This window comes from Harmonia axyridis, chromosome 5 (genome assembly GCF_914767665.1).
Source record: "Harmonia axyridis chromosome 5, icHarAxyr1.1, whole genome shotgun sequence".
Lineage (NCBI taxonomy): Eukaryota > Metazoa > Arthropoda > Insecta > Coleoptera > Coccinellidae > Harmonia > Harmonia axyridis.
This window is the reverse complement of record NC_059505.1, coordinates 17,616,752-17,757,451: the sequence shown is the minus strand read 5'-3', so window position 1 is coordinate 17,757,451 and position 140,700 is coordinate 17,616,752. Positions and strand designations below refer to the sequence as shown.

Genomic DNA, 140,700 nt, shown 5'->3' with positions numbered 1-140,700 from the left:
ATACAGAAACAAATTGAGGTACGAAATGGTGAAGGGAAAGACACATATATAATATGGAGGAAAGGAAAGCACTATGGAACGGATGGGGAAGCAATAGCACATGAACTAGCAAGGCAGGCGACAGAAAGAAGAACCATAGATGTAGAGAACAGACAATACACGTATAAAACGAGACAGCAGATGAAGGCGGAAAATTATGGGAGGTTAATGGAGAGGTGGCAAAGGAGTTGGGATAATGGAAGTAAAGGAAGAGAACTGTACGAACACTGCAGACAAGTGGGCAACGAGTTAATACAGCTCAACTTCAAGGCATCGCAGTTGATGACGGGTCATCGAAACATGGAGTCATACAAGAAAAGGTTCAAGTTGAAGGAGACAACGGGAAAATGTGGTTGTGACAGAAACGAGGAAGAGGACGCTACACATATAAGACAACATTGTACATTTGATTTCAGACAAACAGCAAGAGAAAATATAGAAAAGAAATATGGAGACCTAATGGTTCAATTGAGGAAGGATGGAAGAAAAAAAAATGACACAGACATACAGAAGGCTAATGAGTGGGCAAATGAAGTAATACTGGACTCGCAAATTTAGAAACTGGAAATTGGCGCAAAGGGTTGATGAACTAGATAGTGGGTAGCTAAGAGCGAAAGACCAAAGAGCTAAAACCGAAAGGTGGGAAGAAACAAAACCAACTCTTGGGTGAGAAGTGAATCGGTTGCTTCGCGTCGACCCCTTTAAATACGCCGGGGCCGATGTTGCGTGGCGCATTACAACCATGGCGCTATCTCTGAGCAAAACCGAGTCACTACATACCCCCCCACCAGTAACGACGACCCTCCTGAGGAGGAGGTACGCAGGTGGTCCCAGGGGGGAGAAAGCGCTTGCGTGCTGTGATGACGAAACACGAGGCTCGGCGTGCCATCGGCTCTAGTGTCCGATGGACACCCCAGTAGCCGTAACGTTGAGCGGGGCAGTGAGTCGCCTCTGCGCTCCAACGCCGCAGCTTTCCGCCATCACGTCGGGGTCACCACTTTGGCGGTCTTGGCCAGGTCGTCCATGGTGACGTTTGTTTGGGCGGCCTGTGCGGCAATGCTGGCGCGAGCGAGGGGGTTTATCCGCTCCATCCACAGGGCGCGGACGATCTCGTCTGCGGCGTTGTCCCCAGCGTGCTGTTGCAGGTACCGCAGAAACTGGGATGGCTTCCGGTCTCCAATTTCTACCCTCTCCAGAAGTTGCCGCGTCTTTTGGGCCTGCGATTTCCCCAGGCGTTGGAGAAGTTGCTCTTTTAGCGTTTCGTAAGGCTTTTCGGCTGGAGGGTTGATAATCAGGTCGCGGACCTCTTTCGCGTACCTTCCGTCGAGTGATTTTGCAACCTGACGGAATTTGGCCGAGCTGGCTGTTAGACCGACATCTTCGAGTGACCACTCGACTTGCTGGAACCATACTTCCGGGTCATCTGGGGTGAATACGGGGATTTTGAGGCGTGCGAGTACTTCTGGAGTGAGTGCTGCGGCGGATTGGTTCGGCATCTTGGCGATTGGAGTTATGTCCGCGAGCAAATCGTCCCTGTCACTCATAACATTGACGTTGATCACGTTGGGGTCACCACTTTGGCGAGGCTTTTTCGAGCCAAGATTTAGGTGCGCCCTCTCCCGAGGGGTATTGTGTTTGGTCCCGAGATCGCTGGTGGACTCTTCAGTTAGGCAATCCAACGATCTCTGCCTAAGACACACCTTCCCACACTCTTGGGTGAGAAGTGAATCGGTTGCTTCGCGACGACCCCTTCAAATACGCCGGGGTCGATGTTGCGTGGCGCATTACAACTATGGCGCCATCTCTGAGCAAAACCGAGTCACTCTACAATTTTCAAATGATCTAATTCCTAAAAAATCTATATTCTGCAAATAATTCTAATATGTGAAAACATTCAAATAATTTTGGCATATTTTTCTGTATTTCAGGAAAATCTGGAATTGTTATAACATAACTTATAACTCTACTCAAAATGGGTAGCATTTCATATATGTATATGGTACAATTCTTATGAAATGCAAAAAAAAGAGATAATATAATATATGTAAGATCACATTTCAATTTTGTTAGTACTAAAACAATATGCTGATTGTTGAACGATGTGATCTTTGATCGCTGTAAACAGATTGTTATGTTTTTTCTATTGTATCTAATAGTTTTATATTATTGAGACCAGTAAAACTAGAACACTATCTGTTCTTATCAGGTCACACAAAGAAGACACCTAAGGAGTATTCACTTGCATTTCGAAATCCTTGAAAGTTTTAGGTCCATTTTAATCAGGCTGATCCTGAAGAAGCTGTAATAGACCTTATGCAGTTTCGATTTCATCTTGGGAAGAAGTTTGTACAGCAGGTTTGATTTCTTCACAAGAGCATTCTTCAGCAACAAGTTTTTCTTTGTTGATACTTCTTTGTCTCAATCTTTCAGATCTACTAATAGAACATTCAGGTTCTTCCTTTGAGGTAGTGGATCTATAAGGAAGATTTCTGGAAGGCACAGCCGTTTTTTCAAAAACTCTCTTTGTGTAAAACTGGAATCTGTAAACGATTATCCCCATAAATAAAACATAAAATTTCATGTATAATCCGTGCTTACCTCGATAAAATGCAGGGAACATACTTTCATATTTCTTGTCACTAGTTTGCCGATTTTGAGTTTCAGTTGCCAAGCTTTTTGTCGATCCATCAGCTCTTTACTCCCCAATTTCCATTCCACCCAAACACGATATTTATTATCAGTTTGAGGAAAAGCGTGGAAATTGATATTTGAACTTTTTTTTTCGAGGAAGAACACTGAGGAACCAAACAATAGTTCGAACGACTCATAACCATTAAAATGATTTAAAAATATAAATTCAGTGGTTAGGAATATCAGTCACAAGGAACAGTTGTATACAATTTATCAATGGCAACGTTTCTGAGCATTTAATAAACGTCTTTATTTTTCTTTTTCAGTACAACACAGGCGAAGTTTAGCCTCAGGCTATTCTTACACTCAACCTGTGCAGCACGATACATACAAATATTACAATAGCGTTTTTTACTCTAGAGAGGAGAAGAAAAGAAAGAAAACATGTCAATAGGTTTCATGAAACAAAAATCAAAACAACATATCCAATATGATAAAAAGGTATAACAGGACAGATAAAATAAAAGAGTCCATATTAAATACTAACTCGATAATTCGAGAAGTCTAGCTCTCAGAACACGCTTCATCCGAAATTCGGAGATATGTAAGTGATCAATGAGATATGTATTGAACATCTTAGCGGCCTGGTAGGTGAATGATTTCTGAAACAAAGCACTGGAGTGACGAGGGATGTACCAAATTCGATGCTCACTGAAAGCATCCTCGAGATCAATAAAAGACTTAGGGCCGATTTTTTCACATGCGAATAAATAAATTTATATGATACTCTGATACTCACAATAGATAATAGAAATAAATTACCGTTTTACAGATATAAAGGACAGTTGGTGTTTCTAAAATAGACGACCTATATTTTTTAGCGCAGTTTTTTACCCCAGATTTATCGAAAAGCATCGGTTTCTCAAAAATATCACCCGTTTCAGAGATATTGGGTTTTTTACTGAATTTTTGATGGGACACCTTATATATAAATATTTCTCATTTATTTTGATTTAATATTCGATATAAATTGGGAAATTAAATAACTAAAATGAGCCTGATCTCAGGAAAAAAAATTAAATTATCAATTTAAAAATAAATATAACAATATAGATGTATATGTGAAAAATGTACGCAGAAAGCATGGTTAATAAATGTGCGAGTTGCGCTAGCCACGTAGGGAACGGAGTTGTCTCCGTCTCCGTTCCCTAATGGTTTAGAGCAACTGGTTGCGCTAGCCACATAGGAAACGGAAAAATGCTTCTGGGGTCTGAAAATCAACCATCATTGATTGGTATGCTACGTTTAAACGTGGTGAAATGAGCACTGAAGACGGCGAACGCAGTAGACGCCCACCGACAAAAAAATCAAAAAAGTTCACAAAATAATTTTGAACGACCGTAAAGTGAAGTTGATACAGATAGCAGACGTTGTGAAGATATCATCTGAACGTGTATCATATCATTCACGAATATTTATACATGAGAAAGCTGCGTGACAATGAGTGCCGCGCGAGCTCACAATCGATCAAAAGCAACAACGTGTTGATGATTGTAAGATGTGATTGAAACTGTTTAAGTGCAATAAATCTGAATATTTGCGTCGATATGTGACAATGGATGAAACGTGGCTTCATCATTTCACTCCGGAGTCCAATCGACAGTCAGCTGAGTGGACTGCACACGATAAACCGATCCAAAGCGAGAAAAAACAACAGTTAGCTGGCAAGGTTATGGCAATAGTATTCTGGGATGCGAAAGGTATAATATTTATTGATTACCTCCAAAAATGCCAGACCATCAACAGCGATTATTATATAGCGTTATTGGATAATTTAAGTTTAAAGGATGAAATCGTTGAAAAACAGTCCCATTTGAAGAATCAACAAGACAATGCGCCGTGTCACAAATCAATGAAAACAATGGCAAGATTTCATGAATTGAGCTTAGAATTGCTTCTGCATCCACCTTATTCGCGGACCCCAGCGACTTTTTCCTGTTCTCAAACCTCAAAAGAATGCTCGCTGGAAAGAAATTTAGCGACAATGAAAATGTAATCGCCGAAACTGAGGCCTACTTTGAAGCGAGAGACAAATCGTAGTACAAAAATGTTATCGAAAAGTTGGAAGATTGCTATAATCACTATATTGCTCTCGAAGGCAACTATGTTGAATAATGAAATCGAATTTTGCCAAAAAAATGTGTTTTACTATAGTAGACCGGGGACTTTTCAACTGGCCTGTTATACTAACCTAGTGGAATAAGGGCACGTAACAGTTTAACGGTCCTTTGGCTATTTCCTTTTATTTTTGTTTCGTTGAGAAATCAATACATTATTCACTGCAGACAGTATTGTTGAGTAGATCTGATTCTTCCAAATTTAAAGTTTAATAAATAATTTTGTTTTTTTTTTTTTGAGTTTTAGATCATTTGAGATATTTGTATGTATCATAAAGTTTTTCACCGTTGAGTCAAATGACACAAATTTTGTTAATATTATAATTTTGGTTTTATTATATTTGATTTAAAAAAAAAATTAATTGACTTCAACCTGGAAATCTAATCCTGTCCCCATGAAAGAAAATCAACTAGAAAGACCCATCCATTAAAGCGAAGGACCGAACACAACAAGACCTTTATGAATTGATATAATTATTCATTCTCCAAGACCTTTGGAAAGCCGCTCTTCCAGAGGTTGAAAAACATCTCCGGATACAGGAGACAAGTGAACTTGGTCATATTGATGATCTCCCAGTTTATTACAAAATACTGAATTGCTGAGCGTCAACAATCATGATTTTAGGAGAATATTTGACATTATTTATGCATTGAGTCATTTGACTTTAGTGATATTCTAAATCTGAAATACAAACCAACTTGTCAAATATCGGATACCAATTTCCAACAATTCCCAATTTGTTTCTTTTCAATCAAAACCTGAAAATTGATTTATAGTTGACTTTCTGCACTAGCAAATATTTACTTCTTAATACTAAACTCAATATCCACAAAATCAAATTTACAAAACAATTAAAAAGCAATCCTATCCAACCCATAATTAGTGATGACTAATTTTCATAGTTGCATCAGTTTTTAGTCAAAATGAGAATCTGCTTGTTTTATTTTGATTTAATTCAAAATTAATATTTTATTATTTTTACAGTCCACCAAATTTCAATGAAAAAAGGTAAGATGAATGCAATGAATAGCAATATAACATAAAGAAAATGAGTTTGTGTGAATTAAGAGAACTGACACTTAATGGTTTAGGAAACAGTGAATGGTAGCACCCCCACCCTTAAACCAGAAAATTTTCTCTGCGTGGATGTATAGAGTAGTTGTCTTGAGTAAAGGAGAACCCATATGTATTAGGGAATAAATTCAAATTGTTTCATATCACACCACTTAACCAGGATCATTTGTAATTATTTTAATATGAAACATCATCTAATGTGAGCAGAAATTAATCTTCAATGAACATAAAAATAGGAAATTGATTAATTTAATAAACATGAACCATTCCATATATGAAGGTCCAACATAGAATATATGTGAATAAATGTCCAAAAAATCCATTTGTCAGTAATCCTTTCCTCGAAATAAAATAATTTTTCCATGTATTGAAACCTGCTTTGAAGAGTACCATCAACCAAAGACTCGTAACAGCAAATATGTAAAAGGTAGCTCCATATAAACCAGTCAGTCCTAATAGGCCTATAAAACATAAAACATGTATACATATATTCCATTCCATTTCTGAATTATATATCCTACCGGCAGTACAGCCAGACAGAGCTGCCATTGAAGTTCTCACATATTCAACTTGAGAAAGATTATATCTTATAGCCAATTCATTATATGCAACCTTTTCCGTTTTATTTTTATTAGACATCTCTATTAGTTGATGATTATTGTTTAATATATTATAGACTAGAGTGCTCTTGATTCTTAGAAAAGATACCAATTTTGAGAATGAATTAGGTTGCACCAACCTAATAATCCAATCAACATAAATATTGTTTTATGAACTTATTGATATTCAAATAACATGACTTGACTTGACAGTCTTGACATATGTCATATTATATTAATTTCACCAATAACAATGGACATAGAAGTGATTGCTACATCTACAAAATAGATATATATGCTGAAAATTTTTCTTGAACATAAATTACTTTTGGATTGATTTACTTACAGTCATACAATCGTTCGTTCTAATGACCTAATCTTCTCATTCATATCAATTCTTCTACATTCAATAGTAGAAGTCTATGCTCTGTGATTCAAGAGTAGGCTGCGCTCTATACAACATTCGTTTTCGTGTGTAGGGAAGATCATTTAAAACAGAAGTATTTCAGGTTTATTTCTGATATTTATTCAGAAAAAAATATGATGAACAATGGTAATAGTTTTCCTCAGTTGTACTGAAATTTTCGATATTTAGACGCAACTGCAAATTATAAGACTGTAATATAGAAGGTGAGTCCGTTCGATCCATTATCCAAAACACAAACACGCAGAACAGAGGAGTCGTCTTGAATACAGGTCTTATTATTATATGACTGACTCAGGACTTGCAATTGGACAAACCCTTTTAATTTTGATATTTTAAGGCCAGTAATCACTAATCACAATGTTCTAATATACAGGGTTAGAACTATTTAGACTTAGAGGGAGTAGAGGGACACTTCAGGGATATCGAAAAGCGTTAGAAATACAGGATGTCTCAAATTACATAAAAGTTGCGTTATTTAAGGATGAGTGAGATGGTGAAAACAGATACAAAATATCTCCAATGGTTCCCTACTTATGTCAAATAAAAATTTTGAAGACCAATGACAAGTGTCAATGCGAAGCAGGCTACCTGAAATATTGAAAACCATTAGTAACAGTAGTAACCGCTCGATATACGGACCATACCCAAACCCATCGAGATAGAATATTCTATCTTGATGCCCAAACCCAACGATAGCATTTTGGGTCTGTTGTTATCTGTGGTTATTTCCATAGACAAAATACCATAGACCTAATATCATGATGATATAAGGTCTATGCAAAATACTTAATTTATCGATGGTTCTTCCACAGATTACTAGTCTGTGGTTCTTCCCACAGAACACTATTTTCTTCCGTTATATTGTCATAGAACATAGAACTAGTGAAAAAAATCAATGGTTAGGTTATCGTCTATGTGAAGGTTAATTTCGAATATTGCAAAGCAGTCCTAAATAGACAAGCTATAAATAAATGAATTCTGTTCATTTTATTTCTCGATCATAGTTCTCAATGTGTGCAGCACATGTAGCAGATGAAAGAAATTTTCGTTCTGCATATTATGAAAAAGTTGGATGTAAAAATGTAGAAGAGAGGAAATCATTGGAAATATTACTGAAAGAAAAAATCTTAGATAGGGTAAAATTGAAACAATTTTGTTTGAGGTATAGCTTACCTGCAACTTATCGAAATACAGTATGGAAAATATGCTTAGGTATACTAAAGATGCAATGGCAAATATCTCTTTGAACTTAAGCTCCTATTTATAGGTGTCCTGCCAGTGAATACAGATTGTCATGCTTTCATTAATGACCAAAGAAAGCAAGAGTTTCATGAAATGATGCGGGCATTAACCATAATGAAATTAATTGATTTCAATACTGCAAAGATTAAACAATTTTATGCTGGCTTCCTGCTACAAACTGATTCATTGAGATTTGAAAATAATTTTAACTCATCAAGAGGATTCAATGAAATTGTTCAGTTTCTCTTGCCACTCTACAAAGATGATGTAGAGGTGTACTGGATTGCCAAAGGATTTTTTTCTAACCTACATTCATTTGATAATGATTTTCCCAAACTTATTGAAAGTATAATTCACTACATAGAAAAGGAAGAACCTATTCTCTACAAACACCTGAAATCTATCGATGCTCTTGACAATATACCATTTGATTACTATTTTGACACATTTTTTTCAAATACACTGAACTATCCAGCTCTCACAAAGTGAGTATGCTGCATGTAACTGAATGTATTATTCACTAATAAGCAAAAGTTATCATTTCAATCATATACAAGGTGTAACAAGAGTGACTAGTCATAGCCTAGTGGTGAATGTAGGTCATCCAGGCCTTTCAGAAAAGTAGCTTGTTTTGTATCCTTTTTAGTTTTGGAGATAAAGGATGATTAATGGAAATTGGCCTCCTAAATTTCTTATATACATAACTTGGAAATCAGCAGTCTGATTTTGTTTGAATTTTGTAGTTTTATTCAATTCAGAGGCAATCCTTCAAAATGATGAATGTAATTTCTATATTTTCAGGGCAGTACCCAGAATATTGAGAGTTTAAATTTGAAACAAAATGATGTAACCATCTCAAAAATTGTAAACTGTGAGACTATTTTTTAATACAGCAAAAATAATTATTTCAAAGAATTCATTTCTTGAGAAAATTCAAACCGTTTTCTTTCAATCATAATTATGATTGAGAAAAATCTTCACCCTGGAGTAATCTATGACAGTCTTAGGAATATTTCTTTCAATTCATAAGAAAGTATTGGAAGAGGAGTATAAAAAGAAATTTTGTATACAAAGTCCTTCAATTTATACACATTTCCTGCTATTGTCTGTTATGAGAAACTGTATTATCAATGAAATGAGAACCCTTAGATCCTAGTTAATTTGAAAGCGTACATTCTCCAGGATGGTTTCCAGTTTAACTTGTAGTATGGCTTTTTTTCACACTGCATCACTCCTAATATCTTCTTCTTCAGGTGCCATATCTTCAGAAGGTTAGCTATCAAAATGGCTATCTTTATCTGCAACAACTCAACAGAATTGCCCTTGTAACATTGTCTCAAGTTTTTTAAACAGGAGATTCTTCTCCTCCCAATGTTCCTTCTTCCTGTTATCACTATCTGCAATAAGGTATATTTCTCCCCTCTCAGCACTCCTCATTGAGGTTGCCAATTATGGGTTAAGTATCTTCTCTATTGCATCGTGTCTTTCTTTATATTCGTTACCTACAAACATTTTACATCCATCCGGGATATGTTTGACACCCATATCGCCATCGTTCGTTAGTGATATTTTGATCCTTTATGATATGTTTGCGGTAGTTTCTCATTGAGATCACTTGATCTTAAACTGCCTGGAAGAAAACCTTCCAGATACATTCCACTTAATTTGAGCCAGTAGTTTGTGGTTTCAATGAAGTTCTCCCAGCATCTTTGCAGTTTTTCTGGGATCGAATGTGGGTTGTATGAAACATACACCTTGTGCAGTTGTTCATCTACTTCACACAATGTTTAGTAGACCTCTGACGTTGGTCTTTGAACTGTGTTCGTAGGCTTTCTATTTAACCATAAGCAAGTTTCATGATGTGTCTAGGAGATTCCTGCTGATCTGCCATTTTTATTCCCAGGCAGTGTCTCCCTCTCAATGCTTCTTTTTGGATGGAGCTTTTGTCAACAAAGTTCTCATTTTGCATGCAGGTTTTCGATATCTGTTTTGTTCTATGCTTACATGCTTACTAGAGGTAGAGTATGACTAGGTGAGTAAGGATTACAAAAAATTAATTTCTGCCTTTCCCCAGAAAGCTACAGGGTGAGTTTGCATACTCATGGAAATAATGAAACCATCATCAGAATCAAATTTATCGGCGGAATTTACTTGGGATGTAATTAACACATGCCGAGGTCAAGTCAGAATGATATTATATATATATATATATATATATATATATATATATATATATATATATATATATATATATATATATATATATATATATATATATATATATATATACAGGGTGGCCATTTGAAAACGAAACAGATGAGATTACAGACGAAATAAAGTTTTTCGATAGAAATGCTCGGACAGGTCGATTTCTGTTTCGAAGGGGACAACTTAAGATGTAGGTTACGGACGCATAGCGCTTCAACCCTTGCTGCTACAACCCCCACCCCCAATTTTTGAATAGGGAAGATGGGGTGAGTGATACCTCAATTTAAAGGTATTTTTATACTGATTTCAGCACAGTAATTGTTCTTTCATTTTATGCATTAGTTCTCGAAATATTCATGCGTTAGTTAGTTAGGAAGGAAGCCACAGTCATGGTTGTTTTGAAGCTCAAAATGTCGATTTTTCACAAAACACTACAAGTGTCATGAAAACACTACTTCATTTTCAAATACTTAGTTAGTAATATTTCGAGAACTAATGCATAAAATGAAAAAACAATTACTGTGCTGAAATCAGTATAAAAATACCTTTCAAATGAGGTATCACTCACCCCATCTTCCCTATTCAAAATTTGGGGGTGAGGGTTGTAGTCGCAAGGGTTGAAGCGCTATGCGTCCGTAACCTACATCTTAAGTTGTCCCCCTCGAAACAGAAATCGACCTGTCCGAGCATTTCTATCGAAAAACTTTATTTCGTCTGTAATCTCGTCTGTTTCGTTTTCAAATGGCCACCCTGTATATAAATATATATATTGTGTTGAACACACAATCTTTGGTGAACTGAGCCTCGTCTATTTCCTTTACGCTTAACAAATACGGGAACATAATATCAGCATATTCTCTATTTTTCAAATTCATCATTCTGATAATTCCAAAATTTTATAATAATACGGAACACAACCAATAAGTAATTTAAACTATCTCAAATTTCAGAGTTGTCAGCATATTTTCAGAATAGAAAATTACCACATTGAGCATATTTTTTTCTGCTCTCATTTGTTGTTTCATGATGAATTATTTAATTTATTAGTAAATCATTTTAAAGCTGAATGTATGTACTTTTTGAAAATATAAACAATGATTTTAAATTTCAAATACAAAGTGATATTTTTGACCTGAGCACTTTAAATGAGAAATAATGTGTCCGGTCCTGGAATTTTGAAATGATTGATATCTTTCGGCATGTGTCAATTACATCCCAAGTTTCAATAAATTCCGCCGATAAGTTTGGTTCTGATGATGGTGGTCATTATTTCCATGAATATGCAAACTCATCCTGTATCTTTCTTAGGAAATACAGAAATTAATATTTGCAGTCAATCCGTACTCACCTAGTCCTACTCTACGTCTGATAATAGTATGTACATTTTCTCCCGGGACATCCTGTATATAAGAGGTTCTGTTAAAAAAAACTACAAGAATTCGACCAAATAATAACGAAAACTTCTCTTTTTCATTCATCGTTCATAAGATGTCTAAAATACTGGTGTGCTCACTGATTAGATATTGTTTCAGAAAATTCTGGCGACTCGGCTCGGCCTAGGTCCTTTTTTCTTTCTTGAGGTGGCGCTCTACAAAGAATCGACCAATCAACGGCATCATTTCAAAAATTCCATTTGTTCTGTCAAAAGTTGTTTAACTGATTTCATAGATTCCAAAGCAATTTATTTTAAGTCTGGCTGATTTTCATTAACCAATTCATCTAAAATCCACATTGACAGAAAGTTCAGCGACTCATTAAAACACAGCAGTGACAAGAGTGGTTTCGTTTTTGATTGGTTGTCGGTTTCTGAGCCTTAATATGGCAGCTTTTTGTTTACATTCTCCGTTTACCTAATTTCTTCTAATGAACTCAATCTTTAAGCCTTCTCTCATTTTTGATGGTTGATTTGTCAGTTTTGTTTCATTCCAATTAACTTCCGATTTCATTACTATTATTCTTAGTAGATTTGAAAGAGCAATCGGTTTATTTAGAACATTTCCTCGCACTACTACTACTACTACAGTACGCAACTTGTCCAGTCCAAATACCATCCCTAGATTCTTCGTTAAATTTTCCAATAGTTAGACCATAATTTGCAGGTGGTTCTTGTAACCTGTTATTAATAAATCATCTGTTTGTAGTAGATGATATTATTATGATAACTAAGCGATGAAAGGGATCTGAACAAACAATTTAAATGGATTTTTTATATAAACAGTTCCCAATACTTTATTGACAGTTTTTTCTTGGATTTTCATTAGGTTTTTTCAATTCACAGAATTTGGGACAAACTATGTGGTGGATCATGCAACATTTTTGTGTTTGTGTTCGTTTCTCTTCTGATACATTTGAAACATGTGATTTTGAAATGTAGATGTTTGAAAGATGTTTTGGAAAATCTAAATAAAGTAAGTGTTATGTTGTTATTATTAATAATGATTACTAATTTGATTGTTTTTAAGGTGAATGAGGATAATGCTGAAGTTATTTTCAATAAGGCCATTGATATGTGGCAGCAAGGCAGTCATTTTAACGTACATGATAAGCCAAAGACATAATTCAGGTACAAGGAGAAACTTATCATTATAGCAAAATAAAAAGAAGGAATTAAGTATATCGGAATTAGATTTTAATTTTTATGCGAAATATTGTCTTTTGTTTAATATATCTTATTTTACGAAAAAAAAAAAATGACAATGCCTTATTATGATTCCATATTTGTAAATAAAAAAACCTTGAAAATGTGCTATTTCGTTTCTTTTTTGATAGGTCTGAATTGAAATTCAAGTTTTTTCTATTAAGTTTTTGTCAATTTATATAATTGTGTTTGTCTTGATGGAATGCAAAGTTTTTGTGATTAAATTTCTCTTGGTATTTCGTGAACAACTGAAATATTGAGGAAATGAATTTATAAGGTAAATAAATTTTAATAGAATGTATCATTTGAAATAAAGTTATTGATTTTTTATTGTTTTGTCTTGGTAATCAATTTTTTCGAAATCTAAAACAAGTAATGTTCAATTTGATGTGTGGTGACACTTTGCAATTGCGTACGATAGCATAATAGTATGTATATCACCGCCCCTAGGAATGTGATTTTGACCGTTCATTTCATTGGATAAAGTCACCAAGCTCCGCCACGGAAATGTATGAGGCAAGGACTTTGGGTAGCCTAAGTGTAATTCCTTCAATGGTCTCAGGATAAAACACCGCTGTCCATCAATATAAAATACCCCTGAAATATTAGTTGGAATTCGCTAAAGTGACGCAAACAACGTTGTTGAGCGCTATTACGACTCAACACCCAGCTCGAAACTTCTAACTACTTGCATGTTGATCGTGTACAAGCGACCAACATGTTCAATTACTGCGTTCGGTATATGATGCCCACCGGTGCGGAGCGTGCGGTGTAAGGTGTAAACGGTTGATAGGTCACGTGACCACGGATCAATAGGTGCGTACTTGTTAGAAGAAGAGACAATTCAGTGATATATATTTTTCTATGGTTGACACTGTTGACAATTGACACAACAACAAGATGGAGGTTCAGTAATGTAATGACGTAGCGTTGAAATAAGTCTTCAGTTTGTTAATAATAAATATCTTAAAATATTACTTTGCTTCCACAAAACATAAACCCTAACAGGTTATGGGTCCAGACATACACGGCAAGTAAAAGTAATTAAGGAAGTTGTTCTTGTTCAAAAATAAAATCTTTGTGCTAACACGCGGAGACAAAATGACTGGTTCTCAATACATGTCTGTTGAGAAACTAATAGGAAGGGACAACTACAGTGAGTGGAAATTTGCTATGAAAGCTCTTCTAGAATTAGATGATCTGTGGGATGTAGTCAGTGGTACAGAAACTGACGAAAAGAAGGACAAAAAGGCTCTGTCCAAAATAATACTTTCTGTCGACAAAATAAATTATTCCCACATCAAATCTGCCACAAAATCGAAGGAAGCTTGGACCAACCTCGAAAAAGCTTTCGAGGACTCAGGACTGACAAGAAGAGTAGGACTCCTGAGATCACTCATCAACACAAAATTGGAAGACTGCAAATCAACAGAAGAATATTGTGATAGAATAATATCAACTGCTCACAAACTGAATGAGATGAATTTCAAAGTGGAAAATGAATGGGTTGGAACTTTACTTTTGGCAGGTCTACCCGAACAATATCGTCCGATGATAATGGGACTAGAAAGCAGTGGTACACAAATAAGTGGAGATTCCATCAAGGTAAAGCTATTGCAAGATGTAAAAACTCAACAAGATCCAAAGTCAGTGGATAGTAATCTGGCAATGTTCACTAAAGGTAATATAACTAAAAGTAATCCAAAGAAAAACGTTAAATGTTACAATTGTGGAAAGATGGGTCATTTTAAGACAGAGTGCCGTTCAAAGAAAAAGGTGGATAAGAAAACAAGCAAAAATGATTCCACAGCGTATGCAGCATTTCTAACGTCTGAAAACGTCAAAACAGATGTGTGGTATTTGGACTCTTGTGCATCAACACATATCACAGGAAACAGAAAATGGCTAAATGAAGCAACAAACATTAAAGCCAAGGTTAAAACTGCTAATAGTACTGATATGATTATCGAAGAAAAAGGAACTGCTTCAATTCAAGTGCATATAGACGGTAAACAAGAATCAATTGAGGTTAAAGAGGTTATGTATGCCCCCGAAGCTGCAGTAAATCTATTGTCCATATATAAAATTGTGGAAAAGGGACACAGAGTAGTATTCGATAGGAATGGTGCGAAAATCTTCAATCGCAATAACTATCTAATAGCAAGAGGTTTTGAGACAAATGGAATTTATCAATTGAACACAGTTTAATCAAACAGAGCATACTTCTGTACACAACCAGAGGAAAATTTGTGGCATCGCAGGTTAGGACATCTCAACCTAAGATCTATGAATTTGCTAACCAAAATGTCAGTTGGAATGGATAAGGACTTCAAGGTGTCAACAACATCATGTTTGTCATGCATTGAAGGAAAACAAAGAAAACAGCCTTTCCAAACAAGTCAAACACAATCTACAAGGCCACTGGAATTAATACACAGTGATTTATGTGGACCCATGGAGACAATATCCATAGGTGGTAGCAGGTACTTTCTGACTTTCATTGACGATTATACGAGGTATGTACACATCTATTTCTTAGCAGAAAAGAGTCAAGTGATAGAAGCTTTCAAAGAATTCAAAAATTTAGTAGAGAACAAGACTGATAGAAAGATCAAAATTTTAAGAACAGATAATGGTACTGAATATGTCAATAAACAGATGAAACTAATTTTAACATCTTCAGGTATAGTTCACCAAACCACAGTGAGGTACAATCCTCAACAGAATGGGGTCAGTGAAAGGGCCAACAGAACTATTGTAGACAAGGCAAGAACCATGTTATCAGAAGCAAACTTAAATAAGAAGTATTGGGCTGAGGCAGTCAACATTTCAGTTTATTTGATGAATCGTTCCCCAACAAAGGCTATTTCAGGGAAAACACCATATGAAGCCTGGTATAACAGGAGGCCAAACCTGGCACACCTTAGAATCTTTGGTTGTCAAGCAATGGCACATGTCCCGGATGAACTACGACAAAAATGGGATGCTAAATCAGAAAGACTCATATTTGTTGGTTATGGTGAAAACAAAAAGGGTTATAGGTTGCTCAACCCAAATACAAATAAGGTAATATACAGTAGAGATGTTGTATTTTTCGAGGATAAAATGGAACAATTATAATCAGATGAAATAAAGGATGAATCCAACACATTTTTGTGGAAAATAAATCAAGATACAGCAACAATTGAAGAAAATTCAGTCCACGAAGAATCTGAGCAAGATGAACTAGAAACGACAGATGAACAAGGGGGTAGCTCATCAACAGGTGAAGAAGAAATTGTATCAAGTAGAGGGAGAAGAGTAAATAAACCCAAATATTTACAAGATTTTGAAATTTATGCTACTTATGATCACCTTATACTTTCAGATGATCCCCAGACATATGAAAAAGCAATTGTTGATGAAGAGTGGAGAAAATCAATTGAACAAGAATTGAAATCTCTAGAGAAGTTGCAAACATGGTCAACATGCGAATTGCCGGATGGTAAAGTAGCCATTGATACAAAATGGGTATTCAAAACCAAAGAAGATGGAACAAAGAAGGCTCGACTAGTTGCGAAGGGTTTCCAAATTCAAGAAGAGAATCCACATAACATATATGCACCTGTTACGAGGATGTCTACCGTAAGAATGTTATTAGCGAAGTCTTTACAAGAAAATTGGAATTTACGACAACTCGATATTCCAACAGCTTTTTTAAATGGTATGCTCACATCCGAAGTATACATCAAGACACCTAAAGGATTAGACATAGGGAAATCCAAAGTACTCAAACTAAACAGAGCTCTATATGGATTGAGGGAGAGTCCAAGATGTTGGAATAATCAATTCGACAAAATTATGAAGGACTTGGACTTTCAAAGATCAAATTTCGATTTTTGCATGTACTGCAAGAAGGATTGCTGGTTAATTGTATTCGTTGATGACCTAATTATAACCGGAAAAGATGTAGAAATTGAGAAGACAGTAAAATCTTTGAAGAGTTTATTGAATGCTAAGGATATGGGACAAGTTAAAAGATTTCTTGGAATGGAAATAACTAAAACAGCTGAAGAACTCAAGATAATACAAAGAAATTACATTGAAAAACTTTTAAGCCATTTTAATATGATGGAATGCAAAGGTGTATCCACACCAATGGTTACAGGATTCTATATAGATCCTTCAAGTGCTCCTGATACAGAATCGACAAATTTTCCCTACAGAAAGTTAGTCGGATCTTTGATGTATTTAGCCTGTACATCAAGACCTGACATTATGTACTCAGTATCATATCTTAGTAGATATTTGGATAAGCCCAACAAAGAGTTGGTTACGGCTGGGAAAAGAATATTGAGATATTTGAAATCTACAGCAGACAAAGGACTTGTATACAAAAAGGGACCAGAAAAACTGGAAGCCTATTCGGATGCAGATTGGGCAGGTGATCGAAGTGATAGAAAGAGCACTAGTGGATCACTAATACTGTATGGGGGAAATCCAATCAGCTGGTTCTCCAAGAAGCAGACTTGCGTTGCACTTTCAACAGCAGAAGCTGAATACGTTGCAGCCGCAGCCAGTGCTCAAGAATTGGTCAACCTGAAGGGTGTTCTCTCCGAGTTCAGTGAAGTGAAGTGTGCGACATTGAAAATGGACAATCTGAGTGCGGTTTCAATGGCGCAAACTTACGAAAATTCAAAACGGGCTAAACACATAGACATTAAAGAACATTTCATTAAGGACTTGACTAATAAAGGGATAATCAAAATAGAATATGTGAACACAAATGATAACTTTGCAGATATTCTGACAAAACCCCTATGTAAAGAAAAATTTGTAAACATATGCAAATTGTTAAATATCATAGAATACTAGGTACGATTGTAAAACTTTTGTTGAGAAAAGTGTTTAAATCGAGGGGGAGTGTTAGAAGAAGAGACAATTCAGTGATATATATTTTTCTATGGTTGACACTGTTGACAATTGACACAACAACAAGATGGAGGTTCAGTAATGTAATGACGTAGCGTTGAAATAAGTCTTCAGTTTGTTAATAATAAATATCTTAAAATATTACTTTGCTTCCACAAAACATAAACCCTAACAGTACTTGATTTGCCGAACGATGACGGAGCTAACCGAGCTGAAATCGAAGAATTTTTGAATGTGCTTTGTGAAAAGAAAAAAAGCAATTTCGTCGATTGAAATTATTGGAGACGGCCAGACTAGATCTAATTTGTCTCCTCGTGATATCAGGACGTATTCTACATAATGTGTTTATCTTGAAAGAGTTGAAAGGAGATAATCCTGAGGATATTGTTGATGAACCACTTAATGAAGAAGTTGTAGACATCGAAAATATGTATCATCAATCAGGAAACCAATTAGAAGAGATTGAAAGGAATTTTATAATCTATTCTTTGAACATGGATGAAAGATTTCTTCGCTGAGATACAATTATGTACTTCCTAAAATAAACCTTTATTTTTAATAATAATATTTGTTTCCTAAATGCCTTTAACATATACAAACATAAGAAAAAACTCTGAATATATAAAGAGATTTTGCATAATAAGCGTATAATTCATGAATATTGTATTTGTTTCCTAAATGCCTTTAACATATACAAACATAAGAAAAAAACTCTAAATAATATATAAAGAGATTAATCTCTGCCTTGCTGAGGTTGGTGTGGGTGGCAATATGCTTGGATGGTTTGAGTCATAATTGTCCGATAGGTTCCAGTTTCGATGGAGGGCTACTCTTCGAATCTCTTTGAGGCATATTCTGTTGTACCTCAAGGCTCAAACTTGGGACCATTATTGTTTCTTATATATATCAATAATATTGCTAAATGTTTTACCAAATATAAATTCCTCCTCTTCGCGGATGATTTAAAGAAAATGAAAAGTATCAGCTCCGAACAGGATTGCCTAGATTTGCTGTCTGAATTGAATGCCCCTCGGAATGCCCTTTCTACTTTCTGTGGTAAAAATCAATTATATTCGAATTCAGATGAATGCCGGGTAATCACATTCTCGCGCAATATCAATAAAATTATTTATCCTTATAATCTTGAAGATACTGTCTTGTCTAGGGTAGATAACATAAAAGATTTGGAGGTAGTTTTTGACTCTAAGCTGATTTTTGACCTTCATATCGATCAACTGGCTAGTTTTGGTCTTTGTTAAAAGAAACAGTAGACACTTTATAAATTTGAAAACCTTCACCATTTTATATAACTCCTATGTTTTCAGTAAACTCAACTTTGCATCTGTAGTTTGGAATCCAAAATATGCACTATATGTATGTATATTGCCAGGCTCGAGAGAATTCAGAATAGATTCTTAAAGTTTATTTCTTTCAAATACAATTTTCGTTTAATACCTAGAAATCCCGAAAACAATAATCTTCGTTTGATTCAATTTGGTTTCATTTCCCTAAAAAATAGAAGAAAACTCCGTTATGTCCTTTTCCTATTTAAGCTCCTTAATAGCTACTAAAAGCTGGTATAGGATCTCAGAGACAATATGTCCTGTCGATGGTCATTTTGCAATAAAACTCTGGGTAATGTCCTCTGTTTTCCGGCGAAAGGGCCGGAGACTCTTGGAATAGAGTTCAGCTCTACCAGCAAATCCTACTCTCACGTCCTCGAAGGCAGGTCGCCTCGTAGTAGCTGGGTACAGATCGTACAAGTTTATGTACGTGATGGAGCTGACGAGAGAGGGTGAAAGGTGAGTTTCCGGCGCCTGAAAACTGGAACATATCGACTAATGGAACACACCCTAACAGAAGAGCCTGGTCCTCCAAGAATGGGGGTTTGGGCGTTGGGCCAGCTACCCAACATCAGTAAAATCATTAATTTTATGCTACTTTTACATTCAACAAGCCTCGGAATGGGAATGGAATCATACGGCGACGACTGGCGAGAAAACGGACTATGCGATTGATAACTTGGAACGTGCAGGGAATATCAAACAAGATGCATGAAATTTTGTTGGTTTTGGATGAGAATAGTACAGACTTTGCTGTTCTAACAGAAACTAAGAGAAAAGGTAAAGACAATGAGGACCGAGACAACTACATACATCTATGGTCAGGCGTGGACAAATCGCGGAGAGCAGCGGCTGGAGTCTCTATCCCCATCAACAAACGCCACAAGAAATATATCAAGACATATGAATACAAGTCGGAAAGAATCATGACCTTGACGCTTTCTATATATGGTTACGATACCACAGTGATAGCAGTGTATGTACCCAGTAATGATTCTACACAACAACTGAAGGACGAATTCTATGCTGATTTATCAGGGATTTCAAATGCTCTTCCTCATCACCCAGAGGTTATTCTTACTGGTGACCTAAACGCAAGAGTCGGATCAAGATTCGACCATGATGTGGTGGGGCAGTTCGGTGAGATATGTGTTAACAACTCTGGAGAAACGCTTATGGACTTCTGTACTCAAAACTTTTTGAAAATCCTGAATGGGTTCTTTGAACATAAAAAAATACACAGATACACTTGGGAGAGGCCATCTCTACATGAGAAATCTGTTCTGGATCATTTCATATGTAAACAGAAAAGTCGATTCAAATGGCAAGATTGCAGAGTGAAAAGAGGTCCAAACTGTGGATCCGATCATTACATGGTGGAGGCTAAGATAGTATGTCCTTTTATTAGGAAACAACTGAGTAAACATCCGAACAATGAAGAACAACAGAAACTACCTGAATAACAGAGATTGAATCTATACCTATTACAGCAGAAAAGTATAAGAACCCTATATCAAAGTCGACTAGCAGAAGAGCTTAGAGCTAGACCGCCAAACAATAACGTGGAAACTGAATATGAAAACATGAGAGCAGTACAACACTCAGCTGCAATGCAAGCTCTGGGTCCAATGCCAGCCAGAAAAATGAGAAGAAAACCTCCATGGTTCACATAAAAAAACTGATAGAGGATAAAAACAACTTATTTAATAACTGGTTAGCAAATGAAGATCAAAACAGTCGAGACAGATATAAGAGCAAGAATAGAGAACTGAAAAAAAAATCAAAGAAACTAAGGACCGATTCTGGTAGAAAAAGTGTTACCAAATCGAGAACTATATAGGTGGAGCGCAATCAACGGAAGTATGGAGAACAATTAGATCACTCAAAACCAACGAGACAAATAAAACACTGAATATAATTAACATGAAGGACTGAGAAGATCACTACAAAACGCTTTTAACGGAAAACAGAGACTTCGCAAGGAATGAAGCAGAAGAAGGATATAGCCATGATGACCATAACCGTATTATGACAATAACTATAGAAGAAACGCAGCAACAAATGAAGAGAATGAAGAATGGAAGATCTCCCGGCCCTGGAGATATACCGATAGAGTTGGTCAAAAATGGAGGTACAGAAATAGTCAAAAGACTGACGACTTTTTTGAATATATGCTGTAGTACGATAACAACCCCAAAAGAATGGAAACATGCCTACCTAGTTTCGATTTTTAAAGAAGGAGACCGGAGGGAACCCAATTGCTACAGAGGCCTCAGTATTACCAGCAGCTTGAGCCGCCTTTATATATTTTTGAAATCAGAAAAAATTAAGCTTTCAAAAATTGGCACAGAAATATAGTGTTTCCATTTAAAAAAACATAACTTTGGGACATAGCTTCGTAATTAAAAACCCTTTTGGAAAGACGAGCACGCCACTGGATTCTACGTAAAAAAGTGCCTGTATAATGTTTTAATTTCAGAGCTCTATCATCAGTATTATCGGAGATATAAATGTTTTTCGATATCGCCGTTTTTCCAATTTTCGCCTCGAAAACAAAAGGAGGTGGCCAAAAATGAATACTACCCTTGTCAGTTCCTCAGAAAAAGAGATCGAGAATGGGGTATCAAATTTTGTCTATCTCCTCTGGTTCAAAAGTTGTAGTGCTAAAACATCGAAATTTGCCCACCCTGTACAATATTTATACAGAGATGTCAAAAAATTAAATGGATATTGAGTATCATGAGAATTGGAATAGAAAACAATGAAACAAACATAAGAATAGTTGAGTGTGAATGAGAGCCTTAATGATAATTACATCATAATTAAACATATTTAGGTGAATGCTGAAATGAGGAGGCAGCAAAATTATTGTGTTATTTTCTAAAGTGGAAAGGGGTAATTTTCTATCTTGCAGATGGAAATAGTATTGAAACATATATAAAAGTGAATAGTTTATTTCATTATAGAAACAGACACATGTCTATGAGGTAATGAGGGAGAAATAGAAAATATTCTTGTGAAGAATGTTTAATTTATAATGGCAGTCAACGTCATTTGTCTAAGCAAATATTATTGTATTACCTCTTACAGTTGCAAAATTGAGAGATTTCAGAAATAGTAATACAAGTATTGTCTCCTTTGTCTAATCTGACTGCATCAAGTAATATACTGAATTTTTCCCTTCGTGTTGACTCCACTTTTTTATATTTAAGTGAAACAATGAATTCGGCATAAGGAGAAGCTATAAAATTGAGGAACATATATTTTTCGTTATTGAATTCAGATGTTTCAGATAGTCCCGCTGTTTTTATATAAGATATTCGGAATTCCGAACAGACTTGAGTTAAATTAAAAAGGTTCAATTTAGATTTTATACGATTTAAGACGAATTGTGCACCCTTTATTGCCAAATAACTTGTTTGATTCAGATATTGCATGTGACCTATACAGGTACACCATTCTTGAGGTATACCTGCTTCACTGCATGTTCTTGTTGGCACTTCGTTGAATAAGGAGACACATTTCGGACAAGCAAGACTTGGTACCATTTTATACTCCTGAGAGGACAATTGTAGGATATCTTGCAGAGTCATGTACAAGTCATACGTAGACGTCAGTTTATCACTATTAACTTTCAAATTCTTGATTTTCTCAGGATATTTCCTTTCGAACCATTCTGGGACAGATATAAGATTTACAGGGAGACGTTCCTCAAACCAACCAGTTATGGTTCTCTTTATTGTGTGATCTAATCTCATACCATGATCACTGAGTAGTATCACTATGCTGTCTTCTAATATGCCCTCAGCCTTCAAATTTGTGAAGAATTCACGTAGTTTGTCATCAAAACGATGTGGAATATTTAGAGCTTGATGACTGAATGTATTCATCCAAAAAATACCGAAGTACGGTGAATTTTTGAATGTTTTAGAGAAGTCTAATGCCAGATTCAACTGTCTTTCACCTGAAGATTCAGGTCCAGCACAAAATGGCGCCCCCTTAAGCAGGAGCGTTCCCAAAGATTCGGTAGCAAGGACATATGGCCTATAATAGAAATCTGTTGGCGGATTTGTGAAACCTTTTTTATGGTAATTGAAAGTATTTAAGTAACCCCAATCTTCACCATATGCAGTAACATATCCTGATTTACTGAAATTATACCATATCATCGGACAATTATCGAATTCATTGATATTTCTGCCAGTGCAATGGATGGTACTGATCTGTCGTTTATTTAGGCCAGTAAGAAGAGCCACAAAGTTGGGAAAAGTATTATCATCTATCTTACTATAACCTTTTAATTCTATGAAACTATTATCTAATAAATAATCTCTCGTTTTCGGCATTGTTCGAATCAAATTCAATCTGGAAACACTGTCAATTACAATGAAAAGAACACTTGTAGGCTTTATCCCAGTAGTAATTCGATTGAATTTTTCTTCTGTTTCCGAATTTTTCAGAACAGCATGATGAGCGTTCTTATATACCTCTTGACCTGATTCATCCAGACAGAGTATAGTTACGGTATCGCTGTTAAGATCAGTTTTGTGTGTGAATGGCTTGCACTCCGTCCACCTGAAAAAAATTTAAAAATTATAGTAGTTTCTAATTAATTGAAAGTAAAATGACTTTATTTCTAATAAACACCATAAACACGAATTGTGTTTTCAGTTGAATAAGTTCGCGTACTCCGAACATGCGTTGGTCGACGGACACAATATATTGTTTTCAATAAATAAGTATCGAGAGCTGCTAGTTCCTAGCTGCCAGCCTAGTAACCAGCAATAAAACCAAATCGAAATAATCAGAAGTCATGTGAAAAGCCGAGTAGATTACAGCTAGTATGTCCGGAATTATTTAACTCTGTTCAACAATCCGAGAAATCCGACCGTGATTATCAACTAAATATTGTTAAATAATTATTAAAAGAGTGAGCAATCCCAAAATACAAGTTGTTTGGGTAGTATAAGTAACAAAAGGATATTATAGCAGTTTGATATATTCAGAAAAATTTCAGTAAATGTAAATTCCTTCAAAAGAGTTAAAAAATTCTGGAATATAAAGGGACCGCATGAATGGGAGGAAAACTCCTCAATTTTATCCAACACCTGAAAAGTATTAACACGATAAGATTTTATTGTACTTAGAATTCCATTCTCAACAGATATAATGAATCTGAATTACAAATCCTACGTAATGGCCGAATTTGGACAGAGATCTTAACAAAATAATCGGCACGTCGCTCGAGCTCAGGGGAAAGATAACCTGTAGTAACTATTTGTAACATAAACATTTTTGTTTCTACCTGAAGGATACTGGTCGAAAAAAATTGCATTCCGCTGAGGTGCCAATGTCACGCTTTTCTTCTATTATTGCGATTTTTCTCGAAAAAAAAAATCAGTTTGAAAGTCCATCGTTAGTAACTGTTTGTAACAAAATAACCTATAATGGAAAAATATAGCTCCTAAAATGCGAATTTAGCACCCACTTTTTCGAAAATGAAGAATTTTTTTACACCAAAATTTTCGTTTGTACCTCAAAGATTCTGGTAGAAAAATATCGCATTTCGCGGGGGTGATAACTTACGATTTTTTCCGATTTTTTTAATATTCCTTAAAAAAAAATTCAGTTCGAAAGTCCATCATTAGTAAATGTTAATTTTCGTTTGTAACCTAACCTATAATAGGAAGCTAAATCTCCTGAGATGTGAAGTTAGCACCCACTTTTTCAAAAATCATATAATAGAACTTCGTTAGTACCTAACGCCATCGTGTTAGCCAACATCCAGATTGAATAGGCACCAAAAGAAGAAGAAGAAGTACCTAACTATTTGTACCACAAAAATATTAATTTTTAACCTGAACTATAATAGAAAATAACACCCCTGAACTGTGAAGTTAGAAACTCAATTTGTGTTAATAATATATATTCAATAAAATATAAAACAGTAAGAGTAATATAAAAAAAAAAAATTTGATGTGTAGTCAATAAAGTTCTCTCTCTCTCTCTATAAAAAAACATCACATTTCATATTCACGGAAAGCCGTGTATATATCCTTCTTCTAAACAATAATTGAAAAATAGCACCCAATTTTTCGTATTACAAATAGTTACTGCAGAAGTACTATTGGAAGCGAAAAAAAATGAAGTTTTTCTATTATAGTTTAGGTTACAAAAGAAATTTTTTGTGTTACATTTGTCACACAAAAAATCGAAATTGTCGATAACTAGGAAACTGTAACTAAATAGTTACTAACAAACAATTTCCAAAAAAAAATGCTGGGTGGAACATAAGGTATCTACAATTTCGATTTGTTTTCTAAATATTAAGATGAAGAAAAGTCGGATGAAAATTTTCAGTCAACAAGTTACAACTTTGTAGTTTCCTGAACATATATGAATTCACCACTTCTCCTAAGCATTCCTTTCACAATAACTGCTGATGATCTGACGAGTGTCAGTCGACGTCGAGAGAATATTCGTTTCATACTTAATGAGAAATTGGGGTGTCGATGATAGGTACATTTGAAATATGCTGTTCCAAATATCGACACAGTTGTCGATAAATGGGCCTCGCAAGATGATTTTTTATATTCCAGCAGAAACTCACTTTTAATGTTTTACCTATTTTTTGTTTTGTTGGTATGTTCAAAAGACCCCCAATTTTCTATGTAGGTACCAATTATCGACATGCTGTTTTCCGTCAAATTATCAAACAGGAGTACCTACAAGAAATGTTGGTGTCGATACAACGTACAACTTTATGTCAGTAAGTTTCTTTTTTTTTAAAGCAGGGGGAATCCATTTACAGACGAACCTTATCCCAAGGAACAAGGGTCAGGACTCTCACACTTGTTCTTTTGAATAAGGTTCGTCAGTAAATGGATTCCCCCTGCTTTAAAAAAAAATTGTCAGTAAATGATGTCGATAACGAAGACTGAATAATCATTAATTTTACGGAAAAAATCAATTGACATTCGATTATGATTGTTTTATGATTTTATTGACCATCTTTTTGAGAATGTCGAGAATGGCCAGAAGGTTACAGTATTCAGAAGTAGAGTAGTAAAATGCTTTGTCCGCTGGAAAAAATAAATCATCCTCAAGTTTCAATATAGAAAAAAATTAATAAAGAGAATATCCGAAGAAGAAAATACCTCCTTTGCTTTCAAGAATGCTTTGTTCCGACTTTTTTCAGAAATACAAACAACTACCAGAGGGTGCAGAAAAAAAAATAGGAAAAAAGAGAGTTAAGAAAAAGAAGAAAAGAGAAAATTATAAAAAAAAGACTAAAAATACACAGAAATCTAGAAATTAGGAAGAGATTGAGAAAGAAAATCAGTCTTTTTCGCTATGCTAATCGTTTAATAGATTTAATAGATATCTCCTAACAATCATGTACTATAAAATCTATGGCAAGGCGTGATTAGAACTGAATATAGCCAAATGTCGATGATCGATTTTTGTAATTTAATCAAAAACACAAATAAAATAATCAGTTATAATATCACAAGAGCATAGACAATATTCGATTTTACACCGATTCACGAGACATAGGTAGTTCACGAAACATCAGGAAAGCGCAGCTTGAGTGGTGTTTCGTGAACTACGTCGAGTGAAGAGGTTCGTATAATCGAAATATATTGTCTATTCTCGAGTGGTATTCGTTACGATTATATTAGGAATAATTTCAATAACTATAACCAAAGCCCTGCATTCTGATAATTCAATGACATTTCACTGAGCTTGACTTTTATTTTTTGGCGAACGTCCAAAGAATGTTATTATGGAAATGATCACAATATGGCAGAAGGCGAAACCACAAAACGATTACCTATATGACGTCGTCAAGTAGTATATTCACTTATCAATACGCCGTAACTATGGAAAATTCACGGATTCTATTGGTTCATCAGATAATGAGTTGTATAATCAAAGGTAATACCACGAGTGCTTCAAATATTATAGATATATTTTTCTTTTCCACGAAAACTTGTTTATTTGGCAAAAACATGAAAAAAAACCGATCGATATCTATATTCAATCAGTAGTAAGTATTACGAGTAGATCAGATAAATATAAATCAAATCTACCTATCAGATGCCACTCACAAAGTAAAAAGAACAAGAGGCAACAATACTTCATGAACAATGATTCTGTTTCAAAAATTGTTGGTTGTACTGACCTTATTCTATCCTCCGTCTCTCTTATTATATCAGCAACGCAGCAAGTAACATTTTGCCCGTATAGGGGAAGTAAATGTTCTTCAATGTGAAGTGTTGCTTTACTGTTAGTTTTTTTCACACGACTTAGAAGAGGTTTACTACTACATGGTTCATAATATTCAGAGAACCATATACCCAATGTCTCATTGTTGAAAGGCTCATGGTGCGGCAATTTGCATTTCTCTGTGTTCACTATATATTCTAAAACAAAAATATTGATTACTCGATTTATTATTTGATTATAAAGCTTTATCTACTCCAGGGCTGTGGAGTTGAATAGCATCCGGAATTGAACGAAAATGAAATTCACATAAGGAAGTTGTAATTCAGAAAAACAAATTTGTAATTAAGAATATTGAATTAAATTTCAGAAACAGCAAATTATATTTCAGAAAAGGAAAATTGTACTTCAGAAGTTATCACTTAAGTTATAGATTCAGATTCACAAAAACGAAAATGAAATTCACATAAGGAAGTTGTAATTCAGAAAAACAAATTTGTAATTGAGAATATTGAATTAAATTTCAGAAACAGCAAATTATATTTCAGAAAAGGAAAATTGTACTTCAGAAGTTATCAATTAAATTTTAGTTAATGCAATCAGAACAGTACCGGCACCAGTACAATATGCAACACAGGTGTTACATAGATATGGCCTAGTATGAGGAATGTATGTGCGGGCGTTCCATAGACTTGAGTGTGCAAAATGTGAGGACCGCATTCTGTAAATAATTTCGAACTCAGAAAAGCTTACAGATTATTATTCAAGATGTTGCGGGAGATTTATCGGTCCATTTATTTTTCACACCCCAATTCCCTAGATTCCATGTAAATGGACCGAGTCCAATTATTTTTTGTGATAATAAGAACCTTATTTCTAATCAATTAAAAAAGAAACAAAAAAATTGAAAATAAAAATGAAAATTGTTGAAAAAAGATAATTTATTATGAAAAACGAAAAAATAAAAAATAAGAAAAAATACAAATAATCAATCATTTTTATTTTGACAGTCATTATTAATACATTTGCACAATTAAATACAATTCAGTTGTAATTTTTTGCGAGAACAAGCCTTTGTTTGACAATTTGATGTGCCTTTACAGCGCTGAATCAACATTTATTGATAATAAGTAGTTTATGAATTCCATTTTATTTTTGTAATTTCGAGTTTATGGGTGGAAACCCCTACTCTATTTTTTTGTAAATAATAATAATAATTAAAATAATTCCGGCAATGGTCGCTTCATCAGTTGCCGTGGGTATAACTTACCATCTTTTTTTTTTCATAGCCTAATAAGGTGTAATCAATAGGCTGTAGTAGTGTAAGTTTTCAATAAATAGCTACCAGGCGAATGTTCCCTTTGCATTATCCAAAACATAATCTAACGCTGAGAAAAATGCAGAGTATATGTGCGTTTTTCTTTTTAAAAAAATTCCTTAAGTCATCCAAACCATAAAAATTTTCAAGTCCTTCAAATCTAACTTGAAACAATTTCTGATAGAAAGAGAACCCTATTCATTCTAGAGTTCCTCTCATCTTAGATCTGAGCGCTCTTTATTTACTTGTAGGTGAGGATTTGTACTTTGTTTTATTTGACGTTATCTCTTCACATAATATATATTATGTTTATGAGAATAAAGCTATATATATATATATATATATATATATATATATATATATATAATATATATATATATATATATATATATATATATATATATATATATATATATAATTATGTTTTTCGTTGAGAAAACCACGTTTTTAAAAACGAATTTATTTACAAGGAAATAGGGAAATGAACAATAGGATGAATCTAAGATGATTCTAAAGCTGACTATCTATCTGACTGTCTATCTGACTGACTGACAATAACATATTGTCTCCTATTTATAACATTATATTTTCTTATCTTAATTGACGCCACGCGTCGAACCACGTGCATTATGCTGGTGTAAGCAAAATGCAGCACACTGATATGTGAATCTAAATGAACAATACAATATTACGTCAATTGATCAGAACGGGATGGAATCCTGTAATTCCTCCCCACCTAAGTTAAAGTTATCACCTATAATAGGTGTGACTTTAGCAAGTCTATTATTTTTCAAATATTTAAAAATAAGAGAAAATATCAAAATCAATATTATTATAAACATAAGAATAAAAATTAATGAATATCCTGGTTGGATGTGCCATTCTTCTAGGTCTTCCAACTGGATGTCAGGGATGTCTTCTTTCTTGAAGTTCGAACTGGGCTGGTTCTTCATTGGATGAGCCATCTTGGGCAGGACAATGTATTTTTCTTCCATAATCGTAGAAATGGGAAAAATTTCCTTTTGTGTGTTTCCTACAACACATCTTGAACGAAGGATTGCCATTGGGGGTATGAAATAATGTTTTGTTTGCTGTGGGCATTTCTCTTGGACTTTTTCATTTTTGATTGAGAGGATATTTCCATCTTCTAGAAGTTTCAAGTTAGCTTGTGGGACTGATACAATTCTTGAACAATTTTCTTTGTGATTTTTCAATAAATTTCTGATGCATTCTGGAGGCTTGGATAGTAGATCTTGATCGCATAGGAAGTCTTCTTCAACTGGGTGACATTGACTCGTACTCCATAGTAATTCTTCTTCTTGTGAGAGCATGTAGGAGTCGGTTAAGGAAAGGGATTCATTATTTTGGGAAAGAAAGTAAAACTTGTATAATTCGTATCCCTTTTCATAAATGGTTGGAATAGATATAAGAAATAGTAAAATTTTATTTTTGAAAATTACCTTAGTATGGCATAATTGATAATAGTCTTTTATATGATGTAAGGGAATGATACTTGAATTTTTGATTACTTCTAAAAACTTTGAATAGGGTAAAATGGATTCATGCAACAAATGTAACCTAGCAAAACTAATTGCAGTTTGAATTTCATCCAAAGTATTTTTAATGTCTTTGAGTTCAAAAGTCATAAGATGCATTTGCTGAACTTCTTCGAGTGCTGGTACGATTTTTAATAATTCAAGATTATCATGCATTTTCTGAAATTTATCAATATATTTGTTTTTCAAATCATTAACTACAGTAGCGATCTTCTTTTGATTCCTTATGAGGGTTTCCTCATTTTTCTTTATACTATTAAAATAATTTCTGTACAATTCTTCATCGTCAGAATCTAATGTTCCAAAGAGTATTTTGGAGATTTTGCCTCCTAAATTAATCAATCCTCTCTTAGTCCGTATTTTTTCATTAACTATTTCTTCGAACGATTCCATATTTATTTTATTAGACTCTTGCAAATATCTATAGTTTGCAGTCTGCGAAAAACCTAATGGTTCCTTCTTAAATTTATCTATTTCTTTCTGATATGCCAAAATTACATTTTCTATTTTATTTAAATCAATATGATAAATTAGTTGTAAATTCGTTTTTGTTATGTAAGCTTTTCCTAATTGAATCGGCAATACATTATTTTCAATTGGAATAGTTTCTAGTGAATTAATTATCTTCGTTACTTTTATCATTGAAATTATAATTATCAATGTAAATGAATGGTGATCCATGTTGAATCTGAAAATAAAATTTGAAAGTTACTTCTTTCGTTGCTTCATAATTTTCTTATGATAAATATGTTTATTCTTATCATCTTTTATACGATGTGAATCAATTTCACTTTTTGAATGCAGGATCAAGTTTTCTTGTAATTGGAGCTTTAATATAAGTTGGGTTTTTATTAAGAGGGTGATCTTCTTTCGCACGTCTCTTATAATTCGTTTTTTCTAAACGGATTAACTGTTTATCTCGCTGTTTTTCTATTTGATTTGTGATGTCATTCAAATTTTCAATATAATTTTCAACATAATTTTGAACTTGTTCATTATGCGTACGTTCAATGGGTAATGAGTAATTTAATAATTTGCATGGGGGTCATTTCTAAACTTGAGTGATTTGAATTATTATAACTTAATAAAGCTTGAGCTAATTTACTTTGAAAAGTCAAATTTTTATTTCCAATTGTTCTCAATTGTTCTATGAGAGTAGAATGAAATCTTTCAACTAATGCGTTTGAATTTGGGTTATAATTCGTGATATAATGTATTTCGATTTTATGGACTTTGCAAAAATCTTGTATTACATTATTTTTAAATTCGATCCCATTATCACAAGTAATTTTGTTAGGGATTCCATAATGACTAAAATAAATTAATAATTTGTCCATAATTTCTGATCCTGTCTTTTGTAACAAAGGATAGCATTGTCCAAATCTGGAAAAAGAATCTATCACGCTTAAACAATTTGTTTGATTAAATTTAATCGTGTCACAGTAGACATGAGTAAAAGGTTTTGTACCGACGGGATTTGGTTTAAATTGAAGTTGAACTGGAGTTCTTTCATATTTAGATTTTTGACAAATTTCACATGTATTTATACATATAATTCTGAATATCTTTATTCATATTCGGCCAATAATACTTTCTTTTCAAACTTAATAAATTTTCGCGTAATCCACGATGTGAAGTTTTGGTTTCATGGAATTGTTTCATTCTAAGGAGTTGTTCCTCCTTGTCTTCGACATCTTCTACTAATGTTCTCGATATTTTCAAATCAAGGCTCTTATAATCGAATTTCTCTTGCAAAATTCGTATAAGAGGTTTTTCTAATTCTAATGATTTGAAGTATATTGTATAAGGACTTTTTGGACGTAGATATTCTCGAATGAATCTACATAAATCTGTTTCGACAGAATTTACTGATACAAGAAATCTTAATTTTTCTCCGAACAATTTAATTTTCGTAACATCATAATTCGATGCTTTTTTAAATATGACCTGTAAATTCGCGGAGTTTATACTTCTCTCCGTATAAGGTATTTCAAAGATAGGGTTTTCTATACTACTGTGAATGGTTACATCATCGTGTATAATCACGTTTGAAGTTTCGAAATCAATTATATTTTCATCTTCATTTTCATTGGAATCATCATTTTCACATTCACCTGTATTTAGTAATTCCAAGCATTCATCAATTCTTCGTCAGTAACTTGATTAATTATTGACACTAAGTCATCTTCAGTACCATTTAAATCTTCAATACCATTTAAATCTTCAATACAATTTAAATCTTCAATTTCATTCAAATCATCTATTTGGGAATTCAATGTTTCAATTTGATTTTTTTCATTATCAGATTCTAAAATAATTCTACTCAATGGGTAAGCACATTCTTTATTAGTTGAGAAAAATCGTGAATTGCATACTTGCTTTCTTCTGAATATAGGATCAAGGTTGCGAATAATCGGTGCTTTGATAACAGTTGGGTTTGTATTACAATAGGAGTAATTGAACGGTTCGTGACCTACGTAACTTGATTGAAATTGTATGGGAGGTCGTTTGAATTTGCTTTTTCGACAAATATCTTGGGGAAATTTATGGGAATTCATATGATTCGAAAATTCTTTATTTATTTTCGTCCTTAAGTATTTTCGTTTTGGATCACTGGAAATATCCGTATAATTATGATAATTTACATCTTCCATCAATTTATGAATCAAAAACTCATTATCTTTTTGTTCACTAGTATTTAATAATTCAGAGGGTTTATCTAATATTTCTTCCGTTACTTTATTATTTTCGATTTCAAAGGTTTCGCTATTATTCGTATCATTAGTTATATCGCTTTTGGAATAGTTATTTATATGAGCCTTCTGTACGAGTATTATACATTATTTTCTCTAATTCATTGCATTTTCATTGAAATTAATGAAATATTTCCATAAATATAATTTAGTGATTTTTGCATTGAAAAATGTTGGTTGGCAGAACTAATTTCTTTAAGGCAATTTGATGAATTGACAGATAAAGCCGTAGCGGAAAGTTCGGAGTGCCAACATAGAATAATAAAATAATAAAATATAACCATGAAAACTGTGCCTTTCTGATATATTCTCGCACGATTTTGTTCTACAAGATGTGGAAGAATGAACGGAATAACCACAGAATTAGAGAAAATACGTTTTCGATATTATTCATTTCTATAGTTTTCGACAATTGACTGTTTATTTCCAGTTTTGAGTCATTACTGTCAATAGTTTTTTCATTTAGTTTTCTAAAATTACTTGCAATACGCAATTTCTGATTTTGTGATTTATCTCTCTTTCTAGTTTCTAGATGACTAAGGTCTACTGGTATTTCCATAGGATTTTGATTCGTATTATCTAGCGTATGATTTAAGTCAATTCGTTTTCTAGAGTAGGGTCTCGAAAATTTCGTTCCTCAAAATTTTTTGAAGTCGAAACGTTGCCAATTGCGAATTTTGTGGGAAATTGTTTTGATTTATTTGAACTCGAGGTTTTCCAACGACCTCTATCATTTTGTTCATAATAATTTTTTTTATTCTGACTCGAATCTAATTGGGTTAATTCCTCAAATGTATAATTGGGAGTTTGTTCATTGGAATAAAATTTCTTATTTGGATTTGTTGGGAATTGCGTCGAATAATTTGGACGTTTTTGGGGGTAAACTCTTGTTTGCACTGACATTTTTTCTGGTGGTGTATTAATTCTTTGGTTGGGATTTGGTTTCAAAACATTAGTATTAGTATTAGTATGTCCAAAAACTTGTTTGTTTGAGGGATAGTATCTATTCACAGGTCTTTGATTAAACTGAATAGGTTGTGAGGGGAAATTTGAATTTAAATTCGAATTATAATTATTATTCGATCTAAAATGATAATTATTAGGAATATAATTTGATCTATAATTATTTGGAATATAGTTTCTTTTATTATAATTATTATTTTGAAAATTATTTTTCGTCCTTCGCGATTGAAAATTATGTTTTCTACTTTTATCTAATAAATCATATTGCTCCATGTTTGACAAATAATCTTTAATTGCATTTATGGTTTGGTCAAACGTTAAGGCATTATTCGCGATTAAAAAAGTTCTAAGTTCCGTTGGTGCATTCGAAATTAACACCGTTTTACAAATTTTCAATATATTAGTCTTATACAATTGTTTTTCTTGAGCTGGCATCGTGTCAGCATCTATTCTGTAGTTAATTCTTATTTTCATCGAAATTATTTCATCTATAAAGCTAATCATATCTGATTTATTTTCTAAGAATTGTAATTGGTGAATCAACACATCTAAATTGATTTGATCGCCAAATTTATTATTCAAAAATCTTTTCAGATGATCCCAATTATCGGGGATATCTGAGGTAGAAACTTCAGCAAGTGCTCTACTGACTAATTTTGATTTAACTAAAGCTAAACAGTATTTTTTAATAAGTTCATTTTCGTTACTGAACATACTTAAATAACTTTCTACGTTTTTAATAAAAGAATGGAATTCGTTCTCCATTCCTGAAAATTTAGGAAGGAGTGATCCAAACTTTTCTGCAGTTGATAAATCCATTTTAACTCTAGCTACTTTCTTTTCTTTCTTACCGTGGAACTGTTTAAAAGAAGTAATATTGATAATTTTAATGATCGGTTTTTATAATAAGAAACCTAGGAAAAACTTTGTGATCGGTTTTTTTATGATAAGAAACCTAGGAAAAACTTTGTGATCGGTTTTTTATAAGAAACCTAGAAAAAACTTTTATACAAGTTTTACGCTCAAAACTTGGGAAAAGGTTGACTATTTTTGGGCCAGAATAGGTAAACTGGGAGTCAGTTAGAAAGGATTGCTCACCTCGTTGATATTCCTTGTTTGAAGTTGAAACTGTCCTGGGCGCTACTCCAATGATCGAGCCTCTGGTTTTCTTCTTAGGGGTTGCTTCTCAGTTGAAACTGATAGTCGAAAGAAAGTTTTTGTTTTTCACTTCTACGACCGGCACAATATTTCAGATAATACGTCGCGAGATTCCCGTCGCGCTATTATTTCCGAAATATTTAAAGAGACAATAACATATTGTCTCCTATTTATAACATTATATTTTCTTATCTCAATTGACGCCACGCGTCGAACCACCTGCATTATGCTGGTGTAAGCAAAATGCAGCACACTGATATGTGAATCTAAATGAACAATACAATATTACGTCAATTGATCAGAACGGGATGGAATCCTGTAATTATATATATATATATATATATATATATATATATATATATATATATATATATATATATATATATATATATATATATATTGGCAGAAACGAAAATGATGAATTTTTCCGCCGAAATATTGAACAAAATGTGAGTTCTCATCACCACCATTTTGTGATAAGAATCCCATTAACTCATGAACCGTTGATTTTTCACCAAGGTATGGCATATTGCTGAAATTGTCATCGAATAAGCCATCTACTCATGCAATAATATATTGGGTGTGCTATTTGAAATAAGAAAGTAGTATTCTGTTTCCCGTATAACCGGAAGTTGTAGAGGTTTGAAAATATCATTTTTTCAAATCCTAATATAAGAATTTTCAGCACGAAATTATGATTAGTTTTCCATAGACGTATAATAGGCCATGGCAGTGAATCACCCTGAATATGAATTATGGTGGAATAGTAAATAGTTTCTTAATCTTTAAGATTTCATCTTTTATACAGTTCAATAAAAGCGTAATTTATAAATAATAATGTTTAGTTCAAAGTTTCATAATTTTTAAATGAAGTAAGGGAAATCCCGCATTGATGAATGAATTAAACCCTTTAGGCCACTACATATATCTTATCAACGCTACTGACATAACATTAGGGGTACTTTTCTATTCATGGGCGCCCGCAGACATTTTTCTCAGGGGGGGCAAAATGGAAATTATTGAAAAACGATAACGCGTATATCATTGTCGTATACGATATTAGTATTCCGTTTCTTTCTATTTATGTATTTATATTCATAAGTGGGAGGAGGACTGTGCAAAATAAAAATTATGAAGTTTTCCACTTCAACATTTTTTTAAAACATCAACAACATAGGGTGATGTAAAATAATACGGTAACTCTTTTCAAAACGAGTCACATTCAATGAAACAATTCACAAAAATATAAAATATAAAAAATATGGAGAACGGAATGAAATAATTATTATAATTTCTAATAAATAAAGAAGAATCAACGAGTAATAACGAAATAAAAAATAAATACATATATGCTCGATAAAACTATGTTTATACAAATAATAAATGAATAATAAATCTTGAAATATACACTGAATGACTCAAACAATAAAGTTTAAAACTTGCTACTAAAATATGATTCAAAATAACACAGAATTGCTCCAGATTGTGAAAACAACAAATAAGTATATTATCAAAATTAACAAATCATAAATTGCAAAAAAACAACTCGTAAAAACTATATTAATTCTGAAGACGAAATACTTGATCGCTATACAACAGAGTAGGCATATTTTATTCTAAACTAAAATTTAATTCTGCGCAAAATGCTGAAACTATGCTCTATAGTACAAGTAGTACATGGAAATGTAAGGAGAAGAATAAGGCATTCTTTGACAGCAGGAGAAAATTTACATTGTCCGATAAGATCTTCAATTTTTATGTTTTCATCCATTTGTGATTTAGATACTCATTCCAAATGTTCAATTCACTTTCTAAATTTTCAATGATATACATATTGCCGACCTTAGGTGCGAAAGATTCAATATCTAGTAATTTTTAATTCTTCGGCAGAAAATTGAACAAAAAAAAAAGCATTACATGTTCTTTCGAGAATCTCGTTTCAAGGGCTGAAATCAAATGATCTAAACATGGGATGAATATAGATTTTTTGAAGTAATCTTCAGCTGAATCTGCTTCATAATTAGATCTGTACATTTGTCTACCGCTTTCGAAAAAAATTCTGCGAAGCATGCATCATCTGAGCGATATTTCTATAATTAAATTTATATGATGGTGAAAATCTACAAAATTAATAGAAACACCTTGTAGTATATTTGCTATTGATTTCAATATATTTGACTTGCTACCGTCAAACAAATCACAAAAGTGAAAGAGTTTATTGCAGCCCATACCTGAGCTGCTCTTTTTGTTGTTGAAGAATTCATTGAAATTTCTCCAGATTTTATAGCAAAGAGAGTTTTGAATATAGTATTGAAGTTTTCAGCGAAAATCACAAAGATTTATATTTAGCTGACCAACGAGTTTCCTAAAACAAAGGAATATTTGGAATCAGATTTCTTCTTGAGGTATTCTTTCGAAAAAAGACTAGAATGTCATTAACGGTGCCAATGCTATTACGAATTTCAGTTATTTTACTGATGTCATTTATTACTAAATTCAACCTATGGGAGGCACAATGAAAATTAATTGCTTTCTTGTACTTATCTCTTATGATACAACTATTTTCCGGTTTTCAATGGAATAACTATACATATAATCCATAATCGGCAGAGGTATTTTTTGAATTAAAAACTTTCTTGGGTGAAGAAAAATCATGGAACCGAAAGCACTCCATGCGTGTCAATTTGTTTATATATAAATTCATCTTATACACTGCGTCCGTAACCGTTAAGTATGGAACAAAATTCATTTTCAGCTAAGCAGACCATTTTAAGAAATAATCCTGAAACATGTCGATTTTTTATTTTAATTTACCGTATTTTAAAATAATAATCTAATATACAGGGTGAATTACTTTCGAGTAATGACGTCAGCGTCATTTTTTTTAATGGAATACCCCCATTTTGGCTCAATTTTCCGAATACTCTGGCCGAGCAGATTCCAAAAATGTATCACATGTTGATTCCAATTGGTACAGGGTGGACAAAAATACAATAGTTTTGTGTGTGCTCATAAAGTGACGCGTAACATTCTTTATTAGTTAAATGAACAATATTATCAAAAATACGGCAATTGGTTTGAATATAACACCCTGTAGTTTGTTACATTTTTAGATTGATAAAAATGTATAAAAATAAGAAATAATTTCTTTCATATTCTGTCTGCTAGACCAAAAGTACCAAACATGTTTGGAAACAGCTCATTTTTATTAATCTAAAAATGTAACAAACTACAGGGTGTTACATTCAAATCAATTAGCGCTAGACAATAAGTATTTTTGATAATATTGTTGATTTAACTAATAAAGAATATAATATAATAATAATAATAAATTTCTTTATTTGCAGAAGTATTACATAACAGATAAATGTTCAAGAAAATATAACGCTAAAAAAAAAAATAACGTCTGCAAACCGGAGCTTAAGGCAGTAAAAACTGATATGAAATTAAGCTCCAAATTCACACAAACTGTTTGTTCCACAAGTTACATGAAAAAAAATAAAAAAGTTCCCCCATAATTCCATGCACTTAATAAAAAAAAAAAGATGAAAACATTCAATCATACCACTTGCACCTCACACTAATCGTCCAAGAAGCAATTGCTTCATCCTGTACCTAAACTTGGCTAGACCGAGATCCTTGAAGTCATTCTGTATCTGATTGTACAAAGCGTAAAGTTGGTAAGAAAAAGATCTAGTGAACAACACTGTTGAATGAGCAGGTGGTGAAATCAGTACCCTATGCCTCAAATTGAGATTATGTACATCAGATCGAAAACGTATTTTATTGTATAGGTAAGGTGGACTCTGGTGAACTATGATGGAATGAAACAACACAGACGAATGAAGTTCTCGTCTTCTATCCATATCCAACCAATTGCAACACTTCAGTTTATGAATTACCGGATCATATTTACGTATTCCATAAATAAATCGAAGGCAAGATCTCTGAACCCGCTGAATCCTATTCTTATCTGCTCTTGTGAGACATGGACCGTATACTACGTCACAATAGTTAAAATGACTCAAAACCAAAGAATCCGTCAGCAATATCTTGAGTTTAGTTGTAAGGGAATTCCTGTGAGGATAAAGCATCCTCAAACTCGCAAAGGCTTTGCGTGTACACGATGAAACATGATCACTGAATCTCAATTCCGTATCTATTACAACACCCAGATTGGTGGCGGACTTTACGCTCGGAAGAATTTCATTATTCCATCTGATCTCTAAATTGGCAGAAACATGCTCCTTGTTTTTTCCGAATATGAGAACCTTCGTTTTTTTAGGGTTGAGCAAAAGTTGGTGTTTTTTAGAGGTCTCTGCAAGAGCATTCAAGTCAGTATTTATAATAGAACTTGCTCTGTTGGCATCACATGAATGAAAAGAATGTAAGACCTGTATATCATCAGCATATCGAAATACTTTACCGTACTGTATGTCACACGTGATGTAAAATGTATATATACAGAAAAGCAGAGGGCCCAGTACTGAACCCTGCGGTACACCACCTCCCACAACTCCAATATCCGAATTACCCTCTTCCGTTTCCACATATTGTCTTCGACCTATCAGATAACTTTTAACGAAATTTATAGCATCAACTGAAAACCCAATATGCATCAAGATTGCGAATAACAAATCGTGATTCATTCTATCGAAGGCTTTGGAATAGTCAAGCAAGGTCAACACACACGTCGCCCCCAAATCAATATCAGACAGTATAGAATCAACTACATCCAACAGAGCCGTGCAACAACTGTATCCCTTTCGGAATCCAGATTGTCTTTCGGGCAAGATTTTGAACTTATCTAGGTGTTTTCGTATTCTAATCGCGCAGAGTTTTTCTAAAATTTTTGAACAAGGGGATAAGATGGAAATAGGTCGTAGGTCATTCAATTGCTCCGGGTTATTGACCTTGGGTATTGGTAAGACTCTCGATATCTTCCAAGTCGCAGGAAACTCCGATGCCAAAATAGAGGAGTTTAAAATATTTACAAGATACGGTTGAATGAAGGGACAGCACAAGCGAATCATATTGATATTCAACTGGTCTGGGCCAGTGGCATTGGATGTTATATTATTTATAATTTTTGAAACTTCCTGTTCATCTGTCAAACAAAAATCAAATTTTTCATCAAAGTCCATCAAAAGTGTATTAGAATAATAATTAATCAGAGTATCATCAGGTTCTTCATAACGTGTATACTGCAAGAAGAAATCATTTATTTTATTTGGGCTTTTTAGGTTGTTGGGCAATGAATGGTTATTGACTTTGCGATAAATACCTAATTCCCTTAGTTTTCTCCACAATAACTTTGTGTCAGTCTGGGAACTATTGAGACAATGTACGAGATGAGCTTTTTTCTCTCGATTGATAGCGTTAGTAACTAGATTTTTCATTCGCTTGTAGCCTTCCCAACTTTCAGGTGTCCTAGTTTTTCTATATTTACGAAAAAACCTATTTTTAAGTTTCACCATTTCTTTTATTGTTGGAGTAAACCAGGCATTTCTTTTTCTTTCATTATTATATATTCGCAAGGGCGCAACTTCATCAAATAGAGCAGTTAGTAGTTCGGTGAAACAACTCTTCGAATCAACATCATCAATATTGAGAATATTATTAAAAGGTGTAATCAACAAAAATTCTTGAAGCAACTCTTGTTCAACACTACGTAGATTTCTTGACCTGAATATTTTTGTTTGTTTATGTTCACATATAATATTTATATTACAAAAAACCAAATTGTGATCAGAAATATTGTCCACAGATTCTACACCCGCTCTACAGTTATCACCAAAAGTTACCAAAATGATATCAATCAACGTGAAAGAGTTTTAAGTTATCCGTGTGGCATCATTGACAATTTGTTTCAGATTGAAAATGTCGATTATTTCATTAAATTTTATTGTCCTTGAGTCATTCACATTAAGAAAATCAATATTTACATCGCCACCACAAACAACATCGTGACCAAATGAATAAAAATTAGATATTGAATCTTCGATTTTATCAAAAAATTTTGAGATTGAACCATTAGGTGGTCTATATAGAGTTCCCACTACAATATTTTTTCCACCAACCTTAATTCTGAGCCATAAATGTTCAAGATGAGATAAAGACTCCCCAAGCAAGACCTCAAAATCCAACCCACAACGGATATACACTCCAACACCCCCACCTCGTCCAACTCTGTCAACTCTCACAAAGTTATATTGATCTATATTAACCAAACTTGTAGAAATATCTGATGACAACCATGTCTCGGTCAAGCCTAAAATATCATATTTTTGACTAGTCAAGAATAAATTAAAATCGGAAAAATGAGGTACAAGTGACCTGACATTGTAGAAGGCAATGGATAATTTTCTCATTTCATTCTACATAAGTTATACACAAAATAGGAATTATTTATAGTACAAGAAATTATCCCACTTTATTATGTATGAAAAAAAAAATAAATATATTTTGAAAATTCAAAAGAATATGAGTGAAAAGCAGTTAAATATAAAAAGAATAAGAACAAACAGCTGTTCAAGAACAAAAAAAAGTATGTGTATGCACCAACGAAAATATATTCCATTCCTACAATACATAAAATTTACATTTTCAGATTTTCAGTAGATAGAAGTTTTTTAGTTTTACCATTTAATTTGAAATAAATTCTTCCATGATTAGACCAAGCTTTTCCTCTTCCAAATTTATTTACGGCACTTTTCAAGAGTTCATGATTGATTTTAGTTAAATCTTCAGTTATAACGATACCAGTTCCTTTTAGTAGCTTTTTGTTATAAAATATCACATTTTTTTCCTGAATGGAATTGAATTCTAATAAAACTGGCCTAGGTTTCTTATTATCGATGCTGTTTTTACCTAGTCTATAGCAAGGAGGAATATCAAATTTGTCTTCTGTTATTATCTTGCTAAGGACCTCATGTACTTTGTCTTTCAAGATTTCCTTCGGCTGTTCCTCAAGACCATACATCCTTAAATTTTTTAATTTACTCTCTTGTTCCAAGTTATTTATTGACGTTTTCATACTTGAAATTTCTTCCTCTTGAGATAAGACTTTGTTTTGAAGTTCACTAACCTTACATTCTAGACTCTCCAGGTGTGTATTTATTGTTGTCTTGACTACATCTGTTACTTTTTCTACCAACTTCGACATAAAATCCTTATCGGAAAAACAATCCAATATACATTGTTTAATTTCATCTTTCTGCCCTTTCGTAAACGGCATTTTATGGATTTTAAGAAATAATTCTATGATTATTAATCGACTGGAAGCTGTTAGTAATAATTTACTGAAACTACTGTTTTGAGGTAAGATTTCAAGGAACAGAATATACACACGTCTACTCTGTGCGACACACATGACTCGAATCAATTTATTTATTTAATATTTATCAATATTATGCGTTATTTTATGAGCACACACGAAACTATTGTATTTTTGTCCACCCTATACCTACCACTTTTAGTGATCTTTTGAAATTCAGAGTAGACGCTGGTGATAAATATAAATACAGAAATAGAAAGAAACGGAATACTGATGTCGCCTACGACAATTGTGGATGCCTTATTGTTTTTCAATTATTTTCATTTTGCCCCCCCTGAGAAAAATTTCTGCGGGCGCCCATGCCGATTATGGATATGTGTATAGTATATTATGGATATATGTATAGTAATTCCATTGAAAACCCGGAAATTGTTGTGAATCCATTACTTTCCTTTTTTCCTTGCCCTTTGGATTGAGGAAGTAATATTGAGGGTGTTGTGCTGAAAAATGAGACAATCAAAATCTCAGGGGGGGCAATGGCCCCCCCTGGCCCCCCCCTGCGGGCGCCCATGTTTCTATTCACTCACCTGATCCCCGAACAAAATCAAGATTCTTGAAAATCCAATAGAAAATTAATGATACAATAGTGGAATGACCGAGAACTCTATAGAACATATTGCTTTTCGTGATAAGCTGTGAACTGAAATTACTACATAGAATTACAAATTAGTTTCGATTAATCGAATGACTAATATCTTAAATGTAATAATGAGAAATTATCATGATGCGTATGACTCAATTAGGGGTTATCGCTATTTTTGATTTATCCGAGTAAAATGCTAGGGAAGCACATATTTTGATTAAGTGATGGATTAATACAAGAATGTTTATTTCCTGTGATCTAAAAGATTCTCGCATCAATTCACACTATTTTTATTTTGAAATTCATGAATTTGAAATTATTCAGAAGGCCAGAATGACAAAAGTTCGTGCAATAAAAAAAACTTCAAAAACTGTACGGAAATAAGGATGAAGTTATTGTACAGGCGCAGTTCTTGATTGAATGTGTATTTGTTAAATATTATATTTAACTTTTTAATATGGATGTTGAATACAACTGACATGGTTTACGTTCCACTTCGAGTGAAATAGTATGACGTTAATTCAATAAATTAGTCCATGGTTCATTATTTTATCTTTTGTCTCAAAAAATATCTGAGAACTCATGGAAAAAACATATGATAAACGTCAATATAATTTTCCTTCACGAAAATGTAGAAGCAATATTCCCACTCTCTATTCTCCGGAAATTAATAAATTCTTTCAATTAAAGGCTCATATTCACGATAGTAATAGTTGCTGCAATAGTAATAATCACTATCACACTATCGTCATAATACTATCACCGTAAAAATGAGCCTTAAAAATAAGAGAAGAGATTTTTTTTGATAATCGAAATCTCATTGTGAAGTCTTTCTAGTCAAAATTGTTGATTTGATCTTCTCTAAATCTAATCCAACTTGGAGGTCGAATCTGAAAATCTTCGTCACTACTGTCGCTATCTTGAAATGCCAGTTCTAAAACCCTCTACATTTTTTTTCACTTCTGATATCATATATTATAAGATGAATTGACTATTTCATAAACTTAAAAAATGCCTATCAAGTCATTCAAGTCTCTAGTTATCATTGGTTTTCATAGGCTACTAATATTAACAAATGTCAACATGAACATCACATAAAGTCGTTAAACCAAGTTAAGGTCACTATAAGCGTAACTGGCCAAATTGGCGAGTTAATTTTCTTAACGTTAGTTGGGTCTAATTTCCGTTTATATTCTTGGTGAACTTGAAAACAGCTTTCAATGGAGATTCGCGGAACTTAATCTTGGTTTTAGATGATGGTGGAATCCTCTCTTATTGTGATGTACAATGGATTAATTAAATCCGTATTTCTAAGGTGTACAAGTTCTGAGTGAAAAAAATTCCATAGATGGGTCTAGGCTAAAACCTACTGATATATATATATATATATATATATATATATATATATATATATATATATATATATATATATATATATATATATATATATATATATATATATATATATATATATAATATAAATATATCATGAAACAACAAGTCGAAAACACGAAATGTAGGATCTGCAACCAAGTGGAGGAAACCGTACAGCACCTGTCAGGGGGTTGTACACCACTTGCATCCACCAAATACTTGGGAAGGCACAACGATATGGGCAAAGTGGTCCATCAGATGCTCGGATTACGATGGGGAATATTTGGAAACTTCACACCACACTATCAATACACACCGGCAGCGCTAGCAGAAAATGAACAGGCTAAAATCTTCTGGGATTTTCCCTTTGTGGCAGATAGGCCTCTGGAGCACAACCGTCCAGATCTTGTACTGTGGATGAAAAGGGAGAGGATGGCTGTTATAGTAGACTTCTCGGTGCCACTTGATCACAACTTGGCACAAGCTTATGACAGCAAAATCGTCAAATACTCAGAATTAGCAAGAGAACTCAAAACATTGTGGAAACTTGAGAGACAGGTGAGAATATTTCCTCTAGTCATCAGCAGTAATGGACTCGTGCACGTTAACACCACGAAACACCTGGCCGAGCTCCAACTTCCAGACAACACTTTACAATGGATGCAGAAGGCTGTGGTGTTGGGAACGGTGGCCATTATTCGGCAAGTACTCTTTCCGCAGTGAAAACTCTGCTGGCTCTTGGCTGATACAGCCCGAGCCATCATAGATGTAGACCCCACTCATAGTGTGAAAAAAAAAAAAAAAAAAAAAAAAAAATATATATATATATATATATATATATATTTTTTTTTTTTATATATTTATATATTTATTTATATATTTTATATATATATATATATATACAGGGTGTCCGGGGAATAACTGTACATACTATTACCAGAGATAGAGTTGGACTAGCTGATTACTGATTGACTGTAAAAAATTAATTTCTGAATTTCCCTAGAAAGATACAGGGTGATTTTCCAACTTCATGGAAATACTTAGACCATCATAAAATCCAAACTTATTGACGAATAGTATTGAAACTTGGGAGATTATTGGTACATGCTAAGGTCGACTCAGAACGATATCAATTATTTCATTATTCCAGGGCCGGACTCATTAATCTTCATTTAAAGTGTTCAGGGTAAAAAAAACATTTTGTATTTCGAATTACAAATAATTGATTCGCTTTTTAGAAAGAAGCTGAATTATGCTTCAATTTGCGGTATCGCTTAAAGTTGTCACATCAACAATTATTTTTTTATGAATTTTTGAATTTGGATAAAGTTCGAAAAATTGAATTTTTCACCATGAAGAGAACTGAAAATCTCATGTTTGAATATAAAATGCGAAAGTATTAGTAGAAAATTTTCAAAAAAGTTCAGAGCTTTAATAAGATCATTCGATAACGAAACAAAAACAAATGAAACAAACTAAAATACATTGAAGAGTACCTAATAAAAACGAAAATAGGAACGAATGAATTGCAGAGTCAACGTTATTTCAGAAGTGGTTCGAAATGAAAACCATTAGCTTGTATACATTTCTCTTGCCGAATGTTCAAATTGGATACAGCCTTGCGAATCATATCGCCATTTTTTTTTTAAATATCGCAACAGTTGATAATTCTGTTCATCAGTTGTTCTCTTGACTGGATTTCTTCAGAATATACCATATCCTTCAATTTTCCCCATAACAAATAATCTAGCGGGTTGAAATCTGGAGATCAAGGAGGCCATGGAATAGGTCCTCCTCGACCTATCCACCTATTTGGATAGGTATTGTCGAGGTAACTTCTCACTTCCAAACCAAAATGAGGTCCAGCTCCATCATGCTGGAAATAAATTCCTCTAATATTTATTCCTTGTAGCATGCCGGGTAAAATATTTTGTAAGAAATCTAGATAAATCGCACTCGTAAGGCGACCGTCAAAAAAATGAGGCCCAATCAAATGTTTGTTTAACACAGCACACCAAACATTTACTGAAAATTTATGTTGTGAATTTCTCAGTCTTATACTGTGTGGATTATTTTCGGCCCAAATATGCGAGTTATGAATATTGAACACACCGTCTCAGGTGAATTGAGCCTCATCACTGAATATTGTTCTGTACAAAGTGACTCTGTGATTTGCTATCCAATGTGCAAAATTCTGTCTTAAGACATTATCGCCAGGTTCCAATCGTTGTACCTGTTGTATGTAGTATGGGTACATATTTTCCTCTTTGATTATTCTGTGCACCTTATGCTTCGGCAAATGTAATTGTGCACTTACTCTCCTTATACTAGTTGAAGGTTGTGCTTGAATTAATTGGAGTACTTCATCACTTCTTTCTAGATTCCTTTGGCGATCCTTCTTCCTATCTGGCACTCTACCATATTGCGCTATACAACTAAATACTGCAGAAAATGTTTGGTGATTGGGAATTCTGCGCGACGGAAATCTCAGACGATACTCTCTCACAGCAGCTCGACTATTTCCCTCACATTTACCATACACGAACATCATATCAGCATATTCTCTATTTGTGAAATTGGCCATTTTGATAATTTTTTTTTTTTTTTAAGAAAATCTATTATTTATTCTCGAACTCCGCAAGATGACAAATCCTGTTCAGGTAAATAAATTAAAATTTTCGAACTTTATCCAAATTCAAAAATTCATAAAAAAATAATTGTTGATGTGACAACTTTAAGCGATACCGCAAATTGAAGCATAATTTAGCTTCTTTCTAAAAAGCGAATCAATTATTTGTAATTCGAAATACAAAGTGTTTTTTTTACCCTGAACACTTTAAATGAAGATTAATGAGTCCGGCCCTGGAATAATGAAATAATTGATATCGTTCTGAGTCGACCTTAGCATGTACCAATAATCTCCCAAGTTTCAATACTATTCGTCAATAAGTTTGGATTTTATGATGGTCTAAGTATTTCCATGAAGTTGGAAAATCACCCTGTATCTTTCTAGGGAAATTCAGAAATTAATTTTTTACAGTCAATCAGTAATCAGCTAGTCCAACTCTATCTCTGGTAAGAGTATGTACAGTTATTCCCCGGACACCCTGTATATATATATATATATATATATATATATATATATATATATATATATACAAAATGTGATAATTTCCTAAAGTAATTAATAAACAATGGTTTAAGGGGTGTTGGAAAACTTCAATTGTTACTAACTTCTTTATTTCATCAGTCGACGTTTCGATCCTTGGTTGGGATCTTCTTCAGGACTTCTATGAAACAAACAACATACAAATATAACACAAACATTGCAGAAAAGACAACATGTTAAAACGCACCGAAATGCGAAGAGTTACCAGATCTTAAGTTGCACTGAATCTTATACAGATTTGGAGGAATAATTATTAATTATCTTGAACACAAAATAGTCTCTAATACAATAACGTCTTTTTTTTTTTTTATCACACACTTCCTTATTCTCTTGAAAACTTCTTTTTAAAAAACTTTCTTCATCCATCTGACAACTGCGTAAAAAACGAAAGGGGTTAGGTCGGGTTCATAGAACATCATAGATCTTCAACTGACATTGGAGAACATAGAACTTGAGATCAACAACTCACTCTCACTAAGTTGGTTTGAATGTATCAGATATGAATAAATGTTGCTAATATTCTCTATATCCTTTCTGTAGTTCATGGAATTTTCATGTCGCTTAATGTGAATCATCTCCAGGAAACATCTTTTTCTCATATTCTCCTCGCACTCCAAGACTGTCACCGAATCATAGTCCATTCGATGGTCAACTGATCTTACATGTTCTGCCAGTGCACATATCTTTCTAGGATTCTTAATGTCGCTAATATGTTGGGTTATTCTTCTTTTAAGTTGTTGGGATGTTTGTCCGATATACACCTCATCACAATTTTGACAGGGTATTCTGTATACAACACAGCTTTTCTTATCAGTTTCTATCCTATCTTTCAAATTACTATAAAGTCTCTTTAATTTAAATTCAGTTCTAGGTATCACTTTGATGTTATCAGTTTTTAATAAGTTTATTAAGGATTTTGTCATTACATTAATCAGTGGAATGGAAGTAAATATAATTCTCTGATCTAAATTGGTGGATGCCATTTCATCGTTATTCTGTGGCTGTCCAGAATTCGATGAATTGTGTATCAATTTCTTTAAAAGGTTCTTGGGGTAACCATTCTCAAGCATCAACTGATATAATAGTTTCATATTCTTCTCCTTCAGAGTGGGGTGTGATATTCTTTGTATACGATTCTTCAATCCTGTAACCATATTGATTTTTTGTCTCTGAGGGTGGTTGGAAAAATAATGCAAGTATCTACCTGAGCTAGAGGGCTTTCTATACCAATCAAGAATCAGTGTATTGTCAGGTCTTCTAATGACTAGGGTATCTAGGAAAGGCACACTATTGTTATTTTCTAATTCTATGGTAAATTTTATAGACTCACTCTGTCTGTTGAACCTTTCAAGAGTGTAAGATGTCTTATCACTGGGAACTGCACGAATGATGTCATCTACATATTTTTTAATAAAAGGCATCTCAAAGGGGATATCTGTTAGGATGCCATCTAGGAGGAAATCCATCACTATCTCTGCAATGGAAGGGCTGAATTTAGACCCCATTGGGGAACCTAGTATTTGGTTGTAAAAATTACCTTGGAAGATGAAATAGTTTGAGTTGAAAAGAAATCTGATGATGTTGATGAAGTCTTCCTTAGGTATTGTGGTGTGGCTACTGATTGATTCCCATCTGTGTTGAATTGCAGACAGAGCTAATTCTAATGAAATATTGGTAAAGAGGGATACTACATCACGGGTGATGAGGACATAATCTTCTGGCAGTTGGAATTCACTAATGAAGGTGGAAAAAGAGAAAGAATCTTCTACGTAATATCTGCCTCTAGAAACACTTAAATAACTTGAAATTATTTCAGATATATAACCTGATATCTTAGATGTTGGTGTATTCAAAGAGGAGATGATGGGTCTGAGGGAGAGAACAGGTTTATGGACTTTAGGTAGTCCATAAAATCTTGCAGGAATGGAGTTATAACTGTACAAGGATTTTCCTTGCATTTGGGAAATATGACCACTTGTTACCAATTTTTTAATCAATGTGTTACCTTTAGTTTGTATAGTAGTTGTTGGGTCTCTAGGTAGTCTTCTGTAATAGTCAAGATCATTGAGAATTCCATTAGATAGTTCTATGTATTGTGACTTGTCCATAATAACTGTTACGTTTCCTTTGTCTGATTGTAATACCTGTAAGTCTGGATGTTCTTTGAGATATCTTTTACAATTATAAAATTCTCTCTGTACTACATTTCTGACAACTTTATTAGGTTTGATATTATTAGTTATAATGTTGGTGGCCATGGCGCGTTTTATGTTCTTGGCATCAGGAGATAAGGAGTCATTGAGGTTGATAACATTCTCAACATCAGATAAAAGTTTCGGAATAGAGATTTCTTTCATAGGAATGTCAATGCTGAATTTAGGACCCAGCGACAAGAATTTTAGAACTCTATCTGGGATATTTGTTCCACTTATATTTTTAACCCACCTTTCTTGTGATCTGACTTTTCCCAATTGTGCATCTGTCAAAGCTCTCACCTTATCCAGATTTTTCTGTTTCGTCAATGCAAATTGTCTATTGTACTTGTTGTTCTGATAAGAGAAAAAATGGTTAGTAATATCCTCAGGAAGTGCATGCTGAATGAGTAGTTTCAGTCGTTCAACTTCTCTTTCTATTCTTTTCATTTTTGTTATTGTTACTGTAATTTCAAATTTTAAGAACATGTTAAGTACCTTGTTCTCCATGTTCACTGCTTGTCTGGACGACACCTCGTCTGTCACAGATCCATATAATTGACAGAAGTTATTGGTCATGTGTTTAGGATGTAAACCAAGCCTTTTACACTCCAACAGGAACACTCTGCGATTCCGCAATGCTGCCAACTTGATGTTATTAGATGACCATGATTTTAAGGTCGATGACATTTCCCTTCCATACCGTACACGGATTTCAGCATAAAACCCCATGCTAATATACAAAATGTGATAATTTCCTAAAGTAATTAATAAACAATGGTTTAAGGGGTGTTGGAAAACTTCAATTGTTACTAACTTCTTTATTTCATCAGTCGACGTTTCGATCCTTGGTTGGGATCTTCTTCAGGACTTCTATAAAACAAACAACATACAAATATAACACAAACATTGCAGAAAAGACAACATGTTAAAACGCACCGAAATGCGAAGAGTTACCAGATCTTAAGTTGCACTGAATCTTATACAGATTTGGAGGAAAAATTATTAATTATCTTGAACACAAAATAGTCTCTAATACAATAACGTCTTTTTTTTTTTTTTTTGTTATCACACACTTCCTTATTCTCTTGAAAACTTCTTTTTAAAAAACTTTCTTCATCCATCTGACAACTGCGTAAAAAACGAAAGGGGTTAGGTCGGGTTCATAGAACATCATAGATCTTCAACTGACATTGGAGAACATAGAACTTGAGATCAACAACTCACTCTCACTAAGTTGGTTTGAATGTATCAGATATGAATAAATGTTGCTAATATTCTCTATATCCTTTCTGTAGTTCATGGAATTTTCATGTCGCTTAATGTGAATCATCTCCAGGAAACATCTTTTTCTCATATTCTCCTCGCACTCCAAGACTGTCACCGAATCATAGTCCATTCGATGGTCAACTGATCTTACATGTTCTGCCAGTGCACATATCTTTCTAGGATTCTTGATATATATATATATATATATATATATATATATCAACAATTTTAATTCCCAATATACAACAATAGTTATAAGTATGATAAGGGGTGTGGGAAAATTGATAAGTGTTATAATTTCACTCTTCTTTATTTCATTTAGTCGACGTTTCGATCCCGATGGGGACCTTCTTCAGGACTCTACAATAGCAATAGAAAACAGTCAAAAACATGGCAATCACAAAACATGTAAAAATAGTACATACCGAAATACAGAGTTGTAAAGATCTTATTTGAACACAAATCAATAGCTCTCAAGAAAGCAATGAACAAGAACATCAACAAATTTAGCGAAAAAAGATCTGATATTTCGTTAGCACAAGAGTAGAAATCAATTATCATATGTAAATAAGGTAAACAGAATAATCAACAAAATGAGAGGTTGTCAAAAATGTTGTCAACCAGACTTGCCACAGAATACACGCACATGACAAATGAAACATAGAATAGCATTAAATCACACTTGGTCGCAGTAATTCACTCTCACCGAACTCAGAACAAATGCGATTATTGAAAGACTCCATGAACCGAATCCAATCCCCTCTCACAGAAATAGTCCGGAACACAGATTTCATTATTACGTTATCCCGACTGTAGAACTTGTGAAAATATTCATTCCATTTGATCCATCCAATTCACTGCCACCAAACTGGTCATAATGAATCAAATAAGTATAGATGGAGCTAATATTGTTTACATCCCTTCTGTAATTCATAGAACAAGTGTGGCGTTTAATATGGTACATCTCTAAGAAACATCTTTTCTTTCCACTAACTGCACATTCAAGAATTTTGGTGGAATCATAATCCATTGGGTGATCTTTGTCCCGGGTATGGTCTGCTAGGGCACAAATCTTATTTGGATTCTTGATGTCGCTCTTGTGTTGAGCAATCCTTCTCTTCAAAAGCTGAGATGTCTGACCAATATACACCTCACTACTAGAGATGAGCGATACCGTGATTTCTAGATCACGTTGTGAAACGTTCCTGTTCCTTTATGATATCAGTGAAATTAAAGCGTGACGGTGATCACCGTTTAGGTATCGTATTCGGTTAGAGTCCGTTCCCCGTTCCGCAGCACTGGGAGTGGGGTCACCCCACTACCAGTGCTGTACGGAACGTTCGCTAACCGAATCCGATACCTAAACGGTGATCACGCTTTAATTTCACTGATATCATAAAGGAACAGGAACGTTCACGTTTCACAACGCTGAGCACGGACCGTGCTTGTTAATATTATTTGTATGAATCACCCAAACCTCAGCTCTTTTGTCTTTCTGTTAATTCTTTAGAGGTAACAGATTTGTGGAATATGGATATGAATAATTTTGGACATCGAAAAATAAATAATACCTACAAATACAATAATTCACATGTGAATATATATTGATAATATTGAATGGCTGATACTGCATCAAATAAAATAAGAGAAAAACAGAAAAAGTAACAATCAGAAATGTACAAAATATAGTAAAACCAGTTATTGAATAATTAAATTTCCTAAATATATCTGATATTTTCTATTAATTTCTGAGCTAATCAAAGAATTGTGAAATCTCTAAATGAAAAGGTATGATTTTTAGGACATCGAATAATAAATAATTAGCCATATGCATATATTCAGACGTTTATTTATTTAATAATAATGATGAGTAATCAACCTCCAAACAAAATACACTCATTTTATAATTGTATATATCGAAATAGTTAAGGGGCTAATACTGTAACAAAAAATGAGAGAAAAATTAAAAATTTCACAACAAAAAACTCAGAAATGGGTAGTTAAAACAGTCCCTAAATAATCGAATTTCCCAACTATATTTGATGAATTTTTCGAGAGAAAAATACAATTATTCCTATTCATTCTCCACCAACGACAATTACAATTGAGGAAGAGAATCATTTGAGTTTTTTTATTAGTTAGCCTGCTTGGACGTTCTGTTAATTGTCCGGCTTTCGAAAACAATCGTCCGCACGGAACTTATGTGGCTAGAGTGCATCAGTAGTAACTGCCGACAAAGGTTCCGAAGCAATAAAAACATCAGGCTGGCAGGCTGGCTTCATAATTTACGATTGCACGGACGTTGATATACCCTGAAAATATCTGTGAAATGTTCAAACAGTGATCCCGTCACGCTCTGTATTCGTTTTTCGGAACCGTGACTACCTGTGACAGTCTGATATCAGTGATTAAATCACAGTTCGTGAAATATCGCTCATCTCTACTCACTACATATTGAACATGGAATACAATATACCACACCACTCATATTATCAACAGTCATCCTATCTTTCACTCGACTGTATAGTCTGTCAATTTTAAAATAAGATTTCGGAATCAATTTAATTTGTGTGGTCTTTAGGAGGTTAATTAATGCATTAGTCATACCATTTATTAGGGGAATAGAAGAGTAAAGAATTCTATCTACGTTCTCAGTGTCCACAGTGGTGGATGCGCCCCTCTCTCCATTCGTTGGCTGTCTCGAAGGAGTGGTATTGTATATCAATCTGGACAACAACCTCTTTGGGTATCCATTCTCTAGCATCAATTGTAACAATAACCTCAGATTCTGCTGCCTTAGACTTGGATGGGCAACTTTTTCGATGCGATTCTTCAATCCTAAAATCATGTTTACCTTTTGTCCATGTGGATGATTGGAAAAATAGTGTAAGTATCTCCCTGAACTTGTTGGCTTCCGGTACCAATCCAGAATCAGCCTATTTTCCGGTGTTCGAATCACCCTTGTATCCAGGAATGGGACACCACTCGCTGTTTCTTCCTCCAACGTAAACTGTATACTTTCATGTTCACTGTTGAACCTGTTTAGAACGAAAGCAACCTGGTCTTTAGGTATAGCACATATTAGATCATCAACATATTTCTTGATGAAAGGAATGTGAAAAGGAATGCTAACAAGAATGCAGTCCAGAAGGAAATCCATTACTACTTCAGCAATGGACGGACTGAAGTTGGAACCCATAGGGGAACCGAGCACCTGTTTGAAGAACCTACCATTAAAAAGAAAATAGTTAGAAGAAAACAGGAACTTAATGGCATATATGAATTCTTCTTTTGGTAGACTAGTGTGGTTTTTGATAGTATCCCACTTGTTCTCAACAGCTGAGACTGCCAACTCTACAGGAATGTTGGTGAAAAGAGATACAACGTCCAGGCTGATCAGGACATAATCAACAGGTAACTGCAAACCATTCACACATTGGGCAAAAGCAAAGGAATCTTCAATAAAATATCTACTTCTGTTTACCTTATTTACATATGATAATTGATTTCTACTCTTGTGCTAACGAAATATCAGATCTTTTTTCGCTAAATTTGTTGATGTTCTGGTTCATTGCTTTCTTGAGAGCTATTGTTTTGTGTTCAAATAAGATCTTTACAACTCTGTATTTCGGTATGTACTATTTTTACATGTTTTGTGATTGCCATGTTTTTGACTGTTTTCTATTTTCTATTGCTATTGTAGAGTCCTGAAGAAGGTCCCCATCGGGATCGAAACGTCGACTAAATGAAATAAAGAAGAGTGAAATTATAACACTTATCAATTTTCCCACACCCCTTATCATACTTACAACTATATATATATATATATATATATATATATATATATAATATAATAATATATATATATATATATATATATATATATAATATAATATAATAATATAATATAATAATAATATAATAACGGAAGGTCGTATATCCCCATTGATCAAAAAGAGGGTTATCCTTGATGCCTTGGCGTCCGGATAACTCTACGAAACCCACTAATAAGTGTGAATTACAAAAAAAAAAAAAAAAAAAAAAAAAATATATATATATATATATATATATTTTTATGGATCGTATATTCAAGCTGAGATTATTTTGTTGTTGATATAAATTAAAATTTGAATGATTTGATCCAATAAAAAAATTTAAAACTATATTTTTATGAATTTGCGCCGACTCTATATCTCAGGAGGGTTCAATTCAAATTCAATTTTGTTTAAAAATTTAATTAATATTTTCGAAATTCACTAACTATTAAAAAATTCTTATCTAATAACTAAATTTATATTAATCTAATCTTATATTTACGTATCTAAATCTTCATCGACTTCATCAGTGTTCTATGCTATGGTATGGTATCGTCTTCTATGCTCCTAACCTCGAACCCAGATTATAACCTTAATTTGTATCAATTCAGTTGCTTTGTTTGGAATCCATTTTCCATTTAATATTGCTCCACTACTTCAACTTGCTTGAATCCAGGGAAATTTCTTCTTGAAATTGATTAAATATTTAATGGATTCGGTCCTTACTTGGCGGAAATTCATTATAAATAAAATAAAACGAAGTAATTTCCACTATGTTAACATAGTGGAAATTACTTCGTTTTATTTTATTGATTAAATATTTTTCCACTTCTTCTCACAATGATTCTCAGGTACGTATTTAACAATTTTAATATCTTGCAAATTTTCGTAAATAAATTCTTTCGTTTCTCAATTGTTTCAGGTATATTTCTTGAGTCAGGTGATGTGCTCTCAACAATGGTTTTTTACTGACTGATTAGCTGTCATTCGGCTGGGCTTTATATAGGTTTTTAATTTTTTCTTGAAATCAACATTGCCTTGGATGTCAAAAAATTTTCCAAATATGATGCTTTCGCAATTTTCTCTTTTGAGGTAAGTTTTCCTCCTTCAATCTTGATCTAGTTAATTTCTTCATTTTTTTCCCCATCTTTTGATACCACATATGTTGCATTCGGTCGATTCGAAGTTATAAAATTTTCAAATATTCTATATACAATTTGGAAATTTTTCTAATATTAACTTTCTTTAGCCTAATATTCAAAGATTTCGATCTATAACTCCTAAAATCTACTACATATTTTTAAATTATACTATAATCTAAAGAAATATATACATTTTTGTATGTTTGAGACATTAATTACTTTGGAATCCCTGATTTATCATTCGATATCCTATCCCTATCCATTTTTCACAATTTTATTAGGAATTTCAGCTAATATTACATTTTTGAGATTACATCTAGATGTAATTCACTAGATCACAAGCTATTTCATGAAAATTAACATAAGAAATATAAAATAAATGATTATTTTTTATCATTTTGAATGAAAATTGAATATTCAGTCTTTTGACTCTTTTAACATTATTTACATGATATATAAATGGTTCCTGATACTTGAGTTGAATATCTTTTGTTGATTTTATCAAATTGAACTTGAATTTTATTAATATTTTCATTTTGTTTCAGATCCTGAGATGTTTTGAATGAATATTGATATAGAACTTTAAAAATATTGGATTTATGCTACTTTTATTATGTGCAAGTGAATGGAATAAATGAATAGAGTTACTCTACTTTCTTTAAAGTTATTGGATCATATCAAGTTAAATTTTATTATCTATTTGATGAATTTGCTGTAGTTTCCGAAAGATAGAGTCTGGTAATGTATTCTCATTGATTTTATAAGTTGATAATACCATTCCATAACAATATATATTAATAATAATAATAATAATACGAATGTCAGACATTTGACATTCGTATTCCAACATTGTAATTTGACGAGAAATTGAAGGCTCAATTTTGATTAATTTGTATATTGTGAACTATCTAATTTTTATTATTATTACTGAAGAAGGAGAGACTCTCCGAAACGTCTAATTAAATATTCTTATATGAAACAAACATCATCATTGAAAACCTGACACATCCAAATGAAGGAAACCATAGTAACTATATATACATCCTACCTACATAGTATCATACATCATTTTGGAGGGAAAAAAATAACGAATTCAACGAAGTAATGATATACATGGTGTTCCATTAAAAAAAATATAAGTTTGTGTCGAATCTTCAAAACCATACCCCGAAAAAAATATTGAGTAAGCCACTGGATTCCACGCAGAATTCTGATTCAGACGTAGTTTTTACCTCAGCATTAATTCTAATAATTTCGGAGATAAAGGAGGGGTCCGAAAAGTATCAATTTCCAAAATCACCCTGTATCTCTTGAACGGAAACAGTTATGCAAAATCTGATTAGACCAACTTGAGTTTCACGAAAAAGTAGGACAGGAACGGTAGCGCTTCTCGCTTCACAGAGATCTTTCATTTGTTGTTGACAAATGACGACACAAAACGACAAGTGGGGCAATCATGGCCGCGGCAGACACGTGGTGAATGAAACTCATTTCGTGTTTGTGAGTCCCTGCCGTTTTACAACGAGTATTAAACTATATTTCAACTCGAATCTGGGTAGTCTTTTGGATGGAGCTCATTAAGTGTGTGTGTTAGTCTCGATGATTATTACATTGCAGTGATACTAGAAGCTGGGTAATAGCATAGTATAAGGAAAGGATAGTAAGCCAGTGTAGTGCTTTTTTCGATTTTGTTGATGTTGAGCGCCATTTAGTTGCACTCACTTTTAACCTCCCATTTTTGGGATATCGACGATATCGTTAATGCCACACTATGAACTTTTGGTTTATAATTAGTCACTATTATATCATGTAACCATGTAAAAGCAAGTGGAGATGGTATGTAACTTTTTTAAAAGTCAACAAGTTTTTTTTGATATACCTACTAGTAAATCAAAAAATTAAAATATTATCTAGTTCGATTCCTTCTAATTAGAATCATATTTAATATATTGAGGTTTTATATAGGGTTACTTCCAGTTTGTATTTTTTGAGAATATATTTTAATTTTATTGAATAAATATGATTTATTTGGTTCATTTTCTTTCAATCATGTATTTTATGATAGTTCGTAATGTCATTATTTCCTGTATTGCACTTTTTTCTATATAAACTGCGTGGTTTATTGGGAATAATAAAATAATTCAAATCAGTCTGTTTGAAAACATAAAAATGCAAAGTGGTGTTTTGGACTTCCATGGTCTATAAAGATTTGAATCATAAAGAAAGCTAATAAAAATCTATATACTGCAGTATATAATATAGGGTGTAATCTAACCTCTTACACTCCCGTGAACTATAGGTGTAGAATGCCAAAAAAATTTCTGAATTTTTAAATTTTTTTTTTGGAAAATTCGTCGCCATTTTGGGAACCGCTGTCCGCCGAACTTCAGATGACCGGAGCAGAGCCGAAATAATACTAGAATTCTGCTCCGGTCAGCTGAAGTTCGGCGGACAACGATTTCCAAAATTTCGCCCAATTTTCAAAACGACGAATTTTTATTTTTCACAACTGCAATTCGTTTCAAAATGACATTCTACCTCCTCTCTTCACAGGAGTGCAAGAGGTTAGACTACACCCTGTATACTTATGTATGACGTATTATGACGTCCCTGAACGTCAAATAAGTGCCTCAATATGGCATCACTAATTGACTTCATGAGGACGACACAAAATGAATTCAAAATCATGTGTCTTATTCACGTCATGAGGACGTCACAGGGACGTCATAAAATGACGTCGTTACATCTAAATTATGACGTCGTAAATAATAATAATAGCCTTATTGTCCAACAGCTCAACCCATTTACAGTACAATGTGAACATAAATTACAAAAAATAACAAAAGATAGCATTGAAACAAAAAATAAAAAAAAATTTCACATGATCTAAGATACATTCCCTGAATATAAATTACAAAAAATAACGAAAAATAGCATTGAAACAAAAAATAAAAAACATAAATTTCACATGATCCAAGATACATTCTCTGAAAAATAATGAATTGCCGACTTGACCAAATTTCTCCTTGATGAGGAGAATATATCTTGGCGATCACAAAATGAGTTGAAGTTCTCACACATTTTTGTAATAGGTGCCTTTTGCAGAATGTTCGTTCGAGCTCTATCTGGCTTGAAAACCAGAACAATTCTTACAATATTTCTGAACAATCAACATTATAATGGATCACATTAAAAAGAAATGATAAAGAAGCAATTACCCTTCTCATTTCTAAACTCAAATATCCAGTTCGCTCACACAATATTGCACCGTCACACCCTTGGGGTGGATACACTCCATCAGTCTTAAACAGAAGGAACTTCATGAATCTTCTTTGAACACTCTCAAGTTTTTTCTTATTGCACTCATATACATATGGGACTCCACATCACACTTGCATATTCTAACTTCGAACGAATAACTGCATTATACCAGATTTTGAGGCAGCTCATCTCGGTGAAAGCCCTACAATTCCTTATCATGAACCCATTCACCCTAGCAGCATCCAAGTTAGGTTTTTGTCCACTGGGTGGCGCATCGCAGTAATTATACTGCCAGCGTTCAATAAGGTGCCTGCTATTTCGTTTGTTCGTTTGTACTGATGATCCCTAACAAGGGTGAAACCGGTATATTGCTACTCTTCCTCGATGACATGCAGTCTCCTTGGGTTACTTTCGATTATGACTCCTACGTAATAATGTGGAAGTCTTCTGTTTGACAATGGTTATGTTGATGGCATTTTTGCTGATACATTAACCAGATAGATAATTGATATCGTATGATATTACACACTTGAAATTGTACTTCTTCTTCTTATATTTTCTGCATTCAAACCATCTGTGAAAGGTGCTCAACAAATGACAGCTCCAAATCAAACAAAACGCCCAAATCCCTGAGAACAATTCAATGCCTTTCAAGTCTTTTACCATTGCATTCATAATCGTAGGAATATATTACAGTTCTTCTGGAGAAAGTCATAATTTTGCATTTGTCGACGTTCAATCTCAATTTTTTCTGTTCACACCAACTCAATACCAACATCAACTGGTCCTGAAGGTTGACGCAATCGTCGAAGTTCCTTGTGATAGAAAACATTTTCAAGTCATCAGCATAACAGAGTGTTTCGCAATGAATCAACTCTAGAAGATCATTGATGAACAAAATGAATAAAAGTGGTCCAAGATTCGATCCCTGCGGTATACCGGATGATGGAAAGTAACCAACAGAATTTATCCATTATAACTGACAACATGATCACGTTTGGACAGATATGAATTAAAAATCTAATTGCTCCTTCGTCCAATCCTTAATTGCTTAACTTGTGCAACAAAACATTATGCTGAAATCTGTCAAAAGCTTCAGCAAATTCAGTATAGATAACGTCAACCTGGCCATTCCTATCCAATACCTCTGAAACAAAATGTGGGAGGGCAACAAGATTTGTAACAGTTGATCTCTTACGAACACAACCATGTTGAAAGGTTGATATGAAAGACTGCAGAGAAATAAGAATTCTATTATACAACACAATCTCAAAAATCTTAGAAAAATTACTCAAAATGGAGATTGGCCTGTAATTTTCTACCACAGATCTGAATCCAGGTTTGAAAACAGGACATAATTTAGTTTTATTCCAATGATCAGGAAACTTTCCACTAGATACGGACAATTCAAATATGAATTTGAGTGGACTGATCAAAGATTCGGCACAATCCTTAATGAGAAATGCAGGAATTCCATCCACACTAGAAGTCATTTTATTCTTCAAACTGTTGATGGCAGTATAGATCTCATTAGCCTCAATGTTTTTGAAAGAAGTAATAGGGAAGTTTTCAACAGAAACGGCAGCAGAAATGACGGGCTCATCAAGACTGGAATAAACAGTCTTGAAGAAGTTTGAGAAACCATCAACAATCTCTTGCAGCTCACTGAGGGTCATGCTCTCAAAGCTCATTTGACCTGGAATCCTAGAAAATCGTGCCTTAGAGTGAACAAATGACCAAAATATTCTATCATCAGTATAAATCATCGATTGAAGATTCTGCAAGTAATTCTCATACGAGATTCTAATCTGTGGCTTCATTAATCTTCTCAATCTACGAAACTCAACAATGTCCGATTTTCTACGAAACTTCTTATACTTTGTTCTTAATTTAGCTTTTGTTCTCACATTTCTTATTATATCTGAACCAAACCAAGGTGGATATTTATGACTAAAACTTTTATATGTTGGTACGTGCTTATCAAGTAATTAATGAAATTTCACATAAATATTGACGGCACACAACTTGAAAATGTAGAAGAATATATATATTTAAGACACTTAATAAGAATCGGCAAAGAAAATCAAACAGCAGAGATAAAAAGAAGAATCAGGCTAACTTGGATGGCTTTTGGAAAGATGAAATATATATTCAGGAATAACGACATCCCAATAAACCTTAAAAGGAAAGTTTTCGATGCCTGCAGATTACCGGTAGCGACATATGGCCTGGAAACTATGGCAATAACTAAGAAGACCGCAAACGGTGCAAACCAGCTGAGGGTGGTGCAGAGAGCGATGGAAAGAACTATGCTCAATGTCTGTCTTAGAGACAGAAAAAGGAATGAAGAAATCCGACAAAGAACGTAGATATTTTAGCGCGTGTTGCAGAATTGAAGTGGCAGTGGGCAGGACACGTGGCTCGACAGAAAAAATGTAAATTAAATTCAACACAAACAGCAGCTAGAATACAGTTGTTTAAAGTTTTTCAATAGACTGCCTAATGAAATCAAAGAAATAAATAATTATAAACCATTTAAGAATATAATATTTAATTTATTGTTGAATAATTATAATTAGAACCATATACTTAGTATAGTAGATTTCTGCTGTTAAGTGGTAGGTGAATGTTATTTTGATTCTATTTCTCTTCATTTGTATTTGTTCTACGTGTATCTCATGATTTCTAAATAAAGAGCTATTATCATTTTTATGTGGTCACATAATAAATATTTTTTCTTCATTAGCATCTCCTTCACAGGATATGATGACGAGTTCTTCCCAAGCCCGTCTCCTTGAGTTTTTATCTGAATATACACTACTTGTCATGTCGCATATTACAGGAAAATTCTCAATTTCATCTATGAATAATTTAGGAGCGTCCGGTTCCATTTTGAAATAATTCTGATCGAACGGATCGAAGGAAAATACGTAAATACGTCTCTGGCATCTATCAGCTCATGCAAGCGCGGTCATCTGAACGGTTACATTAGCCTCCGCGCGTTTTTATGGACCGCGCGTAGAGCGCTGTTCTAGAGCTTGCCCGTAGTAACCGCGCGTTGGCTCGCGGTTTGAGATCATAGGTTTCTAATGTAACCGTTCAGATGACCGCGCTTGCATGAGCTGATAGATGCCAGAGACGTATTTACGTATTTTCCTTCGATCCGTTCGATCAGAAATATTTCAAAATGGAACCGGACGCTCCTAAATTATTCATAGATGAAATTGAGAATTTTCCTGTAATATGCGACATGACAAGTAGTGTATATTCAGATAAAAACTCAAGGAGACGGGCTTGGGAAGAACTCGTCATCATATCCTGTGAAGGAGATGCTAATGAAGAAAAAATATTTATTATGTGACCACATAAAAATGATAATAGCTCTTTATTTAGAAATCATGAGATACACGTAGAACAAATACAAATGAAGAGAAATAGAATCAAAATAACATTCACCTACCACTTAACAGCAGAAATCTACTATATTATATATGTATATGGTTCTAATTATAATTATTCAACAATAAATTAAATATTATATTCTTAAATGGTTTATAATTATTTATTTCTTTGATTTCATTAGGCAGTCTATTGAAAAACTTTAAACAACTGTATTCTAGCTGCTGTTTGTGTTGAATTTAATTTACATTTTTTTTCCTGTCGAGCCACGTGTCCTGCCCACTGCCACTTCAATTCTGCAACACGCGCTATAATATCTACGACTCTAGTTCTTTGTCGGATTTCTTCATTCCTTTTTCTGTCTCTAAGACAGACATTGAGCATAGTTCTTTCCATCGCTCTCTGCATCACCCTCAGCTGGTTTGCGCCGTTTGCGGTCTTCTTAGTTATTGCCATAGTTTCCAGGCCATATGTCGCTACCGGTAATATGCAGGCCTCGAAAACTTTCTTTTTAAGGTTTATTGGGATGTCGTTATTCCTGAATATATATTTCATCTTTCCAAAAGCCATCCAAGTTAGCCTGATTCTTTTTTTTATCTCTGCTGTTTGATTTTCTTTGCCGATTCTTATTGAGTGTCTTAAATATATATATTCTTCTACATTTTCAAGTTGTGTGCCGTCAATATTTATGTGTTCTGTGGTGTTGTTGATAAGTTTGGTCTTCGAAACATTAATTTTCAAACCGACTTCTTTCAGAGCATCAATAAGTTGTTTTAACATCTCGCTCAATTCCTGCATGTTGCTACTTATTAGGACGATGTCATCGGCAAAACGAAGATGATTTAAGTAGGATCAGTTTTAATTGATGAATAATAGGAACTATTCGATCTATAATTACCTATCAAAACTTAAAAACGTTTAATTCTCACCTAAATCTGATACTGAATCCAGAATCAAACCAAAATGTAGAATTCAAACTGAATACGGGCCGTTACGGCAACGCGCGTTCACCGCTTGGCAACCGCGTTCCATGTGAACGGTATCCAATTATCCACCGCTCATTCAAACGCGCGTAGACCGCTTTTCATGTGAACGTGCTCTAAGATACAAATTTTTTGACTTTGGTAAAAATATTTGGTGAAACAATATTCAAGGCAGGATGATGCATATCTTTCTGTACAAAAAGCAAATCCTCATGCCAAACAATACAATCTGAACGAGCGAATACAAGATCAAGGGTCCTATGGTTCGCATTATTATCAACATTATACTGTCCAAAATTACAACTATTCATAAATGATAACAAGGACATAGATTTACAATCTGAAATATTATCCTCAGTAAAATTGGGAGCATTGAAATCACCCATAAAGTATACACTATCCCCTTTGTCAAAATATTCTATCATACAAAGGTACTCACAAGAGTATTCAAAATCCACTGTCGATAACTTATCCGGAATATATACAATCGAAAAATATACAATCTTATATGAAAGCTGCACCCTCACCAACAGAAAGTCAATCATTGGAAATGAAATATCAATAGCTGATGGATCCAGAATCTGGGATTTTAAACAACTTTTAATAGCAAGCAACACTCCACCTCCTCTAGATTTATTAATCAAGTTGAACTTACGATCCTTTCTGTGAACTTCATATTCTGCCGGAAACAATTCAGCACTTCTGACGTCATCGTGTAACCAAGTCTCAGTCAAGGCAATCACATAAAACTCACACTCACAAACCATCGAAAAAAAAACCCGAATTTTGCTGTTCAAATCACGCACATTCTGGTAATAGCAACGAAGATCTTCACACTGGAAACTGTTGAAGTATTTCAGTTTAAACAGTCCACAATCTTAGGTGAGCCATTGAAGTGCTTTATTTTAACCTTCTGCTCACCGCCACAGTTTCGTTCAGCAACCTCGCTTTTTGGAATGAGCAATCTGGCGAGGAGTCCGATCAACACAAACTTGCACATTCTTGAACTTACTCTCTTTCAATTTACTTGCCCTTCGAACCACCTGAAGCACCTCATTCTCATACCTGAGGACTAGTTTAATAGGACGAGTTTTACCAGTCTGCTGTCGACCAAGTCTCATAGGCTTGATATTCTGTAGTTGGAATTGAGGATCCAAGGTTTGTAACCTTTTTGTATTATCTCACGAACTATTCCGATGTAACTGGAACCGTCTCAGGCACGTTTAAAGCCATCAGGTTTCGCTTCCGGCTACTTCTTTCATTTATTTCTTCAATTATTTTTCTCGTAATCGCAATTGTTTTTGACCTCAGTTTCGGAGTTATCTGCCTTCAGTGCTCTAATATCAGCCTGAAGCCCTATGATCAAAGCTGGTCCTTTATCTGGGAACCCACCTCCCTGCAGCCAGAGCATATCCAATCATATCCTTTATCGGGATTATTTAGGATGTCAACTTCTTCAGATGTGATTCCAACACAACTATGACGGAATTGTTTGCAGCATACTGAACACTGAATCATAAGATTGTGTTCATATGATTTACTGCAACATGCACAAATGAAGTTAGAAGGCATCTTCACTGAATGTTATACGCTGGAATAATTAAAACAGGAAAAGATGAGCTCACCCAAAAAATATCACGTCATGTGTGGAATGCTTTAAACGTCCACCGATTTATCTATCTACTGCAGATGTGATATCGAAACACAACGACACCCACAAAAACAAAAGTCTTATCGGTGTTTAATTAGAAACTTGAGTGCAAATATCGAGAAACAACGTTGGCGATATCAAAAATCGTCTTATTCAATCGAGTAGAGGAAAAATGAAAATTTTCTCCTCAAAATTCGACACTAAAATCACAAAAAATGCAAGCGCTAACGAACGATGTGTTCACGTATCGAATATAATGGTTTGTGAAGATGGTATATGTAAAGACGTCTTTTGGTTACCTGGGGTTCTATGGACCTTCTCCAAGAAGCTAATATTAACGTATTACAGTGGTCGCTCCGTTCACCCGATTCATATCCCATTAAACATGTGTGGGATAGGACAGTCCAATTCACAACAACCTCCACAGATTTTGGCACAGTTAATTCACGACTTTCGAGTTACTTGTCACGAGTTTTTACAAACAGACATCGTCCATCTCACTTCGTCGATGCCTAAATATCCAACAAAGTGTATTTACCTACGAGGTGATCAAATAGGTACATTATTAATTTTTTTATCGAACGTTGATGAATTTTCTGCAAATGTTATTGTTTCATCCTTGATGTAAGACAAGCTAATTCTTTTTGTGATTATTGATTTGATTTGCCTTTTGATTTGAGAATATAGGAGTATTTTCTATATTCGGAATAATAACCATAAAAATATTCAAATTCTACTTATTTTATTTGATGACCTCTCCTTTTCATTCACATATGTATACAACCTTCATCTTCAACATCTACTTAACTACTGAGTACTGAAGCTATAAAACCAAAGATTAACATAACAGAAATTTTCATTAATGTTTTTTTCTTTGAAAAAATATATAATAAAAATAGGCTTCAGTTTCGGCGAATACTTCTTCATTGGCGCTAAGTTTCTTTCCAGAGACATTCTTTTGAGGTCTGAGAACAGGAAAAAGTCGCTGGGGAACCGATCTGGCGAATACAGTGGATGCAGAAGCCATTCCAAGCCCAATTCATGCAATTTTGCCATTGGTTTTATTGTTTTGTGACACGGAGCATTGCGTTGATGAAACAGCACCTTTCTTTTCGTTAAATGGAACCGTTTTTTAACAATTTCACACTTTAAACGATCCCATAACGCTATTTAATAATCGCTCTTGATGATCTGGGCCTTTTGGAGGTAATCAATGAAAAGTATACCTTGCGCATTCCAGAATACTGATTCCATAACCTTGCCAGCAGCCTGTAGTGTTTTTCCTCGCTTTGAATTCGGTTCATCGTGTGCAGTTCACTCAGCTGACTGTCGATTGGACTCCGGAGTGAAATGATGAAGCCATGTTTCATTCATTGTCGCATATCGACGCAAAAATTCAGGTTTGGTTTATTTCACTTAAACAGCTTCAAACACTCCTCAGAACCATTGAGACGTTGTTGCTTTTGATCGATTGTGAGCTCGCGCGGCACCCATTTTGCACGCAGCTTTCTCATATACAAATATTCGTGAATGATATGATGTAAACGTTCAGATGATTTCTTCAGATTTTAGATTTTTACGGTCATTCAAAATTATTTTGTGAACTTTTTTTATTTTTCGTCGGTGACAACCTCTTTTGGGCGTACACTGCGTTCGCCGTCTTCGGTGCTCATTCCACCACGTTTTAGCTTAGCATACCAATAAATGATGGTTGATTTTCCTGGTGCAGACTTCGAAAACTCTTCATCAACTGTATCTTTTCCCTTCAAAAATCAATATTTTATCTGCACACTCACAACGCAATATCTCACAAACTAATGGTCGAACTGCTGTCAAACCGGGGACTTTTCAATTGGCCTAATAGTAGCACCGAATTAGAATCTTAAAACTGTAGTTGATATTTTGAAGAATGTACAGGTTGTTTCAAAAAAAGTTGACCCAGTCTCTAGGATAGGTAGAAAACTGCAAAATAATTAGGGGGTGTCAAAATAAAATTTAATACCGTGTAACAAGCGCCTTTTATGAGAGTCAGATATGAAAGCAAATTCATGGTATGTATTAGCTTCTAAAATATATTCGTATAGAATTTCATTATAATGTTGCCAGTAGTTTCGGAAAATTGTAAAAAATGTGTAAAATTTTTTTCCTCAACGCTCTTTATCTCGAATTCGGATGGCGTAGTTTTTCACTAAGCAACCCACATTTATTCTTCAGTTTTTTTACTTATCCTAGACACAGGGTCACCTTAGCTGGAAACACCTTTTATGAAACTCGCACCCGGTATAATAAACCGAAATTGTTCAATACATGCCGAACAAGAAAATCGATAGCAAAATTAATCAGTGGAATTGACACTCGCAACAATCCATGTATCCTTGTATATGTAAACATTACCTATGTGTTTCCCTAATCAGAATTCATGCTTTGTTGGCTACAAACATGTTGATTAAACGAATAAAGCTATGAATAAGGGCAAATTCACTGATTACATTAACATAGGGTATCTCATATATAAGGAAGAAAGCATTCCAAGAGAATCAGATCACTTCTTCAACATTCAAGAAAAGGGTCTTCAAGCATACCACTGATACAGGCAAGTTATTTTGAATATCATTATAATTTATTTGTCATTTGACGTATATTGCAACTTTAGTAATATTTCAATAAAAGGAGAATTGCTGCTTTCGTAGCAGATTTGTAACTTCGAAGGTGAACAGTATTTACATAATTCCTTTTAGTAGAAAAAACTACATCGTCCCTTCTTGCTAGAGATTAGACTCATTGAAAAATGAAAAAAATTAGAAAGTTTTCCTTCTATTATAAAAATTTAAAATTGGGATGATCAACATTTTCTGGACATTCAAAATCATCTTCCTAATGATTCTAGTTATTTTTATGATGTTGAATTTCATTTTAGAGTCCTTTTGTTTGTTGGCCAATCCTTGTAACAAGTAATTTGGAGTTAGTTAAGGGACGGTTTGACTCCAGTTTTACAATTAATAGGTCGGCGTTGAGCCTATACAAACGAAACATTTTTGATATCTCTTTAGTCTGAGTTAGAGTAGTTCGATTTCTATAAAATTTCTTGTGAATATTTGGAGTTTGATCATTCTCGAATTTGCGGAATTGCATAAGACTCTACTTTCTACTAGGTCGATTTCTATGAAAATTGAAATGGGTATGTATTGCGCATGTGTAAAGAAGTCCTTCTCGGGGGACAACAGAGAATATTTTATTGTGGTCTGTGGAGTACTATATGTATGTATATATATATATGTATTTTTCTCATGTCCGTGCGGGGTTCTGCGACGTCTAGCGGTGCATCATTGCGAATTCCAACCTGAAGAAGTTGTGGCTCCCTCGGACACTCACGTTTCGTGGACTTTATCACGTCACGAACAATCGTAATTCTAGCAATTTTGTTGCTGGGCCGAGCCTGAACGCTCAGCTGAAAGGCTCAGCTCGACCGTTCTAATCTGATGAGGTTAGGTCACAGAAGCTTCGTGTAGTTGAGCGTGTCTAGAACAAAGGTCGATGGAAACTGTTCAAGGAAAACATACCTTTAGGTACGGTTTCCTCGGACACTCCTCCGTCGATAGTCACGTTTCGACGACCTCATCTAACTAACTAATCACAATTCTAGCAATCGCGTAGCCTGGCGCAGCTACGCTTTCATCGGATAGTTTTAGTCGACCGCCGCGTTTCGACAACTTGAGTTACGATTTCTTTGGACAGTTTCCGTTGACTGTCTCGTTTCAACGAATACTGTCTGAGGAAACCGCACCGTTAAATATAAAGAAGTTGTAGAAATGCAGTGGTCGATGGAGACTGTCCGAGAAAAACTTTTTGCTATACATTTCATCTTCCATCGCTATTAGTCAGTTAACCAAGAGACCAAACGCAGCGATTTAAGTAGAATAATCCCTAGTTGTTTAAGTTTGTATTATTCAAGGAACCCCCTGTTTATCTCAGAACTGAATTCAGAAAGGATTATAGCACTGACACTCTCTTGAAATGTAGCAAATGACAATTTGCGTTATTCTTAACCTGTTAGATTTCATAAAGGCGTTTGAAACATGAGTTGCTCTGAACTAAATTAAGTCATTTTGGTTTTGATGAACCTTCTCCAAGATGTTTTGGGTCTCATTTCTTTGGTAGATAACAGTGCGTTAAATTACTTGATGATTTTTCGGAGTACTGTTCGATAACTTCAGGTGTTTCTCAGTATTATATTCTTGGCCCCTACTTTTCCTTTTATATATAGCCGATATTTATAAAGTTGTTAATTTTGTGGATATCTATTTTTATTGCGATGACACTCAGGTTCGCCCTTCTTTCTTTCCCTCCTCTATTTCTATGGCTGTCGAACGGCTAAATAAAGATTTGCCCAGCATTGTGCACTAAAGCAGGATGAACAATTTGAGAATAAACGTGAACAAATTTTTTATATACCATTCATGCTGAGGTTGAGGTAAGCATAGGTGTTGATAAAGTTCCATCCTGCTCCTGCTGCAGACACCTTGGAATTTTTTCGATTGTCGAATGAGATTCAAGGAGCACGTCTTGATGCTGTTGAGAATTTTTTTTCTGACACGCCAAAAATAGTTTCCAGTATTCCATTCACGTAAGTTTCTCTGCGAAACACTTGTGCTGTCCAAGGTGAGCTTATGAATTGACAGTTTTTTATTTATTGTAGTACAATAGTAGATCAAAGTTTGAGTACGGGTATTTCTTTTTATTTGACAGCCAAGTTGGTCTACAGGCGTTATTTCAAGGCATGGGCAAATAAACATGTTTCTTCGATTTGGCACCAGGTTTCAGCGCTCTTTCAATTTTGATAGGGTGAAATTTCATGATGAAATGCTAATCGCATGTGGGGGTTCTTCTTCGAACTCATTGAGAAGAAGATTGAAAAATATAAACCGTTTTTGAGCTAGTTATAGATTTTGCAAATGATATTTAGTATCGAAACAAAGCGATCACATACGATGATTATAAGGTGACAAAGAACCGGATAAACGGCGCCAGAAAGGAGGTAAAGCAGGGATACTGGAATAAATTATGTGCGGAAATGAAACATGACCTATATGGGGCCAAAGAAAGTGTTGGGAATGTTAAGTAACAGGGAAAGGCCGGTAAACGAGTATATACGGGTGTACTGAATATCCACTGATCAATGGAAGGAGTATTTCAGACATCTCTATGAGACTGCTGGTGGAATTGATCAGGAAGGACCATCCAGAAATTGTGGAGAGCAGAACTAGAATGATGATTTCCGTTTCAGTTTGAAAAACAAGATCCGAAAATTGAAATAACGGAAATCTCATGGACCGGATGGTATTCCAACTGAATTAATTAAGTTTGCAGGTGACATACTTGGTGGTGATATAACTGTCCTCTTCAATGAAATTCTTCAAGCAGGAAAAACACCGACCCCATGGGAGGACAGCATAACTATTCCGATATTCAAGAAACGGAAAGAATCAGACCCTCAAAACTATCGCGGTATTACTCTCCTGAATGCTATTTTGAAACTGATGACAAAGAGATTGCCAAGATAGGTATGAGTGAGGAACAACAAGGTTTTAGGCAAAAAGGATCCACACTTGATGCAATATTTATATTGAGACAGATAGTTGTGAAAAGCATCGAATATAACAAACCTGCTGTCATGTATTTTGTGGACCTCTAGCAAGCTTTCGAAAAAGTGAGATTGAAAGACGTGCTACATTTACTCAAAAGACGGCGAATTGATCAACGGATTATAGGAAAAATCGAAGATCTCAATACCGGCAACATGACAACCGTTAAAACCGGTATTCAAACGTCTAAGGAAATACCAATTGTAGATGGTATAAGGCAAGGAGACCGCATAAGCCCAATATTCTTCAACTCAATCATGAACGAAATAATCACCGAGGTTAAATCTGCAGGAAGAGGATACTCAATGGGACACCAAGCTATAAGAATTAACTGCTACGCTGTTAACGCAGTTCTTATTACCGAGAATGAGGACGATTTACAGAGACTGTTGTACAAATTCCAGCAAGTACCAGAGACATTCAACCTGAGCATTTCTGTACAGAAAACTGAATCCCTTACAACATCCAAGGAACCAAGGCATTGTAAATTAGATGTCTACAATCAGACAGTGAATCAGGTAATGAGCTTCAAATTCCTAGGAGTCAACATTACTAGTAGCAGAAACCTGACAATGGAAGTGAAGAGCCAGGTTACGAGGACTTCTATGATATCGGGCTTTTTGAGGGAAATCATTTGGAGAAATGAGCATATGTCAATCTACATCAAATAAGAATCTACAAAATCTCTACGAAATCTATCTTGACATATGATGCAGAAACAAGAGCCGAAACAGCAGTTATTAAACGCTTACTCCAGACAGGTGAGATAAGAATACTGCGGGCGATAACAGGATATACTTTGCGGGACCACCAGTGGAACAATGCTGTGAAGTAGAAGATATTGTCAGATTGGTCAGATGTAGAAGGAGATTTCTTGTAGACAGGATGGCTGAAGATAGGATAGCCAAAATTGTCAAGGAATGTGTACCGAGCAGGAGAAGACCTCCAGGCAGCCCACCGAAGAGATGGTACGAAAACTGGAATCAGCTGCCCAAGAATGAGGCCAAGGCGTTGCTACAAAACAGGACCATGTCCTACAAAACGAGGAAGAAGAAGTTATTCATTTTTGAAATATTTCAATCTAATATTGATCGAATTCATTTATGTAGTTATTACTCTTATTCATTTCTTAATATTTTTTCTATTTGTATTTTGTCTGGTGTTGAGTTAAGTAGCTTTGGCTAAACTTTGTCCCTATAATTGCCAAAAATAAAGAATCTATTATTATTATCATTAGCTTTGGATAATATCTGAACTTGAAAATTGACAAATATTCTTTTATTTCGGTCAAAGTTCACAATGCTTTTCAGAATGCTTATTTTTGTAGCTCCAATATGTACCTTTCTACAGAATCACTTTCAGTTTCATGTTGCTCTGTATACTTCCTGAATGATATGAATTAGTCACTTTTTCCGATCTTCAACGTAGCTCCTTCAGTAATAGACAAAATTTCGATACTTAAAAATTAAATATAATTATTATTAAAATATTCAAATCTTATTCTTATATATTCTACTCTATAATTATTATTACCTATGCCATCCAAACCAGAAATTTTTTATCAACATACCTGTTGGTTGCCTGTTAGGTCACCTTTATATTGAATAGTGTTCCGAATTATTGAAGACATTGTAAAAATAATCAAAATAATGAATGTTTTTTTTTCAGAACGACACCTGCGATGTTTCCTTTAAAATTCAATGGTGTATTGTGTATAGTTTTAATCCATATTCTTACAATAGAATGTTCTCCCACAGTTGGAACCAGTTCAGTGAGTATTCAACATTAACTATCTTATCTATAACACAACTTCAACACAAAATAATATTTCAGATATCAGACAAAAATCGATTCATATTCGGTGGGCTAGAAAATATCAAAGATGACTTTTCGAAAGATTGGGCGATGTCAAATCAGTTTATTCTGTCCCCAGAACAACAAAGACTTCTTGAATATAAAGACTGTTTGGAGAAGGCTGGAGAAAATGCGATGCTTTGGCCATATTTCATCTATCCTAAGCAAGGAGGTTACTTTCACAATAAGTTGAAAAAAAATTCTGAAATGAGTCGAGGAATGTACAACGCTTTGAATCACATGGATATGTACAACGCTGGTAAATGAATTACTTACCAGTAACTAACAAACTCAAAATTAATTTCTTAGCCAACTCAGGTACTTATCGTTATTTTGTCTTTTGTTACTTTAATAAAATTAAAATGAAAAATTTTCTTTATTCACCTTTAGACTCCTCGAAGTGTTTTAGTTGTGATGTATTTACTAGAAATAATCAACTAAACGATAGATGAAGTGGTAGATATGTACACATCAGGGCATCATTGGTTTATTGTGACCTCAGAGTTTATTACTCTAATGATTGTGACCAATGGACAAAGAACAAATCTAAAAAAAATTTATAATCTGAATTTAATCTTTTAACAATATATTCATCAATTTTCAATTGATTAGATAAGTTAGGTAATCCTTGTATATTTTGGAAAACATATAAGGAAGATATATATCTAAAAGACATACAATATAATACGCATGAAATTATTTCGAAATATTTTTATTTAAAAAACAGGTATATTATCCTGTCTTTTGTCAATAATATCGTCATCAATACACATCAGAAACATAAACGTAAAATAGAGAGCTGGAGCACTAAGTAAATGCCATACGTCATGTTTATCGTAATAGTTCATCAAAATACATTCTTGATTCCATTGTCTCGATTCAGCTGGTGTAACCTGCAAAAAATCAACAATATCAAAATACCAATTGAACTTCAAAGAATAATTTCTTGTACCGTCCATAGAGTAGCAGCATCCAGAAAAAATATGGTTGCAGCTATCCAACTCAGAATTCCCAGCACACCATAAACAATTGCTTCTATGCAGATTCTCTCGTTATGGATAATCTGAAGTTTAAAAAAAAATCCAATTTATTTATACATACTGAACATGGAAAACTGATCATAATTTTGTGCTGAAAATTTATATGTTGTGGTTTGAGACAATAATCTTTCTCCCTAAAATATTTTCAGATAAAAGACAATAAGACTGTTTGCGGTTTGGAACAAAATCGTACAGGGTGTTCACAAGAACATCATGAATTGGACAACTCAAATTCGTCAAAACTGAAGATTTTCAAATTAAAACCTATATTTTTTATTATTTCAGTCGATTCTACTAACAAAAATAGTGGGGATTACCTATGCAAACCCTATACCTAAAATGAACTTACTCGAAGAGTTATGGAGGAAGAACATTGAATGAGGAAAAACTGCAATTCCTCACTTTGTGATTTCTATGTTTGGATAACTAAATTAAACATGTCATGAATTATAATCACTTTTTCGTTGGGACTGTTTGATAAATCCACAGTGGCGACGCCAGATTTCAAAAACATGGGTGCCCAAGAGCGAACCGGATTTTTTTTGGTGGGGCCAAAGTAAAGCGAAATTATAGTTCTGCTAATCTTTTCGCCCGGGGGCCGCCCCCCTGACGGGTAATTAGGGGAGGATGGCTGTAGAAAAGGATAGAAAAAAAAAACAAATAGTTATTCGAGCGTGTCAGATATTCGAAGGGAATATTTAGAAAACTCAAAAAAGTGTCCTAATAAAATATCTGGCGATTTGGATGTGATCAAAAGTCATGGTAGATTTTTGAAAAATAAAAAAAAATTGACCTTGAAATACTCGAGCGCATCAGATTTTTACATAAACGGTTTAACTTGATGTTCTAGTCGTCCCAAATGATAATCTGACAAATATATGAAGGAATATTCTTTATCTGGAAATTTGAAAGAAAAAAAAATTTTTTCTTATTTCTGAGTGGAATAAATTATTACGCATATATGTAGGTGTGATTTTATTAATATTTATAAAAACAAAAATAGATTAAAAATATAAAAAATGTTTGTTTAATCTTCATCCTCACTGGATTCATCTTCAAAATTGATTCCTCCTTGGTCAATTTCTTAATTATTATGATCAGCTGTTAAATCAGTATGGCAGCAGATAGTAGTATGGGGATGGTGGGAGAGAGTGAAATATAAAGAAAGAGTGAGAAAGAAACAGAGGCGCGGAGTTACTATCCAGTTCTCAGCGGCTGTACGCACCACACTTCATTTATGGTTTAAGCTACATCGCCCCATGAAAATCGTCAGATTATTTTCATTCTGTTATTCTCACAGGATTTCCTTCAAAATAAAGAAAAATTTAATCGTGCTCGAGTATTTCACAGTGACTTTTTTTACAATTTTGCCACTCACCCATTTCCTTATGCCACGCTAAAATCATCAGATTATTGGAATATATTCCGTTCTGTATGTATCTAACTTACCTAGCCTTAATCTGACGCGCTCGAGTTTTTCTGAGAATTGTTTTTTTTACTAATCTGACGAGCTATCCTCGGAGCACGCCCTTATATGAAGAGTTTATTTATGGTAGGAGTAGAATAAAAGGAATAAGGTTTCTCCTCATATAGTTTTCTGACGCGCTTGAGTAACTCTTCAAATCCCCTCTTGGGCTCCCCTACTATATTGAGTTGTCCGGTAGAACAGTGTATTAATTAATTAATTTACCGTTTATATTTTTAAACCTAAAATTAATATTATTGATTACCTTCATTGTTGTGTAGAACAATGCATGAACAATAGCGTTCGCCATTAGCAGACCCAGCAGGAACGTTCCAAAATCTGTTTTTCCTTTTGAATATAATATCAAACCTATTCCTAACATTCCTATGTTGATGATATTGATGGTTATGAGACTCAGAAATCGAGCTGTGAACAAAAACGAAATATTAAAATGAGTAATGGTGAATCGTAGTATTAATGTATCGAAATCAGCTATGTTCATTTGGACTATTAATAATCTAGCTTATTGACATTGCAGTAAATAAAATGATAGATAATAATACATCGATAAATAGTTATGACCATATCATTATTGAAAACGTTAGCATCAACTATATTTTTTGATTCGATCTATTGAATAGGTAGGTATCTATTTATTATACATACGTTATGTATATTTCATTAATCAGAAAATGAGCTTTTTGGTTGGACGTGAGAGGACATGTTAGACATTATGATGAAATCAATCATTATTCATTGGATATAGCAGTTCACTTCTAAGGCTCTGCTCTCTAACAGTCATTTTTCCAAAAGGCCCTTTAATTTCAAAACGGAGCAAGATATCTACGATCTGATTTTTATATCTAATTATTTCGAGAAAAGAAATCGGGGTTCCTTGAAGATTTTACTCTAAGTCTCATTGTTCTCCAGATGCTTTGGACTTTGGACTTCTTTCTCCTTTGCAGTCAGGCCATTGGCCTTTCACTGCTCCATCTCATCGTTGATCATCTCTGGTGGAATTAATGGATTCTGCTCTAGTAATTAGCAATTTGCCAATAAAAGTATTTATGTAAAATTATTACCCAATCTCTGTGCCAGTAGATGTTTAGCTTAACGTGCATTTCCTAGGGAAGTGTATTTTTGGTCTTTTGTGTTTCCCCGGGGCATTTTCGTCATTATCGCAAGCTTTCTTCATAAGGGGTTTTGCGTCATTTTTCACTTTGATGAAGGTCTTCACACTCAGGTCTATTAGATGATAGTCTAGAAATGGTATTTGCAGGTCCTCATGTAACCTTGAGTTGCTGACAAACCGTGAAGGGTTTACGGCTCGTCTCAGGATCGTATTCTGCACGACTTGAAGTTTCTGCAAATGGGTCATAGCGGCGTATCCCCAAAATGGGCATGCGTAAGTCACGACTGGACGAATGGTGGACTTGAAGAGAAAAAGCTTATTGGAAAGAGACATTTTTCTGTTTTTGCAAGGTAGTTGTTGCAACACTGCTGCAGTTGTCTTTCGCTTCATCACCGCTGATGTGAAGTGTTTTCAAGTAAGCTTCTTGTCAAGTATAACTCCCTGATACTTGGCCTCGTTTTTCCATTCGATCCTCCTTCCAACATCACGACATGTTTTTAAGGATTTTTCTTTTTTCGGCTTAAGGCAACAGCCTCGCTCTTCTCCGGGTTCACTTCGATTCTCCATCGGGTGAACCATGATTGAAGTCTCAAGATGGCTTCTTGAAGGAATTTCGTTGCCATTTTAGGAAACCACGAAATGGCAAGAATGGCGATATCTTCAGCGTACAGTGCCATGGAGGTTTTCTCCGTTTTCGGCATGTCGGTTACATATAATGTAAACAATAACGGCGACAGCAGAGATCCTTGCAGAACTCCGACTGAAAGTGCCCTCTCTGAAGATAGTTCTCCTTAAAGTTTTGCACTTTAAACTTGCAAAAATGCAGGTAAGAGGTTACAAGTTGGACCATGTAAGGTGGAAAATTGGCTACCAGCAGTTTGTAAAGCAGACTTCTGTGCCATAGTGACTCGGAGCTCGGAGTGTTGGCTATGAAAACCGAACAGTTCCAGCTGTATTATCTTCTTTTAGCGTCTTTGCCGGTCTTGTGGACTGAAACCACGTGGTCTTTCTTCCATTCCTTAAGAAAGTACCTAGTCATAGCAAAGCCTTGTCTATTCGTCAGTGCTACTTGAGGCTTTCCGAGAAAGATTTCGCAACGTCAAGTTAGTGATGGCGTCCGGTCCTGGTTCCGTTTTCACTTTGCTTGACATTATAGTTTTTTGGATTTCCTGAACGTTTGCGAAACCAATAGCTTCCGTCGCTTCCTTTTTCAAATCTCTTCTAACTTTGCAGTTGATGTTCTCGATATGGTCCAAATCCGCATTGTTGTAATAAGGGCTGCATTGGGTTTTAAAGTTGTCTGCGAACGCTTCAGCTTTTTCATCTGCATGATATACCATTCCTTGTAGAGCTTCTCCCGGAAAGTTTTTAATTGCTTGATTGAGTATTCCATCTATTACGGGCGTTTTCTATGTTTTAATGTTTTAATAATTTCTTTCATATCTTCTTAAGTCACTTCTGTTGAATCTTCTTCCATTTCATTGTGATCGTCGTCTGTTATATTTCCGTGTATTTCAACTGATTTGTTGAATTGATCGTCGTTGATTTCTGGATCCGGCTTAAATTGATTTTCCAGATATTTCTGCCTCTTCTTAATTTGTGATAGATACTTGATTTTCTTTCTACAGTGCTGGTATCTTCGCTTTCGTTTTTCTTCCAGTTGGTGCTGTTGTCCTTTTCCACAGTGGTTTGTCTTGCGTATCTAGTTCTTTTGACTTCTTGTCCCAGTTTAATATGCGTCTATACTGTTTCTTCACCTTTTTCTTTTCCTCTAACAAAATTCTCACGTCTAGGGGTAGCGGTCTCTTCTTCGGTATTATTTTGATCATGGTGGACTGCTTCGAATATTCTTTTTTCTAGATCCTCAATTGGTTGGTCTAGCTTTACATTGTTTTTCATTTTCACACATTTTGCTTGAATGATTTCTTTGAATTTTGCCCAATTAATTGATTTTCGGTCCGTGGGTAGTCTGTCTGTTCTGATTTCTAATATCAAGACCACTGGACTGAGATCCGATGTGAGATCCATCTTGGTTTCTATTTAATAATTCTCTGATATATTTCTCATTATTGCTATGTCCAGTACGTCCATCGTACCTGTGGTTTCGTGGATATGAGTGGGATCTTCTGTCCCTTGTACTAACAGATTGTATTTGCCTGCTATAGCCCTTAGTTTAGTTTCTTGGGGATTTATCTTCCTGCTATTCTAATCAGAATGCCTCGCATTTAAGTCTCCCGCAATTATCGTAGGTTTTTCATTTCGGAAGAAGTTTTTTATATCGGCTTCTTCTAACCCATTGTTTGGAGAACGGCACACAGAGTAAATGTTTATTTCACCTGCTTTCGTTTTAAGACTCACCCCTTTTTCTTCGATATTTGCACTTAGAACTTCTGGTAGTTCGTGATGTACAATTCCTCTTTTCAGAAGACGGCTGTACCTCCTCCTCTCCCTTGTTCTCTTTCTTTTCTATACACTCCACAATTTCTTATTTTCAATTCTTTGGTTGGCTTCAAATAGGTTTCACCCAAGAGAAGTAAATCGATTATATTTCCTTCCAAGAAAATAGTTAATTACTGCCTTTTTTGGAAGACTAAATTTGGGTTACAGAACGCAATTGTAAGTCTCCTATTATCGGTATGATTCATTTCTTTTTGAAGAGCTTAATTAGTTTTTCCTGCTCTTCTATGATTGCGATCGTTTGCTTCATTGTCGCATTGGTAGCGCGAGATTGTAGAGTCATTATTCCTAGAATGACTCTTTTAAAAGATTTTTTCGTTTCTCTTGGTGGAGACTGTTCGATCTTAGTCTCCTCATTAATCCTTTGAATCGGCTTATCGACTTCCATATCGATAAAGGCTTCCTCATTGGCCGAACTTGCTCCAGAGGGGGCGTGGCCTAATGTATCGTAATGCATGAGCTTCGCTACGAGCTCAGCGTTTCTCTATTTGAGTACGGCTACAGTCGCACTTAATTCTCTGATTCCACCCATGAATCATAAATCATAATCATAAATTGGTTACCAGTCTAGTAGGTTTCCTCTCCATCTTGAAAATCTTCAAGAATTGATTCGGACACTAAACAAAATCTCTTTACTATACCGAGCTGCAATGGAACATTGGAAACCACTACACTACTTTTCTCTAACAACACACACAGAACCGTAAAGTACTAAAAAACTTCTTGAGCCGTAATGGAACAGTACATTCACAATACGTCTTAGGCTAGGAACATAGTGAAGCGACCAAGAGGTGCGAAGAGGATAGCAGAGAGGATAGCGGTTCCCGAGAGTAGCGGCGATGACGAGGTGTCATCTCATAGTGAGGCGAACAAGAAATCAAGGCGATAGTCGAGTTTGATTATTATAGAGGACTTGCGTTTCGGAAAATTTATTTATACTGTTAGAAAATTCGTTATTGAAACTCTGGTATGTAATGAAAAATGATGAAACTAGAAGAACTTATAGTGTTCACGAAATTAATAAATCTAGGAAAGTACATGGTGCATTTCATCACTTGTATAAAGAATTACATGATCATCCAGAGAAATTTCTTTCATATTTCCGTATGAATATTGCAACGACTACATTCTGGAAAAAATTGAATCTTAATTAATGAAAAACTGGACTAATTTCATTCGCGACCCTATCACTCCCACGGATTAATTACTTGTTTGTTTCATTTCATCCGCTACAGCATCCTATAACTTGTCCAAAATATATCAATTATGATGTTGAGCATCTCTCTGATTCCACAAAATACTTTTCACAAACATCGAACTTATGAATGCCTCCTTTTCCAATTTTATTTATTAATTGCGCAGCTGCGCGGCGATCAAAGAAAACAAACTTCCCCGATCTCGCCTCTATCCTCGCTTAACCGCCTCGCGCAACCGCATTCGGGATCGCTGCACTATGTACTACCCTATTAGAATATATTCGTTTGAATTCGCCTCTATCCTCTCTACTATCCTCTTCGCTCCTCTTGGTCGCTTCACTATGTTCCTAGCCTTACTTTCCACGTGTACTTTCACCACTCTCTCACACTTTGCACACCTCGCTGCGCAACTTTCACTCTACAACGTCTCAACTCGCATCTACTTCCTCTCGTCTCGATATGGATATGCTTTCAGTGAGCATAGAATTTGGGACACCCTTTTCATACAAAACTGGCTCTACCTCTTTTCACATGACGAAATTATTATTTTTATTATTACAAAATATTTATTATTACAAATCTAATGATTCACTCTCTCAAAAATAAAGGTTGAAATCATTGGCTAGTCTAACTGTTAACACAAGTTCCTGCTTTACTCCTCGAAATGCTTAAAAAAAAGCTGGAAGAAGTGTAGTTTCGGTGTTTAATTTCAGTTGTGTAGTATAAAGGTATAGTACTCCATAAAATTTCTACGTTCTTTGTCCCGGGTTGTTATTTCTCGGTTATTTTTTCCCAGTTATTTTTTCATTTGAAAGGGGGATATTCACGTTTAATTCATTTAATCATATTTATTGATTCACGATTATTTCTATCTTATGTTGGAAACGTTGTTGATAATGATTTGATATCTTCCACGTGTGAAGGCGTAATTCGACTGCTGAATCATAACTTTCTTGCCTTTCCTTTTTTTCCATTGTTTTCGTGGTCTACCCAAATATCTGTGTTTAGTCTTTCTTAACGACCCAGGGAAGTGAAAAGTCTATTTATTAAAATCCTGTTCCTAACTATTAGCAAACGATGCCCCCTAATTGTTCAAGCTGTAATGAAAATATTACAGACTCCCATACAACTATTGTATGCAACAAATGCTCAAACAATTTCCATCCGCTATGCGTGAATTTCTCCTATAGTGAAGTTGATAACCTTTCTCAGAAACAAAATGATTGGATTTGTCCGGTCTGTCATTGTTTTGAGCGCCATCTTAGGAGTAATTCGGCTATATCGTGCACTGCGTCTTTGGAGGTGGTTGCTGTTGATCCGACCTCTTCGGGGTCGAGAGGAAATTCTCCCTTAATTCTGGAGCACTTCCATCTGATGATGAAAAGAATTGGTGAGGTTGCTGCCAGTGTCCGTAGGAAAGAGGAGCGTCAGGAGTATATACACAGTCAGCTGGCTGCTTGTTCATTTTCCATTACCGACCATGCTAAATTACTATCTAACCACCAGCAGTCAATTGAAAAACTGCAATCAGATGTGTCCAGCTTGCGAGAGTCTCATGTAAAACTCTTAGAAGTGATGGAGATTAACTCCTCGAATGTAGATTGGAGGAATCATCTACTGAAACCACTTCTGACTTCATACGAGAAATCACACAATGTAATTATACACAACTTGCCCGAGGTTGGAGATGATAGACAAAGTGCGTCAACAATTGTGGAGCATATCTATCCAGTAATTTAATTGATTATACATCCTGTATTCCTGGTAAAGACAATAACAAGCCCAGATGGCTCAAAATTTCCTTTTCTAATCCTGATATTGTCAATAAAATTCTCAGGGGCGAAAAACTTTTGCATGGCAATTCACTTTATCGCGACATAATAATACGAGACGATAAAACAAGGGATCAAGTAGCTGAACTGACCCGCACTTCGTACGGAACTGAAGAGGAGATAGGATGCCGGCGAGAAGAATATAACAATTAAATATAAAAGAGGCAGAACGGTTATGAAATCGGTAAGCAAGTTCCAAACTGAATCCGGTTCAAAAAAGTAACTTTGAAGTCATGGCCAATTTTCTATACGAAAGTTCAATCTATGATCTCTAAATTCAACGAACTGATTGCTACCGTCCAAATATTACAACCCTTCATCATTTTCATAACTAAAACTTGGCTGAATGATGCTGTTCCTGATGGAGCTAGCCACAATACAGGTTATACTATACTATAGGCCACGGGGGGTCTGCATCTACCTGAAGGATAATATCATTGATGCCTTTAAAATATCAGTTTTTCACAATGACTGACAAGGGATGTACAACATCTTTATCGAAGTAACAGATCAGTATATATCTTTCACGAGAGCTTGCATTTATAGGTCTCGTCCTTGTATGGAGGACCAGTTACTCACTGAGTTAATAGAGGAAATGTCACATTCGAGCCGCAACATCATAATAACTGGTGATTTTAACTGTCCAGATGTACAATAGCCCCTCGCTAGACTCATCTAGAATCGGATCACGTGGTCTTGAAAACCGAGCTGCAGTTCTGTTATCTCTGTACAAATAAAGAGAATATTGAAATTTCCAAAAGGACAGATTAAGGCCACGGGGGGTCTGCATCTACCTGAAGGATAATATCATTGATGCCTTTAAAATATCAGTTTTTCACAATGACTGACAAGGGATGTACAACATCTTTATCGAAGTAACAGATCAGTATATATCTTTCACGAGAGCTTGCATTTATAGGTCTCGTCCTTGTATGGAGGACCAGTTACTCACTGAGTTAATAGAGGAAATGTCACATTCGAGCCGCAACATCATAATAACTGGTGATTTTAACTGTCCAGATGTACAATAGCCCCTCGCTAGACTCATCTAGAATCGGATCACGTGGTCTTGAAAACCGAGCTGCAGTTCTGTTATCTCTGTACAAATAAAGAGAATATTGAAATTTCCAAAAGGACAGATTAAGGCCACGGGGGGTCTGCATCTACCTGAAGGATAATATCATTGATGCCTTTAAAATATCAGTTTTTCACAATGACTGACACGGGATGTACAACATCTTTATCGAAGTAACAGATCAGTATATATCTTTCACGAGAGCTTGCATTTATAGGTCTCGTCCTTGTATGGAGGACCAGTTACTTACTGAGTTAATAGAGGAAATGTCACATTCGCGCCGCAACATCATAATAACTGGTGATTTTAACTGTCCAGATGTACAATAGCCCCTCGCTAGACTCATCTAGAATCGGATCACGTGGTCTTGAAAACCGAGCTGCAGTTCTGTTATCTCTGTACAAATAAAGAGAATATTGAAATTTCCAAAAGGACAGGGATATCTTCAATGCTGAGGTATTGTGATTGGTCTCATTTTTTCCCTGGCGATGATGGCATCGATATTCTTTGGGAGAAATTTCTGAAGATTTCCAGGATGCTGTCTCTTCCAACACACAATCTTTTTCAGTGAAGTAAAACCCACAGAAACCTTGGATAACGGGCAACCTTTTCAGCACTACGCTCGAAGTACTTAGTCTGATTACCGCAATTATCGTAATCACTGCAATCAGTTGACGTCATCTATCTGGGCGGCCAAGACCAAGTTTGAGAATGATTTGGTGTCGAAGGGAAACAGAAAGAAGTTCCTTAAGTATGTTCGCAACTCAGTGGATAGCCGAGTCTCTGTTCCTCTCATGAGAAAAACATCTGGAGTACTGTGCAGTGACAATTCTGAGTGTGCCAATATTCTGGCTGAGACTTTTTCCACCCATTTCAATGGGAAGCATGTGTCTTCGGTGCCATTTATGCGGACTCCTCGATGTTCATGCTCCATATTTCTTGTTCCAGAAATCTCTGCACACATCGACTCTTCCTTCGAAATGGCGCTCAGCATCTTTAACACCTGTATTCAAGAGTGGGGATAAGACTTCTCCTTCCAACTACCACCTGATTAGTCTTGTGTCATCTGTTTCCAAAGTTCTCGAAAGAATAGTCTCTGACCATATTCTCGAATTTGCTGAATCTAATAAACTAATACCTGATTAACAACATGGCTTTCTTTCGGGTCGTTCTACTCTTACGAATCTTTTCGTGGCAGTGAACGACTGGACCAAATCTGCAGACGCTTGTATTTCCACTGATGTTATCTACTTGGACTTTACGAAAGCATTTGAGTACCACACCGTCACCTCATTTACAACCTGGAGCATATGGAAATATGGAGACAACTCCTCTCTTGGATTGATTCGTTCTTCAACGGCAGATCATTCAGGGTCAGGGTTGGTGGTGTATTCTACGGTTTTGAGGTGAAGGTCAGGAGTGGGGTGCCTCAGAGTTCCGTTCTCGGCCCTATCCTTTTTCTGCTGTACACGTCGGGTCTACCCAGTCTATTTGACACTAGTTGCCTTCACTTTGCTGACGATGCAAAGTTGTACAGAGCTACTTCACTTTCTTGTTAAATAGTAACAGTCTTCGTGTCCACAACTACAAGTTGGCCAGAGAAGCGTTCGGGACCACTTGCCGAATGAATTTTATTTCCAACAGGGTCTTCGATGTTTGCAATCGTCTTCCGGCTGAGGTAGTGAACGCGTTTAAAAACGTGAATGGGTTTAAAAACGGGTATGATCGGTGGAGAGACAGTTTATCTGAACAAATTATGAATTAATTGTTTTTTTTTGCTCATGTTATGTTTAGGTTTGAGTTACTAGTTTGTTAGCAAAAAACTTTTTTTATTTACTGTTTTGAGTCCATAGGTATTTACCTCAAAGTAACAATTAATAAACACATGAATTATGATTGATACCAATTTTACATTAAATATTTCCCTTTGAATTCGATTGAAACTGAATTCGATGCTTTGTATTTTTTTGGATTTTGGGATCTAGCTGATATGAATTCATACTCACTTTTTTTTATAGGTGAGAATGTTTCCCTTCCAAAGCCATTTTTCGATAAATCGTCTCTGAATTTATATAAACCTTGAATCACAAAACTCAAAAAATATATTTTGAATGAAATATAAAAACATAAACTTGTGTATCCAATAAAAAATATGATCCATATAGTCAGACTCCCATTCAAAATACCCATTGTTGCTGAAAAATCATATAATTGAATTGATAGGCTCTCAGAGTAATGAACATGTTAGCACTATATCGATGGACTTAATCAAATTTTCAAGTGAATGTTTTTGTAGTTACTGATAGAAACAATGAAGCCTATTCTTGGTTATATGTATGGAGGTTAGCTAAGAGGAGCTTTCCGTTTCAAAACTGTCCGTCGAATTAATCCAAATTGAGGGCGCTAGTGAAGCTAGAGGGTGAGTTTCATAGAAAACGTCATAATGTTATAAATTATAATAGAGATAAAGCAAGAAGTAAAAAGGATGAAATAGGTTCACCTTCTTGGATTGGTTATCCTCTAGCGATTCTAGCGCCTCGTATTTAAATTTTCCGCTGGACACTTTCTCAACACTCCTACCATAATAGATTATTCTCCTTATCTCTACCCTCCATAGTTATAAGCATATGTAAACAAACAGTATTGCAGCATTTGAAATTATGAAACTCCACACGAAACTGTTGGAACACTATTACATCCAAATAATATTAGAAAGAACATAATTATTATTAATCTATTTTATTTCGAGCATAGAACAAACCTATCTTTTCATTGATATTTCATAGCAATACCTTACATCTGAAAAAATACCTACATCTGAAATACTACCAGTATTACAACAGGAAAGTACTTTACCAAGGTTCATATAAAAGTGTGCCATCTATACTAAAGGCTCATTTTCACGGTGCTGTCGCACTATCAAGATAGTGATGTCGCGATAGTTACTACAACCGTGAAAATGAGCCTTAACTAGTAGTTCCAAAAGTATTCACCTAGAAATATTCCAAATCCTAAAACTGAGAATGTTCCATAGGCACTTGCATTCAGATCTGGATGGCGATTCTGATATAAAGTAATCATACATAGCACCGCCATCACATACATAAAACTTGTATCTGAAATAGATTATCTATTGATGAATAATTTCAATTTGGTTTTGATATTTTATGATTCCTATTTAATTTTCGTTTGATAATACATGAAAAAAACGAATTGAATATAACGATTCGATACGTTTTTTTGGGAAGAATCCAAAATATGGAGTTCGCTACCAATAACTTTCATATTTCATAATAATATTCACTAAGGACCTGCTCTAGCGTTTCTGCCGCCCCGGCAAAAATACAAGTCGACGCCCTTGCAAGTTCGGGGTGAGATTTTTTTTATAAAAAGTTAAAAAGTTTTTATGGAACGAAAATGTATTGAGTGTAATTATTTCTTATGAATTCAAATTCAATCAGAAAAGATTATTAATTGATAAACTACTAAAGGAAAATAAAAATTGTTGGATAGAAAAGATTAAAATGAATTGCATATATTTGGTTTTTCCATGAATTGTTCGTAAACTCGTATTAGGTCACAAAAATCTACCCTTGATTTCAGCGGCTGGTATTACGTAAACAAAAGCGATCTTCGGCAGAGGGATTAGAGGCAATAAAGTGATAAAACTGTGAATAGAAACCAATTGCTAGTTATGAAAAGAAGCAAGAAGGATTTCTTATGAAGGCACGTCCCGGTCCGTAATGTTTTCAAGATGTTAAAAACGACAAATGTGGAAATGGAATCTATTGCAAATATTCGAAGGATAACTAGGAATTTCAGTTCCTTTAAAATCGCTCTTATGCCTACTACCGAAAACTAAATTCCAAGACTTTCCGAATTTCAGAATAGTACCTAGCATTTTAACACCTGACAAAGTACCTATCAAGTATCTGAAAAAGTATATTCAGATAGTAATTTGCATTCTTTTTTTTCAAAGTATCTGAAGATACCTTTGCAGAAAAGTATCTTATTTTGTATCTAGATACTCTTACAAAGTAAGTTTGACGGCTTAGTCAACTTTATTTTAAAATATAATTGATTTATAAAATTCAATACATTCTTTTAGTAATTTAGTAGATTTCTCGGAAAAAGTAGAAAATACCTTCTTCCAATATTTGCCGCCCCTCTAGAATAGGCTTTGCGGTTTCAGGTTCTTCTGCTGAGTTCCGACTTTATAAAACGCTCGAACATTTTGTTTTTTAATCCTTAAGATGATAGTGTGTTACAATCGGATGAACCATTATTTCAAATTCGAATGCGCCCACCTCCAAAACTAGTTAATTTGGTAAAAAATCAAGTCTGAAATTCTTTGAAATTAAAAAGAAGTATTCAACACATTCTTCTTGGAATTCGGATTTCTGAAAAAAAATTGAAAATGCCGCCCTCCAATATGCCAAATAGCCAGCCTACAGATCTTCTGATTCAGTGTTCAATTAAGAAAAATTTCATCAAGGGGCAATTGACAGTTCCAGGCGAAGGAAGTAAAAAATGAGAACATTTTAGGAAAATATTTTTGTTCATAAAGTAGAATATCATAAAACAATCCTAGCGCCCCAATTTTTCTCCAGGGGGCACCTGGACAGTTTTGGGGCGCACTATAACCCCGAAAACGTACCTGAAAGAATCACGGATCATATTTCTTTGGGAACATTATATTATCAAATTAAGTGAATATGATTTTTTCTATTAAGTCTATCTCAGAATCCGACGCTTCGAACGTAGGTACTTTCCAGTTCCAAAAAATGATGATAATAATGAAATGATGAAAATAAAAATTATAGAACATACCTTCAGTAACCTACTTTGAAATCCTTAAATCCTAATTGTCCGCAAAAAGGGGTTTGCGGTCAATTTCAGATGAATTTTGCTACTATTATTGAACAACCAGAAAATTGTGAAATGCAACTTACCCCAACGGGCTGCAGAAGAAACCTAGGCGAATCACCGATAATCTGGTTCCAAAAAGGAGGTTCCAAGGAAGGGAATTCAGGGGAATTTACCTCCCTTAAGTACCTATGGCTTCACCTGGCTGATGATAAATTCAGGGCACTTCACGAATAGTTGTTCAATATTATTTTGTTCACTAACACTAGTAGATGACGATGCAGAAGATAGATGAAAATAAATCAAACTTAATTATGATTATTTATCAGAAGATTAATTGATTTGTCTCTTTTGAAACTTTTCTATTTAGCACGTACGATCGATATTGAAAATCTGTTCTGATTCTCCGCTGACAGCCGATACGAAATCAGATTCTACCGGGGTCGGTCGAGAAGAAATACGACCGTAGTTCACGACTAAACATGCCGCCCGCCTTGAAGTGTCCCTTCAGTAAGATAACTGAACTGAAGAAGTGAACAGACGAAATAATTCAGGAGCAATCTACTGAGTTGGAAGAGGACACAATTTAACGACTGGTCGCCGAATTGTCCCAGACGCTGTGGCATCATCAGCAACGCGGGTTGTGGAATCAGCTCCCGGAAAAACAGGTGATATACGACCGATAGACCACTTTAGAGGGGGAAGATTGTCATCTCGAATGACGACAACGGTACCTGGAAGGATAGGGGTAGATGGCTGCAACCACTTGTGACGTTGCTGCAAGGTATGCAAGTATTCCTGACGCCAACGCTTCCAGAAGTCCTGCTGAAATCGCTGGACTAATTGCCAACGAGATAACCGGTTCACAGACACAGTACTGACATAGTTGTCAGGAGGAGCTGTTAGGGACCGGAAAACCAAGAAATGCCCTGGTGTAAGGGCCTCAAAATCAGAAGGATCAGATGATGGAAGATACAGAGGACGAGAGTTGAGGATGGCTTCAACCTGAGTGCAGACGGTGAGAAACTCCTCGTAAGTGAGTTTCTGCTCGCCAATAACGCGAGTAAGATGATGTTTAGCAGATTTTACAGCGGCCTCCCACAGGCCGCCAAAGTGAGGACTGGAAGGGGGTATGAATCGCCAGTCAGTTCCGGACGACGAGGCGGCATCACAGAGACTCTGCTGATGTTGTGGAGCAGACAGTAAGCGGCCAAGGTCACGAAGGTAGTTATGAGCACCAACAAAGTTGGTCCCGTTATCCGAAAAGATGACGGAAGGATGACCTCGGCGTGCAACAAAGCGCCGATAAGCAGCGATGAACGCTGGGGTTGACAGCTCAGATGCCAATTCTAGATGAACTGCTTTAGTAGAGAAGCAGATGAAGACAACCAGATATGCCTTCGTGCTAACGGCTCCGCGTAGTCGTGCACTCGTCACATAAAATGGGCCGGCGTAGTCGACACCAGTAGTTAGAAAAGCCATAGCAGATGATAGCCGCTCTGGTGGAAGATTGCCCATTGGCTGTATTAGAGGACGGGGCTTGCAAGAAAAGCATCGGTTGCACTTGCGCAGACGATTGCGTACTACATTACGTCCGTCCAATATCCAGTACCGTCGACGAATGTACGAATGAGTAGCTAAAGCACCGGCGTGCAGAAGACGATAATGGGCATCATCGATTATCAGATGAGTGAGATGATTGTCCTTCGGTAGAAGAACAGGATGTTTGTGTCGATATGGTAATAAAGAGGCTGAAAGGCGACCTCCAACTCGAATGAGTCCATGCTCATCGCAAAAAAGGTGAAGTTTTATGATGAGTCGATGACGAGAAGATGGTTTCTGCAGCTCAGCCAGCTCCTCGGCAAAATGAACAGATTGAACCAGACGTATTAAGCAGATCTCTGCTTCCTGAAGCTCAACAGAGGTGAGAAAACCTGTGCGAGGTAAAGCTGAACCACGAGCATTCAGTATGAAACGTCGACAAAAGGCAATGACGCGCTTGAGTCGAAGATACGAAGAAAAACGGTCAATCATGGTGGGTTCACCGGAGACAACCATCAACACTAAAGCGGAGAGCGGCTTGGCTTCTTCGTCCACTTGATCAATTTGAGATGAATCAACAGAGGACAGGGGCCATAGAGAGGAATCGAGAGACAACCAAGGAGGACCGCGCCACCACAATGGGTGGTGATGAATATCTGAGGGCATCAATCCTCGAGAGGCGCAATCAGCTGGATTGTCTTCAGATATCACATGCCTCCAGCAATTAGAAGGAATCAAATCCTGTATCTCAGCGACTCGATTGCCAACAAATGTCTTCCACCTGTGACTCTCACCACGGATCCACGACAAGGCAACGGAAGAATCGCAAAAGGCAATGTAGTCAGCACTGAGATTCTGTAAAACGCGGGTAGACAAATGATGCATGAGTTTTGCGAGAAGATGGGCACCGCAGAGTTCTAGACGAGGCAGGGACATTGCCTTACAAGGAGAAATTTTGGATTTGGCCGCTAGAAGAGACACGTGGAATCGACCGGTTGATGTAGGAGTGCTTAGATAAACGACAGCAGCATAGCCGGATTCAGAGGCATCACTGAAGCCGATGAAGCGATGAGCAGAAGAAGAAACGGCAGGGATGAATCGTGGTATGTGAAGCTCTGTCAAAGTGGGAAGCTGGGATTGAAACTGCAACCACCGGTTTTGAATCTCATTCGAGAGAGGTTGATCCCATTCTAGATGAAGTAGATAGAGCTGGCGAAAGAAGATTTTGGCATAGAAAGTGACTGGAGTTAGCCATCCCAAAGGATCGAAGATTCTAGCCATCTGACTCAGCACGTTCCGTTTGGTGACTGTCGTTGAGTTTAAACGGACGGAATAAAAGAAGTGATCAGATGCGGGATTCCATCCAAGTCCCAGAATGTTGAGACTTGGTTCACGGTCAAGAAGAAGGGGGTCAATAGAGGAGGATTCCCTACGATGATCAGATGGGATACCGTCTAGCAGCGGAAGATGATTAGTAGCCCATTTACGCAGCTCAAAACCACCCGCCATGAGCAGGTCTTGAACCTGCTTTCGCAATTCAAGAGCTTCAGATTCGGAAGAACAGCCGGTCAAGATGTCATCGACATAAATCTCATTCAGCAAGACTTGCCTTGCCGTAGGAAATCTGAGTCCGTCGTCCGAAGCTAGCTGATGAAGGGTTCTAAGTGCTAGGTAAGGAGCCGAGGAAACTCCATAGGTGACTGTGTTCAGACGATAATATTGGAGGGGTTCCCGTTTGGAGAAACGCCAGACGATGCGTTGATAATCCCTCTGCTCAGGGCGTATCAGGATCTGTCGATACATCTGTCAGATATCGGCAGTAAAAACAAATTGATGTAGACGAAAACGAAGCAGAAGAGTGGAAATGTCCGCTAGCAGCTTCGGGCCGGTAAGCAGAAGATCGTTTAGGGATTTGCCATTAGCAGATGCGCAAGAGGCGTTGAAGACAACTCGAATTTTAGTAGCAGGATCATCTGGACGGTGTACAGGATGATGAGGAATATAATAAGGTTCATATCGAGGATGGTCAAATGATTCAGGAACCAATTCCATGTGACCACTCGAGAGATAATCTCGCATAAACTCATGATAGGCGACACGAAGATCAGGGTTATTTTCTAGACGATGTTCTAGTCGAAGAAACTGCCTAGTCGCCACATTGACAGAGGTACCCAGACGATAAGATGAGAAGGGCAAACCAACAGTGGAGTCACAAGTGACTTCAGCGCGATACAGAACTTCACACTCCTTCTCGGCAGGGGTCAAAGGAAGCACGTCAGGTACTTTATCGAGTTCCCAAAAACGCCGAACGATGTTGACAAGTTCCTGATCTGAATGACGCGGGGAGCTCAGAGGGTCCGTGACGACCGGAGAACTTATCACATCAGATGATAAGATACGGGCAGAAGCATCAGGAGAATCAGTATTGTCCGAAGGAACATGGCAGGCGGCCTCTGATAGAAGGACTTTGGGCTGAGAAGGGGATGGAGAAGACACAGCAGATGATGACCCTGCTGAAAATGAAGGAAAAGTATTTTGACTAGAAGGTCGAATGCGACCATGAACAGTGGCCGGTGAAAAGGACACGTGTTTTGTCTTCCTCCGATGGCGAGCATACGGCCCATAAAGTACCCAACCTAAGGTGGTAGATAATGTACCTGGAAGCTCAGACGATGGGCACAAGGTGCCAGGAAGGACTACATGAGGAAGCACAGCCGAGCCGATCAACATTCCAATGGCACGAGGAATAAAAAAGAGTGGATCAGCCAGGCTGAGTTTCTGAAACTCAGGCCACCGGCCGTTGAATGCTTTGACAGGAAGAGGATCTATTTGGCTGTCAATAACGTAAGCTTTGATGATAAGATTGGGAGGATCCCCTTGGTGATAGAGAGTGACGTATGCGTACCCCTGAATGCGAAACTGATCCGCGTTACTCAAGGTGCGAAGTTGAATGGTTTCAGGGTGGATGAATAGACGAAGCTTGGAGGCCCACTCACGGGTGATGAGGGTGTGCTGGCAGCCGGAATCCAGGAGAGCACGACCGAACACGACATTCCGCTGGTTATCAAGACGTATCCAAGCGGTAGGCATGAGATAGTCAGGATTATTGGTCTGACGCAAATAAGACCGCGGAGATGAAGACAGATGATAAGAAGAGAACAGACGGAAAGACGAAGACAGATGTTTGTTTGACGGAGTAAGACAACCGCGAGATGACCAGTGCAGTCATTCGGAACCACTTCCAGAGGAGTGGGAAGAATGAAGGGGTGGTGAAGCTGGCGAGGCTCGAGACGACACTGCACCTGCCGCCTCAGGGCTCCGGCGTGACATCATCGAGATCCCCGCTGATCGAGCCCTTATTGAGGTGCCCCGAGAGGTGACAGCACGGGTTGGCTCCTCTGATGAAACAGAGGGCGAAGAAGGACGTTCTGTCGTTGAAAGGGATTTCCTTCCAGCATAGGAAACGGAAGGGGATGCAGTGGCAGCAGATGCCGCGGCAGCAGATGCCAGATGGAGAATTGTATGGTGTCGTCCCCCGCATGTGTGACAGCTCTGACTCGAACTGCACTTAGCGGTGGCATGGAAAGACGACATGCAATTTCTACATAGCCGCCTTTCAGTCACGAAAGCTCGTCGCTGATTAACGTTCATGGCCTTGAACTCACGACACTGGCGAACAGAATGATTCGCCGAGCAAAACACACACGCGGAAGACGACGAAGGGCACGCACCAGCGTAAGCAGGGCGGCGAGGATGCACACCAGAGGATGAAGGCACAGACGATGGGAAAACAGATGCTGAGCCTGCTGGAGATTGAGGTCATAATGATCCCTTCGGCGCAATGGATGAGGTGACGGAAGTGCTTTCCAACACTCGCAACTGTCGATTGGTGAATTCGAGCAACTGAGCGAGAGTGGGAAAGTCATCAGAGGATAACTGTCCCTCAAACAAGTGGCGAGATGGTATATCGAGGTTGCGCAAAGCTAGTGAAAACAAGAGGAAGTCAGCCAGATCTGAAATGGGTAATGCCTTGATGGCATGAATGGCATTCTGATGCGTCGTGACGAATTTCTTCAATTGTGGTAAGGAAGACACAGATGCGGGCCGTGAATCCAAGATCTGATTCACATAAAGATTCGCCAACCGACGAGGGTTTTGATACCGGGAGTGAAGGGCTTGATAGGCCAGAGGGTAATTCACCGAATTTAATTGAAATCCAGAGATGACAGATGCTGCTTCACCAGAGATGGCAGATGCCAAGAGGTGAAACTTCTGAACGGGCGCCAGGGAATTGTTCTGATGTACTAAGGCATCGAATAGAGCGATAAATCCGGGCCATTCCTCAACCTTGCCCTGAAAGCAAGGCAGGTCAACCCGCGGAATAGGTAGCTCAGCCGATGACAATGATGGCGCCTTAACAGACGTAGATGCGGTTAGACGACTATGGGCGGCACGTACATGTAGGCAAATTTCAAAAAATGCCTCGAATTTTGATGGTGATCCGATCTGACCAGGCTCCTCTAGCTGAGAATTGAGTTGGACAACTAACTCATCAGCCTCTCTGAAAGTCTTTTCCACTTTGACCAACTCAGTCAGACACATGTTGGCCACATCGACTTCTGTGGTCAAATCCTTTATTAATTTAAGAAGAGTAGATGCCGCAGAAAATGCATTCTCGCGCTTGATGACAGATGTTGCTAAAGAGGCCTTCAATTTATCCATTGACGGCATTTTGAATTGTCGACTGACCCCGGTATGTATATCGGTATAAATTAATTCCGAAAAATCTAAGAAGAACAGACGATGTGTTTATCGTTGAAGATAATGAACAGATGACGCGCGATAAGATAACAGTGTTATGAATTTTCAATAACTACCCAATTAATGAATGACAATCAAATCACGAATTCAATCAGATGAACGGAAATGACAATTAGACTGAATTTAGGGGGTTTTAAGATATTTACCCAGGTTTCGGCACCAATAATTGTCCGCAAAAAGGGGTTTGCGGTCAATTTCAGATGAATTTTGCTACTAATATTGAACAACCAGAAAATTGTGAAATGCAACTTACCCCAACGGGCTGCAGAAGAAACCTAGGCGAATCACCGCTAATCTGGTTCCAAAGGAGGTTCTAAGGAAGGGAATTCAGGGGAATTTACCTCCCTTAAGTACCTATGGCTTCACCTGGCTGATGATAAATTCAGGGCACTTCACGAATAGTTGTTCAATATTATTTTGTTCACTAACAGTAGTAGATGATGATGCAGAAGATAGATGAAAATAAATCAAACTTAATCATGATTATTTATCAGAAGATTAATTGATTTGTCTCTTTTGAAACTTTTCTATTTAGCACGTACGATCGATATTGAGAATCTGTTCTGATTCTCCGCTGACAGCCGATACGAAATCAGATTCTACCGGGGTCGGTCGAGAAGAAATACGACCGTAGTTCACGACTGAACAAATCCAAAGGCAAATCGAAAAATTCAGAATATAACACTTACTTTGCACATACAGTACGATAAAAAAATATTGTTATATAATTGAACGTGGTATAAAATAAAATGAACTTCTCATATATTTATTTCTTAGGAAGCATGAGATGGAAATGATGAAATGGAAACGTATCTCGTATATTTTGCATTAATCTGGGGAATCAGCATTCTGGTTGGAGAATTGTAAAGAAAAATATCATCCACCGGCTACCCTAGTAAAGCAATAAAATTGAGCAGTTTAGCAAAGGGAACGCTGACAAGCTTGATTAGTACATCTGTTTTTTAGCATCAATAACTCGTAAACAGTACTGTGAGGGAGTCTACACGACATCTGGATATTTATGAGTGTTGTGTATAATGCGGCACCTTTGATGGTTTCTCTTGTTGATTAAATTTGTCTGTATATTTTCGTGTTCGATTTAAATTTCATTTCTTACTTTCTACACATGTGATTTTTGTTGATCGCGCTTGAAATGCCACCCTAGAATTTTGCCACCCTAGGCGATCGCCTAACCTGCCTACCCCCTAGCGACGGCCCTGGGACCACTTTGGGGATCATTGGTGAAGAAGAGCTTAAAACTAGATTCATCGTGACTGTCAAGATGGTAACTAATTTTCTAACAATATTCTTGTCAATCAATCCATGTTTTTTGTTTGAGAACAAAGTTCGAGTCTAACAAGAGATGTTAACTTTTTCCTTATTTTGAACCAATGGGCTCCACAGTGGTTCAAATTTTTTTTTTTAATTGGTTTCAATCCCACTCACCAAATTGATAATTGGACTGACTAGGGCACATATGATAACATGCTGAAAGGAGACCTTCGATTATCAAAGCTATACCCATAGAATAGAAAAGTCCATAATGTACAGGAATACCAACTTCCTGCAAATAATAATTATCTTTATTGAAGGCATTTATTAACACATAAACTAACTTACGAATCGAAAGGGCAATACTTGTTGCCTATGAAATGTTGCGAAAAGAAATAATATTCCCATGAAAATATACCCAATGTTGGAGAAAATATGGTTGAAATCGCTGAAACTGAACAATGGATGGGCGCAGAGAAAATTATAATAGCACAAATCTTCATCTCCAGTGTAATTCAGCATCTGAAAATCAGTTTCATCATATAAATTCTGAAATCAACATAGCAACATTTTGTCCACAAAAAGAATTGATGATAATTTACAAAGATTTTAATAATAATAATAATAATCATAATAAAAAGTTTATTTGCTTTCAACACAACCTTATATATTCTATTGAATACTGCAAATAAACATGATGAACAGAGGCTCACTAGAGGTTCGCCTGTTAGTTCTGATTACAATATCTCCATATTTTGAAATGAAAAACTGATTACAAAAATAATAGGAGATTTCTGAAAGGATATGAATTGTATTAATATCTATCGGAAATCAAAACTGCGCAGGAATCAATTAAACAAAAAAAAAACTAAGAACAATAAACAAAGTGCCTAAAACTTTGTGTTTGGATTTTTTTTTAATTTTTGGGTGTAAAAGTGATAAAACACAGAAATAAACAAAATAATTGTCATTTATTTTGAAAAAAATCAAAAGCACAAAAGGCTGTACATCTGTCCTACATAAAGGACAATAGGCATATAGAATACCATTCTTATTATTGGTTATGATTATTTACAAAGAATTTATTTCACAAAGATTATAACCAAGCTTTCAACATGTAAACCAATATCACATTTATTATTGCACAGGGTGATTGTTTTTGAATGACATATGCAGCATTTAGTTTGCTTCTCTTGTGGTACCACCAAATGGTCTTTTCTCTCCGAAAAGTGAAAGATTTCTCATTTTGCGTCAAAAAAGCCTTCTTCTGAAGGCAAGTTGGTCGAATTCACTTTCTTGATTTTTGTGAAGATGCCAAGTACTAATTGTCATTGCCATATACATGCAATGAAAAATATGGAAAAAGAATAGGTTCCCCAAAGATATACCTTTTACAGCTTTGCCGTGTTAATAAGTTTATCGAGACCATATTATAACACCATTCCTAAACACTTGGTCCGCACGCGCCAGCTGTTCAGGATCGTATTTTTGGTCTGGTCGGACCAATTGTTTTGGAGCTTTATGATTCGAACTGAATAAATTTATTGAAAACCTGAAGGTGATAACTACGGTATAACTTTGGGGAACCTATAGCACTTCTTTCCTCCTTTATGTACTCTATATTAAAATACATTTTGGTTGGATTTATCAACATTTTTTTATTGTAGAATTTGACAAGTTGTGGTTGGTTTAAAAGCTCCTTTTTTTGGGGTTGCTTTTTACAGAATTTATGGGGACAATTCCAGCTGCTGAAGATCCAAATGTCAGGATAATTATCATTCCACTTAACAAAAATTATGTTTCAATCACTAATTCTTGTATAATCGAAAACACCTCTGTTCTTCTTCTCCATATCGACGCTGGATTTCAACGTTGACTTAGATATGCGATTTCAACCATTGTTTCTGTCTCTTCTTCTTAGTGAGGCGCTTATCCAGCCGAACTGAGGCCTAGTGGCCCATTGTTCATCCGCATTATTAAATTATCCGCATTCGCATATTAAATTATGATCAAATAATTATTAAATTATTCGTTTTGAACGATGCGGAATTGTTCCTGTACTTACGATTCCTTTTTCAAGAATGGCTTTTATTAGAGCTGGTGACGAGAAAAAGTTGCCGAAGAAAAAATGAAACTTGGGCCCCGGCCATCTAGTTCTGAGTTATCCTAGACCTGAGGATCCAACCCAAAGTTTGCAGCCATAGCTAATTTTTTTATTATGAATAAACTGTTTACAGCCATGTCAGCCATTATAAGGAACCATATCAAATGAAAATGAAGGAACCATAGCCTCATCAATGCTATGGTTCACCTCCATAGGAGTTTTGCCAAAAATTTGTGAGGGAAAAGTTTAGCAAATTGGAAAATGCTATTTCTTCGGGAAAAACATAGTCGTCAGCTGGCAGATACTGAAAATCCCCTGAAACAAAAACTCAAAATTCAACACCATGTAGATATTACCAAACAAAAACATTATTTCAAAATCGATAATAAATTGACGCAACAGTTATTTGAGAATACATTTTCACCAATAATATTGAATAGAAAACTTTATTTTAATATATATGAACTTACCTCGCAAACTGTATCCCCATTCCTCCATTTCTCAGAATTGTTTGAATTCAAATGTGTTTTATTTTTCACCTTTTCACAATTTTCCTTTCAAACGCTGTTTATTCAACATCTACCTAGAAACCATAGACCTATAATAACATGGACTGGCCCTCACGTGGCTTCTACTCACTTCGCTCTGCGGACTATCGAAGAGAGAGAGGTGTTGTGAAGGAAGGAAGTAGAAAGGCAGAAAATGCGAATTTACTAAGGGAATAGCGCGTTTTTGATTTTTTTTTTGGAGAAATATTGAGTTTTTTGCATTAGTTGATTATTGAAATAGCTAAATGGCTATGGGAATAAAGCGTTTTTAATTTTTTTAATGAGAAATATTGAGTTATTCGGATGGAAATAGAATTGAAATAGCTTGATTTGGCTATAGGAATAAAGCGCTTTAAATTTTTTCTAAGAAAAATATTGAGTTATTCGGATGAGAATAGTATTGAAATAGTTAAATGAATCACATTTCAGAATTGTATGGTACAGATTTTCATGTAATCTAAAATTTCTTTCAGAAAAAGGTGAATTTTATTGAGTGCTACCTGAAAGAAAATATTTTTTAATTTCTATTCCAGAGTTTTTAGATCGTTCAATATATCAATAATATTATAGATAATTAAATTTATATTCGATATAATGTAACACTACAAGTGTAACTGAGTTTAAGGAAATTCAAAATTTGTGATAAGTAAAAACACAACAGAAAACTTATGAAACTTTTAAAATTTTATATATTTTATCTTCTGAAAAAATAGCCCTTATATTTTTAGAAATATACTGAGGAAATAGAATAGTGAGTGTTATTGGGAATGAAAGTGCCATATTTATCGAAGGACAAATTCAGCTTTACGTTCCAAAAGTATACATCTTCCTCTACTCTAACTGTTTAAAAAAGTACTGCAAATTTTATTCATGGGTTTATTATATTAACTTTTATCATCAAATATGCAAGCACATATGGAAAAAAAACATATAATAAATATCAATATAATAAAATTATGATTAACATTTGACGAAGAGATTTAAATCAGGGCTTCGAAACTGGAATAACATGGTCAAAAATTCATAACTCCGTATCTATGAAGGGCAGGAATTTGCTGTATAGTATTCATTATTATTTTAGTAACACATGTTCTCAATTTCAAAATTGTATGGTTCCTTCCTTCAAAACTTTGGTTCCATATAGAGATTGACATAATAGTCCTCTGTTTTGAAGTGATTACTACATATTACGGTTGTGGCAGAAGGTTTTTTGTCTTTACTCCATATTTCCATCACCCATCACATTTGATTGCTCGGAAACCTGTGAAAATATTCAATAAAATAAACGATAAATCCCTTCTTGTTATCTTACCTATGAAATGTCACGTCCAACCCTTTTTTGGATATACCAACACATTTATAAGCTACACACGAAGCAGAGATACTTAAAATTGTTTATTAGTACTGAAAAAAGCACCAGAACACAAACAAACACTCAGTAAATTGTTTAAAAATCAGTAATCACCACAAGAAAACACATACAATCAGTTCAGAAAACCAATGTTACGCCTTTAAACTTTCATCCTTGTCACAATACACCGATATCAATGGTCTCTCTCTAACACCCAGTCCATGTTATTATAGGTCTATGCTAGAAACTGATCTCCGAATGTCATCTGCAACGAAGGAAGTGCTAGTCTAAACAGGATTCAACAATTTTTGGGCGTCCTACATATTGTCAATACAAATAATGACTGACACTTGCTAATGAATGAATGGAAACCTACTTTTTCGAGGTACCCGTGGAGGAGGTAGTTGGGTTATTTGTCCGCGCTCCGCAGTAATTCATACTGAGTAGAGTCTGCCAGCATTCAATAAGGTGCCTGCTATTTCGTTTGTTTGTCATCTTAGGTATAGTTATGCGGTGCTGATGATCCCTAATAAGGGTGAAATCGGTATATCGCTACTATTCCCTTGATGACGAAAATTCTCCTTGGGTTACTTTCTATTTTGATTCCTGCGTAAATGACGTGGAAATCTTCTGTTTGACAATGGTTTATGTGAATGGTATATTGCATAATAATGGCCGAAACATCAACCAGATAAGTTATATCTTTTTGATATTTATATACACTTGGAAATCGTACTTTCTCTAATTTTGTGGTTATTCCGTTCATTCTTCCACATCTTGTAGAACAAAATCGTGCGAGAATATATCAGAAACGCACAGTTTTCATGGTTATATTTTATTATTCTATGTTGGTACTCCGAACTTTCCGCCACGGCTGTATCTGTCAATATATCAATTTGCCTTAAAGAAATCAGTTCTGCCAACCAACATTTTTCAATGCAAAAATCACTAAATTATATTTATGGAAATATTTCATTAATTTCAATGAAAATGCAATGAATTAGAGAAAGTAATGTATAATACTCGTACAGAAGGCTCATTCTACCACTCGTTCATTCCAAAACTCGCCACTTCGTGGCTCGTTTTTGAATTTTGAACTCGTGGAAGAATATCAATGCCTTCTGCACTTGTATTATAAATAACTATTTTCCTTTTCTTTCGTCCTACATATTGGTCAATAGGCATTATTAAAAAATTTCAGATTCGAATTGAATCACTCCTTTCTAATATCACAATGTATTTATTCTCAATCTCCTTAAAACGAGATTGATGCAGTCTATGAATTCTTACCCTTTGGTAAGCAATCACGAGCTGTACCACTGGAATACTGTAGAATATAGCAATACTTATGATGTGCCATAAATAATTGAACGACCTTATTTTGTCTTTCAAAGGATACTTGGTTAAAACTTTCACATTTAAATCTGGTTTTTCCAGAACATAAACGATGTCCATAGTACTTCTTGGTAAAGTATCATCAACAACATCTTCATCTAAAGCTAAAAAAACAACGGAGTTCAAGACTAAAGTTTTTGAATCCAAATTATAAAGTTTTAGGATAGTTAAAATTTAGTGTAAGATTTCAAAAAGTTGTCAATGATGATTGAAATTTCGAAAGTATATTATACAGTATGGTGCAAATGTATGGAAAAAATTCATCATCTCCCAAAAAATCAAATTTTTTGAAAAATGCTGAAGCATATCAATTTATATTTCTGATTACTCAATTTTGGTCTTGATGGCGTCCTCGGCTGTTTTTTTTAATTGGGAAAGTATGTCATGTGACAACTTAATTTAAAGAAGGTCCTTCAATTACCTACTCAATGGTACAAATCATGTAAGGTTTTTCCTTACAGGTTGATACAAACCCTCAATTTTTGTAGTCTCTTATTTTCTTTCATCACAGTACTATTATTGATTATGGATATTAAAATTACAATAAATGCTCAAACTGATGTCATTCAGCAATGATGCAATGTGAAAGATGTTTCAGAACCTCTTTTTTAACATTAATCAAGACGTCAGGAGTTATTTGTGACATCTCGTATCAGATGCGCTCCTTCGGCTGATCTAAATAATCCGGTCGATTTGGTACACTTTGCTTTTCAGATACCCCCAAGGAAAAAGTCCAGCGGAGTCAAGCCTGGGGACCTTGGGGACCATTCAATTGGTCCCCTCTTTCTTATCCTAAATAGGTTCGTACATCAACAGCAAAATGTGGGGGCGCCCCATCTTGTGAAACCTACCTGGAAGTCGTTTATTTAGATCTGGTAGCTTGAATTCCTGAAGAAATTGTAAGTATCTGTGTTCATTCAGGGTCCCTTAAAAAAAGTAGGGTCCTATTATTTGGTTGTTTATGATTCCAGCCCAAACATTAATCTTTCCTAGATACTTAATTTGACACTTCTCCATCCAATGCGGATTCTCTCTTGACCAGTATCGATAAGTTTGACGATTTACATGACCGTTCAAGAGAAAAGTGGCTTAATCAGAAAAAAGTACTTGGCTAAAAAATCTGTATTTCTGTTGTTCATATTCATCAAAGTCTATCCTCCGGTCAAAGTCGTCTTCCATCAGCTCTTACACCAGATGTACTTTGTAAGGTTCCAGCTTTGCTTTATGTAAAGTTCTAAGGACTAATGATTCATTATCCAGTGCGACTTTTCTCAAACTAGTATGAGGATTTTCTTCAAACGCAAGTATACCATCCACTTTTTTGTCATCAGAATTTGGTTTTCTAACAATTTTAGGACGATATTTGACATTACCCGTTTCTGTAAATTTCTTCTCAATTTTCTAACAGTTGATTGAAAAATGAGTTGTTCTCGGTTTGGATACTTCGCGTTGAATGAATCGCGAACTTCTTTTGGGGTTCTCGTTTTATCCCCACAGCCAATCATAATTGAAACTTCGATTCCTTCTTGTTCTGTCAATCTCGTTTTCAAATTTAATTGATATACTTTCAATTTTAATAAAAATAATGAATGAAAGTATCTACTGCAATAAGAAACTATGAGACTACAACAAATAAACATGTAAGATCCATAAATGGATCTTACAATGATTTGAAGGACCTTCAAATTGAGATGTCACATGACTTTCCCATTTAAAAAAAGAGCCGATGACGTCATCAAGACCATACCAATGACGTCATCTCTCTCGCATCAATGTCTAAAATTGAATAATCAGAAATATAAATTCACAAGTGAAGTTGAACCAGTCAAAAATCATGAAAAGGAAATATCTTACAAGAAAATGTTTTCAATGAAAGGTTAATGGTTTTGAAAGGGAAGTCCACTTATGCCAGAAATCTTCCATCTAATGTTGGGTCACAAGCTGTGCCACATATTCGAAATATATATTCAACGTTGACATACTTACAAATAACTTCTTTCGCAGCATTTATATTTTTCATACTACCATATTTCCTAAATGCTACAATGAGTACCAAAGCCACCAAGTAGAAGAAAAGTATTCCAGACATTGTGACGATGGTTGAGGTTACATACTGTTTTCTACCAAGGCTGCTGCGAATAACGAAACTTACATTGGAAGTTGCATCCGAGTTACGTTCAAAGTAATACTTTGTAACGGGGTAAATTGATAGCTCTTGCGAACAGTCATAGTTGTCAGGTTTCATAACAAAAACAATGAAGAATCCTTCTGAAAAATCTTTTCTCTGAAAAAAACATTCTTTATTTTTTTTTTTTTGAGTTTTTTAAGTAGGTCTAAGATTGAAGAACTACCTTGATTTTTTCAGATTATTTTTATACAAAACGCTTAATAATGAGAAAAATATACAGGGTGATTCAAAATTCAGTATCAAAATTTGTGGGGCCTATCTTTCAGGTCGAAATAAAAATCTTTTTTCATGAACATGTGTCCGCAAATGCTTCGCTACTGAACTACAGAGCATTAAAGTTTCAAGATTTCAGTTTTGGGATATTAAGATCAAATTTGAAATATAGGTTACGTTTATGGGTTTATAGCACCCAGTATTCTGAGTGATTTTAACAAGCTAAAGGAAGATATTGTTTTCAGGGGTCGAGCCTTTTTCCAACCCATAAACTTTTTTGTAGTACGCCACTGGTGAATTCGAACATATTAAATCAATTCTATATTGTTTTCATAATTTTTTTGTCTCTTGCAATTTTGATGCATTAGCGATTGTTATCGAGAAAAAGATAAATTCAGTTCGAAAACTGCTCAGTTCGAAACGAAATTAGATATATTTCTTCTTACAAATCACCGATTTTTATAGAGTTTTCACATTATTTATTCATACAAGTAAAATTAGAACCCAACATTTCACACTCAACTAACTTCGAATTGCAATTTTATATATGCACTCAGTGGCGTAACTAGAGTTGACTCATGGGGGGGGTTATGGGTAGTGGCAAGTTTTAGCGAGTGACCCTGAACTGAAATGAAAAGCGGGGGGAGGGGTGTAGATATCATTTCCATTCGACGATTTATGTGGAAAACTCTTTTAAAAAAATTATTTCATCATACAGGCACAATATACAGGGTCTTTCACGAGGAACCTCACCCATATTTATACGGGAAACTACTGAACGTATTTTCATGAAATTCAGCACTTATAAGTATTTCACGATGCTGATGAAATCTAAAATATTTTCAAGGCATGCGCACCTCCGGTTTTTCCGGAAATGACGTCAACTTCCGTTTTTCAAATTAGAACACCATTTTTTATTGCAGAAATAGATTCCTTAGAAAATTTCAAGTTATTTTGATGTAAAATTTTTCAGTTTTGGGATTTTTCAAGATGTAAGATTGATGTATCCACTTTGGAAATCGAAATCGCGATTCATGATACAGTGGGTGAAAAAATCGCTTTCAAAGTTAGGGATGACAAAATCGTGAAAAATCAATTTTTTCAAATAAGAACCCCATTTTTTTATGACAGATATTGAATCCACGTTAAAAAATAATGTGAGTGTATGCATCACACCCTTGCCCTAAAGTGGATATTTTCTGAGTTATTCACAAAAAACTGTTTTTCGTCTTGAATTTTCAGCTATTTCTTTTCCCTTCACGCCAAAAAGATGAAATTTTCAGGAACTGTTACTTAAACCATGTTTTAGATTTTACTACCCTAATATGCAAGAGAAAAAAGTTACAGGTTGTTCCTAAATAGATGGCGAATTTTGATTCGAATTTGTATCGGAAACCTCTTTATTTCAACTAATCGGCCATCGGTTTTCTCTCCAGTGATAAATAAATAATTCCTTATGAACCATATGCAAAAACTTACCATGTTTTACATTTTTTTTAATGATAGATATCATTAATTACATCTGCCAAATTCCTCTTTATTCAGTAGCATTTTGTGTTTACTATTAATTTGGTGATAATTCGTATTAAGTTATAAAATCGATCACTATGCCTAATTTTACCAATGAAGATTATTTAAATCTCATTCTACTTCATGGAGAATGTAATAAAGTTGTAGATAGAACGATTCGACTGTTCATTGAGAGGTTTCCTGACCGACCCAGATTAGTTGAAATAAAGAGGTTTCCGATACAAATTCGAATCAAAATTCGCCATCTATTTAGGAACAACCTGTAACTTTTTTCTCTTGCATATTAGGGTAGTAAAATCTAAAACATGGTTTAAGTAACAGTTCCTGAAAATTTCATCTTTTTGGCGTGAAGGGAAAAGAAATAGCTGAAAATTCAAGACGAAAAACAGTTTTTTTGTGAATAACTCAGAAAATATCCACTTTAGGGCAAGGGTGTGATGCATACACTCACATTATTTTTTAACGTAGATTCAATTTCTGCCATAAAAAAATGGGGTTCTAATTTGAAAAATTGATTTTTCACGATTTTGTCATCCCTAACTTTGAAAGCGATATTTTCACCCCTGTATCATGAATCGCGATTTCGATTTTTAAAGTGGATACATCAATCTTACATCTTGAAAAATCCCAAAAATGAAAATTTTCCATCCAAAAACCTCGAAGTTATTTTTGTTTCAGCGGAGCTCTATTTTCGATTTTTTTTTTCGAATTTTCCCGCTCAGAGAGAATTTTCCAACCAAAACTGAAAAATGTTACATCAAAATAACTTGAAATTTTCTAAGGAATCTATTTCTGCAATAAAAAAATGGTGTTCTAATTTGAAAAACGGAAGTTGACGTCATTTCCGGAAAAACCGGAGGTGCGCATGCCTTGAAAATATTTTAGATTTCATCAGCATCGTGAAATACTTATAAGTGCTGAATTTCATGAAAATACGTTCAGTAGTTTCCCGTATAAATATGGGTGAGGTTCCTCGTGAAAGACCCTGTATATTATACTATTGAATGCTATACTTAATAAACAATGAAATACGTGTAAGAATTAAAAAAAGATTGAAAATATTCTAATATAAAATATAAATGTATAAGTGAAAATTGCTATCACGCTCCTCTATACATTCATTTAAGAAAGTCTAAATTCAAGACGGCGAGGTGTTTTTGCCAGCTCGTCCAACACTTCAGCAGCATTGATATCTAGCTCTCTATGAGTATTGAGCATAGCAAGCCCGTTCAACCTTTGCTGGCCAGTTTTGTTCCTTGAATATGTTTTCAATCTTCTAAGAGATGATAAGGACCTTTCACTGGTTGATGTCGATACAGGAAGAGTGGTAAGAATTTTCAGGAGGGTGTTGATAGTGGGGAAAACATCCTGATGGCAGGCAGTGTAATAATTGATTGCCTTCCTTGAGCTAATTTTCAAATCTTTCACCCTCTCGTACCACATATGGAGTTCCCCTATGGCAGCGATGTCACCAATTTGAATATCTTCCTGATAGAAATTCAGGAGCTTTTTAAAATTCTCTTCCTGTGTTCTGGTGATTTCAGCATTACTGGTAGAGGTCGGTATAAGACACTCAAAACTTTTCAGTACGTCTTGATGTTTCAGAAAGCGACTATTTGATTCACTTAAAAAGTGATCTAAAAATGGCAAAAATAGGGATATCTTGAAGTATGATTGAGGATTGTCGGTTTCAATGCTGCACCTAAGAGTTTGTCGTCCAGTTTTTCTTGGGGCTTTTATTGAGGTACTGAGTAATTCAGCCATAGTCTCTGATGCGTTAAATATGGTTGCGAATTCTTATTCAGCATTGGTTCTGATTTTTTCTATCGTCCCTTTTAGATTAGTCACCATGTTCATAGCATTTGAAAGATCGATATGTTCATGCTGCAAAAATCGAGCAAGGGGTAAACTTGAGGAAAATACCCTAGCCCTCTCTTGCAAACTGATTATAAAGAATGAACTCTGAAGTGCACATAAAAGCTGCAATGCCATCTACGCTGATTCTACATCCTTCCACTGTGAAACTTCATCAAGAGCCTCCTGGACAGCAGGTAACATTTCTTGAAGTAGTAATATTGAATCATGGCGCTCAACCCACCTAGTTGGACAGAGTTGTTTTAGACGAGTAGATTTGGCTTCAGGGAACAGTTTATCAATTGCTCTTGTAATAACCTCCATTCTTTTTGGGGTGTTAAAAAACACACATAGTTTTGTTGCAGTCCCACAGCAATTTCTGATCTCAGAAATTGAACACGATGCACTTATAGCAAGGTTTAAGCTATGGGATACACAATGGACATATATTGCAGTCGGATGCTCTTCCATTACATATGCCTATGCTCCCTTGAATTTTCCACATATTGCAGCGGCCCCATCATATCCTTGTTCCCTCAAATACTTTGCATCAATTCCAAACTCGCGTAATGATTTCAAAATAACTGTCGCAAGGATTTTACCAGTTAAATCAGAAACAGGTTCAAACTGAAGGAAATCTTCTTTAATTTCATTGTTGTATAGGTATCTAACGCCGATTGATGCTTGTTCTTGTGTTGAGATGTCTGTCATTCCATCTGCAAGAACAGTAAAACATTTCGCGGAATGTTGTGGCCGTTGTGGGGAAATACATATAATATCGAATTCGAAATTTGTAATTTTTACCCCAAAAACACCCAAGTGAAAAACTGGAACCCCCAAAAAATACCCCAAGAAATGTTGTCTCCCAAATTTTCCCCAGAGTGTTGAAAAATCCCCCAAATTTGGGGGAAAATACCCCAACATGAAACATGACAACCCTGGATGATTGCAATAAGCAATAACATAATTAATCAGACGGGTCACTTGACTTGCTAGGCCCATAGGCGCCGAGTATTGAGGGGCACTTACGGTGCCCCGATTCTCTCAAATGATAGTATTATTCGCTCTTGGTTAGGCGCGGTTTTGGGCGAGAATACTATTCTACTTGTAAAAGTAAGAAATAATACTGAAAAGAGAGGGAATTTTGGTATCTTGCTTAAATAGCTGATGAATGAGAAAATTGCTTACACTTCAAATAAGCATTTTTTCATGCAGTACAATTCAAAAATATTTTTCTTCTCACAATGATACTTCTGTAATTCCACAATAACAACTTTGAAGAAGCAAAATCTTCCAAGTTATTTTTTCAATGTTCTGCCAAAAAAAATTTTTCCTTCTGATCAATGGGGGGGGTTACGTCCCCAATAACCCCCCCCCCCCCCGTTACGCCCATGTATGCACTCAAAATAGATAAAACGGCCATATTTATAGATCTTCTATTCGAACTTAACCGCAGTATTCGAGATCCGAACCTAACCTGAATATTTCTCGGTCTTTCCGCTCAAGATTTATGGTATTTTCCGACGGACATACAGAATTGGATTTGACTGGACATTGGAAAGTCGAATCTCATCATGTACATACAAATGTGGTGGTTGAATAATTATTATAATGAATTGCACTTACTTTAATCGTCAGCCCTCCTTTTCTTGATATTGTCTGGTATTTACCCCTGAACATTATGTCCTCATTGAGATCAAAAACTGGACACTGCAAAAAAAAAAGAGTATGAAATAATAGAGCTAGATGCCTCATCGTTGTTGAAGATATTTTGTATCCCTATAAAATTTAAATGAGGAATATTCTTGACATAATCTTATTGTACAGTGACATAATTGTATTGTACAGAGACCCGAAAATTTTTCGTCTTTTCGAGTACGATTATAAGTGTATGTAATCTACTACACCTCTTCCAATTGTAATTCAGAAAGCATAAAATATAATTGAGAGAAGCAAATTGAATTTCAGAAGATAGAAATTGTAAGTGATTCAGAATTGGATGTTGTTATACATCATAGAAAATTTGAAATAAAAAAAAAAAACTTGATATTCAGAAGGGTTAATTCGTATTCTAGATCAGAAATATCCAGAAAAAAAAAGATTTCAGAATATAAAAATATAAATATACCGATAAAACTATTCTTGTTCCTTTCCAAATTTTATGAATGACAACTAATCGCTAGGGATTTCTCGGCTTTGAGCAAAATTCAGGGAAGGCATTCGTAAAGAGTGGAAAAGCTGTGGTTCTCGAAATAAGTTTACCAATAATTTCATGATTTCTTGAACTATGAAATTTCTTTCATGAGGTAATGTTTTTTGATCACCCTTATGATAGTACCAATCACAGCTTTAGAATTTTTATCATGAATCAAATCTTTGTGATTACGAAACCGAGAAAAAAATCATGATATCAACGTACAGGGTGATCCAATATTCACGAAAATAGAAAAAGTCCAAAATTTTCCTGGTCCGGATTTGATTTACTCGATTTCAGAAATATTGAAGGAAGGCAATACTAAAGGGTGAAAAAACTTCGAAAATTGAAATTATTCAGTGGATTAATTGAAGAGTTATTGAACTAAAAAAAATTCACTCTTGAGGAAATGGTTATTGATCACCCTGTATGAACTTAGAGTTCTCCTATTTTTTTTTATTTACAAGGAGTTGTATATTTCTGGTAATTACACAATGTGTTAGTCTGAAGGAAAAAAAGGAAGCTTCTTTGTTTGATAATAATTAGTTATCAATAATGAAATCGATATTTTCAATAATTTATCACCAAAAGTGACTCATTATCACTTTTTGATATCCATTGATTTCTCGAAAAATTCCTCTTCAGGTTGAAAATTAGTACAGCAAAATTGTCCGTGCGGAAATTTTAATTACGCGACTTTGTTCAGTTTTTTGTGCTCTTTCCCGGGACCGGCTTTAGGGGTGAAACAGTGAAGCGACTGTTTCAGGCGCCTTTTTTCGATGGGCGGCAATTTAGCCCAGTTTGTGGCCGCCCTTTCATATTTCTGAGGAAACATAGTCTTGATTTTTATGAACAACATGAGGTTGGTCTGCTTTGCTCGTTCATCAACATTCCCTGCAATAAAAATCACCAAACCGTCTTTAATATGCTGCTGCTCAATAAATAACACATGGCAACCCAACCAATATAAGCTGCATTGCATATTACCCTAATTGAATAAGGGATGGAGTGTATTTTACAAAGACGAAAAACAACACTTCGAATTAGGTGAAAGTTGTTTACACATTCAACATATGGAAAATTCCTGCGAATCTGAATTCGAAACTAGTTACTGATAAATGCTTAATGTTTTTAATCCTATTTAGTTTTCGAAGCTTTGTATGCCTTACCGCCTTTTGTATCTTGTGGTGTGATAGGTAATCTTTCATCGATCGTATATGATCGTTTGTGAATGTGAGAATTAGATATATTACTCACGCATTGTTCATCGGCGTCGAAGAAATCCAGAAATTCATTGTTGGTAAAAATGTCCGAAAAAAAAGAAACCAAGTGGAAACGCCTTTAGAAAAAAACGAATAGCAAAATTGCTAGAGAAATCAAAAATGGCTAATTATCATCGAGACAGGTAATGTTTTTTGTTGGGGGAGTGCTTACTTTTTCAGCAGGGGCGCCAAATAATTCTTTGCTTCAGGCGCCAAAATTGCTCGCGCCGGCCTTGCTCTTTCTAAATACAAAAACGGATTTTCAAATATTCGATATATAGGGTGTTATTTCAGGGATAAAATCGTTTCATAATTTTTTGGTAATCCGTACCTGGATTTTTCTTGTAATCGTTGAGTGATTCATTAAAGCTTCATATAAGAAAGATGTGTGTCACATATAAAAAAATATATACTGGGTAGTTCGCTTGTTATGAACTCTCAAAGAAATGAGCAAAACTCATGAATCGTCCTGTATCTAGGTAACCAAGGCAGTACGACCCAATAAACGGGGTATAGCTAGAGCCACCTTGGTGTTCTCTCTTCACTGTTCTAGTTTTTTCGTTTATTAATGAAACACCCAATATATCAGAATAGATAGATATACATTTGTATCAGGATTCGCTTATTTGGAATTCAGAAATACGAAATTGTAATTAACAATTGATGGTTACATGTACTTTGGAATTAACAAAAAAGAAGAGTCACATCTATGCAATACCTGTCTTGTATATTGTACCAGTACCTCACATCACATTCGGTACTGACCTGAATTAGGGTAAAACAGGGAGACATGACGCGGCGGTAGAGAAGACGTAATTCGATAATTCATGTTTTTGGTACACACAGCGCCGGTTGCCCAAGACAGGTGCATACAGACGGTTTACTCTTTCCGTTCGATGAAAATCATTAGAAAAAGTGAGATATACTTACAAGTTATTTGGTGATATATAGTTGGTAAGAACCTCAAAAAATTGCAAGGTTTGATCCACTATTAATTAGAAATCCGCTAAAAGTCGACGTTCTGACGAATTTAGTTTGAAGTTGGGTTATTATAAAAGCTATATTCACTAAGCTAACTCTATCTTCCGAAATTTTTTGTAACCTAAACAGGTGCGTCATCTATCTCATGGGTTTGTATAGATGACGCATGATATTTCGGGACAGATGACGCATAATGGTTTTTTATTTTCAGACCCAAAATACCGACTTTTTACACTATTTTCAAAAAGAAATCTCACTTTGAGCATTCAAAAGGCCAAAGATGTATCCCTGTCTCGAGCAGAAGGTATATTAACAAAGAAGGGCGCATAAATATTTGAGCTTGAGAGCTTTAGAGTTTTGTCTGCACAAAACTTGACTGATTGCAGATAAAAAAAGATTGGAGAGGGAAAAAGTAGGAAAGCGTAAGAAGAATAAAATGTCAGAAAAAATAATTAGAAAAACATCACAAAAGACATCAGAAAAAACATACCCAAGAAGTTGATGACAAACAACCTTGCTATAATAAAACGTGTAAAATGACGTTTGGTAAGTTCTTCCTCTGAAGAAAATGGTGCGATGGAAAAGGATTCCATAGACGATGAAACTTTTGACGAAAATGAATGCTTAGGTCTCTTGGAGCGCTACGAAAATACCAAATCTACAGTGGAATGGATTCAGTACGTGGAGTGACGCAGGTGGCTTTATGACACGTGCAAATCCTTTAAAAACTACTATATGCCCTGTGGGAATAAAACAATTGCCGAAAAGTAAGCATTTGTTATGTTGAGCCTCTTGAGCAAACTCTCCCAAACCCAATGCGTCGTCTCACCCATGGGATGCGGGAGAGAATTTTGTATTTTATTTTATTTTTGAGTTTTTTTCATGTTGATGTTATAATATAGAAGATTAATAACAAAAGAATTATTTATGATTTCAGGGCCACGATCAGTTCGAAACAGTTGATTTCCGGCGCATTTCACAAAAGGTGCGTCATCTCTTCCTTTTTTCCTATACATATTACTAGTACTATATCTGAAATTGAAATTCAATTGATAACCTATGAAGTAGGCGAAACAGGGAGAATGGCGCTTATCGATTGATGCCGCTCACCACTTTAGCTTTATAAAAATGGTACATAGCTAAATGCTACGTCGCCTTATCTAAGCGTCTAAAAATTGAAATCAAACATGCAACATTGTATAACGTTAGTAAGTTCGCAGCACACAACATTAAAGTGAGTTTCTTTGTATGAGTCAGTACTGATCTAATATTCTGGGATTCGGATAGGTATTTTTCGATCTAAGTCCAGAATGTTAATGCCTTGTGATTGTTAATTCAAAAACGTCTATTGGGATAACACCGCTCAACTGAGCGCCATTACGTCTTTTTTTAAATTTTTCTATAGATCTCGCCAAAAGACAACCGCTGAAGCAGGTCAGAGTGAAGAATACTTTCAACCTGCAAAAAAAGAATTGAAGGTATGTCCAGAAGACAAGTTGCGAAAAAATATAGCATCTCATTCACTTCTTTGAGAGATTGAATAAAATAAGAAAAACAGCCCAAGACTAGGCCGTGGGCTAATTTCCACCCCGCAGTAAGAAAATGCAATTGCTGAACAAGTAAAGGTACTGAGGTCTCTACAATATATGAACTCATTGTCGCAGATTTCCTGAGCGCCATTACATTAAAGTCTAGGGAAATGAAGCTCAAACCTTTATTTTTATGAAAGCTCAAAGATATAAATGTTCAGAAAATTTATTGTTATTGGATCGATCTTCCAAAATCTGGAATTCCATCTTCCAGTCATGTGGAATTGAGTCAAAAGCCTACTTATAGTCAAAATATGTCATTCAAAGATTTCGTAGTAATATGAGTAGTTCCTTCAATCCTAGTGCATTCTTGGAACATCTGTTCTGCTGTGTTGTCATTATATTATTTTTCTCTCAATATTTGTAGATAGGAGATGCTAAACATGTTGTGATGATTTTGTATATTGTTGGTAGGGATAAAATTGGTCTGTATTTTGATAGATCCGCTGTGTGTTGCAAATCCTTCGGTAGGAGGTAAGTGGTCCCGGTTTTTTTTTTTTTTAAGATTTATTTCGGCATCGACTGCCAGGGTCATTAGCCGTTCAGTGAGAAACTTTGAGTTTAGAAATTATGCCAAAAGAAAGCTTACAACAGAATATAAATAGAAAAACGTGTACTTTGTATGTTGTATAAACATAAATGAACAAACAAACCAATAAACAAACGATCAAATAAACAAACAAATAAATATAAAGATATATGAATAAGTAAATATGTGAATAAATAAATATATGAATAACTAATATATGAATGAATAAATATATGAATAAATAGATATCATATATAAATAGAATATGAACGAACAAATATATAAATCAATAAATATGTAGTATCATTCAAGTGATCAAGTTTGGGTGAAATAAATCAATTTTTTGTCAATAGTTCAGTTCGTTGCAAGAACTGTAAAATCTTATTTTTCGAGTCTGGGTTTCTTTTTAAAATATTTGCCAAGCTAGTTCATCACGAATTTCCTGATACTTCGTGCAATAAATCAGAAAGTGTTTTACTGTGAGTACTTCATTACCTTTTATACATCTGTGTTCTATTCTGAGCATGGTTAGTGCTGTATCTTTTCTACGACTATGCCTGACGTGTTCTTTTTCAGGACTGACCCATTTATTTCTTTCAATTGTCTGTTGCTCTGATTCCATATGTTTTGCCATTTTATTATGTATTTGTTCTTGTTACTACGACTATGCCTGACGTGTTCTTTTTCAGGACTGACCCATTTATTTCTTTCAATTGTCTGTTCTTGTTATAACTTTTTAAACCTGCATTGTTTATTCTGATGTAGCAATGAGGATCCTCCAAACTAGCGTTCTTGGCTGCTTGATCCACAATTTCATTCCCTCTAATGCCACAGTGTACTGGAGTCCATATGAATGTGATAGTCTCTTCTTGCTTCTTCAACCATGATAATGTTGATTGGACCAATTTGCAGAGTGCATCTGAATCAAGGGAGTTCCTTATTTTCTCCAAAGAACTGAGACAGTCTGAGTAAATGACGAAAGAGTTATGGTCAAGGCTGCCATATAGCATACATCTCGGCGAAAATATGCTACAAGCTTGATGTCCAAGTGTGTGTCATTGATTAAAATTGCACTCGCAACTCCATCGTTTGTCTTCGAGCCATCTGTGTACAAGAACTCTGAATCCGTCTGATACTCTGTTATAATGGCCACGAACTTATTTTTCAGAAGAAGACAGGTTTGTTTTTTTTTATATTTGGCACATTATAAGAGGAAACAAATCAGGTGGAGGATAGCGACCCATGGTTGAGGATAGTCTTTGCTTCAATGTGTTTCTTGTCATTTGACTTGCTGATTCGTTCATAGTACCACACAAAATATTATGAACCGGGTAAGATTTGTCGGCCAATAATCTGGCGGCATAGTTTGTCATCAGCAGATTCCTTCTTATGGATAGTGGCATAAGCCACTTTCTACGTATATTTATTCCCTCGGGCTTGTTCGGAATGCACCTATTGCTACCTTCAGACCGTTACAATGTATCGAGTCTATTCTTTTTAACCAGCTTTTTCTTGCGGACTCATATATTATCGCTCCAAAGACAATTCTAGATAAAATCAGAGAACAATATATAGTAAGGAGAACATCACGATCAGCTCCCCAACCGATCCCCGCTATGCACCAAATCATGTTGAGGATAGGTTTGCATTCCTTTTCTAGATACTTAATATGTGAAGCCCATGTCAGCTTCGAGTCGAATAAATCTCCCAAAAATTTAACCTCCTTTTCGTATGTCAAGCTTTTCTCTCCTATGAACAACTTTGGGTTGCCATGTGGGGATCTTAGTCTGCAGAAGTGGCTGCCAATTTATTTTTCGTTGTGGACAGTTTGAACCCATATTTTTTAGTATTCGCAATGATGGTATTGATCGCCTCCTGTAACCGTTCCTCTATGTTCTCTATGCTATCAGAAGAGTAGAAAATAGCTAGATCATCAACGAACATACTCCTTCCAGCATCTCCATCCACTCCTTCCAACAACCCATTTACTGCTATGAGGAAGAGCGTGACACTTAGTGTAGATCCCTGAAGTACACCGTTTTCGAGTGTGTATAAGTTTGATATTTCGTCTTTCACCCACACTCTGTATCGTCTTCCATTGAGAAAATGCCTTATGAATTAAGGCAACTTTCCTCTCATGTTCCAATCAAAGAGAGTTCTCAAAATACCATATCTTCATGTAATATCAAAGGCACACTCTAGATCAAAAAATACGGCTGTTTTTCTCAGCGAAATTTTTTTGAATGGCGCTTTCAAGCATGACCATACTATCTATTGTCGATCTATTATTTCTGAAAACCATTTGGTTATTATTTATGAGAGTATTCACTCAATTAAGATTATCATAATATTATTATTATTCTTCTCTAGGTACCACACCAAACGTGAATTAATAATCTTCTCCAGTATTTTACTCATGCAACGGGTAAGGGATACTGGTCTATAGCTTTGAATGTACCTGTGATCTTCGTTTGATTTAGGAATAAGGATAATAAGTGTCTCCTCTAAGCGTCTGGGTAATAAGAGTAATTCCAAACTTTATTGTAGGTATCTAATAGTTTTTGCTTATCAGATTCTTCCATTTGGAAGAATCTTACGAATTTATCAATCATTTGATTGATAAATTCGTAAGGGATGTCATCTAGACCTCCTGGTCTAGACCTTCCGCATTGTTTAAGAGTGTGTTCCAGTTCCTGGATAGTAAAATTCCCATTGCAAGGATTCTCGCTATGTTCATCCAAATTTAGATCTACTTCAACATCATCTTTTGGTGCGAGGAATGCGAGTGAATAGTTTTCTGAACTGCTCACGGATTCGAAGTATTTTCCAAATATATTGGATATGACTTTCTTATCGGTGTACCTATATGGAATTATCCTTTTCAAATATTGTAGGAATTTGTGTGAAACTTTTTCCATTTATTTTGTGGAATTTTTTCCAAACATCTACTACATTCGTATCTGAGTTGAGTTTTTCTACATAAAATTTCCAGGATAACTTCTTAGCTCTCATTATAATTTGCTGAGCCTCAGATCTCTTCTTTTTGAATTCTACCATATTGAGATCGGTCGGATATTTCTTGAACTTATTCAGGGCCTTTTTTTTCTCCCACCGCAGAGGCAACTGTTGTGAAACATGTGGGTATTTTCATTGGATTTTCTTAACACTATTTATGGATAACACCTGCCTGCGGTGTAGACACCAAAATTTCTAACCTAACCTAACCAAAAGTTCTGGATTTCATCTGGGCCTGGTGATTACCAATTGTGTGTTTTCTTCAATATTTCATGAAATTCTTCTATAGAAACTGCTCTCATATGATCGTTCTTCACTACTGGTCCAATTAGCTTGGTAGTTGTAAGGGGACGATGTTGCCAGTTGATCTGTTCAAAAACTTCAATATCTTCGGCACAAGGACAACTTTCAGATTTAGGTGATAAATTATCCCTCAACATTCTTCATAATTTTCTTTCGAAGTTTTTGAATATCATATTATCCTCTTTTCTTTTATAGCCCTCATTGTATCTTCTCAGTCTTTCGGAGTACACATTTTTGGAGCATTTTAGTTATGTGGATCATATTTTGTATGATGGCAGTATAGTGGCGGATACAGGATTTCTTCAAAGGGGGGGGGAGGGCACTGTAAAGTACCCCCTGCGTCCTCCTCTGTATTCGCCCCGTGCCGGTGACGATTCATTATTATATTCATAATTTTTTTAAGTCTACTGGACAGTAAAACTTTTGCCAATTGGGTGAGCCTTCCAATATCTTTTCGAATGCTGTGAACTTTGTCTTCTAGCCTTTTTTGCCAATGGGGTTCATTTTGTTGTTTTGCCTGGCTGGTATCCGATTTTTTGTTTTTATGACTTCGCACTTAGCAATGTTGCTGTTAAAAAGGATGCACAATAGATGATGAGGTGCAAGGATTCGAGAGTCAGGAAGAAATTTGGCTCTAATATCCTTGTTTCTCTCAACTAGAAAATGCGAAAGTTTCTTTAATGTCCTCAAATATACGACGCATCTATTCATTGTACCAGATAATTTTTTTTGATGTTTATAGTGAATAAACATTATATTATTATTATTATATTATAATTGCTTGAATAGATCTCTTTGATAGGTGGTTCCCGGAGCATTTCCTACCGCTAACGCTTTGTTCCATTGTTATTATTAAATTATTCCATAGAAGGTTTCGAAATTAAAACTTTCGGTTGAACCTTCATAGACACTACTAAACCAGCATTTAACAAAATATTGAATGTGCAAGTTGAAAGTAATAATTTCATCTACACTTCATACTGAAATATATTTTGAAAATTGAGCTGAAAATGAGAAAACTATTAGAATTCAGAATTACGTTTTTTTTTCACCAGATTGTATTTACCATTCTTATTGAAAGTTTGATTTGATTTCATATTATTGTGGGTTGAAATTGTGGAATCCTCAGCGGATCAGAGCAGATTGGGATTTGATTTGCATAGGAACATAGAATAAATTTCAATTGTTACGCGAAATTTCATGTGTATTGTTTCCGTAATCCCGTAAAAAATTCAAGAAGAATTTCGAAAAAAAACTAACACTTATTTCAGTCGCAATAGATCTGACGAAGTTGAAATTTTGCCTATAAATCCATCTAACTTTAAACAATTCAACTTTATTATCAATCTCTTTATTTGTTCTGGTCCAGATCTACAACTAAAATAAAGCAGAACTGAAAAAAAAATCTTCATATACCTAGTCTACATACCTATGTGAAACAATTGTCCGAATATGTAAAATTGTCAGAATGTTCATGCCAAATTTCAGGAGGATGGTATCATAAAAATTCTTCATCAAGACACACTAACCGAAAATATTGATATCTCGTCATCTTAATAATACATAGGTATAACAGTTCTCTAATCCCCAACTCCAATAAGCACTGATCTCAAGTAAGTGCTTCTCTCGTTGTTTTATCTAATTAATTCATGAAAAATAACTTTCAGATCGCTAACTTGTTGATTATCATGATGATCTCGACTTCAATATCGGATAGCGTGACTTGCAAATTATGAAACTTTTGGTATTTAATCTCCTATCTGGAGAAGGAAGTAGTTAACCACAAGATATGACTAATAACAAAAGATGAAACTATAGAACATACCAGCGATAAAGATAAAATTTGTGTAGTTCCATGTAACGTATCGTAATCAATAACGAAACTATTTATTTATGGATGATTGTTATGCATATTTGAATGTGATGTCCTACCTTTCGGCTGAAATCTTCTTTGTGAATAGGCCTGATATAAGTGGTATCGGTTAAACGCTTTGATGGTACCTAAAAGTAACTAACTCATAACTACGAATTATTATAAAAGATGGGAAAATTTTGAAAAACACGAAATGAACCACACTTCTACAGTGCACTGTGCAACCTAACTTATGTAGTTTTATATTTCCATGAATACTGATTCATTATTTACTTGGGTGCACGACTTTGTAACCGCGAAAAATGTCGAGTACCCTTTTATATTCCATCCGATTCCAACCAATGCCGAGTACTGCTCCAAGTTGATTTTAATCTGACTGTGGGAACCGAATGGAATACGTGGAATTTTCAGAGAATATAGTGTACATACAAACAGACAGACAGATAGTTCATTCATTTCACTTCATCAAAATTATACCTACTACAAATTGTTGCAATTACGTACTGTGTAATATGATTCTGGTTCTGTTTATGGTATATACATAAACTTTCTTCTAATTTACTCTCCAGAATGATGTTATCTGTGGTTCATTATTAATATTCATCAGAAGTCAAAATAATATTCATCTGTGGTTTATGAAAAATGTTGTAAGATCCGGAATGATGGGTGTATATAGCCGGTATAAACCGAATTTGCGAGTGCATACTCTTGATATTGAAACCTATTGTCAGCAGTAAAATCATAATAACTACATATGAAAGCGTCTATAATTTATTGGATTATAGACATGCTCAAAAATAGTTATAAAGTGCTCAACGGAAATAACCAAAAATAGATCCATAAGTTTATCGTTCTTCTAATATTGAAATAGAGATAGAGGAGTACCTTCCACTCAGTATAGAGAAGTGTTGGACGCAAAATATTTTTTAATTTCACGGCGAAACTCTACACCAGTTTTTCTGTGAGAGTTTTGCTAATAGCAATGATTAGATATCTTATCTGTTATCTAATATTAATAATTCATCATATCAATATCGTCTGCCACAAATCAGTGAACGATGATTCAATATTCCCAATTATTGATTATTTACACCATACTTCATTTCCTTTTATCTTATAAAATACCTCAACTCAACTTACACTAACAAGAACATGATATAGGTAAGTAAATCAAGCTTTGAGTTTTCAATATCTAAAAAGCCAAAATGAACAGCGAAATTATCAATGCCAAGACTTTTGCCTTGAGTATTATTATATTCTGTTCCATCAAAATTTTCAGGTTTGTTGGGTGTCAATTATTCAAGAATATAAATTTTCAAAATTTAATTTTTTGATTTTTTGGTCAAAGTTTTGCTTTTGTTTAGCTTCAAGGTTTTATGTCTGAGAGAATAAATTACCCACGGCTTTCGGTACTTAGACAAAAATTTCATGCACATAACTAGCACTTATTTAAATATTTTCTTTCGGGTCTATCGAAGGAAGTGTAAGCTTGTGAACACTTTTGGGATGAAAATAATTTTACGCACAAATACCTCATCAATATTCCGGTTAAGGTAACAATTATTACTTGCATTGATTTTCATTATGGTACTTATTACGAATTATTTTCAAGCAACTTGTGAATCGTTGCTGAGAGACATAAAAAGTTAGTTGATTCAACCATAAATTGGATTTGACAAAATCGTTATGATCATAGATAAGATAGGTGACACATGCTAGCCGGGAAAGTGATATTTGTTAGCCGGGAAAGTATGAAGTATGTAATGATTTGCTTACCGACTGGTTTGAAGGTTAGAAATCCTTTGATTACTTTCCGATTGTGAGTAAAATAAAACTTCGGGGAATATCATTTCAGCCTCGCATCTGCAACATACCCTGGCGCTTCGCACCTTGGTTTGCTACCTTGCAGCTGGGTTCTAATAGATCAGTTACAAACTCGGTATGTAATATACTATTTATTATCCGATTTGGAAATGTTCACTCGCAAAATGCATTTCAGACTCTGTATAGTGTCTGTCTGTCGTTCTGTGATTCCGCATAGCCATACCCGTCTGGTATGGGCCATAAAAAATGTCACTCTACACTCACTTTCGGACCAGTATGTAGAGTCAAAAATAAATTAAGCTTATATGTTGATTCCATCAAAATTCTCATGGCCCAAAATTTCCAAGATTAACTGACTCAACTATTGCACTATTGACTCGTCCTCTATAAGTAAATTAAATCTTTAAGAGGGAACAATACCACGTGACTGCTCAGTTCAAAATGAAATATTGAATTTCTATTCTTACAAATCACCGATTTCTATGGAGTTTCCTCATAATTTCTAATATTCTACATGGAAGGGAGTGACTAGTTTTAATTTGCAAATGAAAAAAGAAAGTTGGTAACTTTTCGTTTTTTGCAAAAGAGTTGACGATATGGGGAATGTGACTATAACTGTTATATTTTAAATTTATTCATAGAAAAAACTACAAAAAAACATTTCAAAAGCGGTACAAATCATTATTTCATAAAAACAATAATCGACTGTCTATAAGTGTTGCCCCTACTGTATAAATTCGCAAATAATTATCATATTCTTCAATACTACCTCAGAGAAGAAAAATTTTCCCTCTGAGGTTAGAGTAGTAAACGGTATCAAGTAAATAGAAAGATTTCGAGCTTGTTCGTTCCTTTTCAAATGCTTTATTCAGTTTAGTTAGCTGTCAATTGTTTTCGATGTGGGTAGCAAGAGACTCAAGGATCTATTTGTTTTGACCATATTACTCTTTTGCTTTTTGGGAGTATCATGTAAAATTATCAAATTTGATTTCTACAGGAATACAATAAGAATCTAATTAGTGCTTGGTCATTCCAATGATGATGATGACAGCTATTAGTTTTATCAAGCATGTATTGCTGTTGAAAGACTGCGCGATTATTCTGGCTAGACCTTTTACCCTTATTTTTAGATTATCACTTTCTCCCTATAATTTGGAGGGAGGGTTGAGTCAGCCCTGTGTAAAACAAAAAGGACAAAAATATGGTCGAAAACTATAGACCTATTGTTATTCTGAGCAACTTCAGTAAAGTATTCGAGATATTACTTTATATTGTTTACGCTCACGTGAAATGTCGAATCTCGGATTTTCAACATGGATTTATTAAGGGTCGGTCGACCATCACGAATTTGATGTGTATAACTCAGTATATCACTTCTGTTTTAGATGATTCTTCCCAAGTTGATGTAATTCATACAGACTTCTCTGAAGCGTTTGACCGACTGGACCATGGTATACTTCTTAGAAAACTATCCTCCTTTGGATTGACTGAGAGTTTCACGCGTTTTTTATATCTTACCTTACGAATAGGCGACTTTGGGTTTGTTGTTTGGGTTACAGATCAGCTGAATTCCAGTCTTCTGGAGTTCCCAGGGATCTACTGTTAATAGTCTTCATAAATGATATTTGTTCACATTTGTTTTCCCAAACTTTGCTTTATGTTGATGATTGCAAGTTCTTCCATCGAATTCAGTGTGTTGAGGATTGCTGGAATCTCCAGGGTGACATAGATGAGCTTGATGATTGATGTTGCAAAAACTTGCTTCCTCTTAATATTAGTAAGTACTATGTGGTACGGCCTTTAGCCGTAATAAATCAATAGTGGAGTTACATTATAACGTAGACGGTCACATTCTCAGCAGAGTCGTTCAGTATAGAGACCTTGGCCTTCTGTTCGACCAGAAACTTCAGGGACCATGTGCGTTCTATTATTTCGAGTGGCTTCAAGATTCTGGGTTTCATCATGAGAAATTCTGGATGGTTCCGGGATACAGGGAAATATTTTGTTCCATTCAATGCGCTTGTGAGGTCAAAGTTTGAATATGGATGCGTAATCTGGAGCCCTGGGTATAATGTAAATATCAGAGGCTTAGAAAATATACAGAGGCGATTCTTGAAGTAAGTTAGTTTTAGACTCGATGGTGTTTATCCAAATCGTGGTATACCACATGATCAGTTGTTGAGTAGATTCCAAGTTGATTCTCTAGAGCGGCGTCGTACCTACTTAGATAAACTATTACTTAGAAATCTAATTCACTCATTTGTTGACTGTGCCTATTTGCTATCGCTAGTTGATCTTCATGTTCCTAGACTGCCTGTACGCCGTCCAACTAAATTTTATCTACCTTTTCCACGCTCTAACGTTCTTCATTTTTTGCCTCTGTATCATATACAGGGTGTCCCATAAGTGGCACGTCACAGTGACACCGGAGGTAGGTCAGCTAAAGAGGGACCTAACCAGCCTAACATGACCCCAGTAAAAGTTGCATGGTTTTCGAGTTATTACCAAATTACGTTTTTTAGTGAATTTTCACCTTTTTTAACATTGTCAGGGTCAGAACCGTTTTATAAAATTACGATTCAATTTTCTTAAACTAATTGTAAACTAAGTGTATGCAAAACCAATAAGAAGCGAGGAAGAATTGCGTGAACGCATATTCGACGCAGCCCGGACCATATCGGAAATTAGTTTAAGAAAATTGAATCGTAATTTTATAAAACGGTGTCATTTATGCATTAGAGTCCGAGGGAAACAGTTTGAACATTTACTGTAAGTTAGATTTAAGAATTAAATAAATAATCGAAAGTTAAGTCTGTTTTTAATCAATTTACCTTTTTTTTCAATAATATTCCTTTTTCGCTTCCCCTAATCCATCTTTTTCCCTATTGTGACTTTAACAAATAATAACAAAGCCCGGTAGCAAATGTAATGTCATAGCAAGCGGCAAAATTACCTGATAGCGGGGTTCCTAGTTTCAACTTAGTTAAGTAGGGCATCGGTAAAATGATGAAAATACCTAGTTTTATGGGCATAAGATTCGTGTATTGTACCATTTCTAAATCTGTCTAAAATGCCCAATTTTTTGATGTTACTTGCTCGTTTTGTTTCAAGGATTTTTTTTTCACAGCAGGTGTCCAAAGTCGAAGTTCTCGTTTTGCTAGCAATTGAAATCAAGATTTATCCATTAATTTACGGAAATCCACATAACTTTTTGACAGAATCATACTCATGTCATCTTAAATAACTATTTAAGATTCCATTACAACAAAAAAAATAAGCTTCGAGAGCTTTCCAGCAGAATTCTGACCCTGACAATGTTAAAAAAGGTGAAAATTCACTAAAAAACCTAATTTGGTAATAACTCGAAAACCATGCAACTTTTACTGGGGTCATGTTAGGCTGGTTAGGTCCCTCTTTAGCTGACCTACCTCCGGTGTCACTGTGACGTGCCACTTATGGGACACCCTGTATATCATGACTACATGACCATCCAGGATATTGTTGATATTTTTCATTGTAGTCAATCTGATATAAGGAGAGCTGTTCTGGGATCACGGCTTCACTGTGGATAGTTAGGCATGAGCTTTTTCCTCAATGAGTTTTTTTTCGCTCAAGCCTGGCTCCATTTAATTTGTTTAGGATTTTATTATGTTCTTTGTTTTCAGTGTATAACTTCCAAGTTTCTCTTCTTGTATATTCATTTTCTCATTCTGTAATTGACCTAGGCTGTAGAATGGTGTAATTATTAAATAAAATGAATGAATAAAATAATTTTTTCTGTATTGTAGGGAATCTATCGATTCCCTCGAAAATATTCTGTCCGAGAACGAAAATCTTAAAAACAGAAGAATTCGGTGTAAAAGCTTGGAATAATTAAAGCCACACCCCTTAGGGGTCCGTAGAAAGGCGTTGTGAATGGCGAAAGAGAAAACTGCCTGAATGCCCATAAAACTCGGCATTTCAGGGAGAATAATTCGATAGCGTCCAGACCATTCTACAAGAAACTACGACTTCCCCAGATGTTCCACACTTGCAGGCCGCAGCGACAACCAGAAGATTGAAGAATATCACATCTGTTCCCGACCGACGAAAAACTACCTGCGACCGAGCCACAACGACCCAAGCGTCCAGCGACCCTAAGAATCGAGATAAATACTCATCTTCTTCAAATTCTTTTAGTGGGTTGAAATAAATCGAATACGTATTTTCTTATCCCGTTCTTTTATTTCCCTAAATTCCTTGGCAGTGAACTACTTGATAGTCACCGTATAAGGACCACAGCCCACAAATTGGTGACCCCGACGTGATTTGAAGAAGAAGCGAATCCCGAAGAAAAATGCCACAAGAAACCGAGGTATCAAGAGTCGCCGTACGGATGCCAGAATTTGTCGTCACCGATCCTGAGTTATGGTTCGCTATGGCTGAAGGAAGTTTCCAAAGCGCGGGGGTGACACAGGACCGGACTAAGTTTGGATATATTGTGGGTGCCCTACCAGCTAAGTACGCAACGGAGGTGAAGGACATTATATTGAATCCACCTACCGACGAGGCCTTCCCCAAATTGAAGGCGGAGCTAATTCGACGTTTAAGTGCCACACAAGAGGAGAAGACCCGACGCCTTCTGGAGCGAGAAGAAATGGGAGACCGTAAGCCCTCACAGTTTCTTCGTCATTTACAGAACCTTGCTGATCCAGCCGTTCCGGAGAGCCTCATGAAATCCCTCTGGATGAACCGTCTACCCAGAAGTGTCCAGGTGTCGTTGGCCATTGTGCAAGACAGCAGCCTCCAAGAGTTAGCTGTCCATGCAGACCACATCATAGAAGCAATCCGACCTCCCGTACAACTGGTGAACGAGACCACCAGCATCGAGGCCATCCTCAGTGCCAAGTTTGCCCAGCTCACACTCGGACTCAACCAGGAGATAGCAACCATGAGAGCTGAACTGGCAGCCCAATCCAACCGATCCCGGAGAGACAGGAGCAGAGGCCAATCCCAGCATCGCCCAAGAAGTCTTAGTCGAGGCCGACAGTCAATCGACGGTAAGTGCTGGTATCATTGGAGATTTGGAGCCAGGTCCACTAGATGCAGACAGCCCTGCAACTACGCCTCGGGAAACGAGGGGGGCCTTCACTAGAAGCGGCCAGTGATCCCAGCCCATCGACGCGCCGCCTGTTCATCACCGATAGGGACTCCAAGCTGCAGTTCCTGGTCGACACTGGAGCAGATCTGTGCGTCTTCCCACGAAGTGCAGTCCACGGTAGAAGAGAGAAGTCTGACTACGTCCTATCAGCAGCCAATGGTACTCCCATCGCAACGTATGGTACCATTACCCTCACGCTGAACTTAGGACTACGCCGAGATTTCACCTGGAGGTTTGTCATAGCAGATGTATCCAAACCCATCATCGGTGTCGACTTCCTGAGCTTCTACAACCTACTCGTGGACGTAAGAAACCAAAGACTTTTGGACGGAACCACCCAACTCACTACTCGAGGAGAAGTGACTGAGTGCAACATCCCAGAAGTCAAGACAGTCAACGGATCATCCAGATACCATCAGCTATTAATGGCTTTCCCAGAAATCACTCGACCAGAAGGAGCCCCCGGACGAATCACACACCAGACCAGGCATCACATCAAAACGACCAATGGACCACCAGTTGCATCGAGACCACGGCGTTTGGCACCAGAGAAGTTCAAGGCAGCCAAAAAGGAGTTCGAAGCAATGCTCCGGCTAGGAATCGCCCGTCCATCCAACAGTCCATGGTCGTCCCCGCTACACCTCGCACCGAAGAAGGGATCAGAAAAATGGAGACCATGCGGAGATTACCGAGCTTTGAACGCCCGGACTATCCCCGACCAGTATCCTGTAAGGCACATACAGGACTATGCTCACATCCTCCAAGGGAAGAAGATCTTCTCGACCCTCGATCTAGTACGAGCGTACAACCAGATTCCCCTAGCCGAAGAAGACATACTTAAGACCGCCATCACGACTCCATTTGGGTTATTCGAGTTCCCATTCATGACTTTTGGACTCAGGAACGCTGCACAGACCTTCCAGAGATTCATCGATGAAGTTCTACGAGGACTAGACTTCTGCTTCAGTTACATCGATGACGTGCTGATCGCCTCATCGTCCGAAGAGGAGCATATGGAACACCTTCGCACCATATTCGAAAGATTCCGAGAATACTCCATCGTCCTCAATCCAGCAAAGTGTAGTTTCGGACAACAAGAAGTGAAGTTCCTAGGCTACCTTGTCTCTGCTGAAGGTACGAAACCACTTCCAGATAGAGTCCGAGACATTCTGGAGTACAGCCAACCGTCAACCGCCAAAGACCTTCGAAAATTCTTGGGTATGTTAAACTTCTATCGTCGTTTCATACCCAGAGCATCACAGACATTGGCGCCACTCAACGATCTACTAGTTCCAACGTTGAAAGGAAAAGTGAAAATCCAGTGGACCCCAGAAGCCACTACAGCATTTGCAGAAGGGAAGAAGATGCTAGCCTCAGCAACATTGCTGGCGCACCCCAAGGATGGTGCACCTTTAGCCCTGGTGACCGACGCATCAGACATTGCAGTCGGAGCTACCCTTCAGCAAATGGTCAACAGCGAATGGCAACCACTGGCATTCTTTTCGAAGAAGCTGTCACCACCAGAAACTCGATATGGAGCCTACGACCGAGAACTGTTAGCCATATACCTAGCTATCAAACATTTCAGGCACATGGTAGAAGCACGAAACTTTACGATCCTCACGGATCACAAACCCCTAACATTTGCCTTCAAGCAGAAGCCAGAGAAGTGCTCGCCCAGACAGTTCAGACATCTGGACTACATCTCCCAGTTCTCCACCGACATACGCTACGTCCCAGGAGATCAGAACGTCGTCGCCGATGCCCTTTCAAGAGTGGATGAAATTACTCCCACCTTGGACTATGCAGCATTAGCCAGATCACAAGAGGACGACGACGAGCTACGGAGATATCTGCGAGGCGATACAGGTTTGCTGGTCCGGAAGATGGAGCCGCATGGATCAACCATCTTGGTGTACTGCGATACGTCGACCCCCCAAGCACGTCCATTCCTGACGAAGCCATTCCGGAGAGTAGCATTCGACACGATCCACAGACTGGCACACCCTGGCACCAATGCGACTACGAAGATGGTGAAGCAACGTTTCGTTTGGCCGTCAGTTAACGCAGATTGCAGGAAATGGTCCCGCACCTGCTTAGAGTGTCAGCGATCCAAAGTTACTCGTCACGTCATCACTCCACCAGGGTCATTTACGCCACCGGTACGTCGATTCGATCATGTACACATGGACATTATCACCATGCCGTACTCCGAAGGTTACCGATACTGCCTCACCTGTGTCGACCGATTTACCAGATGGCCAGAAGCAATTCCCCTGCAGAACCAGGAAGCATCCACCATCGCTAAGGAGTTCTACACGAATAGGATAGCGAGGTTCGGCACTCCACTCCGGATCACCACAGATCAAGGGAGACAATTCGAGTCAAGCCTGTTCAACGAGCTATGTAAGTTGACTGGCACGAACCACATCCGAACCACCGCCTACCACCCAGCAGCCAACGGTATGGTAGAAAGAATCCATCGACAGCTTAAGGCAGCAATCAAATGCCACAACAACGACAGATGGACCGAAACGCTTCCCAGTGTCCTCCTAGGGATGAGAGCAGCCTGGCGGGATGACATGAAAGCAACCGCTGCAGAAATGGTATACGGAGAGCCATTAAGATTGCCTGGAGAATTTCTATCTACAAGTACGGATGACGGTGCGGACACAGCCGACTTCGTAGTGGATCTGAGGCAACAAATTAGAAGAATTAGACCTATCAACGCCAACCACCACGGAGAACGACCCAGCTTCGTTTTCAAGGAATTGGATACGTCACCGTTCGTTTTCGTCCGACATGGGGGCCCAAAATTAGGCTTGCAGAAACCCTACGACGGACCATACGAAGTTTTGAGTAGAGACCCAAAACATTTCATCATCAAGATCAATGACAAGGAAACGACGGTGACAATCGACCGTGTAAAACCAGCCTACATATTTGACAATCTCGAAAATGAAGAGCATGAGGAAGATCACACAGAAGATCCAGTAGAAAACGAAGCCAATGATCAAGCTATATTCCCGGAAACGAGGAAAACCAGATCCGGTAGGAAGGTACATTTCCCAAAGAAGTACCTAACTATGATTTCGTAACTTCGTTACTGGTGGGTGACTGTGTAGGGAATCTATCGATTCCCTCGAAAATATTCTGTCCGAGAACGAAAATCTTAAAAACAGAAGAATTCGGTGTAAAAGCTTGGAATAATTAAAGCCACACCCCTTAGGGATCCGTAGAAAGGCGTTGTGAATGGCGAAAGAGAAAACTGCCTGAATGCCCATAAAACTCGGCATTTCAGGGAGAATAATTCGATAGCGTCCAGACCATTCTACAAGAAACTACGACTTCCCCAGATGTTCCACACTTGCAGGCCGCAGCGACAACCAGAAGATTGAAGAATATCACATCTGTTCCCGACCGACGAAAAACTACCTGCGACCGAGCCACAACGACCCAAGCGTCCAGCGACCCTAAGAATCGAGATAAATACTCATCTTCTTCGAATTCTTTTAGTGGGTTGAAATAAATCGAATACGTATTTTCTTATCCCGTTCTTTTATTTCCCTAAATTCCTTGGCAGTGAACTACTTGATAGTCACCGTATAAGGACCACAGCCCACAGTATATATTCAATCCCAATTTATCTTTCAGTGTATGGGAACGTGATTATGTTTATGCATAACAAGAATTAACATTTCAGTTGATTTGGTAGATAATTATAAGAGAACATTGAAGTTCAGTACTACAATTGTATTATCGTTCTTCTTTTTCTTGAATCTGCATAGTCAATTTCACAAAATGAGAATTTTTTTCAAAATTTGAGTACATGTTTGTGCTTTCAAAATTGATGGATCGTAATCTGAGCATTTAAAATCAATGCAATATTGCGATATAACAACTGATTTTTATACGTAGTCAATTTCTGAAAATGAGATTCTCTTAAAAAATTTGTGTTTTTTTTCCTTCAGAATGAATGGATCTTAATCCTGAGCATTGAGCATCAATGCGATATAACAAATGATTTTTGTACGAAGTCAATTTCTGAAAATGAGAATCTCTTAAAAAATTTGTGTTTTTTTCCTTCAAAATGAATGGATCTTAATCCTGAGCATTGAGCATCAATGCGATATAACAAATGATTTTTGTACGAAGTCAATTTCTGAAAATAAGAATTTCTTAAAAATTTGAGTCCTTTTTTGCCTTTAATATGAATGGATCGTTATCTTGAAACTGAGGGATTAATGCGATTTTTGTACGAAATCAATTTCTTTTCTTTTTCAGTCTTCAAAATTGATGGATCGTAATCTTGAGTATGAAGGATCAGATCAATGCGCTATAAGTGATAACAACTGATTTCTGTACCAAATTTCATGCGAATAGCTCTCATAGTTTCTCAAATACGGATGACAATGAAGGGATGATTTTATGATTTATTAGATATACTCTTCCATCGAGTGATATTTGAGAATTTGTGTTGTTATTATGTAAGATCTCATAATTCAAGGAAATAAGAATTAAGTACTTACAGTACTATCCTGTATGGAAACAATCAAACAGGCATCATCATTCGAATTCAACTCGATTGTCAAGGTATCACTATCTTGGGAACTGAATTTATAGAAAAAATATCTAGATTGACTTGGAGAAACAGTTAATGTCACATTCTCTCCATCCTTCACGAAAAAATTTTCTTCTTCTATTGTCTCAATTGAAACAGTGGAGTTTATGTTGCATGAACTTGATATCCCTATGGTGAAATCTTGGTGGAATGATTTTTCCATAAAACCTTGAAAAGAAAAATAGTTGATCTCACACTTCAAATAAATGTTTTTTAATTATCCTTCAATAATAATAACATATTTCAATAAAATGGATAAATGGCGTTAGAAAGATCAGATTTCGCACTACAAAAACTTTATGAATATTTTGTGATGAGTTCACTCAGTTAAGTTTGAGCGCGCCACAAAGATGGACACTAGCACAAAGAAAATACGCTATACTGTTTTTCTTCGATAGAGGCGAAAACACAAGCCAGGCGGCTGAAAATGTAAATAGTGTTCATGGACTTTAAACTGTAATAGCAATCTTGATTTAGTCGATTCCGGTAATTTCGATACAAAGATGCACCTCGTACTGGAAGGCCAATTGTCGAAAATATCGATGAAATCATGGACATTGTCGAGTCCTGTTTCGATTGTTCAAGATCACAATAAACTGTTTGGAACACTATTTGCGTGAGGCTGGAGGCTGGTCTCAAGAAGAGCTAGATGTATGGGTACCACACGAGTTAACGCTAAAAACCACATGGTCCGAATTTCCACTGCAAATCACTGCTGAATCGCAATAAAATCGCCCCATTTTTGAAACGCTTGGTAACTGGTGATTGTTGCCATGTTTTTCATGCAAAAATAATGGATTTATTTTTCTTTTCCTCATACTTTCTTGCGCCTGAGTTTCTTATGAAATAAATCTATATATATTTATTGAATATTTGAAATTTTTTCAACTTATTTTTGTCCTACGAAAATTTGGAGAAATCAATATGATATGATTTACTGAAATCCATCTTTTTATAAAAGAATTCTTGACCCAGTATGTACCAACAGAAAATTCAGCTATTTTGCTGACCTATATGAGCCGTGACTTTCCATGAAATTCCTCCCTCAAGCATCGCCTGGATACGCCCCAGGACAAAAAACGAAAAGACCTGCAGAGACTGCTATATTCGTTCTTCTTACATGGAAATAGACCATTTTGTATAGCATATGATATAAGTAACTATAAGACGCCTTTAAAGCACTCACAAGAAGGGTATGACGTGAAGCGGTTTGGAATTCAATATTTATCGAATCGTTTCACGTTCATTGAGTCAATGAGATAAAAGGATTTATTGGGTGTGTACAAGTTCCGACTCAGAAAGTCCTGTAAAGGGGTATAAGCTAAAAACTACTTAAACATACATGTATAAAATTATGTGCAATACTCACTTCTGAAACTAAGTGTATTAATTACATTCATATTATTATGGCACATTGTTCTGGAAGTAACATGATAGTATTTGTCTTGATTCTTCGATGTTGTCACGTGAAGCGGTAATTCCCATGAGATAACATCCTTTTCTTGACGAACAACAACTAGTACAGGATTCTGAGGATCTGCGTTTTTACTACTGACTTTGATACGATATGGATTACGCGCCTAAAATTGAAAATATAATGAGTGTTGAAAAAAGTCAATACAATACAATTCAATACATCTTTGGATTCACTCTGTTTTTATTTAATTGATATTCATTTTGAATCGATAATGAAATGACAGTTATCATCCAGGTTTATACTGGGTATAAATAAATAATTGAATACAGGGTGATATATTCTAAACGATACAATTTGCCATATGTAGGATCAAAATTTTCACAGAAGAACATTATGGGAACATGAACGATTTGTAATGAATGTGAATAATAATTTATAATAAGTACAGGCTCATTGAAAGGATATTCAACAAATTCCCGTTTCTATCCCAGTAGAGTGAACGCAAACGAAGTAATTGTCACTCCTCACATTTATAAGGCATTAAGTCCTTCACCCTGGCTTAAGATAAACACCCCAGGGTGGTTGACACTGTCGATATCCCACGATAAAACAACTAGGTTCCAATTTCAAAAGATCTGTACAGGATGTCAAAGCAATAAAAATGTAGTCGTAAAAACTCTAGGGAGGATTGAATGGCCCAAAAACTTGGAACATAAAAATCTGTTTTATTCGGAGGGACCACCAGCGGTACGTTCCTGATTTTAGGCGGAGCTAACGGTACAACCCCATGTCAATAGTAGGTACATAACATGGGGTGGAACCAATGATCTAGGTACATAAGGACAATCACTCTGGTTGGACGAAAGAAAAAAAAGATAGACGCTTAGAAAAATTTGGTAGAAGGAGGGTGACGATTATTCAACTATAAAAACAATAGTTTTCAATTCGGTAGACAGTCAGAGGGTTCAAGTGGAAATTCGGGTTCGGTTAGGAAGTTGGGACCAAAAGGGGAATTCGGCCCTGGTTAAAGTTCGATTCTAAGTTGAATAGTGTTCAAGTTCGATCCTAAGTTGAATAAAGTTCAAGTCCGTTTGCGGGAACGGTTTCAGGAAAGGTACAAATAGGGAATTTGTTGAAAGGTTTATTTGAACAGTGATTGTGATATCCAGGGTAAGGATATTTAATTTAATCTTTTATATATTGTTTGATGATTTTTCTCCTTATAAAAGATTTACCAAAATAGTTCAAAATTGTCGAGTGTTATAATTTTTTCTTATTTACTCTCAAGGTGTTTGCCATAGGCTAGTAATGTGCAAATTTTATTGACTGTATTTTCTCATTAATTATTTCAATCCATTATTAAACTTTGTTATTCAAAAATACTTGATCTCATTCAATGAAACACCTCCTCGAAAAAGATCAAATATAAGACTTATCCTAGTGCATAAGCCGGACGCACGAAAGATTCTTTCATAAAAGAGAAATTGTGTTAATTTCAAAATAACTATACTGGCCGGAACTATAGAAAGCCGCTCTTCTAATAAGTTCCTTTTTTAAACATTAACACCCAACTACAGGCCAGATTATCACAGATTTTAATTATTTAAGGAAATAAATGTGCTCAAAAAATTCGTTTATGTCTATCGATATGATTTATAAATAACTCAAAAGTAAGCGTAAGTACACTTTTCAGTTATTGTCAGTAGTTTTTCTACTTCTATAGCAGAAAATCACAACTTGGTACTAAGTTAATAAAAGTTACACCTTAAAATCTAAGTATCTTTCAGGCAGAGATACTTGAAATAGAAAGACGCGTAAAATTAACCTAGGCAGAAATTATCAGAAAAGTGATACATTCTGATAGTCAAGCTTCATCAAAGCACTGAGCTAACATATTATTGATTCTAAGATCGTATTAGAGTGCTGAAGACAACTCAGTGAAATAGTCATGAACAACAAGGTACTTTTAGTTTGGGTTCCCGGCCACTCAGGAATTGAAGGAAATGCAGAGGCCAACACACTTTCCAAAAAAATAGCACAAACTCCTTTCATTGTACCGAAAAAAAACTTGGACACTTCGAGATCCAAGAACTATCTGGATCTCAGCAAAACTATACTACATATCCTCACTGGATTCCTCACAGAGCATGGTAACCTAAAGATTCTGTGGAGAGAAGGAAGAAACTCCGGATCACCTGGGGACAGAATGCATCGCCATCACTAGCAAGGGCGTATACCTTTTTTGGGGGGGGAGTAACTGAAAAACTTTTTTCAAGACAACGTGTTCTCATATTTGTGATATGAAATTGAAAAGTTTGGTAATGAAGTTTGAACCAAAAATTATTTGAAATAATATCATTCTTTTGGTTGTTCATACCATTAGATTGTTCCTAAATTGGTGGTACGAAGAAAATTTAGAAATTCTTTGAATATTTGAGAATAGAATGTCCTATACATGGACAAACAAATACTTTGTTTTCGAGATACAGGGTGTTTCTTGTAGTCCTACTTTTTGTGATGCATATAACAGTTTATCGAATCTACAGATTGGGTACATAATTAACAAAACTTATAATTAATTATTTTTTCCCACAACTGCTATGAAAAGTAGCGTATTCTGCATAGCTTACACAATTGTAAAACTATGTATTGCTCATACTGTGGGAAATATTATTTCTCACGGCACTTTGCCCACACCTCGCTTGGTAGACCAATGAAATTGGGTTTTTGAGTCGTTTCTATGGCAATAAATTAGCACTTTCAGGCTCGTGCCACAAACTTCCACACTCGCGAGAAAAGTTGGACTTTCCCCACTTGTTGCACAATATACTAATTCATCACTGCTCACTGGATCTTATAATAAATTGAATTTTCCTGAGAATTACCAAATAATTGTTTGACAAGAACCGATAAGAAACCATAAAGTATAGTACTGGATCACAGTTTCTTTTTACATTTTCTAAACTACCAGTGGTTCACCAAAAAAAAGTTCTGTGGAAAGAAGCGGGCACTTTTCCAGACAAAATATCACACTTCAGATTTGCATTCGAAACTAGCATATCACATGATGAAAATTTCAAATTGGAATATCAATGCCAAATATAAGTTAAAGTTATTTTGAAGGGAAGCTGCTATGAGAAAAAAAAACTCCAACATTTGTATCCCGAAAACAAATCGTTTACGGACTCATGTTATAGACAATATTGAGACATTTTGAAATGATAAAAATATCAACAAAAGTATGAGTAATTGAAATAACAAGATAAAAACCAATGATTGTCACGAAACTAACAACGAATAATTCATTGCTCTAGCTACTGCATTCTTTCAAATTACATTGAATATGATTCAGTTGGTCTCTACTTGATGGAAATTAATCTCAGATTGAAACTCTCTTCCAATCATAAATTCCTCAAAAACAGTCCTCCTCTGGGGTCTGACAGGTATTAAATAAATTCATTCTGATTTATCCTAAATATAATGAATTATAAATGTATTTCTCTCTCTTTCGAAGGCTTGATTATTCAGATGATCTCTTACTTTAGTTGGTTGTGTTTTAAATAATAATATATCAGTATGTGGGGGACATTAGCACATTCAAGTAATAGGTCATTTACTGTATTTTGCGGTGGCCCTTACCTAAACCTCCATTCCTTTGAAATTCAATTCATGTATATTTTAGGAAATCGGTTGAATCAAGTTAATGAATCAGATTGATTTGTAAACATGAAGTAATACTTACGGATAGTTGCCTGTAATAAATTATATATTCTACTAAATTATTCACAGAAATTTCAAGTGTTTTTGGAGTATTAACTTCTATTTTCTTTACATCTGGAAGAAGTTTGATAGAAAATGTGCTGCTGATGAACGTAAACCATATTATCAACAACATAGTAAGGGTATTCTAAAAAAAAAGATAACATTATTGTAGTGTTTCAATTTGCATGAGGACAATTTTTTTTTAAGATTTTCAGAATATCCTTCATTGAAAATAAAAATACGCACGCTATCTTATAAAAATCTTGATATGAACCGTTCAAATCTTGGGCAGATATCAGATTAGATCGCAGGATATTTACTGATAGAGTTAAAAATGAAGTAATTACACTTGAACATTATATTCTTCTAATCTAGATCAAAGTCCTGCAATATTACGAATTAGAGATGAAATATCCAAACATATGGCAGAGTAGAATTTCAAGTAAAAACAATGAAATGAATAAGGTTGATGGGTACCTACGGCCCCGTACCTCAACCTCAGAGGCCTCGTGAAAAAGTTCAAGAATATCATTAGGTATACAAATTCCACCGTTTTTTAATAGATGGCTGTAGCCGTAAGTGGTATTCCAAATAAATAGATCGTAGATGTCATAAAATGAGCTTAGATATATGTAAACATAACGCCATCGAAATCTAAGTCGATTTGTGCCTGCAATCATGAAGTTATTCTCGATTAAACATGTCAGATTACGGGCGAGAGGTTTTAATTTTCGGTTTCAATATGACGAAATCTGCGGCTGAGGCTCATCGAATGCTATCAAATACCCATGGTGAGTCAGCTATTAGTGAAAGATCGTGCCGAGAGTGGTTTAAACGCTTCAAGAACGGAGATTATGACGTCGAAAACCAGCATGGCAGTGGAAGAGAAAAGGTTTTCGAAGATGCAGATTGCGGAATTGGACGCATTACTTGATCAAGAGTCGTGTCAACAGCAACAAGAATTGTCAGCATCATTGGGAGTGACGCGACAAGCCATTTCAAAACGCATGAAAGTCAAGGAAATGATTCAGAAACAAGGAAATTGGATGCCGAACGAGTTGAAGCCGGGAGATGTTGAACATTGTTTGTTTGCTTGTGAACAGCTGCTTGCAAGGAAAAAACGGAAGGGATTTCTGCATCGCATTGTGACCGGAGACAAAAAATAGGTTCGTTACGATATGCCCAAGCGCAAAAAAATATGGGGATATTCAGGCCATGCTTACACGTTGACGCCCAAACCGAATATTCACAGTTCCATGGTCATGCTCCGTATTTGGTGTGACCTGCTTGAAGTAGTGTATTATGAGTTGTTAAAACCGACTGAAACAATCACCGGCGATCGTCATTGAAAGCAATCAATGCGTTCGAGCCGAACACTGAAAGACAAACGCCCGCAATACGACAGGATACATAATAAAGTGATTTAACAGCATGACATGGCTCGACCCCATGTTGCGAAAGTGGTAAAGACCTACTTGGAAACGTTGAAAGTTGAAATGGGAAGTCCTATCTCACCCGCCGTATTCTCTCGAGGTTGCTCCCTCGGACTATCACTTGTTTCGATCAATAGCACACGGCCTGGCTGACCAGCACTTATAAAGAAGTAACAAATTGGATTGTTTCATGGATCACTTCAAAAGATGACCAGTTTTTTCAACGCGAGCTTTATACGCCGCACGAAAGATGGGCGAAAGTAGTGGCCAGCGATGGACAATACTCTGAATCATAAATGTATAACCAGTTTTTACAATAAAGCCTCGAATTTCGCAATTCACTAGACTCTTCCAATGATCAAAAACAATTGAGTACATCTGGGAAAATAATGGAATTTTTTTATTGACTACTTACATTGATAACACCTACTTGAGAAGAAGGATTAGTCATTCTCAATTGAAGCGAAGAAAAAATGATACTGGGAAATAGAGAAGGCCTCACAAATCTGATGTCGTCGACGTCTACACTTGCTATATTTTTTTGACAACTTATATTATCAGAGTATAAGCAAAGATTAGGGAGAGAAAGATAGGAAACGATGCGACCAAGACGACGCCAGCGACGTCTGGTGTTTCAGTTGTAAACAAAATTGGTTGTTTTTGACGTTTTTGTCAGAAAAGGTTAGAATCACATTTCTGAAGTCTTTAAACATTTTTTAGGTTAAATCTTTGTTTGTAAACGTGCTGTGTATCTCTAGTCTTTGGGTGCTGACTTGTGGCATATTACAAAGACGTTATAGTATTGTTGTGGTTATTAAGCACACGTGTTATTGAACTGTTCATCAAAGATTAATATTAATTTGCTGTTCTTGTCAAGATGAGTCGTGGTTCATATTGTTTGGTATTAACCTGCCCGAACAATAAAAATAAAAACCCAAAGCTCGCGTTTTTTACATTACGGAAGGACATGAAAATGTAAGTTTAAGTAGTCAATTCAATATTACAAAATCATCTAATTTCTATTATTATTCAGTGCCAAAAGATGGATCGAATTCTCTGGACGCAAAGATCTTGACCTGGGTGCTTCGAAAGGCTATAGAATGTGTAGTGAGCATTTTTAAAGAAAACCAGTTCAAATTCACGGACATTGCTTTGGCGTGGAAGTATTCCTCATGTAAATCATGAATCCTGAATCAGAGTCTGAGATGATCATCCATGAAGAAACTGTTCAAACGGATCAAAACGTACCTCTATCTAATATTGGTGAGTTTTTCCTGTTATTAATTGAATCACAAATGTATAGATTAAATATTGCACAAAGGAATTGAAAAATGAGTGACATTGAATTTCTTTTTTTGTAGAAAGATTCTGCGTTTGCTGTCAACTCAAATAGAAATTTTTCAAAAGAGGACACATGAATGCAAATAAAATTTGTAAATCTATTTACTTGAAGTTGTTGATTGAAAATATCAATTCAAATTAGTGAAAAATGCAATAAGATGAAATTGTTTTTCGTTTTTCTAGATGTTACACTGGAATCAGAAGGTTTTATAGAAGCAACTATAGCAGTTCGGCTACCCCCAAACGTAGTGGTAGTAAGCTGAGCCCCTTAACCAACCAGAGAATTAAAAGAATGAAGGCTAAAATCAATACAAAAAATCAAAAACTCCGAAATCTTTGCAATGAATAATGATTCACATTTAAGATATTTTATTACTTATTTTTATGTATATATTCTTCTGTACATTTTATTATGTTTATTTAATTGAATTAAAAATCCCACTAATTTGACAATGCATTTTTATTTAAATAATCTCTTAATATGTTAATATGGTATAAAAAATAGAAGCTACTAGTGAATGTGGAATACTGTGAAGATTTGTAATTCGCGCCAGATATAGATTTCCTTTTCGTTAGATGATTTCAGCGCCATCTGTTGTTTCAGTTGTAAACGGCGAGCCTAAAAGTGGGTCGCTATTTAGCACTAGAGTTAGTACGGCGTTTCCTATCTTTCTCTCCCTAATCTTTGAGTATAAGGAAGAATTTTCGAGTGTTATTATTTCAAGAATAACAATATTTTTTCTACATTTCAAAAATTTAAAGTTTCGTGTGAAATTTGTGTCGGTAGCATCGTCACAAAAGAAGCTTCAAGAAAAATATTGGAAAAAAAACAATATTTCATGGACAACAGATCCGACTGAACAGGGTGAGTCTTTGACAATTGTACAAATATTTCTACCGAAGATTCCTGAGGTCCAAGGAAACCCTGTTTTCCTTTACCATTTCTTCCGATTCGGATCGGTTGAAAAGATACAGGCTGTTGTATATCCATGAAAAAATGTAATTTTTAGTTCTCGCGAATGGGTACACAGGTAATAATTTTCGAAAAATAGTGTGTGATGAATCTTTTCGGAACACAAAATTCCATCCATGTCCGGTCAACTCCAGAACGACCGTTATACTAAGTGAAATAAAAATTGAATCGAAAGAAATAGTATCTGAAAAAAATATTTCTTTTGACCTCAGGAAATGTATGTACAAATCAAAGACTCCCCCTTCAGGTATATACATAACTATAAAACTTCGTGCTAAGTCGCAGGTATTGGTACCAAATTCAAGCAGACTTTTGAAAAAAAAAAATTGAAATCAGGAGCTCCTTAGCACTAGTTTATTCGCGCGTCTGTTTGATACTTAGAGACCACATATGCACATATAACTATAAACAGTTCTGTTGTCCCCCAAGAGCAATAATTATCATTCTTCAATTTTGTGATTTATTTTATGGCTAGCGATAATAAATTCTATTTCATGATTCCTGGATTTTCAGAATTCGAATTAGATTCCTTCTGTACATACAATGAATAGGAACTGCTGAATTAACTTTACAGCCTAGAATTCAGATTGAATGTTATTTTGAATATTCAATAAGGAATCGCGATAGAATATTCATTACCTTATAATGATATTTTATGTTTATTTTCAACGGCACTTTTATTTAAACTAATTTCTGTACTTTTTCTGGGATTATCGTGTATTTAGATACCTACTCCTATTTTTCATATATAAAATAATCTCTTTCTGACTTTGTTACTATGACTTCCAACATTTTAGGCACATCGCCCTCAGTTTTTTGATTTCTAGTGTTTCATAATTACCATTTACTTACGGTATCACAAAATGAACGATGAAATTGGAGTTCAGTCAGTTTTCAATATCAAAAGAATTATCAACAACTATCGCAATTCTTCATTTTTCGTTAAAAATCCGAACGCACTCACTCGAAACTAAATTTTATATGCCTCTCCTACAACAACACATTACTAACTGAAATTGTCTGAGGTTCCTGAATAATAGAATAACTTATCTTATCAATAATTCACTCCTTTCTAGGAGTACGATGAGGTTAGCCAATAATGATTTATTCATTGTTGACAATCCATCAGGATCTTATGAAGCTTTTTTTTTTCATTTGTATCATTAGTTTTCCTTGAAGTGACAAATATTACAGGGCGACAGATATTACAGGGTGCCTCATTTCAAAAGATCAACTGAAATAACTCCTTGGGAAGAGCCTGGATCAGAAAATGTTTCAAATGAAAGTTTCTCAGTCTTCAGGTGGACATTGAATACACAGACATTCAATGTGACCTTGGATTTTGATTTCAAGGTCAACTAGATTTTTCGGATAGGAACATTTTCTTCACAGAATATTAATCTTCCTAAAAAACTAAAAATATTTTGTCTTCTTCTTTTGTGCCATGAAATGAATTTCTCTGGACATATGAGGTACTTATAAAGTAATTCAAAATTATTTTTCATAGGATCATATGTATTCCTCATGAACATGTTCAAAAACAAAAACTAGTTGATTTTCTGTTTTTTATTCCAACCGCAGCCGAATTTCAAAATTGTTACTTTCATCAATCGTGTGATGCTTTGAAC

The 140,700-nt window shown here is 35.6% G+C and overlaps 6 protein-coding genes and 1 long non-coding RNA gene across 9 annotated transcripts; 2 read left to right on the top strand and 5 right to left on the bottom strand.

The window, feature by feature from the left end:
• Positions 1–274: 274 nt before the first annotated feature.
• Positions 275–4,012, bottom strand: LOC123679604. The gene is made up of 2 exons (XM_045616973.1): positions 2,638–4,012; positions 275–2,579 (listed from the first exon to the last, which is right to left on the bottom strand). Exon 2 carries the CDS (start codon positions 1,581–1,583, stop codon positions 1,020–1,022), a length of 564 nt encoding a protein of 187 aa, XP_045472929.1. The 5' UTR covers positions 1,584–2,579; positions 2,638–4,012; the 3' UTR covers positions 275–1,019.
• A 3,012-nt stretch (positions 4,013–7,024) lies between these two features.
• Positions 7,025–7,697, bottom strand: LOC123679605. Its single transcript, XR_006747414.1, has 2 exons — positions 7,593–7,697; positions 7,025–7,536 (listed from the first exon to the last, which is right to left on the bottom strand). It is a non-coding gene; the product is annotated as an uncharacterized LOC123679605 (long non-coding RNA).
• Positions 7,698–7,819: 122 nt separating this feature from the next.
• Positions 7,820–13,144, top strand: LOC123679603 (TBC1 domain family member 7). The gene is made up of 4 exons (XM_045616972.1): positions 7,820–8,160; positions 8,216–8,675; positions 12,677–12,806; positions 12,861–13,144. The coding sequence occupies exons 1-4, from the start codon at positions 7,959–7,961 to the stop codon at positions 12,954–12,956; spliced, it is 888 nt and encodes a 295-aa protein (XP_045472928.1). The 5' UTR covers positions 7,820–7,958; the 3' UTR covers positions 12,957–13,144.
• A 6,811-nt stretch (positions 13,145–19,955) lies between these two features.
• On the top strand, positions 19,956–20,963 carry LOC123680835 (craniofacial development protein 2-like). The gene is made up of 2 exons (XM_045618952.1): positions 19,956–20,681; positions 20,781–20,963. Exons 1-2 carry the CDS (start codon positions 19,956–19,958, stop codon positions 20,961–20,963), a joined length of 909 nt encoding a protein of 302 aa, XP_045474908.1.
• A 1,265-nt stretch (positions 20,964–22,228) lies between these two features.
• On the bottom strand, positions 22,229–43,285 carry LOC123680193. The gene is made up of 3 exons (XM_045617976.1): positions 43,128–43,285; positions 27,476–27,716; positions 22,229–23,865 (listed from the first exon to the last, which is right to left on the bottom strand). Exons 1-3 carry the CDS (start codon positions 43,213–43,215, stop codon positions 22,368–22,370), a joined length of 1,827 nt encoding a protein of 608 aa, XP_045473932.1. The 5' UTR covers positions 43,216–43,285; the 3' UTR covers positions 22,229–22,367.
• Positions 33,443–35,604, bottom strand: LOC123680194 (GATA zinc finger domain-containing protein 14-like). The gene is made up of 2 exons (XM_045617977.1): positions 35,062–35,604; positions 33,443–35,020 (listed from the first exon to the last, which is right to left on the bottom strand). The coding sequence occupies exon 2, from the start codon at positions 34,923–34,925 to the stop codon at positions 33,735–33,737; it is 1,191 nt and encodes a 396-aa protein (XP_045473933.1). The 5' UTR covers positions 34,926–35,020; positions 35,062–35,604; the 3' UTR covers positions 33,443–33,734.
• Positions 43,286–73,630: 30,345 nt separating the features above from the next.
• On the bottom strand, positions 73,631–140,085 carry LOC123681264 (SID1 transmembrane family member 1-like). 3 transcript variants are annotated; one of them, XM_045619565.1, is made up of 14 exons: positions 139,914–140,084; positions 135,306–135,470; positions 131,516–131,726; positions 130,055–130,314; positions 108,442–108,525; positions 103,017–103,314; positions 100,926–101,134; positions 95,981–96,154; positions 95,807–95,924; positions 86,125–86,247; positions 85,138–85,326; positions 75,705–75,865; positions 73,887–73,997; positions 73,631–73,827 (listed from the first exon to the last, which is right to left on the bottom strand). In XM_045619565.1, exons 1-14 carry the CDS (start codon positions 139,914–139,916, stop codon positions 73,651–73,653), a joined length of 2,283 nt encoding a protein of 760 aa, XP_045475521.1. In that variant the 5' UTR covers positions 139,917–140,084; the 3' UTR covers positions 73,631–73,650. The 3 variants fall into 3 exon arrangements, with proteins under 3 accessions (XP_045475521.1, XP_045475522.1, XP_045475523.1); XM_045619566.1 differs by having other exon boundaries at positions 139,925–140,084; XM_045619567.1 differs by lacking the exons at positions 85,138–85,326; positions 86,125–86,247 and having other exon boundaries at positions 139,914–140,085.
• Positions 140,086–140,700: the final 615 nt, after the last annotated feature.

Excerpts from the sequence above, each read along its gene's own strand:
- LOC123679604 (XM_045616973.1), bottom strand. The coding sequence starts at position 1,583 with ATGAGTGACAGGGACGATTTGCTCGCGGACATAACTCCAATCGCCAAG.
- LOC123679603 (XM_045616972.1), top strand. The coding sequence starts at position 7,959 with ATGTGTGCAGCACATGTAGCAGATGAAAGAAATTTTCGTTCTGCATAT. Across the intron at positions 8,676-12,676 it reads AACTATCCAGCTCTCACAAA|AATTTGGGACAAACTATGTG; the intron begins GTGAGTATGCTG and ends TTCAATTCACAG. Across the intron at positions 12,807-12,860 it reads TTTTGGAAAATCTAAATAAA|GTGAATGAGGATAATGCTGA; the intron begins GTAAGTGTTATG and ends ATTGTTTTTAAG.
- LOC123680835 (XM_045618952.1), top strand. The coding sequence starts at position 19,956 with ATGCGATTGATAACTTGGAACGTGCAGGGAATATCAAACAAGATGCAT. Across the intron at positions 20,682-20,780 it reads ACATGGTGGAGGCTAAGATA|CAGAAAAGTATAAGAACCCT; the intron begins GTATGTCCTTTT and ends TACCTATTACAG.
- LOC123680194 (XM_045617977.1), bottom strand. The coding sequence starts at position 34,925 with ATGGATTTATCAACTGCAGAAAAGTTTGGATCACTCCTTCCTAAATTT.
- LOC123680193 (XM_045617976.1), bottom strand. The coding sequence starts at position 43,215 with ATGTTCTATAGAGTTCTCGGTCATTCCACTATTGTATCATTAATTTTC. Across the intron at positions 27,717-43,127 it reads TGATTTTGTTCGGGGATCAG|AATATATAGTGAACACAGAG; the intron begins GTGAGTGAATAG and ends TTTTTGTTTTAG. Across the intron at positions 23,866-27,475 it reads GAGACGGAGGATAGAATAAG|GTGGACGGAGTGCAAGCCAT; the intron begins GTCAGTACAACC and ends AATTTTTTTCAG.
- LOC123681264 (XM_045619565.1), bottom strand. Across the intron at positions 95,925-95,980 it reads AAGTATTGCCCTTTCGATTC|GAAGTTGGTATTCCTGTACA; the intron begins GTAAGTTAGTTT and ends TATTATTTGCAG. Across the intron at positions 75,866-85,137 it reads ATTCTCACCTATAAAAAAAA|CTCGATTTCTGAGTCTCATA; the intron begins GTGAGTATGAAT and ends TTTTGTTCACAG.